The sequence below is a fragment of the Antechinus flavipes genome, chromosome 2 (assembly GCF_016432865.1).
Source record: "Antechinus flavipes isolate AdamAnt ecotype Samford, QLD, Australia chromosome 2, AdamAnt_v2, whole genome shotgun sequence".
Lineage (NCBI taxonomy): Eukaryota > Metazoa > Chordata > Mammalia > Dasyuromorphia > Dasyuridae > Antechinus > Antechinus flavipes.
The window spans coordinates 587,635,406-587,779,584 of record NC_067399.1 but is presented as its reverse complement, the minus strand read 5'-3'; the positions used below and the strand labels follow the sequence as shown (position 1 = coordinate 587,779,584).

The 144,179-nt window shown below is 37.1% G+C and overlaps 1 protein-coding gene and 1 long non-coding RNA gene across 3 annotated transcripts; one reads left to right on the top strand and one right to left on the bottom strand.

Annotated features, from left to right (window-relative positions):
• Positions 1-36,208: 36,208 nt before the first annotated feature.
• Positions 36,209-92,330, top strand: XPNPEP1 (X-prolyl aminopeptidase 1). 2 transcript variants are annotated; one of them, XM_051981380.1, is made up of 20 exons: positions 36,209-36,303; positions 44,461-44,585; positions 58,499-58,562; positions 59,845-59,949; positions 62,803-62,895; positions 63,363-63,506; positions 66,499-66,594; positions 68,717-68,798; positions 69,973-70,183; positions 77,741-77,830; positions 78,289-78,339; positions 79,267-79,325; positions 79,509-79,586; positions 82,206-82,277; positions 83,667-83,727; positions 85,342-85,411; positions 87,427-87,600; positions 87,912-87,988; positions 88,690-88,788; positions 91,775-92,330. In XM_051981380.1, exons 2-20 carry the CDS (start codon positions 44,469-44,471, stop codon positions 91,901-91,903), a joined length of 1,872 nt encoding a protein of 623 aa, XP_051837340.1. In that variant the 5' UTR covers positions 36,209-36,303; positions 44,461-44,468; the 3' UTR covers positions 91,904-92,330. The 2 variants fall into 2 exon arrangements, with proteins under 2 accessions (XP_051837340.1, XP_051837338.1); XM_051981378.1 differs by lacking the exon at positions 36,209-36,303 and adding an exon at positions 38,112-38,405.
• LOC127551569 (uncharacterized) lies at positions 68,807-69,948 on the bottom strand. Its single transcript, XR_007951124.1, has 3 exons — positions 69,866-69,948; positions 69,325-69,815; positions 68,807-69,179 (listed from the first exon to the last, which is right to left on the bottom strand). It is a non-coding gene; the product is annotated as an uncharacterized LOC127551569 (long non-coding RNA).
• Positions 92,331-144,179: the final 51,849 nt, after the last annotated feature.

Sequence of the window (144,179 nt, the reverse complement as noted above, 5' to 3'; positions counted from 1 at the left end):
GGGCAATGAAAGTGGTTTTTTGTTTTGTTTTTGCTTTTGTTTCTTTTGCTATCCCCAGTACTTAGTTCTGTTCCAGGCATATCATGATCCATTAATAAATGCTTATTGACTCATTTACTCAACAGTAATGGAGCTGTGATAGATGGTTATAAGATTGACCTCTACAGACCTTTGGCAGCTTCTGACTCAGAATTACAGTGACTGTGAGTGGAATGATAGTATCTTCCTTAACATTAGCAAGGACAATATTGACTTGCCTATCAGTTTCTGAGCTGTAGAAGAGAGTAGGATTACAAATGAGTCTCTAGTCTTACTTAGTAATCTCTTTAGACAGAGATTAGTGGAGTCCTCATCTAAGATTGATTACAGTTGGGTGAAACACGTTTGAGATATTCACCTTCCTTGGCTAATTTAGTTTTGCCCTAAAGATCATACAGAATTAAATAAATTATCTGGGAATTGGGGAGAAAAAAATCTTAGGAAGAAGCCCTTTACTCATGGATTGATGACATACATGAAGGAGAAGTAGCAGAGCAGTTGATGGTTACCTGGTTCTCTCTAATGAATGGCAAAGGCAGATGGTGGTGGAGATATGAAAAAGAAAGCTCAGAGAGTTTAAGTGGCTTTCCCAGACTGGAATTTAAACTTAGATCTTCCAAGTCCAAACACACTAGCTACTTAAACCACGCTGTTTCCCAGCAAAATAGGAAGTGTAATTTCTCACAGAGAAGGTCAGAGACCAGTGTGGCTTGGAGTTTGTAGGAAAGATTTCATGGAGAAGATGGAATTTGCATTGAGGCTTCTTGAAAAGGTAGACTCTGGATAGGCAAGAATCAAAAAGGCTTTCCAGGTGTGGGCAAAGATTCAGAAACTGGACTAATCAAATTGTCTTTGAATACCTATCTGCCTGATTCCCTTTGAAGAGAAGGAGATTAGGTTAGATTACTGCATCTATTACCATCCCTTCTGAGTTCTTAGATTAAAAAAACAAAGTCAAATAAAAAGAGAAATGGGGCTCCTGATTTCTCTCCAGTTCTTGGGTAGGTTTTGAATATTCATGCTACTTCCCCTTTTGTGGGAAAGGAGAACTTACGTTTATGATCCCAAGAAAGCCAGATGAGTTAGTCTTCTCATCACCCTGCAAATCTATGTTTTCTATTGTTGTCCTTAATATTTGAAAATGTTGCTTCAGGTGCTGTTAGTATAGTGGTTTTAAGGGGATGGGTTGTACAGAGAGTGACAACAGGAAAAGAAAGGAGGCTGGATTAACCACGATTTAGTTTAACTGCCCTGGGGAGGTGTCCCAATGACTCGTTAACTGATTGTTTAGTGCTTTGGGGAGGCAGGGAAGGGGGAAAAAGCAGGGCTCTTTCTCTTTGCTTAGACCTCCTTTCTCAAAATTCCTTTTATCTTGCCCTCACCCATTTTTGTCAAAGGACCCCAATTAGAACTGCTTTTTAGAGTGTCTTTACAAGATTTCTTCCTTGGTCCAGCTCATGAGGCACCTCTTACATCAGCTTTTTCTGATCACCTTTAGCCCACTGTGATTTCTCTCTCCTGGGTTGGAATCTCAACTCTTTTACTTAAAAACTTAATTTTCTAAGTCTCACTTTCCTCATTTGTAAAATAAGAAGATTAGATTAGATCAAGGGTTCTCAAAATGTGGTCTTTGGATCCCAAGATCCTTAAAGGAGACCCATGAAGTCAATACTATTTTCATAATAATAAGATGTTATTTATATAACTCATGTAAACAACATTTTTTGGGGTCCTCAATAATTTTTAAGAGAGTAAAGGTATTCTGGAACCAAAGAATTTGAGAATTGCTAGATTAGGTGATCTTTTAAATTCCCTTTTCACTCTCAAATACTATTATTTGCCTGATAGTGTTGCTTAATTTCTCGTATATGTTTTCTGTCTCCTTAACTAAATTATAAGCTTCTTGAGGACAAGGATCACTTCTTAAACTCTTTCCTATTTCCCTTGCTACCTAACAGACCATTTTATGTATCTTACATATAGCAAATCCCTCATAAATTTCTGTTAAATGTCTTTTTTTTAGACCATTGCCTGCTCTATTTCCACATGATGTGGACTCATCACACAGTTGCTTGAGCATATGATCATCCTTTAACTTCTGCATGTCCTGAGAAAAAGCACAAGTACATCTCAAGAGAAATTGTCTATGTTATATTGGGAGCAATGTAGCCTGTAGACACTGAATTGTTAACACTTCACAATTGGTTCAACTGAAAACTCTATTCTTTCCTTGGAAATAATGTGTGGAGGAAACCTTTCTACCTTATGTAATTTTAAAAATAATTGGTTTTCATGACTGTGTTCTAACTACATTTTTCAAATTTGACCATGATTTTGATGAAATGAAAAGAAATAGCTGTTGATGAGTTGATCATATGACCACATTGTCAAGTCTCATTTTTGAATGCTGATCTCTTTTTCTGTGAGTGCTGAGGGAAGCTGTGGGGATCCTGTGTTTTCACAGCTGTGCTGGACTCCAGTATGAGAGGGATGCCACTTTTCCTCACACATTTGGTGACTTCAGTGTTGAGAAGATGGATATAAAACATTTTCCTCCCACACTTGGTCCTTATCCAGAGGTCTTTTAATCTTTCAGTATTAAGTGAGGAGCCAAAAACGTCAGGAAAGATGAATTTATGATCCAACATTGGTCCTACCCTGTGGGTAAATCTGAATAGCCCTATTAAGGTATGACCTCCTTTTTTGTGACATATTTGGTCATTGAACCATATTCACAGAATATGAGAGCTGAAAGGAGCCTCGAGGGACTTGATAATCATTAAGATTCTTTTAGTTCTAAATTTTTTTGTTCTATGAAAAATTGTGGTTTTACTCAACCTCAGCCCCCAAATGAACAGACATACCCTTAATCTAACAATCATCTCTAAATACTCAACATCCATGATTCAGAATGACACAATTCATCTATCTTACAATAATCTCTTATCTTTCCAACTTTCCTTCTGATTCACTCCTCCTAAACATATTCTTTACCTTTGTTGTGACTTCTAAACAGTCCACTAATTCCTTCTTTCTCAATCCAATCACCCCTGTTCTATCCTTACTTCCTTTTAAAAAATAATCTTAATCCTAAAGTTAGCTCTTTCAATTTGACAATTATCATCTATCCTGGAATCCTCTGTCACCTTGCCCTGTCACCACTTATTCCTTTCCAAACCCCATTCTACACCACTCTCACTACCTTCTCTGCTTCTATTTATTCTCAGTTACTGTTTGTATGTTGCTGAATGTACGTGTAGGAAACAATTTGCAGGTCAATTATAAATTTATGGTATCATCTTTCAGTCAACAAGCAATAAATTGATCACTTACTATGTGCCAGGCACTGTGCTAAGTGCTGGGGATAAAAAAAAAAAAAAAAAAAAAGACAAAAACAAAACACAAAATCACCAGTCAATCTCTGTCCTCAAAGAACTTAACTTCTTTTAAAAAAAATTTTTATTATAGCTTTTTATTTACAAGATATATGCATGGGTAATTTTTCAGCATCGACAGTTGCAATTTTTCCCCTCCTTCCCCCTATTCTCTCCCCCAGATGGCAGATAGACCAATACATGTTAAATATGTTAAAGTATATGTTAAATACACTATATGTATATATGTCCAAACAGTTATTTTGCTGCACAAGAAGAATCTGACTTTGAAAAAGTGTATAATTAAGCTGTGAAGGAAATCAAAAATGCAGATGGACAAAAATAGAGAGATTGGGAATTCTGTGTAATGGTTCACACTCATTTCCTTGAGTTCTTTTGCCGGGTGTAGCTGGTTCAATTCATTACTGTTCTATTGGAACTATTTGTTTCATCTCATTGATGAGAGGACCACGCCATCAGAACTGATCATCATACAGTATTGTTGTTGAAATATATAATGATCTCCTGGTCCTGCTCATTTCACTCAACATCAGTCATGTATGTCTCTCCAAGCCTCTCTATATTCATCTTGCTGGTCATTTCTTACAGAACAATAATAATCCATAACATTAATATATCACAATTTATTCACCCATTCTCCAATTGAGGGGCATCCACTCAGTTTCCAGTAAGAATTTAACTTCTAATGGGGAAGGTAACATTCGAAAAACCGGATGTTACAAGATATGTACAGATTAGATCAAGCATTTAGAGGGATGTAGATTAATCTTGGATCTAATCCATAGATAATAAAGGGGTCTATGCATAGATTTCAGAGACTCCATGAACTTGGGTGGGAAAAAATTGTATTTTCATTTTCACTAATCTCTAATTGAAAATTATCATTGCCTTCAATTATAAAACATGATTCTGGGGAGGGGTTCATAGACTTTATTAGACCACCAATGGATTTTGTAGCATAAAAAAAGTTAAGAACCCCTGGAATAAATGGAAAGTAATCACCAAATTTTTAGTCTTCTCCAGTGGACACACTATCAGATTTCCTCAGAGACTGTTCTAAATCTTTGCTCCTAGGATACCTGGCTCACCGCCAAATGCCATCTCTCTTTTAATCTAGTGCCTTGCTTCATATTCTACCAAGAAAAGAAAAATCCTCCCATTGTTCACACCTCCCTACTTCTAATTCCAAATTCTTTCAAAATAATACCACATTCTCTTTTCTTTTTCTCCTCTCTCAGAGGAAGAGATATCCCTTCTACTTGCGGTACTTCTAGTGCACTTTATTCTATCTTTCCTACTTTCTTTTAGAGTTTGTTCCTTCCATATTCCTTACTTTCTTTCACCTTAGTCACTCTTTATCTATTACATTCTACAAACATGCTTAGGGATCTTACTTCTTAAAACCTTTCACTTGACCTTACTATTCTCTCAGGTTATCTTCTGACATGGCTCCTTCCTCTCAATACCAAATACCTAAAAAAGCCATCTATCCTTTGCTTCTATTTTCTCACCCAGAAGTCAATAAACACTAAGTATAGTCACTCGAGTAAACAGTAGGAATACAGAGAAAGGCAAAAAATCCTGAGTCAGGGAGCTGATATCTGAATAACAATTACTTTTTACATCCTTGAAATTTGGCTTCCAAAGGGGCCATTGCCACCATCTGACTGAAGTAGCTCTCCAAGATTGCCTTTTATGTCTTAGATTCTGAATCTAGTGGTTATTGCTTATGGTTTTAAAAAACAAAAACAGAACATCTCTGCTTTAACACTGTTTAACACCATTGACAATAATTTTCTCCTATGCGTTAAACTCCATACCAGGTACTGGAGATATCAATACAAAAATAAGATAAACAGTCATATTCCAGAGGAAATTTATAATATAACTGGAATAGATAACATATGAATATGTAGGAAAATAAAAAAAAATAGATGTAAGCTATCTATTTGTTATGGGTCATTGAGTCAATTCATACCTGAACTGTATAAACCCTTGTACTTGGACTTTAAAGGAAAGGACAGAGACAGAAAATCAGAGAAGAGAGATGCAAAGAAGAAAGGAACTATCGAGATTCAGACTGCATTTCCTTCTAGGTATAACATGTCTTCTGAGATGACAGTTGAAGAGGCAGAAGCAGTGGTGAGGTGGGGAGGTATTCCTTGTCTAATTATCCTGGTCCATTGGAGGAGATATTGAATCAAGCAGGAGTTTAGTTGAAGAAAAAAGAGACAGCCATAATATTGAGGGACAAACTTGGACTTTCTCCTTTACCAGTCCTGGGAATTATGTAGACAATGCAGGGTTTAGGAGACAGTTGACTTTTTTGGCCCTGAATGATTTTCTCCTTTGTCTGGGGGTGGAGGAGAGACCTCTACTCAAGAATACAATTACACAAGACTACACAGGTACTCAAAGAAGGTGGGATTTATTTGAAGAAGGGAGTAATTTGATTTTTTTTTTTTAACAAATTATGACTTCTTTCCCCTTTGTGGGGGGAGTGAGTTGGAGTACCATATGGGATAATGTTATAAATCTGGAAGACTTTTAAATCCTTGGGGAGCTCAAGTTCACTGAAAAGGGAATGGGAATTATCTTGATTATTTATAGACTTAAAGGTGAGTCTTTGTGATTTTGCGGAGCAGGGTATAGTTAGGGAGGAAAATAGATTCTGCCCTATATTCAATATATTAAGTAGCAACTGTGTGTAAGGTATACTATATTAGGTGCTAGCTGTAGAAAGTCAAAATGAAAAATTGTTCCTGTCCTTTAGGAGCTGATATTCTTCTGGAAAACTACTAATCATAATCATTCATACTATTTTATGTCATTTTGATGTTATGCCACAGTTCTCTTTAACTGTCCTGACTCAGTTTTCCTGTCTCAGTTACCTTAACTGTTCTGTCTCTGACCCAGTAAAACTAAGAATTATTCGCTCTCGGGTTATAAATTAGCAAGATAAAAGAGTAGATCTCCTGATTCTTTTATGGATTTACAATATTCCTTTAGAATATTCCAAGATCAACCCATGATATCTTTACTTCTTTGTCTCTGGAATTTTTAGGTTTTATGGCTTCCCCTCCCTGATAAAAACTTTCCCTCCCTTTCTCTTCTTTGTCTCCAAAAAGGTATTTAAGAAGTTGGGGTTCCTCCATTCATTGCTGGAGAATGGCATCTGGCAGCTGTATGCTGGACTCTGGATTCTTTGGGTCCTCCAGCCCTGGGACCAATATGGATTCCTTGGTCCCAGTATACTTATCTCTGTCTGACTGGATAATCTGAGACGAGAGTCCTGTCCAGTCAATCTTACTCTCCCATTAATAAAATATTAAAAACTCTCTAATCTCTCTCCTGCCTCAGTTTCTCTGGCATTACATTGAAAGATATTTTTAATATCCAGTGGGGTTTAAGTGTGGAGTATACTAGGGTCTATATGGTGTTAAACAATTTTTTTCAATAAAAACAAAAATGTAGAAGCCTCTTTAGGCAAAATAGTCAGAAAAGAAAGTCAGTACAGCAATAAGTATATTGAGTGCCATTTTCCACCCCTTCCCAAAAGAAAAATAAATTACTTCACAAAATGGACTGAAATTCAGAGTCAGCTGGTGCTCCTGACCTAACTTTCTAAAAACATAAAAAGATAATTGGGACACCTGTGAAGGAAAGTTAAATTCTGGCTAACATTCCTGTTCTCTGGACCTGACCTTTCAGTTCTGGAAACTTCAGTGCTCTAGGATCATATGTTTTTTCTTTTTTAAAATCTTCTTTCTGAAATCTTTAGAGATTTTGCTGTCTCTGCTATTTGTTTCCTGAGCTGTCAGAGAAGAGGCCCCAAATCTCCTCTCCACAAGTGTTGTTTGCTTTTCCCTTTCCTTCTAATGTTCAGTAACTTTCCTGCTGTGATCAGCTGTCACTCTGATAAACTCTTACAGGCAGCAGAAGTCTGATTTCAATTACCAACGCTTAGGCACCTTCCCTCATTTTCTCTTGGTCAGTGAGAAAACAAAGGCAAAAATAGATCATGGCAATTTCTTCAATGACAAAATGAAGTGTTTATTTGGTATTCATTCATTTGGATATCTTTTGAAAATTGGAAATTTTTTCCATCTAAATTATCTAAAAATCAGACAGATTCTTCTTGTCATCCTGTGAATGTATAATAGAGTTTGGCTTACTAAAATTGTATTAAAAGTCAGCATCATGGAAGACAGAATTAGGTTTTTAAATTAGTGTATTAAACACACTTTACTATATCAAAAATTGAAAGACTTAGACTAATGTGACTTCTAATTATCTATGTGACTTTCAACAAGTCACTATCTAGGTTGGACTCAGTTTCCCATTAGGTAAAGTGAGGAGATTTGACTCACTACAAGATCCCTAAGCCTCTTTAAAAAAAAATCATTAATTCACCATCTATCAAACCATCTATTTCTGATTCCCCTCATTTTTCAATCCACTTTCAACTTGGATTCCAATTGATCTATTAGTTTAAAAAAATTCCATGAATCTAAGACTTGGATTAAAGTAACTAGAGGATATTATATCATTTGTACTTTATGAATTAGTCATGAATAGAAGTCAGCATGACTGTATGAATTATTTTCCATTGTTGTATACATGATCAGAAAAGGAGATGGGTTGTTCCTGAAGCAAAAGTTTTGAGAGCTGCTGGACAGATTGAATGATGCACTATTTTGTTAAAAAGCAGTGGTTCTCAAACTTTTGTTTTCAATATCTTTATTCTATTAAAAATTGAGGATCTCTCCAAAGCGTTTTTGTTTATCTGGATTATATTTATAGACATTTACCGTATTGGAAATAAAAACTATTTTTGAATTTGTAGACCCTCTAAAAGGGTTTCAGAGATCCCCAGCATTCTCTAGACCATACTTTGAGAACCACTGCTCTAGAGTATCAAGTCAATCCTCTATGGAAGATTTATGGAATAACAAAGACAAGAACTTCACAGATGTAAAAGTAGAATGGCTGAAATCTGGGTACTGATTGGCAAGATCACAGATCCATTGAAAAACTAAGTGCAAAATGAAGAAAAGGACTGATTAAAGTTTTATTTTTTTTCCAATGGAGGAAAAAATGTAAATGTTTAAAAAGAGAAATCTTTAAGAATTTCTCCCAATTGGATATTGAGCTTAAAGTAAATTGAGAAGCATGGAGCAGGAGCAGAGCATTTGGAAGATAATGAAGAAAAAAATGCCTAGAAACAAAAGAGGAGCAAATAAAGAGGAGAAAGAAGCAGGAGGGGGAAAGTTGTTTGATGAGAAATTGGTTGACCTTTGAAACTTTATTTTGCAGGAAAATTTCTTTACTAGGTAAATACAGGGTGGGGAATGGGATGATACTGTGGTGATTGTCCTGAGGCTATGCTGATAACTAGTGAACACAGGCATACACAGAATACTGCCAGAAACAGTGTCCTGGCATTAACTTATAAGCAAATTGTGGTGCTATCATGAGACTCAGTTAATTTGATTCTAGTTGATTTATGTCAGGCATAAGATATCTTGGACAAATAGAGGTATTTAGCAAATTTCTGAGAAACCTTTATGGACAAGTCAATCATCAGGTGACTATCACTCCAAGCAGTTGCTGTCAGATTTGGCAAGATGGAAAAAGGAAAATATGTATGTAATACATTGGTATGAACCTTGGGAGTTGTTTCCTTAAAATTTTAAAGTAAAACTTTCTAAATGATAACAAAGTTCATCTAAAGGAACAAAAGTCAAGAATATCAAAGGAATTAATGGGAAAAAAAAAAACTTCAAAGGAAGACTACATTACAATGCAACAGTCATTGAAGCCATTTAGTACTGGCTAATAAAAACAATCATGGATCAGTGGAATAGATTAGGTACACAAGACACATAGTCAATATGGTAATCTACTATTTGATAAACCCAAATATTCCAGCTTCTGGGATAAAAATCCATCATTTGACAAAAATTGCTTGGGAAAACTGGAAAATAGTATGGCTGAAACTAGACACAGACCAACATCTCATACCCAATACCAAGATAAGATTGATATAGGCTTATGATTGTGTGGGTCAGAAACCATTAATAAAAAAAGACTGGATAGATCTCTAGAAGCAAAGCAAAGTTTTATTATACATTGTTGGGAGAATTGGGTGTCTCACCCATCGAGCAGACAATCGAAGGGAGGAAGCACTGTAGGGGGCAGGGTCGATGCTTTTAATCCCTAACGCAAATGCCCCTCCCACCACTGACTCTCATCCTTATTGGCTGAGAATCTTACATTCTAAATGCGGGAACTATCCAAGAAACTGAACTTGACCAATAAGTACATAGTTGCCCATATTTGGCTGAAATAGGGAGGATAATAAGAAGGGGATTTAAGTATGCCCTTAGGGGGATAACAGGGAGGGGATAGCAGGGAGGAGACTTTAAGTATGCCCTTGACTTAATGCTTAAAGTCCTTCAGGCCTACTCAAAGTTTGAAATAGATGAAGCCTTACTTGATTTTCACAACTGTCTTGAAAGATCTCACTCATGATTTAGACCTAAAGGGTGATATGATAAGCAAATTAGGAGAGCAAGGGATAATTTACCTGTCAGATCTATGGAGAAGGGAGGAGTTATTTGACAATGAAGAACTAGAAAACATTATGAAAAGCAAAATGGATAACTTTGATTACATTAAATTAAAACTTTCTTATCAAACAAATCCAATGCAGCCAAGATTAGAAGGGAAACAAAAAACAGGGAAACAATTTTTACAGTCGGTATTTCTGATAAAGTCCTCATTTCTAAAATATATAGAAAACTGAGTCAAATTTATAAGACTACAAGTCATTCTCCAATTGATAAATAGTCAAAGGACATAGAGAATTTTCATATGTAGAAATTAAAATCATCCAAAGTCATATGAAAAAATCCTCTAAATCACTAATTGATTAGAGAAATGCAAATTAAAGCATCTCTGAAATTATCATCTCACATCTATCAGATTGGCTAAGATGACAGAAAAAAGATAGTGATAATGGAAAGGATAATGAAAAAGGGACACTATTGCATTGTTGGTAGAGTTGTGATTTAGCATTCTGGAGAGCAATTTTGAACTATGCCCAAAAGGTTATCAGATTGTGCAGACCATTTGATCCAGCAGTGTCACTACTAGGTCTATATGCCAAAGAGGTCATAAAGAAGGAAAAGGACTGACGTGTGTAAAAAATGTTTATAGCAGTTCTTTTTGTTGTGGTAAGGAATTGGAAATTGAATGGATGCCCATCAATTGGGGAATGGCTGAATAAGTTATAATATATGAATGTAATGCAACATTATTGTCCTATAAGAAAAAATAAGCTGGCTGATTGCCTGAAAAGACTCACATGAACTGATGCTGAGTGAAGTAAGCAGAACATTGCACATATTAACAAAAACATTGTGTGATGATCAACTATGATAGATTTAGCTCTTCTCAGCAATATAGTGATCCAAGACAATTCTAATAGACTTGTGATGGAAAATGCCATACTCATCCAGTTGTTGGAAGGAATGTGGGAAAACTGGGATATTAATACATTGTTGGTGTAGTTGTGAACTGATCCAACCATTCTGGGGAGCAATTTGGAACTTTTCTCAAAAGGTTATCAAACTGTATATACTCTTTGATCCAGTAGTGTCTCTACCGGGCCCATATCCCAAAGAGCAAAGAGATCATTAAAAAAGGAAAAAGGACCCACATGTACAAAAATGTTTGTATCTGCCCTTTTTGTAGTGGCAAGGAACTAGAAACTGATTACATGTCCATCAGTTGGGGAATACTTGAATAAGTTATGGTATATGAATACTATATAACAATATTGTTCTATAAGAAACCATTAGCAGGATGATTTTAGAAAGGCCTGAAGACTCTTACAAGAACTGATGCTAAGTGAAGTGTGTAGAACCAGGAGAATGTTGTATACAGCAACAAGATTATGTGATGATCAATTCTGATGGATATGATGCTTTTCAATAAAGAGGTGATTCAGGCAATTTCAACAGACTTGTGATGGAGAAAGCTATCTGCATCCTCAAAAAGGACTGTGGGGACTGAAGGTTTATCATAAAATAGCTTTTTCATCTTTTTTGTTATTGTTTGCTTGCCTTTTGTTTTCTTTCTCATTTTTTTTTCCTTTTTTGATCTGATTTTTCTTGTGCAGCATGATAAATGTAGAAATATATATTGAAGAATTGTACACATTTAACATATATTGGACTACTTGATGTCTAGGGAAGGGGATGGAAGAAGGGAGGGAGAAAAATTTGGAATACAAGATTTTGCAAGTGTGAATGTTGAAAACCATCTTTGCTTATATTATGAAAATAAAAAGCTATTATTTAAAAGAAGATACATACCATTTTCACCTTTTTTTGGTTTATTTTTTTCCTCATGGTTTTTCCCTTTTGTTCTATTTTTTCTTTCACAACATGACTAATATGGAAATATGTTTAAAATTATTGTACATGTGTGCATATGTCAGGAATAATACAAATAAATGGATCCTATAACACATTGTTTGCTGTCTTGAAAGGGGAGGTAAGGGAGGAAGAAAAAATTGGAACTCAAAATTTTTCAAAAATGAATGCCGAAAACTATTTTTACATGTAAATGGAAAAAAATGAAATATCATTGAAATGATAAAAAATATATTTTGATAACTATGAAAAAATAAAGTAAAACTTTCTATCAAAATGTCACTCTATTTTTAGCTTATGGTGAGATGACAGCTAATTGTGCATATTTGAAGATCCTGTAGAAAACCAAATTACTACAGAGAGAACACTACGGAGAATGTTCATGAGATCTAATTCCAGGCCAGGTTTTAGATCCTACTTTGATATTCTGTTCATATAACAAATACTAAGTTCAATACCTATCCTAATGTCTCATTATAAGATGTTTTAGAATGTATATCAAGGAAGAACTGGGTACTTAGAACTAGTGGCTACACTTACTCCATAAAGTATTTTCTGCCTTAATCAAATGACTCCCTAACCTCATGGTTTCTCCTTGGAGAATAATTGCAATCCATTTATTCATGCTTATTCATCCTGGGAGACAGGATATCCTCTCCTGAATTCAATACATTGGATCCATCCAACACACTAGAGGTAGTCTTCACTTTCTCTTGGTATTGCAATAATACCAATGAAATGCAGCTCTCCAGAAGTTCTCTCTTATCCTGGGCACATAACTAACCAATTTCCAGTAGCTTTCCATCAGGGATGTTTCATTAATTATTATTCTCATTAGCAGAGTGGTATCCTAGAGCGTGATTAATCAATACTTTCCTCAATATTCTAGGGTTAACCTTGAAGAGTTTCTTTTTTTTTTTTTTTTTATCCCTGGTATTATGGCTCAAGAGCCCCCATATGGTATGTTTCCTATTAATTCTTAAGAAGACATTCTTAGTTAATTAGCTTCTTGAAAGATATTTACTATGTAGGAATAGCATAGACAGTTGCTACAGAAACAGCTCCTCAAACGTCTGGGACATGTTCTCTCCTTTAATATGCAAGGTCTCTGGGGAGACTAGGCTCAAACTTATTAAGCCCACATGGCTAAAGCACAGATTCACAGCTCATTATTTGAAGTTCTTTTTTCCCTTTGTGAACTTCTAGGCTTCAAGGTTTGGTGTCCTTGTACAATTCTAAAACTGCCATTATTGATTATATCTAGTTTATCCTCATTTTTTCTCTCATTTTATTTTAAAGACACTGATATCATTCATTGCTCTTCAGTGTATATTGCTATTAATGTCAATGGGAAGCCTAAACTTTATGACCTTTCAAAGTTCAGAAGGCAAGTGTGGAAAGTATAACACTATTTCAGAGCTCACTTCCTCCTCTCCCTTACTTACTGCCTTTGATAACTATGATTTGCCTCCACAAGTTGGTCTGAAGCTTGCACAATTTCCCTCTTGAATCATTTCACTTGTGTGTGTTTGTGTGTATGAGTGTATGTGTATATGTGTATATACTTAGAAGTATCTAATCCTTTCAATCAATCCAGATCTACTTTTTAATGTGGTATCATGTGATTCCATTCAATACTCAAAATATTTCACTTTCCCAAATTGATGGAGGATTTATTTGTGCCTGGTTTACACCTTGATTTAATTTGGAAGTTGGACTCTTGGCCTCCACATTAATTGGAATGAGTAATGATTAATTGTCAACCAAAAATCTGGACCTTCTGCCTTTGATTGAGATTGGGGTAGATACTCAGATGTATGCTTTTCCCCATGTATACATATATATATATATATATATATTTATTATATTCTTTATACTAGGGTCATCAATAGAAATGGTGGTCACTAAGATGTACTTAGGGAATTCTTCAGGATGCATGTTGACTTAAAGTTTATATTAACATGATCTACATTATATTATATTTTTATTTTGTTAACTATTTCCCAATTACATTTTAGTCTACTTACCATGCTTGGGAATGTTGTCAGATGTGTACTTGACACTTCACCTTTAACTCACTTCCTTGTAATGATTATTTTGTAATGTGTTCCAGCCTACTTATATCTACTCAATCCTTCTCCATTGCCCTTTGAATGAACTTCAATTTCAGGACCTTAGTAACTGAACATAGCATCACTAGGCAATCTCTCAACTTGGACTCTGAACTGAATCTATTTTATGGCAGGAGGGAATACCTTTAGCAAGTGTTTTCTTGTTTTATGAGTCACAATATGAATAATTGGATGGTGGTCAGCCAAGGTTGTATCTGTTGTTTGATTTTTCAAGGAATGATATATAATTTTGATCTATGCATGGGGGACATTTGATACAGGAAAACTTTTAAGGAAGATCATTGGTTTGTCAGATAAATAAAGGTTAACAAACAATAAACACAATGGAATCTTATTTCCTTCTCTTTTCAGTTAATTGTGTGATGGTAAATTGTTTAATATGCAATTTACTGTAGAAAAATGTTTACAGAAGCTTGCCTCTTCCTTTCTATTATATTTTTCAAGTATGACTTTGTTGTATATACATTCTCATAAAATTTGTGTAATCTTTTTGGGATAATGATAAAGTCTGAAATTTTATTCATGTCATTAGCACTCTGTCCTGTTTCAGGTTCCTCAATAATTGATCCCTCCAATACTAATAAATTTTTGAAGAACTATCGAGAGCAAGCAAGAGCAAGAATGAGAGAGAGAACAGTGAGAGAGAGAAAACTAGAGATTGAAAGTGGATCAGAACATAATATTTTCTCACCTTTTGTTGTTTGGTTTTTTTTCTTTTTCATTTTTTCCCCTTCTGATCTGATTTTTCTTGTACAGCAAGATAAATATGAAAATATGTTTATAAGAATTGCACATCTGACATATCAGATTGCTTGCTATCTGGGCCAGGATTGGGGTGGGGGGGTGGTAGAGGGTAGCGAAGTAGGGAGAAGGAAGGTGAAAAATTTGAAACATAAGATTTTGCAAAGATGAATGCTGAAAACTATTTTTGCATGTTTTTGGAAAAATAAAAAAAATTGAATAAAAAATAAAGCTACTCAGGACAAAAATGGGAATGAGTGAAGTTGAATGAAAAATAAAAGTTCAAGAGGTAAGAATGAGTGAAGTCAAAGAAAGATTCCTCCTATCTATTGTGAAAATTGACAAAATAAGTTTTATTAAGCACTTACTATGTACTGGTGCTTAATAAAACTTTGTCAATTTTCACAATTCACTAGGTTGGGCAGCTAGATGGCAAATTGGAATGTCAGACCTCAAGTCAGGAAGACTCGTCTCCCTGAGTACTAACTCTGTGACTGGGAAAGTCACTTTACCTGTTTGCCTCAGTTTTCTCATCTGTAAAATGAGCTGGAGAAAGAAACTACAAATCAGTTCAATATCTTTACCAAGAACATCCCAAATGGGGTTACAGTGAGTCAGACATAACAGAAATGAATGAACAACAATACCCTGGCTTGTTTAATAAATTATTGACTCAAAAAAAGGGGGAAATGTATGGGAAAAAGGACATGGCTCTGTTCCTAGAGAACAGAGGCTATTTGGCTTTCTTTTTCCCTGACATAAAAAAATCTCAGGTATTAGAAATTTTAGTAGAATATCCACTGTGCAGTGGAAAGGCTTTTCTGACCTAGCATGATGCTGCTATAATGGATGTGGAGGTGGAGAGAATTGTCTTTTTGTCTAAGTTAGAAACTTAAAAGAAAAAAAAAAACTTAAGGATTGTGCTCTTTTTTTTATCCTTTGTTATCAGTAAAGTTGTTTTTTTTTTTTAAATCATATTTTATTGTTCATGAATTTGTCATTACATTCTGACCTCAAGCCTAAATAATTAGGCTGGCCTAAAAAAAAGCCTGGCTCATAATATCAACAATGATTAAAAATGGTTTCATGAAGAAGCTTAATTTAAGTAAATTGCCATGAAGAAGAAAATTAAAAAGCCCCAAACCCATGTTAACCAAGAAATATTTTATTTGCCAAATAAAAAGGCAGCCAGTAGCAAAACCAACTTAGAATATGAACTTTATTATAAACTCTTAGAGAGTTTATATATATGAGTATATCTATGAACAGAAGTTCTTCATAAGAAGCAAAAAAAATCAGTGAAAATAACAGAAGGTTTGATGTGAGACCTAAATAAGAAAAGTCAATGCAAGGATGTGGAACTTATTGATAGTACTGGAGGTAAACAACAAACAGATGGCAGATTGGGAAAAAAAAAAGAACAAACTCTTCACTTAAGGTATAGAGAATCTGAGTTCAAATCCTGTCTATAGTCCTTAGACAGATGCTCATATTATTTGAAACCTCCTAATGTATTGTGCCATCCTTTTGAGAGCAGAGTTAGTCTTCTTTTTGTAGCACATGTTTTGAGTTCAATATCCTGACTTAAAATATCGAGTCTAATATCCAGAGCTTAGTTCCTTCATTGCCTCAAGTCCATAGGGGTAGCTTTGAGGGTTCAGGGTTGTCTTTCTGATAATATAAAGTTTAAAGCCCTCACTAGGAATGATTGCTTCAAAATATTTCTCCCTAAAGTCTTTAACATACTTTTCCACAAGAACATACAGACTCTTGGGGGAAAGTAGGCTAAAGTCTGGGGTAACTAGGTGGTGCAGTGAATAGTGTGCCAGGCATGGAATCAGACTCTTCTTCATGAGTTCACATCTGACATAAAATGCTCATTAGCTGTGTGACACTGGAAGTCACTTATCCTTTTTTTGACTCAGTTTTCTTATCTGTAAAATGAGCTAGAGAAAGGAATGGCAAACCCCACTCTTGTCTCTTTGCCAAGAAAACTCCAAAAGAGGTCATGGAGAGTCAGGTACAACTGAATGAAAAGATTTTACAAAATATATTTGGCAGAGGGGTAACTCCCAGCTTTTAGTTGTTAAAACTTTTTTTCTCCCCTTTGTAGTTTGCTCAAGAAGATCCCTTTGGCCATAGTGGAGTTTTTTCCTGAACTCCTTGTGAAGCTGTGAAGCTGTGTGCAGTCTGTCTTTGGCCCTTTATTTAGCTACTGCTGCCAGCTGTTCTCTGGATTTTGTTAAGATGTTTATGGGAAAATGGGAAGTCCTCTGGCCCTCTGAAGTGTGCAAGAACCTCCTTATGTTAAGAAGGAGAGGAAGAAGACCTAAGCTAAGATTGAAGTTGAGATATTTCTCCCCAACTCCACGTGGTTTTTTCACAGGGATTTTATTGGAAACTAGGCTGGCTTGATATTTTAGACATCAGCCGTAGGATGTGACAAAATTTTTTCAGTCAATCTGAACCTTCTTCTTAGGCAACTTTCAATTCATCCAAGGTCATAAGAGATATTTAAATTGATTAATATTTTTTCCTTAGTTGGGATGCCTTAATATTTAATCCTTTTTGTTTTTTTAGTGGTTAGGATAATTTAATTGATTTGCTTAATCAGTGACACCATTACACTTTTGCATTTGTTTTCCCAAGATTTTACTATTTTCCTTCATTTATTCATGCAATCATTTAAACTCCTTATGTCTCAGTTTCTCATCTATAAAATGAAAAAGTTGGATTACCTCAGGTATTTATACTCAGGTATAAATCTATAATCTTCAATCTGATGGTATTAGATAACCAAATGTCCCATGACATATTTCTAATTGTCTCTGGGCATTCCATAAAAGTAACCTTTAACCCTTTATTTTATTCTCCAAGGACATCTTGTGAATTATTTAACTTCTTTCTGTTTTCTGTTTTTTTTATAGAGTAAATGCTGAGCTTGATAATTCCTTCTGATGTCTACTGTTGGTTATTGAATGAGTATTTCATTTTTAGAGTAGCAACAGCTGGATTTGTGTTTATAGATGGTTTAAAAATTGTGATTCTTAATACCCTCTGCTTTGTTTTCTTTCCTCTCTGTCATCATTACTTCAGAAACAAGATGGTGCTTCTCTGGATTGAGAACCTTTTTTTTTTTTTAATGGAGCTTTTTATTTTCAAAACATATGCAAGGATAATTTTTCACCATTGACCCTTGTAAAACCTTGTTTCCACTTTCATTCCCTCTTCTCCCTACTCCTTCTCCTAAATGGCAAGTAATTTAATATATGTTAAACATGGTAAAATATATGTAAATTGAATATAGGCATACATATTTATACAATTATTTTGCTGCACGAGAAAAATCAGATCAAAAAGGAAAAAAAATGAGAAAGTCAATAAAATGTAAGCAAACAAGAACAAAAGAAGTGAAAGTGCTATGTTGTGATCCATATTCAGTACCCACAGATCTCTCTCTGGATGTAGATAGCTCTCATCATCATAAGATCATTGGAACTGGCCTGAATTATCTCATTGTTGAGAACAGCCAAGTCCATCAGAATTGATCATCACGTAATCTTGCTGTTACCATATGTAATGATCTCCTGGTTCTGCTCATTTCTCTTAGCATCTGTTTATGTAAGTCTCTTCAGGCCTCTCTAAAATCATCCCGCTGATTATTTCTTATAAAACAGTAATATTCCATTACATTCATATACCATAACTTATTCAGCCAACTGATGGGCAATCACTTAGTTTCCAGTTTCTTGCTGCTATAAAAAGGGTTGTCACAAACATTTTTGCACATGTGGGTCCCTTTCCCTCCTTTAAGGTCTCTTTGGGATATAAGCCCAGTAGAAACACTCCTGAATCAAAGGGTATGCACAGTTTGATAATCTTTTCAGCATAGTTCCAAATTGCTCTTCTTTATGGTTGGATCAGTTTACAATTTCACTAACGATGTATTAGTATCCCAATTTTCCAACATCCCCTCCAACATTCATAATTATCTTTTCCTGCCATTTTAGTCAATTAGAGAAGTGTGTAATGATACCTCGGAGTTGTCTTAATTTGCATTTCTCTGATCAATAGTGATTTAGAGCACCTTTTCATATGACTAGAAATGGTTTCAATTTCTTCATATGAAAATTGTGTGTCCATTTATCGGTTAGAGACTGTTGAGAGACATTTTGTAATGGATATGAGTTTCCATATTCAAAGATAAGGGTTTCTATTTTTAACCAAGATGGTTCCTGGAAATAGTGGGATCTTCCACACTCTGACTTCTGGGGGCATAGCTTTTATGAACCCAAGATCATCTCTGCATCACAGTGAAGCATTGGAATTGGACTTTGTTGAGTAGTTGGTTGACATTCTATTAAAAACAAAATCAAGTCAGTTAAACTGAAAACCATGAGCACAATAGATAAATTGTGAAACAAAGTAAACTTCAAGTACATAATATGTAAGAAACTATTCCACAAATATTTATATAGTACTTTATAAGTAACAGGCACTGTAGAAAAGTTTGTTAAATTTCTTTCTTGACTTTTGAATCACATCATTGAACTTAAACTACTTTGTGTCTGTTTGCTATTAAAAGGAGTTAAAGGGAGGGAAAGCCCAAAGAAAAAATATTTTGTAACAAAATCAAGGAACAGAATGCATGTCCTAACTTTTTGGCATTCTTCCTTACTTGATTTTAATTTTAAAGTCAAAGAACATATAATAGAACAGGAGGTATGATAAATTTGTTGATACGATGGTATGCTTAGCATGTGATGGCTGAAAAAAAAAAAGTGTTGCTTAGAATCACAGAACCAGAAGGTATTAAATCTAGAAGAGACTTTAGAGATCACTTGGTTCCTTTTCCTCCTTTTCCTATTTATAGGTGAGAAAACTGAGGACCAACCAGGGGAAATTATTTGTCTATGTTTACAGAACTACTAATGACCAAGTTAGGGTCAGAATCTAACTCTTCTGAATCAACTCTCCAATTCTCTTCCTACTATACTCTTTTCCCATACCCCAATACTTTAATTTTTTTAGACAAATTTCTCATCATTGAAAGAAAATTTAAAAACATTTTAATCATTGAAAAATTCTTTTATCCTTTTCCTTTCTAAACATATCCCTACTTCTTCCTTACTCAGAAAGCCACTTCTAATAATAAAAAATAATTTTGGGGGTAGCTAGATGATGTAATATTTAGAGCACCAACCTTGAAGTCAGGAGAACCAAAGTTCAAATCTGCCTTTAGATACTAATTAAGTGACCCTAGGCAAGTCATTTAATCCCAATTATCTCACTCTTCCCTCAAAAAAAGAATAGTTTAAAAAAGAGAACAATGAGTTAAACAGAATTGAGTTTGAAATATATAATATATTCCAAACTTATAATGCCTCACCTCTGCCACCAAGGAAGGAAAGTACATTTTCCCATCTTTTTTTTCTGAGGCTAAGTTTATATATCATAATTATATAATATTCAATTTCTTATGTTTCTTTCCATTGACACTGTTATGATTTTCATATATGTTGTTTTCCTGACTCTGTTCACTTTACTTTGCAATAATTTTCTTAGACTCTTCTTCATTCTTCATAATAACCATTTCTTAGTAATAGTAATATGTATTTGTACTAATGAGTCACAGTTGGTTTTTTCTATTCCCTAATTGATAAGCATCTATTTTGTTTCTATTCCCTAATTGATAAGCATCTATCTTTGCTACCATAAAACAGTTATAATAAATATTTTGATGCACACAGGAATTTTCATTTTTTAAAAACTTTCTTGAAGCAAATAACTGTCAGTAGAATTTTTGGATCAAAAAGTATGCATATTTTAGTATCTTTTAAAAATCCATAGTATTTCTTGATCCATGAAACTCTTTTGGGACAAAATGTTGCAAAAACACCTTATCTTTCAGGGAGTCCCTTAATCAAACCTTTCCTCCTTCACTGAAATGACTGGTCATTTGGAGTAGCCTTTGAATGAACTTTCCCCCCATCTCCATACAGCTTAAGAAATCAGAAATCATTATCACAGAGCGCATATTTTATAGCCACAAAAGAAGTTATTAACCTTTTTAGGTTTCTCAATTTCTTTAGTGTATGATGAAGATTAAGGAGAGAGGGAAGACCCCAGTAATGACATTCTTCCTTACAAGTTGTTCTTTCTCCACTGAAGTCCTAATCTAATGATTCATTAGATTATAGAGGTTGCTCTGTATTCTTGAAGCCCATGGTGGCAAAGCTGAAGCTTTATTAGGGCTTACCAAACTTGAAGGGTTTTGAGTATGGACCTGTTGATAGACTGTGTATCTGTTATTGGAGGACTAAGCTAGCTAAGTATGGATAAAGGTTGACCATGAGGTCAACACTACAGATCATCTCCACAAATGGGGAGAGACTATGATTTTATATAGGTGGACGGAGTCCTTGCATTATTGGAAAAAAAAATTTTTTTTAATATTAAAGCATGGAAATTTCTGTGTTTTTAGACACTGTATGTTTTTTATTCATTTACACTTAGCTCATCAATATCCTGTTGCATAAGAATGAGTTGATGTCCAAGAAATCTTCTGGGCCTCTTCATCTTTTATTTGAACCAGAAAACTTGACTTTGCCAAGAGTAAATGGAACTCAGACATAAAGAGGTCTGAGTTCAATTTTCACTAAACACAAATTTTAAGTCAGTTCTTCATTGACTTTGCCAAATGTCTTCTCCCCCTCCTTAATTCATGGGACGTATTTTTGGCAGATTCTACAATCCTGAAAGTTGGCTTCTCTTTTCTCGTTCCTTCCTTGGGTGTAACTTAACAAGCCCATCCTTTAGTGAACATTTCAAAAAAGCACCCACAGGAATTTTGCCAGGAGAACACCAAGCTTGAAAGGCAGAATGTCAGTACTGGAGTCTCCCCCTTTTTTTAATCTTCATCGCTCATTAGACACATTGAGAGGTCTGAAAAGGTTAATAACTTGTTCTGTAGCTGTAAAAATATGTACTGTATGACAATGGTTTCTGATTTGTTAAGTCCTGTGGAGGTAAGGAATAAGTTCATTGCAAAGGACTTCACTGTCCACACTAAATGATCAATCATGTTGTCAATTATCATCAAAGGAAGGACAGATAGTATTTCTTTGTTTCTACTGAAATACTACATTGTAAAGAAATTATTAGAGCTCCTGGTTCTAGATTTCCAACTTTATTTGGAGAAGCACAAGCTAAAAAATGATTCATCTTTCTGGGATTCAATTTTTTCATAGGTAAAAACCAGTGACTCTATCTATTGTAGAGTTGTTATGAAGAAGAAATAAGATGATCAGTTATTTAATAAGCATTTATTAAATATAAACTATGTGCCAAGTGATAGAGATACAAAGCCAAATATGAAAATAATCCTTTTCTTTAAGGATCACATATTCTATGGAGGCTCAGAGAGAACATATTATAATCCATTATCATATGAAGTGTTGATCTGACTTCAAGAGAAAATAGTCAATACAGCAAAATGGAGGTTTTTAATCAAGGCAAATGAGTTGCAGCTCAGGTTGCTGATGTGGTGAATGGACTACAGCAAAATACTATGTCTAGAAACCCAGTATCTGAGTGAGCCCCATTGAGGAGCAAGCTGACTCTGCAGAATTATATTATACAGATCAAAACTGTCCTCTACTGATGTACAGTTACCTTATACAATTTGGACATTAAGTTATAGATGTCAGCTTCCAAGGCTATCTTATATAAACAAGATGGCCACGACCACCAGTTCATTTACTGATGCATACAATTAGCTAGTTAGCATACTTTATTTTTGATTATTTTCCATAAAAGGTCTCTCCTCTCCCCTTGTTCATTATGAGTTCATTAGGAACTTTGACCACTTATTAAATGTTATAATATCGTCCCTTGACCTAGAGATGGTTTTAGTTAGTGAATTCATTCCAGATGATTCCCCTTTTCATGAGCTATTATCCACCATAGTCAGACACAGTATGACTTGATTCTAAGATAGTGATCTCATGTTGATCCTTTTCCAGAACAAGGACAACAACCATGGTAATGTATATAAAAGTATTTTGGACAGTTCAAATGGATTTATGAATGAAAGGTATGAGTATTATGACTATTATCTCTGTAGCACTTATAGGCTACATTCTAGGGAAAACCCTGAAGGGTTAGGATTTTCTTCTTATACTATTGTTCATTTATGCTCCTTAATATCATTGCCAGTTTATGCTTCCTCAAAACATCTCAACAATAATTACAACATAATTTAGCTAACTGACATCAGTTAGATCTCACAAAAGGCCTTTACTAAAAAGATATAAGTAGCAAAATACAAAAAAATCCTCCCTGTACCAGTGCACTCTCTCCTTTACATATCCACTTGGCCTCTGGGACAGTGGGCTCAAACTTAAAATGTTTATTACCAGACGATCCTACCATTTTTACTTTTGGTAGTCAGTGCATGAATAATTCCTTTGCTTATAGGATATAGCGTTGTCTCTAGTGTCAGACTGATTCATAGCTAGGCTGCATCAAAAAGGTTTTTGTTCAGATCTAACTATTTCTGAAATTGGCTATTATAGACACTGACAAATTCTGCTACAGACCAAGTTGCTGTATCTCTGTTGGCTTTCCCAACTTTACAATTCACAAGGTTATAATCTGGTCACTTTTATCTTCAATACTTATTGCTTGAGATTAGAAAAAAATAAGACAAATTAGGGACAGAAGATGCATAAACACTGTGTTCAAGGCCATAAGATGGCTTGAGTAAAGGGAAAGAGAGAGGTTGTGCTAGTTGAAGATGTAAAGCAATGCCAATCTTACTCACTTCTTAGGAAGAGAAGGAACTTTCATCTGTTCAAACTTTTTTGTATGCATTTCTCATTCTGCCCAATTAAAAGGTACTTGCCTTAAAAAGTCCTACTCTGAATACTCATTGTGACATGAAATGACCTTGGTTTCTTGAAGGCTATGCCAGCAGGCCACAAGTTTTGGCAAGTTCTACCAAGCTGCAAATGCTACAGGAATAGACTCAGAAATGGTGAAAACTTTTTGTCTGAGGAACAGTCTAAACAGATTTTTCTTTTCTTTCTTTCTTTTTAAAATATCTTTTCTTTTTCTAAATTAAAGCCTTTTATTTTAAAAACATATGCACGGATAATTTTTCTTTTATTTTTTTGCTGAGGCAATTGGAGTTAAGTGATTTGCCCAGGGTCACACAGCTAGGAAATGTTAAATGGCTGAGGCTGGATTTGAACTCAGATCATCCTGACTTCAGGGCTGGTGCTCTATCCACTGTACCACCTAGCTGCCCCTGCATGGATAATTTTTTAACACTGATCCCTGCATAGCTTTGTGTTCTAAAATTTTCCCCTTTCTTCCCCCCATATCCTCCCCTAGATGGCAAGCTATCCAATATATGTCATACATGTTAAAATATATGTTAAATCCTATATATGTAAACATATTTATATATTTATCTTGCTACACAAGAAAAGTTAGATCAAAAAGGAAAAAAAAATGAATAAAAAAACAAAATGCAAGTGAACAACAAGAGTGAGAATGTTATGTTGTGATTCACACAGTTACCACAGTCCTCTCTCTGGGTGTAGATGGCTCTCTTCATCATAAGATCATTGAAACTGGTCATTGAAATTGGTCTCAATCATCTCATTTTTGGAAAGAGTCACGCCCATCAGCATCGATCATCGTATAATGTTGTTGTTATGTACAATAATCTCCTGGTTCTGCTCATTTAAACAGGTTTTTCTAAACAGGCCTAGGATTGTTGACTTTTAGGTGACATGTGTTATTTTTTAGGCACTCTTAACAAAGTCTATTAAGGTACAGATGGAATGTATCTGTTTAGTAGAAATTGTACTTGATCCTTGAAATATGAAAATAATACTTGTATCATGTCTTTGCACTTGACAGGTTTCAGTTTAATTCAATCCAACAACATTAACTTTATTTTGATTTTGATCTATCACTCTTACAAAAAAATTTTCCTCATAATTAAGAAAAACATTTTTTTTTCTTTTACTTATTTATTTTTTAATTAAAGCTTTTTATTTCCAAAACATATGCACGGATAATTTTTCAATATTGACCTTTGCAAAACCTTGTGTTCCAATTCCCCCTCCCCTTTCCCCTTCTCCTTCCCTAAATGACAAGTAATCTAATATATGTTAAACATGGTAAAAATATGTTTAAGCTGATATATGCATATATATTTATGCAATCATTTTGCTGCACAAGAAAAATCAGATCAAAAAGGAAAAAAAAAAAGAGAAAGAAAATAAAATGCAAGCAAACAACAAAAAGAATGAAAATGCTATGTTGTGATCCATGCTCAGTTCCTACAGTCCTCTCTTTGCCTGTAGATAGCTCTCTTCATCACAAAATCATTGGAACTGGTCTGAATCATCTCATTGTTGAAAAGAGCCATGTCCATCAAAATTGATCATTGTATAATCTTGTTGCCAGGCACAATGATCTCCTGGGTCTTCTCATTTCACTTAGCATCAGTTCATGTAAGTCTTTCCAGGCCTCACTGAAATCATCCTGCTGATCGTTTATTATAGAACAATAATATTTCATAACATTCACATACCATAACTTATTCAGCCATTCTTCCAACTGATGGCCAGCCACTCAGTTTCCAGTTTCTTGCCCTTACAAAAAAGGCTGCCACAAATATTTTTGTACATGTGGGTCCCTTTCCCTCCTTTAAGATCTCTTTGGGATATTAGCCCAATAGAAACACTAATGGATCAAGAAAAACATTTAATTAAGTCCAATTGACACATACTTTGCACTATATTCCACAAAGTCTCTGCTTTTCTCTGGAGAGGAGGAATATGCATTCATATCTGTTTTCTAACACCAAGATTATGCTTCACAATTCATCAGTTTGCTTACTTTTAGTGTTATCATTTTCATTATTGTAAACTTTGACCTGTTCTTCTTCCTTCATCCTGTTTTACTTCATATAAGTCTTCCCACCTTTTCTTAAGTTCCTTATTTTGTCATTTATTATTACATTTGTATACTATAATTTTAGCAAATATGGATTAAGTATTTCAATAAGGGACTGTGATAGGGACTAGGAATACCAGGACTAAAGTAACAAATAGTTTCTGACCTCAAGGACTTTCCATTCAATGTACTGTCATAAAACATGTACAGAGATAATTAGTTGATACTTTGAGAACAGAGCCTTGTGGTGTAGGGGGAACATAAAGAAAGGCTTTCATTCTGAGGTGCATCTGTACTGAGTATTGGAAGAAACTAAGATGATGAAGAGGAGAGAAAAAAAAAATATTCTAGGTAAGAAAGATGGCTTGTGTGAAGTTTTGGAATGCTGAGTTCAGTGAAGACCAATTTATCTAGAATGTAGTCTTCAATGAAGTGACTGGAGTATTGTACTTGCTGCTGAAATCTATGTTTAAGTCCATCTATAAAATAAAGGGATTGGACTCATTAGTTCTCAGGTCTTTTCTAGCTCTAAAATTTCATTCTGATTAGTTGAGTATGCAAAGGTAAATAAAATGAATTTGAAAAAGTAAATTGGAACCAGATTATAGAGGGCTTTCAATATATAGATAAGGAATTTTTTTTTTTTAACCTAGAAGCAATAGGTAGCCAGTCCTGATTTCTAACTATGATATAGTAAGATCTTGCTTTAGGAAGATTCTTTTGGTACTTGTGTGTAGAATAAATTAAAGAGGAGTGGGTAGCATGAAGATCAACTAAGAAATTATTGCAGTACTTCACATGTGAAATTCACTTAACCTCTATACACTTGCTTCCTCATATATAAAATGTTGGTTCCTTCTAGCTCTATGATCCTTTCATCTTTGATTTTATGCTGTGGCCAGAGTGGTAGTTGTGAATGGAGAGGAGAGAATGGAAGAAATGTGGAGGAGAAAAACAAGATTTGGCAATTGATTAGCTATGGATGAGGATGACAGTAAAGAATCAACAATAACACCAAAATTATGAAATTGGATTATAGGAGGCATGGTGTGATATTTTTGACTAAAACAGGGAAGTTGGGAGGAAGGAATAATTTGGGGAACATAATTATATTTTGTTTTGGAGATATACAAGGCTTTAGCAGGCAGCTGGTGACTAGGGCTTGGAATTCATAAAAGATATTGGGTGCTAGAAATGTAGACTTGGGAATAGTTAACATAGATATGATGGATTATTGAATTTCTGAGAACTGAAGAGATCACCTGGAAAGAAGTATAAAGAGAAGAGAGTCTAAGAGAGAGACTTGGGGGACATTCCTTGTTTGGGGGAAGAAGATGGATGATGATGCAGACAGGTAAGATGAAAATCAAAAGAATCAGCTTAAGAAAATTCATGGGAGGAGAGAGAGTACATAGGATGTGAGGACAGTCAACAGTGTGAAAAGATAAAGAGAGATTAAAAAGGATGGGAATTGAGACAGTGAAATCAAATTTACAATTTTATTACATCACTGGAGATCTGAAGGATAAGTTTCGGCTGAGTGGTAGTATTAGATGTCAGATTGCAAGGTGAGAAGTGAATGGGAGGTAAGAAAGTATGGACAGAGAATGTAAATGTAAAACAGCATAATTATTTTCCCCCCTCATAGCATAGGGGTTTTTAACTTTTTTTTTTTTAATGTGGCATGGATCCCTTTGATAGCCTAATGAAGCCTATAAACTCTTTCTCAGAATAATGTTTTTAAATGCATAAAACATGTAGGATTACAATGAATATCAATAATTAAGTAGTTACCAAAATATTTCAAAAATCAAGTTTATGAACCTGGGTTAAGAACACCTACTTGGCGATTTTCAGAGAAAGAAATCTTAAGTTATTTATAGCCACATTAAAAATGCTCCCTACAAAATCAGGAACTATATGAGCAAAACTACAAAACACTTTCCACACAAAGTTAGATCTAAACAACTGAACAAATATCAAGTGTTCTTGGATAGGTTGAGTGAATATAATAAAGATGACAATACTCCCTAAACTAATCTACTTATTTAGTGCTATGCCAATCAAACTCCCAAGAAACTATTTTAATGACCTAGAAAAAATAACAATGAAATTCATCTAGAAGAATAAAAGATCAAGAATTCCAAGGGAACTAATGAAAAAAAAAAATCAAATGAAGGCGGCCTAGCTGTACCAGATCTAAAACTATATTACAAAGCAATGGTCACCAAAACCCATTTAGTATTGGCTAAGAAATAGAGAAGTTGATCAGTGGAATAGGTTAGATTTACAGGATAAAATAGTCAATAACTATAGCAACCTAGTGTTTGATAAACCCAAAGACCCCAGCTTTTGGGATAAGAATTCATTATCTGACAAAAACTGCTGGGAAAATTGGAAATTAGTATGGCAGAAACTAGGCATTGACCCACACTTAACACTGTACACCAAGATAAGGTCAAAATGGGTTCATGATCTAGACAAAAAAAAAAAAAAAAGAGAGATTATAAATAAATTAGAAGAACATAGGATCATTTATCTCTCAGACCTGTGGAGGAGGAAGGAATTTGTGACCAAAGAAGAACTAGAGGCCATTAATGATTACAAAATAGAAAATTTCAATTATATTAAGTTAAAAAGCCTTTGTACAAACAAAACTAATGCAGACAAGATTAGAAGGGAAGCAATAAACTGGAAAAACATTTTTACAGTTAAAGGTTTTGATAAAGGCTTCATTTCCAAAATATATAGAGAATTGACTCTAATTTATAAGAAATCAAGCCATTCTCCAATTGATAAATGGTCAAAGGATATGAACAGACAATTTTCAGAGGATGAAATTGAAACTATTTCCACTCATATGAAAGAATGTTGCAAATCATTATTGATCAGAGAAATGCAAATTAAGACAACTCTGAGATATGCCTACACACCTGTCAGATTAGCTAAGAAGACAGGAAAAGATAATGACGAATGTTGGAGGGGATGTGAGAAAACTGGGACACTGATGCATTGTTGGTGGAGTTGTGAATGGATCCAACTATTCTGGAGAGCGATTTGGAATTATGCTCAAAAAGTTATCAAACTGTGCATACCCTTTGATCCAGCAGTGTTACTCCTGGGTTTATATCCCAAAGAGATACTGAAAAAGGGAAAGGGACCTGTGTGTGCAAAAATGTTTGTGACAGCCCTGTTTGTAGTGGCTAGAAACTGGAAACTGACTGGATGCCCATCAATTGGAGACTGGATGAATAAATTGTGGTATATGAATGTTATGGAATATTATTGTTCTGTAAGAAATGACCATGAGGAGGATTTCAGAGAGGCCTGGAGAGACTTATATGAACTGTTATTGAATGAAATGAGCAGAACCAGGAGGTCATTATACATTTCAACAACAATGTTATATGATGATCAATTCTGATGGAAGTGGCTCTCTTCAACAATGAGAGGATCCAAATCAGTTCCAATTGATCAGTAAGGAATAGAACCAGCTACCAGAGAAAGAACACTGGGAAATGAGTATGGACCACAACATAACATTTCCACTCAGGTTCCACAACTGTTATTGTTTGCTTGCATTTTTGTTTTTTTCTTCTCAGGTTATTTTTACCTTCTTTCTAAATCTGACTTTTCTTGTGCAGCAAGATAACTGCATAAATATGTATACATATACTGTATTTAACGTATACTTCAACATATTTAACATGTATGGAACTACCTGCCATCTAGGGGAAGGGGTGGAGGGAAGGAGGGGAAAAGGTGAAACAGAAGTTTTTGCAAGGGTCAATGCTGAAAAATTACCCATGCATATGTTTTATATATAAAAAGTTATAATAAAAAATGTTCCCTATGTCACTAATAGAGAAATGAAAATTAAAACAACTCTGAAAATTCAAATCACCTCATACCCATTAATTGGCTAAGATGACTTTTTAAAAAAAGGAAAATGACAAATGCTGAAGGGGCTGTGGGAAAATAGGTACAGTAAAAACAAACATATTAACTAGCCCATTATTTAATTTTAGGAGAATGATGAATTTTGGAGAGGGGTGAATGAGAGATGGGGGATGATGAAACTGAAGTACTGATTTCAATAAAGTTCATAGGTCAACAAATGTCACATGTAAGAAACACAAATCCTTCAGGTTTCTTCTTTTATGAAACAATTTGAAACTACATGGTCAAAGCTATTAAACTGTGTATGTCCTTTTACCCAACCATACTACTTTTACGTCTGTACCCTAAAAAGATCAAAGAAAGAAGCAAAGGATACTTATGTACAAAAATATTTACAGCAGTTCTTTTTGTGGTGTCAAAGATTTGGAAACTGAGGGCATGTCCATCAGTCAGAGAATGATTGGATAAGTTATGGCATATGGTTGAGATGGAATACTATTGTCCTATAAGATATGATGAAGAAAATGGCTTATGAAAACTTGGGAAGACTTGTGTGAACTAATGCAAAGTGAACTGATAACCAGGAAACCAGGAAAATAATATAAGTGACAGTAACATTGTAAAGAAAATCAATGTTGAAAGACTCTGATCAACACAATGACCCATCACAAATCCAAGGGACTTCATAATAAAACATGCTATCTACCTCTAGATAGAGAATTGATGAATTCAGAGTGTAAATAGAAACATATTTTCTTTTCTTTTTTCTCATTGTTTTTGTACAGAGCTGATGTGGAAAATTTTTACATGTGACTATATGCCTTTTTAATGAGTGTTTTTATTTTATTTTATTTTTTTAATTTTTATTTAATAATTACTTTGTATTGACAGAATCCATGCCAGGGTAATTTTTTTTACAACATTATCCCTTGCACTCGTTTCTGTTCCGATTTTTCCCCTCCCTCCCTCAACCCCCTCCCCTAGATGGCAAGCAGTCCTATATATGTTGGATATGTTGCAGTATATCCTAGATATAATATGTTTGCAAAACCGAACAGTTCTCTTGTTGCACAGGGAGAATTGGATTCAGAAGGTATAAATAACCCAGGAAGAAAAACAAAAATGCAGATAGTTCACATTCGTTTCCCAGTGTTCTTTCTTTGGGTGTAGCTGCTTCTGTCCATCATTTATCAGTTGAAACTCAAATATGTCCTCATACAATATCGTTGTCGAAGTGTATAATGATCTCCTGGTTCTGCTCATTTCACTTAGCATCAGTTCATGTAAGTCTCGCCAGTCCTCTCTGTATTCATCCTGTTGGTCATTTCTTACAGAACAATAATATTCCATAACATTCATATACCACAATTTACCCAGCCATTCTCCAATTGATGGGCATCCATTCATTTTCCAGTTTCTAGCCACTACAAACAGGGCTGCTACAAAAATTTTGGCACATACAGGTCCCTTTCCCTTCTTTAGTATTTCTTTGGGATATAAGCCCAATAGAAACACTGCTGGATCAAAGGGTATGCACAATTTGGTAACTTTTTGGGCATAATTCCGTATTGCTCTCCAGAATGGTTGGATTCGTTCACAACTCCACCAACAATGCATCAGTGTCCCAGTTTTCCCGCATCCCTTCCAACATTCATCATTATTTTTTCCTGTCATCTTAGCCAATCTGACAGGTGTGTAGTGGTATCTCAGAGTTGTCTTAATTTGCATTTCTCTGATCAATAATGATTTGGAACACTCTTTCATATGAGTGGTAATAGTTTCAGTTTCATCCTCTGAAAATTGTCTGTTCATATCCTTTGACCGTTTATCAATTGGAGAATGGCTTGATTTCTTATAAATTAGAGTCAGTTCTCTATATATTTTGGAAATGAGGCCTTTATCAGAACCTTTAACTGTGAAGATGTTTTCCCAGTTTGTTGCTTCCCTTCTAATCCTGTTTGCATTAGTTTTGTTTGTACAAAGGCTTTTTAATTTGATGTAATCAAAATTTTCTATTTTGTGATCAGTAATGATCTCTAGTTCATCTTTGGTCACAAATTTCTTTCTCCTCCACAAGTCTGAGAGATAAACTATCCTATGTTCCTCTAATTTATTTATAATCTCGTTCTTTATGCCTAGGTCATGGACCCATTTTGATCTTATCTTGGTATATGGTGTTAAGTGTGGGTCCATGCCTAATTTCTGCCATACTAATTTCCAATTATCCCAGCAGTTTTTATCAAATAATGAATTCTTATCCCAGAAGTTAGGGTCTTTGGGTTTGTCAAACACTAGATTGCTATAGTTGACTATTCTGTCTTGTGAACCTAACCTTTTCCACTGATCCACTAATCTATTTCTTAGCCAATACCAAATGGTTTTGGTGACTGCTGCTTTATAATATAATTTTAGATCAGGTACAGTTAGGCCACCTTCATTTGATTCTTTTTTCATTAATTCCCTTGAGATTCTAGACTTTTTATTGTTCCATATGAATTTTGTTGTTATTTTTTCTAGATCATTAAAATATTTTCTTGGAAGTCTGATTGGTATAGCACTAAATAGATAGATTAGTTTAGGGAGTATTGTCATCTTTATTATTTAACAAGTGTTTTTAGAGATAAGAGATAGGAAAAATTCAGAACTGAAAATAAAATTGAATTAAAAAGAAATAACAACAACAAAACACCACCACCACCAATCCAGGAGCTTATGGAAGAGAATAGAGATATAGAATAGTTGAAGTTTTATAAAACTGAGTTGGTTTTCTTGGGGGGTGGGGAAGATTGTTCCCCAACTGATGGGCATGCCCTCAGTTTCCAATTCTTTGCCACCACAAAAAGAACTACTGTAAATATTTTTGTACATCTTTCTTTGATCTCTTTAGGATATAGACCTACAAGTAGTAGTGCTGGATAAAAGTATATATACAGTTTAATAGCCTTGATTGTGTAGTTTCAAATTGCTTTACAATGGAAGAAATTTGAAGAACTTGTGTTTCTTATGTGACATTTTTCGATCCTTGAACTTAATGAAAATTAATGCTTCACTTTAACTTTATATAATTCTGATACTTCAAAGGCAGAGCTACCTTTATAGGTGGTAGGAAAAGAACAAGTAGAAAGGCTGAAGATTACAGAAAAAGAGGGATAAAGTCTTGGAGGAGACAGACAGTGATGGCAACAAGGGTCCAAGTAGCAGCACTGAGCTTAGTGAGAAAACTGGTCACTTTTTGGCAGAGACTAGAGCAACAGAAGAGAGAATGAAGATGAAAATTACTATTGAAGAGTACAATGATGGGAAGGGGAAGATGATAATGGATCCTCTCTTTTTCCAGTTAAAAAACAACAGTCTTCTGTTGAATTGGAAGGAAGGTTGGTGTAGGAGCAAAGGAAAGAAGAGAAAGTTTGGGGTAGCAATTGAATGTAAGTAGGGAAGAATAAAAGATTTGCTAGTGAGCAAGTAGAATTCAGGTGAGATTAGATAATATAAATCTGTAGTAGACTATTTGGTATTTTTTCCAATGGCAATCAGCTTTAGGTGAGTAAAAGCAATTCAAGTATGGCATGGCGGCAGCAGTAGCAGTATGAGGAAACAAGAAATCAAGTTGAGCTGGTTAACTAAGTTTAACATATCAATTAATCAATATAAATAAGGAATTGGAGTTAGAATCTGAGTTATTAGGACTGAAATCTCACCTTGGACACTTAGTAGCTGTGTGACCTTGGACATTTATAAATTATTTAGCATTTCTGTGCATTTCTTATCTGTAATACAAGTTGATTAGATCTGAAGATAACCTTTAAAATCCCTGTCAGCTTTAAAAGTATCTTAGGATCCTATGAAGTCAGAATCATAATGATGGACTTGAAGAGAAGTAAGGTTTAATGGCTAAAGGTCATGATGAAGACAGAAATTTAGGAAGAATGAAACTGAGGCAGAAATGAAAAGGTAGGAGACTGATCAAAAAAAGGAATTTTAGAGGTGTGAGCTGTAGAGATATATGACTATTTTTGTATGTGGCTTTGGTCAAGTGAAAGTACATGAGCTAGGAAATTGATAAACTTAGGTTTATGAGGAAATTTCTGGAAATGATGAAATACTTAATATAAATCTAAGTTTTGTTATTATTCACTTTATAGGGAATTGAAACTGGATTTAGGAAATGTTCATGTGTGTGTATAATGCACATGTATGTGTGTGTTCATGGGCATGTGGGTTTGTACATACATGTCTCCTTCATAAAACTTATCAATTCAGTAAGCAGTAAATGCCTACTTAGTACAACTATTTTACAAAATGGGGATATGAAGATGTGTGGGTCAGAAACCATTAATAAAACAACTGGATAGATCTCTAGAAGAAAAGCAAAGCAAAGTTTATTTATGCTCTTAAGAGTGGGCATCGCACCCATCTAGCAGACAATTGAAGGGAGGCCTGTAGGGAGTAAGGTTGAGGCTTTTAATTCCTAACACAAATTCCCCTCCCACTACTGACCCTCATCCTTATTGGCTGAGGATCTTACATTCTAAACTGGGGAACTATTCAAGAAATTGAACTTGATCAATAAGTACATAGGTGCCTATATTTGGCTGAAATAAGGAGGATAACAAGAAGGGGACTTAAGTATGCCCTTGGGGGATAACAGGGAGGGGATAGCAGGGAGGAAACTTTAAGTATGTCCTTAAGATAGCAGGGAGGAGACTTTAAGTATGCCCTTAGAAAAATAGCAGGGAGGAGACACTTTTAAGTATGCCCTTGACTTAATACTTAAAGTCCTTCAGGCCTACTCAAACTTTGAAGTAGATGAAGCCTTACTCGATTTTCACAACTGTCTTGAAAGATCTCACTTTATCTCCTTCAAAGACAAAGATGTCCTTGCCTCCAATGAGCTTTCATTCTACTGAAGTAATAGAAAATGCAAAGACGAGAGTCAGTGCAAAAAATTTAATTTCAAAGAGGACAGAATACTAATAACTGAGTGGAGATTGGGTCAAGAAAGGTCTAGGAATTCTACAAAGTGGAATTAGGAGGAAGTACCTTCCAGACTTGGAGGTCTCCTTGCATATAAAGTCACAGCAGCTTTATATGGGATGTTTGTATAGAAAACGGTTTGGAACAGAGAAATGTGTAAAAGGGAGTAATATGATAGAAATAAAGCTTGATTGGTTCATCTTCCCACAGTAACATGATGTGCAATGGTTGCCTCTTCAAAACCAACTCACGTTTTTCTCTTAGTAGCCCCATTGTGATAAAATATTAGAATAATAAGTTCTTTCCTTTTGTCTCTTTGGGCCTCAGTTTCCCATTTGGAAAAAGAAAAGTTTGCACTAGATGGGTTCCAAAGTCCCTTCCAGGTTTAACATTCTATGATCTTCCTGGAAGTCATTTCAAGACTGCTTTTCCCACTATAACTGATTGGTGTGATTTGAAAACCCAGTCACACGTCCACAGAAACTGAAAGCTTAAGATTTTTTGGGAAAATGGGGGAGGGGTACAAATGCTACCCCCCCCCTTTTTTTTATGCTTCAATTTCACAAAAATCTGGAGAAAGATTATCTGATATTTCCTATTGGGCTCAGAATACTCTTTTTCCTATCCTAAAGGAAAACTACATTGAAGGAATGCTAACCCACGAATCTGACTTCTAAATCTGTTTAGCTACTTTCTGGGTACTTTTTTTTTGTTCTCATTTTCCTTATCAGCAAAATGGAGAAAAGAATACATATGGTGTGCCATATATACTCTCATATGTATATTTCTAATTTCTATTTTGCTCTCGATTTGTATAGTTTCTTTGCTTAAAAACAAAACAAACAAAACATTTCTTTTCTTTACACCCTTATTCCCCAGCGTTTTGGTTAGGAGTATGCTTTGGGAACCCAAAAGAAGTATAAATGTGAGCCCGAGAGCTCCTGCCATAACCCGGGGCTATGCTTTTAGTGCTTCCAGTACAGCCCTTCCCCCACGGCCGATGGAAAAACGAGGACGCACCGGGTGAAAGCGAGGCGAGCCGGGAAAATCCCCTAGCGACTACAGAGGGCCAACTCCTTCGTACCCACATTCCAGCGTACCGATTAAGCGCGGGTGTATAACAGCCCCACCTGGCTTTCTCTTAGCTGCAACCACCGTCCCCTTTCCTCTGGTTCTCCTTAGGTCCCTGAAATACCACTCCTCCTTGCACAGGGCATTTCCTACTCCAGCTTAGTGAAACCCTCTCCGCCTTTTCAAACAGGAAGTAATTGGGAAGAAACAAACGGGTATCTTTTTGGGGGCCTTTTTTTTTTGCCCGATTCCTGCGGAGAAAATGCACTCAAGTCTTAAGGTGTTTTTTTCCGCTCTGCTTTTTAAAAAGGGTGATTCGAGGCCTATTCACTCTAGTGAAAACCCAGAAGATACTCGGAACAAATCACGTGCGCAAATTCGGGGCCGGCACTATTTAAGTCCTGGGATCTAGCCCTTAGCTGGGGCAATTTCGGGCTAAGGCGGGCGACCACAAGACGCGAAGGTTCGCGCGACGTCACAGAGGAAGGGGGCGTGGCCCAGCTTTGGGAACCGGGCTCAGTCTCGGCGCTCCTTCTCCCGAGCGATCAGCTGGTTTGCGCTTCCCTGACGTAGGCTTGGGCACGTCACTGCTGCATGGCCGCCTCCTCCGGAAAGCCGGCCGGGGCAAACGGAGAGGTGAGCTGAGCTGAGCAAAAGGCGGCGTGGAGTCCGGAATCTCCGAGCCCGGGCCACGGTGGGGCGACTGGGAGTTGCGGTGCAGCAGGGGCGGGGGCAGGGAGAGAGGCGGGTGCATCCGAACAGGGGCAGAAGTGCAGCCCATGCAGCTCCGGCCTTGCAGCGTGCAGCCCATTTCCCAGAAAGGCCTCCTGCGGCTTAGGACGGCCCGGCTCCCTGGGGCAGGCTTCTATGCGATCAAGTTCTGGGCGGGATTGGAAGCAGAAAGGAAAGGCTGTTGTTGGACCAGACTTAGCTGGCCAGCAGGGAGTAGAAAGTCGAGAGTCATTCACTCTTTACTGTGGTGTAAGGTAGGAAGCGGGGGAGACTACAGCAGTTTTATTTGGGGCACCTCCCTTCCCTCTCCCTGCTAGTCTTGCAGTTGAATCAGATTTGTAGAATCAGAACCTTAGAACGGAAAGGAACCTTAGAAACCCAGTCTCACCCTGTCACTTTACAGGTGGGGAAATTGGAACTCATCTTGGTGAAATGACTTGCTCAGGGTCACACACAACGGAAATTCGAAACCTGACTCGAAAATACAGTGGTCTTAACTTTCCTGCAGTTCAAATTCATGCAATAAAAACACCTGCCTCAAAAGTCATTCTGTAATGGCTTTCTGTGTGAAGCAGAGAGTGCTAGAGCACTTCGAGATTCTGGAAGCCTGATACCCGATTTCTTCATTTTACAGATGGGGCCTAGAATGATGAAATCACTTGCCTGTAGTCGTCTCAAATTAGAACCCTGGTCTCTTGATTCCTAGTTTAGAGCTTTGTAGGTAGTGCCAACATAGAATCTTTTCAAGGGTTTTAGCAACAGGGGATTTTCAAATCGTGTATAGTTTCCTCTGAAGTAGGAGAATGGGGGGAGGGGAATTCTTCCTCATTAGTCTAGCTCAGTTTTGCATGTAGAGGGATCTGTGTTAAAGGTTAACACAGATAATGATCCTCTAACTTTTTATTGGTAAGGAGTTTCAGTCTCCTCCTAAAAGGGAGGTTTTTATTTTATTTATTTTTTAAAGTTTTGAGCTGCTTAAGGCACAATGAAGGAGTAGATTGAGTTACAGCTCCTAAAGGCAGCAAAGCAAAAGGTCTGCATAACTCAGAGATGGGCTAATCTGTCTCCTGAATAGTGGGTTGGTTGAATCAGCTAGGATACATGAAGGCTGTCTTGGCAACTCTTAAGTTGTGGCCTGTGAGTTACTTAGAATACAAAGAGATCTTGTCCAAGACAAAGAAGGGGTTTTTGGAGGTGGAGAATCTAATCCCTTTATTTTATAGATGAAAAAACAGACCCAGTGAGGAGTTTCTAGATCAGCCTAAGCTGGAAGCTGGTTTTAACCCAGGTCCTCTCCAGAGGCAGCAAAAAATTGAAATTTTAAAGGTTTATAATTCGGTTATTATGCAAAGACTATGTATTTCTGTATATTTGTATTATGTGTTTTTGATGGCTCATCCAGGTTAGTATAACAAATGAGTCCCCCCCCTCCCGCCATGAGACACAACCATATAGGCATTGAGTTTCCCCAAGAATTGGAAAGCTATATAATTACAATGGGAAAAATCTGGATAATTGATTCTAGTTTTAGCTGTGTCATTCAGTACTGTGTTATGTTAGATAAATCACTTAACTGTTGTGGGTTTCAAGTTCAATAAGGGTTGGACTAGATGCCTCTGAGGTTCTTGCCAGCTCCAAGATTGTGTGACTCTTACATGGTAAAAATTCAAACTAATAACATCAAGTCATTTTTCTCTTACTTTTAGTTGATATATGAAGAGACTTGCAATCAATCCCTAGAGTAATTTCCTTCAGATCTGATCTCTGGGATTCATTTATCCAGTCACAGATTGATATCCAAAGGAAGAATTTTTCCTGACTCAGGAAAGACTATATCCAACTCAGATTTGTGCTGACACTGATTAAAATTTGCTTTGCATATTGTGGTCAAAGTCTGCCAAGTCTGCCATTTCTCTTTTCTGAAGAAAAGTCTTCAGACCTTTCTGGAGAGAGGAATAAGAGGAGTTGAATCTAAGGCAGACGGATTGATACTCAAGGAAAATCAGGTAATCATTCTAAATGTAAATCTGATACAGAGCTTCCAGAGTTTCTGGGTTATATTGATAAAGAAGGACCCTGGAAAGGAGAATTGCTCTCAGTGTCCAGGGAATTTAAAAAGTTGGCCATTGACTCCATTGACAGTTGTCTGGGGTTAACTTTTTTGAGGGAGGAGACGGGGAAGATGTAGAAGTAGATGAAATAGATTTAGAGTTGCAGAAGAAGATAAGAGAAGTAGGAAATTGTATCCCATATTCTAAAGGAAACAGGAGATTTGGAAATTGTTTGATTTAAAAAAAAAAAGAATAAATAATGGAGGAAAACTAATGGATTTCAGACAATGATATTTTGACTAGTACAGAAAACCAGAATCCACTGATCATTTTAGAACTGTGAAATGGGCAATGTCTCTTTTGTACAACCCATAGAAATATTCTGTGTACATATGTGTGTGGGGAGGGAAAGGGGAGGTTGGGATTTAGCATTTCAAACTTCCTAAGAACCCCCCAAAACTACAACAGTTCTTTTTAATTGTATCTTGAAGACTTTCTCTAGGTATCTTTTTGAGGGACTACCTTCAGTATATTCTGAAGTGCCTTGGGGCTCTTTTTCCCTAAATTAAACGGCCCAGCTTTCCATCCTTCTGGAAATTTTATGTTTGCTTATTATTTTTTTGATCCCTTCCTTTACTATTAGGCTATGAACTATTACTTCTGTTATCATAAACATTGCTTTTAACAATCTTCATAATATATTAATTTACTACTAATAGGAAAACCAGATAAGTAGATTTGTTAAATTTGTATTTAAATTAAGATTTAAATAAAAATTTAAACTTGAAATTAAGATCCAAATTTAAATTTGGATTTAAGTTAAGAATACATGTATTTTATGTGAGGACCTGAGGAGCTCCTTATGAGTGAAAAATGCTTGGGCTTTGTGACAGCTATTTAATTCTTTCTAAAGCAGTGTTTTTTTCATGTGTGGTAATGGTCCATTGTCTTCTTTGGTTCAAAAAAAATTTGTTCTTTTAAAATTCATAAGGATTTAGAATTATGGAGTTTTTGAGCTGAAAGAAACCTTAGAGATCATTAACTTCAGAATATTTAGGGCTAGAATTACAACTTTTCATTTGATTCCTTAAAAAAAACCAAAAGCTTAAATATCTGCAGTTTAATTTCCTTCTTTTGGTGGGGGAGGGATATTTATAAATATTATCTCATTTGATCTTCACAACAATTCTAAGTATCTCCATTTTGTAGGTGAGGAAACAGACTGGAAGAGGTTAACTTGTCCAGAGTCATACAGCTATTAAGTATTTGAGACTGGTTTTGAACTCGGGCCTCTCTGGCTTGAAAACAAATGAAAAATCTACATAGCAGAGAGTGGTTACATAGACTCTTAGGAGTGGGAAAGACCCTTGACCTCAAATGTTCCAGCTTCTTTCTTTAATGGACTTGGAAATTGATTCCTACAGAGATAAAGTGGCTTAGCTAGGTTCTCAGAGTTTTATTTCCAACTCAGTAATTTTTGCCTCCCATTGTCAAGAGCTTGGGAACTAGTACAGGAGAGGCTGCTGTTGATACACTTGTTTCCTGAGCATCTGAAAGTCTTTCCAGCCCTTAAGGTCTGAGTAACCTGCCCTCCCTTTTGCTGCTCCAGGGGCAAACCCCAGCTGGGGTTTCCTACTACATTTCTGTAGTTGTAAAATGCACAGTTGAGGTCAGTCAGGTTGAAAAGTTAGGGAATCCCATTTACAAGCAAATTAGATAAATGTAATGTGATTTTTCAGAAGGTCCTTCTCTTTTATGTGAGGACCTGAGGAGCTCCTTATGAGTGAAAAATGCTTGGGCTTTGTGACAGCTATTTAATTCTTTCTAAAGCAGTGTTTTTTTCATGTGTGGTAATGGTCCATTGTCTTCTTTGGTTCAAAAAAAATTTGTTCTTTTAAAATTCATAAGGATTTAGAATTATGGAGTTTTTGAGCTGAAAGAAACCTTAGAGATCATTAACTTCAGAATATTTAGGGCTAGAATTACAACTTTTCATTTGATTCCTTAAAAAAAACCAAAAGCTTAAATATCTGCAGTTTAATTTCCTTCTTTTGGTGGGGGAGGGATATTTATAAATATTATCTCATTTGATCTTCACAACAATTCTAAGTATCTCCATTTTGTAGGTGAGGAAACAGACTCGAAGAGGTTAACTTGCCCAGAGTCATACAGCTATTAAGTATTTGAGACTGGTTTTGAACTCGGGCCTCTCTGGCTTGAAAACAAATGAAAAATCTACATAGCAGAGAGTGGTTACATAGACTCTTAGGAGTGGGAAAGACCCTTGACCTCAAATGTTCCAGCTTCTTTCTTTAATGGACTTGGAAATTGATTCCTACAGAGATAAAGTGGCTTAGCTAGGTTCTCAGAGTTTTATTTCCAACTCAGTAATTTTTGCCTCCCATTGTCAAGAGCTTGGGAACTAGTACAGGAGAGGCTGCTGTTGATACACTTGTTTCCTGAGCATCTGAAAGTCTTTCCAGCCCTTAAGGTCTGAGTAACCTGCCCTCCCTTTTGCTGCTCCAGGGGCAAACCCCAGCTGGGGTTTCCTACTACATTTCTGTAGTTGTAAAATGCACAGTTGAGGTCAGTCAGGTTGAAAAGTTAGGGAATCCCATTTACAAGCAAATTAGATAAATGTAATGTGATTTTTCAGAAGGTCCTTCTCTTTTAAGGCATGTCCTAAATGGTATATGAATTCTATGTTACATTTTGAATTTAGCTTTTTTTTTTGTTTTTTAATTGGGCCTTCTCTCCACTTATATACATTTGTCTCATCTCTTAATAATAATGAAATCTCATTGAGAATGTGGGCAGATAGTAATAATTAATGAGTGTAGCAAAGGTAGGTTCCCTCAACATGGCTCATTTTCATGTAGCAGTCTTCCTCTACCTTTTTCTCTTTGCTCAAAAAGATCTTAAGATACAGCATTATAGTTTTCTGTTGGTGTCTCATGGGAACAATTGTTAGCTAAATTGGAAGTGACCAAAATGAAGAGGTGAGAGTGACTCACTCTTCTAGGTAACCAGAAGCCTTCTTTCTTTCCTTCTGTCCTAGCTGTACAAAGGTACTTGGCTTCAGAAACAGTATCCAAGGCTGGTAGGCTCCACCCCTACCTTTATCTCTACTACTTTAGTTGTAGAATACACTGAAACCAAATTGGAGTACTTTGTTCCTGAACACACCTTGAATTTTTTTTCTGTTGGCCTAAACTTCCAATCAATTAATATGGAAGTATTTATTAAGCCACATGTTATACCTTGGAATGCAGAAACACAGAGACTAAAGGGACTGAGGGATCTTACTTTATATTCTCATGGGGAAGGAACCTAGAGGCCCCCTGAGCTAATTCTTGAGGGAAATGAGGAGTTGGATAAGTAGATAAGGAGGAAGGAAGTGCATTTTAGGTGTAGAAAGTGGTTAATAGGGGCAACTAGGTGGCTCATGGGTAGAGTACCAGCCTTGAACTCAGGAAGACCTGAGTTCTAATCTGTTCTCAGACACTTAACACTTCCTAGCTGTGTGACCCTGGACAAGTCACTTAACCCCAAGAGCCTCAGCCCCCCCCCCCCCCAAAAAAAGTGGTTAATATAAAGGCACTGAAATAGAAAATGGAGTGATTATATGAAGAACTATAGCGACAAATTAACTGGAGTGTTAAATGGATGGAGGGGAGTAATAAAACTCAAAAAGTAGTCAGAAAGCAGACAATAAAGAGTTATCATAAATTTATATAATGATAAGAATAGCTAACGTTTATATAATTATTACTGTGTGCCGGGCACTGTGCTAGGCATTTTACAATTTCTTCACTAAAACCCTGAGAGGTAGGTGCTTTTATTATGCCTATTTTACAAATGAGGAATACTCAGGCTTAGAAAGTCTAGGGTCACACACTTAGTAAGTGTCTGAGATTGGATTTGAACTTGGGTCTTCCTGACTGTAAGCTCAAAGTTCTTATCTACTGGACTATTTACCTGCCAATGGCTTTTACAGTGTTTTAAATTTTGTACTAAGCCCAGAAATGTATAAATACAGGCAGAAAGAAAGATGTTCCCTGCCCTCTGGGAGTTTACTTTCTAATGTAGAGAGATAAATACATAAAAAGAATCTCAAGATGGTAGGGGCAGGGTGGGGGGAGGGGAGAGAAAAGTCAGAAGGGCAACCTGCAGAGACATTAAGGAGACATGAAGGATGGCTTAAGTATCCTCCTTAAAATGGAGATTCTGAGAGGAACTAGCCAATCAGAGGGAAGGATTGGAGGGATGGATCTAGGATATTTAATATGTGATGTCCAGAACTAGAATGGGCTTCCACCGAGGAGAAGTTTCTCAGGCCTTGAAAGCGAAGTCTGCGTCAAGAGTGTAGCCTGAAGAGAAAGGAAGGAAAGACTTTAAAATGTCCAAGAAGTTCATATTTATTTCAAGATGTAATAGGGTGACCCTGAACAAGTCACTTAACCCCAATTTCCTCAGCAAAAAAAAAGATGTAATAGGGAGTCACCAGAGGGAGTGAAGGAGGAGAATCATTTTGGCAGGTGAGTGGAGGATGACTTGTAGGGAGGAAGTGGTTTCAGGCCAGGTAAAGCTACTGTAGCAGTCCACATGAGAGCTCAGGGCCTGGACTAGGGTGGTGACTGTGCGCAGAGAGGAGGGACAGATCCAAGAAAGTGTGGAAGATGGATATTGACAAGATCTGGCAAAAACTGAAAGTGACGTGAAGGAAACTGAGCAGTTGAGAGTGATATTGAGATAATAAACCGAGACCCTAAAAGGATGATGGGATCCGCAACAAAAATAGGAAATCTGGAATAGTGGCAACTGTTTTAGACAGGTTAGGTTTGAAATTCCCATGAGACATTTCATTTGAGATGTCTACTAGGCAACTGATAAAGTAGGACTTGAGTTTGGGAGAGAGACTATGCTGTAAATGTATAGATCTGGGAATTATCTGCATAGAGATGATAAAAACATGGTAGCCAGTGAGACCATTGTCAAGAGAGAAGAGAAGCAGGCTCAGGACAGTCTTGGAGCATTCCCACTGTTAGTGGGTGACCTGTGGATGAGAACAGTGTTGGACAACCCAGAGAGGAGAGTGTGTCCAGGTCATACAGTTTCCTTCCCATAGAATGCTGCCCCTCCCCCACTCCCTAATCCCTGCTGAAATCATACTGGTCCTTAAGGCCCAGCTCTGTTATTACTTCTGTGTAACTTTTTTGATTTTCTCCTCAGGCAATCTTTTTTTCTATGAGTTTGCATTGTTTGTTTCCCTTTCGCTGTCACTTGTTTCATATAGTTTTTTTTTTTTTTTTTGTGTGTGACTAACCCTTTTAATAGTCTGTAAACTCTTTAGATCAGGAATCATATCATATTTAAATGTGTTTCTACTCTTTTCTTAGTTGAACACATAGGAGATGCCCAATAAATATTTGTTGAATGAAGTTTTCCAATTAGAATTTCAACATTCTTAGCCAACCCTCTTTAAATGCACATCAGAGTTAAATGTAACCACCTTTTATATACATTCCAAAATCACAGAATTTTAGATCTTACAATTCATCTAGTTTGATGCCCTCATTTCATAAATGAAAAAAGTTGAGGTCCAGAGAAGGTAAGATAAGTTGTCTGGGGTCACACAGCTATTAGTGGCAGTTGGGAGCAGAACCCAAGTCTCCTGATTCTCCAATCTAAAGGAATAGCTTACAGTTGGACAGTATTAATGAATATTGCAGATTAAACTTTTCTTCTCATGTATTGCCTACTAGATATCCTCAGTGGCTGAGGAGATTCTAGGTCATATTCACAGTTGGTATGGCAAAGAGAGGAGGGAACATGAGGGAGGATAAATGAGGAGATATGTGTATATATATATCTATATATTTATATATATAGATATAGATAGAGAAGGGGCTGAGTTTGTGATGTTAGCTCTTGTTAAGGCTTATTCAAAACTAGTCATGGGTATAAGGGACAGTCTGATTTTGAAATATCCTGTCTTATGTTCTTCTAGGTGACAGAATGGTTCCAAAGGTGACTTCTGAATTGCTGCGGCAGTTGAGACAGGCCATGAAGAACACTGAGTATGTGACTGAACCGATCCAAGCTTATATAATCCCATCGGGTGATGCTCACCAGGTACAGGGTGGAATTTGGCTAATGGAATGGTCCTTTCATTTCACCTTTTTTTTTTTTTTTTCTTTATTTCCGCCTATGTAGTGGGATGTAGCTCCTCTAAGTTGCCAGCTCTGCCAAAGTACCTTGCACATATTCAGTTGCAGTCATGGTTATTTGGTACTCAACAAAGTATCCTTCTTCACAGTTTGTGCCCAATAAATACATTAAGGTCCAATTGGTCTACCTTTTCACCAATGGCATCCATTTGTGAGATAGCATTTGCATATTGCCTTATACTATTAGCTTTGCCCTGTTTTGTTTTTTAATGTGTGTGCATCTTGTATCGCTAGCTAGACTGAGCTTCCTGAGGGTTGAAATCCTGGTTCTTAATCTTCTTTGGGAAAGGATGCATTTACATTGTTGGTTGGTTCAAGATGATCCTGGGAAAAATTGTGAAATTTGGCAGTACTTCAGAAGCCCCAGATACTCATATTTGTCATTCTTTCCCTCCCTTAAGGTAGTCTGTGTCTTGTACCTGTCAAATCCATTTTTCTAGTAAGATGTAAGTTTTTAAGGACAGAAAGTTTTTGTCTTCCTTGTTATATCCCTAAAACCTCACTCACTTCTTTGAAAGAAGTAGATCATAAATACTTAGTATTTCAGGTTTTAAAGTCATTTAACAATGACCCTATGAAAGTAGTAGTATAAGTACTATCCCCATATTAGAGATAGAAAAACTGAAGCTCCTGAAAAGTTATGTGACTTATTCTTGATCACCTAGGAAAGTATAAATGTCAAAATTTGAACTTGTGGTTTGCTGACACCAACATAATTGTATGTTAGACCTTGTTATCCTTTCTGTTCCTGTGGTCTTGAATGAGACTAAGAGGGTCACTGTAAAATTTGAGAAATTTGTTGAGATGAATTGCCTTGATTTATTCACAGGCAGAGTATTGCTATTGGTTAATAAGACTAGATCCCTTATAGGCATCTGGGATTTCTTTCTATAGTCTCACATCTATCTGAATGTGAATTTCAGGCATTGTCTCTTCTTCTCTAGCCCTAGAAGTATTTAAGTCTTTTTTGAAATGACTAGTCATGCATGTTCAAAGACTTCAGGAAGAGGGGGAGATGTATTTATTTTTTATGTTCCTGAAATCATACCTCATTAGTTAGCTAATCTTGGGCAGCTTCCTAGAGTTTGCTTTGTGATAGGGTGATAAAGGGTCACGATGTAAAAACAGAAGAGTCCCAACTTCTGCCCTTGAAGAAGAGTGTGTGGCCTTTGTGAAGAAATTGTGAACACAGATGTGAACATTAGATGACTAACAGTGTTGACTCTGTCTTAGATGTTATATGTGAGACATTTTGCCATCTGCAGGGGGATAAATGAGTACAAAGCTAGGTAAAGATAGATCCAGCCCTCGGTGAGTTTGCATTATGATAGGGGATCAGGAGAAGTGTGGCAAATATAAAGATTATCTTAGTACCAGGTGTGCATTTAGGGCTGCCTTAGGAAGTAGTGGGGTACCCATCTTTGGAGATATTCAAGCTAAGGCTGGTTGACTATTCTTTTTGAAAAAATTATTTTTTTTAAACATTCTTTTCTTTTTAAATTTTGAGTTCCAAATTCTCTCCCTCCTACTTATTCCTCCCCCCCCCCACCAAAATAATAAGCAATATGATATCAATTATACATATGAAATAATGCAAAACATTTTCATATTAGTCATTTTTTAAAGCAATAAAAATAAAGTGAGAAAATTGTATTTCAGTTTGCATTTGGATCATCAGTTTTCTCTCTGGAGGTGGATAGCATTTTTTCATCATGATTCCTTTGGAATTGTCTTGGATCGTTGTATTGGCAAAGTAGCCAAGTCTTTCATAGTTAATCATTATTACAACATTGCTGTTACTGTGCAGAAATGATCTCCTGATTTTTTGCCATTCACTTTGCATCAGCTCATATGAGTCTTACTATGTTTTTTTGAAACCAGCCTCCTTTCATTATTTCTTATAGCACATTAATACTCCCTCACAATAATATACCACAATTGTTTGGTCATTCCACAGTTGACAAGCATCCTCTCACTTTCTAATTTTTTTGCCACCACAAAAAGAGTGGCTATAAACATTTTTGTACATATCATTAGTTTTCCTTTTTCTTTGATTTTTTTTTTTGGGGGGAGAGGGAAGGGACAAGATACAGAGCTAGTAGTAGCATCGCTGGGTCAAAAGGTTTAGTATACTGTTCCATCAACAATTCTTTATTTATCCCTTATCCCTTACAGCATTTGTCATTTCTGATTAGAATAAGGTGGTACCTCAGAGTGGATGGCTATTCTTGAATATGCCAGAGAGAGACTCTTTTTCAGATGTGGTTCAGGGTAGGTGGTCACTGAATTCTGGTACAACTCTAGGATTCTGGGATTCTCTGAAATTCTATAGTATGAGAGTGTGGCTCTCCACTGTAACTTCCCTTTTGCTATTGGATGCCGAATGACCTTTCCTTTTGAAGAGTGATTTAAAGAGGACAAGATTGAATTCTTGGCTTGGGAAAGGAGATACCAGTATCCTGGGTTTTTCTGCCAAAAAGTAAGTGAGGGAAATGCTTTCAAGATTTAAAAGTTAAACTTATTTCTTCAATAACTGTTAAGTGATTATTATTCTCACATGCCAAGGGTTATGTAAATGTAAAAATAAATAAGAAATAGTCCTTTCCTTGAAAACACATACAGTCTAGTGGTGGTAGTGGTGAGGGGAGTGGATGAGAAAAGGTATAGGTAAGCAAGGAGAAAATGTGATAAATGACCTAGAGATAATGCAGAGGAAGGACCATAGAAGGTATATAGAGGGAGAAATAATTAGTTTGGGGAAACTTCCTACTGGGTATTATGGTTGAGTTGGCCTTAAAGTTACTCTATTAGTTGGTGTACATTCCTGCTGGAAATAGTGGGCATTTCTAAAATTAGTAAGGGAGGAAAAAGCAGAGAGACTATTTCAGGGAACCAATCAATTTTTGAGTTTGCTAGGAATACTGCATGTGGGGTGGGAATTAGTATGGAATATAAGAGAAGACTAGAAATCTATTTAGACTCTTGGGTTGGAATAAAGAGGGACTGTTCATTAATTCAACTGACAGTTATCAAGTACCTGCTATGGTCCAGGTGCTATGCTAAACACCTGTGTCATTTAACCTGACCCTTATTTGAAACATGAAGTCCTATTTCCAAGTGGATTAGTTCAGACTGTGAAAGACCTTGCATATCAGACTAAAGAGTGTGGGTTTAATTTAGTAAGAGAAATTGCTGGTGTCTAAGGAAGGAATGCTGATTGATTTGAGCTATGTGTAAGGTGAGTCTGACTTTGGAATTAAATTGAATTGAAAAAGAAGGACCACTCTTAGTTTTTGACTGCCATGGACTGAGGGCTAGTGAAGTGGGTGAGGGAAAAGGTTGTTCACAGTAGGAAGGTTACACTCTTGTCTTCAATCCATGTAATCATGCATTTAGAACTGGAAAAGATCTTAAAGGTTCTCTATTCCAAAGGTATTAAACACGTGGCTTTTGGGCTACATATAGCCTGCAACACTCCCAATTTAGTCTGAACCATATCCACATGTAATTGAAATGTATTTAGCAAAATAAAAATACAATAAAGCACATATAATATTACATTTTAAATCCAAGTCAATATGTGGCTTGCAGGGATCCTTATAAATGAATTGGTGGCTCCTTTTCTATTTGAGTTTGACATTACTGCTCTGATCCAACCATTTCATGTCAAAGTGAATGAATAAGTAAATGAAAAAGCTTTTATTAAGTGCTGTGTGCAATGCATTCTGCCAAGTGCTGGGGATTCAAGTAGAGATGCTGAAGAAACCAAGACCATCAGAGGTTAAGTAAATTTCCTTGTGGCCACACAGTGACACCTTTTTGTGTTCTCATCTGCTAGTCTTTTAGTTTTCTTCTTCTGACTGTTGAAAACTTTGTTCCTCAGGCTTAGATTTTGTGCTCTGTGATACTGGCTTATTAAATATTGTTTCCTTCCTTTAGCTGCTGATGGTATTTTTCATTTTCTATTGGTTCATTTTTGGGCTGTTTTGAGCATAGTTGTGTTGTGTTGGTAGGCTGAATGATAGCTTTCTATCTCATTCTTCTGGTGATCTTGAGTTTCTGTTGTTGTTCCCTAGCATCTTGAACTGATGATCTCTTCTGACTTAGTAACTTGATACTATCCCCGGGTTCCTTGTTAGTGGCCTGGGATTGGCTCTGCTTCCTTTGGAAACAAGTCATTTTTCTGGAAGTTTTCAAACAGAAATCATAATTCCAGTTAATCACACAGAAAGATCTTTAGTCTGGGAGTTTTCCTTGAATGAGGGCTGAAGGTTTCTGGTTGTAGACAAGGTGGAGGCTCCTCCTGAATTTTCCTTTTGTCTCATGTTGAATCAGTCTGTGTATTTGCTTGTACCAAAAAGCAAGGTCATTTTGATATTTGATGAGCTTGGGTGCTGTTCTGGGGTCAATTTCTTTTGCAGTCATGAAAACTTTTTTCATTGTTCTCTCCAGTGTCTTCTCTTTTGGTGGAGCTTAATTTTCTCAGAATGAGTTCCCAAAGGGAATTGATGATGATTGCTGCCAAGCCAATAGCCTCCATTCCTCTTTCTCTCCTATTTCATATTTGGGGAGAAAATTTGGAGACGTGTTTTATATAGTAAGGCTGGGGGACTGTGGAGTATAGTAGAGATTACATAGCCCAAGTCACTCAAAAAGGAAAATTGACTTCTTTGGTCTTCCTTCTGAAAAACTGATTCCTAAATGTGTATTCTCTAGATAGAGGGTGTGAGGGGGAATGTTGGTTCAACTGTGGCAATTGTTACATTTATCATAGTCTTTGTTTATCTGTATTTAACTGAAGTTCTGCCTTCTTGATGCACGGTTATTCTTTAAAAAAAAAATCCTTCTAAATAGTTGTTCCTATTGTCCTAGTTTGGCTATCTGAAACTGCAGCCAGCTCATGAAAGAAAGCCTTATGTGAGGAAGCCTGTGTGCATATTTTCTGGAGTTCAGAGTACTGTATGTATAGGAATCTTTGGCTTTGTGAATTGGTAGACTCACTTCTTCTTGAAGGAGACTAAGGCAGAGAAAGTCATTTTTGCTTGTTTTCCTGGGCAGCCTGCTGGCTGATAGAAATTTTCCTTAAGGGGACTTTTGGGGGAGAGGCAATCTTGAATTCTGTTCTTTATGTATTTTCTGTAACACAAATAAAACACCCACACACCCTTCCCTGCCTTGAGTCTTTCCAGAAATGATAAATATGACTGACTAATTATACATGGGTGTGGTACTCTGGTGGTCTGACTCTGGTTATCTCTGTGATTGAAGGATCCTTTCCTCTGGCTGTGATGTTAATGACCCGAGAAGTGGTGGGGTGGGGGTGAGGTACAGATCCTTAGGCAAGGAGTCACTGTTTCTGTTTCTTTTGCATCATATTTAGGACCAGCTTTGGTGCTTGGGGGAACTTCCTCACTTGGAGAAGGAACACTTAAGGCCAAGATCTTGTTATTACTATCCTGCAAGGAATCCTTCCAGTTACTCTCATTTCCCTGCTTTAAAGATCCCTCTTATTTATTTGGACTAAGTACAGTCCTCAGCGTTTTGCTCCATCTCCAGTGATTCTGAAAAGCAGGGCTTTTTGGCCTGTTCAATGATAGGTATTTTTTTTTTTTTCAATTTTTTCCTCCAGAAAAGAAAAGAAAACTGAGATCTGATTTTCTAGGATCCCTTTCTTGAGCAGATTTGGGGCTGCTTCTTGGGGCTGCCATTACTTCCCTGGCTCTGTATTAGATAAGTTGCAGTCACTTCAGTCTAGAAAACAAATCAAAGTTCATTTATGACCAAGTGGGTTTACAGTTGGAATCATGTGAGACTTTGCCCATGATAGCCAAAATGTAGTTGTAATGCCGGAGAAACTGAGGCAAGATAGAGATTAGAGAGTTTTAATATTTTATTTGAAAGGGAGAGATTTACTGGGACCAAATGGATTCATGTTTTGATCCCAGGGCTGAATGAGACTATTGTGTCCAAGAATCCAGCAAACAATGTGAGTTCTCAGTGACATACACACATGCACGTGTGCACACACACACAGACACGTGGCTCAGATATAGGAGTAGACCTAGGCAGGGGCCAAGTCAGAGTGCTGAGAACAGGAATGGGACTAACAATCTGGTTCTGACTGGGTTGGAAGAGGCATTCTGGTAAATTGGGATTACAGAATAGGGAAGGGCACAGGACATTTGGATGATGTCTAAGATAGAAGGTCTTTCTCCTTATCTGGATCATCATGATTAGGAGGGAGGAGTGGTTTTGCAGGATTGACCAGAACAATTAGGAATTGAGGCAGAACAAGTCACGGAAATTGAGGCAGGACAATTTGGAGAAACTGAGTCAGGACAATAAAAGACTACTGTGGCACAGCATAGTCATCCTCTCATTCAAAAAGTTTTGATTGTCTACTTTATTCATAGCATTCTGCATGTGTATTAATGCAGTTGTGTTAGTTCCATTAATACCTGCCTAGTTCAGGACCTCATTACCTCTTGTCTAGACCAATGTAATAGTCAAACTGTTTGTTTCTGATCTTTCCATGCTCCAACCTTCATAACTTTGCCAAAGGAATCTTACTAATGCACCATTCTCATCTCATGGTTCTCTCTATTCCCCCTGCATACTCCTTACTCAGGCATTCATGCCGCTTTATAGTCTAGCATTAATTTAAAAGAACCATCCATTCTGGTAGAGTGGCAAAAGCATTGGATTTGGAGTGGACCTGGATTTTAAATTCTGTCTGTTTTTCTAAGGTCCTTTCAGTCCTAGATTCTGAAATCTTACATTTTAAACCTTATCTTCTACTAATTCTCTTCACATGCCTTATGCTCCAGCTAGTGAACTGACTGCTTAGCCATTCCTAAGAATCCCTTGTGCATCCCTGCTTTTCTGCTTTTCTTCTCATGTTGTCTCTTTATTTTCTATCCCCAACATTTTCACACATTAAAGAGACTTATTGTCTACTTTGTGCTATTTACTACCTTTGGTAATAAACTTCTTCTCAAGGTCCAGTTTCAGTCTCATTAACATTTAATAGAACATAAGACCTTTGAAGGCAGGAGGGATTGTTTAACTTCTTTTTGTATATCTAACATGATCCCTGTTACATTGTAAGTACTTGATAAGTGCCTTTTGAATTGAATTGATTTGAATTCTGTATATCTTCTAGCCACATTAGAAGTAACCTCTCCCTTCTGAATTCCTGTGATATTTAATTGTCTAGCTTTCAGGTGGCACTTTGCATATCTTGCCTTGTATTGTTAATACTTCCTCAGTTTGTGAATTGATGCTCTTCTTAGATTATAAAATCTATGAGGGCATGGATTATATCACAATTATCTTTATATCACACTGAGCACACAAAGTCATAAAGTCTTTGAGTTGGAAGAAATCTTCAAGATTATCTAGCTCAGTAATCCTCAAAAATGTAGTAAGGGATTCCCTAAAGGAGAGTCCCTAAAACTCATTTAGATAGTCTATGAGAGAAAAACTTTTTTGTAATAATAACTAAGATGTTTTGAGTTCTAATTTGCTAAATATTGGTAGATATAACTCACATAAACAAAAGTTCTTTGGGGAGGAGTCTTCCTTAATATCTTTTAAGAATATAAAGAGATCTACATGAATTGATGCTGAATGAAATGAGGAAAACATTGTACACAGTAACAGCAAAGTTGTGTGATGATCAACTGTGATAGAATTACGTTTTCTCAACAATAGTGATCCAAGATGATCCCAATAGACTTGTGATGGAAAGTGCCATCCACATCCAGAGAAAAAACTATGGAGACTGAATGCAGATCAAAAGCATACCTTTTAAACTTTTTTTTCTTTGTGATTTTTTTCCCCCACAACATGACTAAAATGGAAATTTGTTTAAAATGATTGTACATGTATAGCCTATATCAGATTGGAGAGCGGGGAGGTAGGGGATGAAGGGAGAAAAAAAATGGAACTCTAAATTTTGCAAAAATGAATATTAAACTTGTATAGGACTGCTTGCCATCTAGGGGAGGAGGTGAAGGGAGGGAGGGGAAAAGTTGGAACAGAAGTGAGTGCAAGGGATAATGTTGTAAAAAAAATTATCCAGGCATGGGCTCTGTCAATAAAAAAATTATAATTAAAAAAATGAATATTAAAAACTATTTTTACACATAATTGGAAAAACAAAATACAAAATAAAACAAAGAATATAAAAAAAGGTAGTCTTGAGGCTGATAATTTTGAGAACCACTAATCTAGAAAAATCATCTTTTTTTTTGTTAATTTTCAATAGTATTTTATTTTTCCAAATATATGTAAAGATAGTTTTCAACATTCATTTTTGTAAGACTTTTATGTTCCAAATTTTTCTCCCTCCCTCTTACTTTTCCTTTCCCTTCCCAAGACACCAAGCAATTTGATATAGGTTAAATATGAATCACATCATCTTACAAAAGAGAAAGCCAAAGCATAGAATGGTAAAATCATTTATTCAGTAACACAGTTTGTAAGTGTCAGAACTCAGGCCTAAAGTTCTGAACTTCTGTTTTCTCCTCATCCATTTTGCCACATTGAGTCAATGCTTGTTGATAATGATTTTATGAAATCCAACCTCTAACCTCATTCTTAGAGTCTTCGGCATCTTTTCATCCAGTGCTTTCACATGAAATTTGTAGGTATTATTACTTTAGGTCAGTCTAGGGAAAGTGCTGAGATTTCAATCCTTTTAAGAAGAATTTCTTAGGAACTTAGTATGCATAAATCTCTGGAGTAATAAAGACTAAAAAGAAAAACAAAACCCAAGCACCTCTGTCTTTAAGGGAGAAAGGGAGAGGTGCCAAAGGAGGAGATAAAATAATCTGGGCTAAAATCGTAGGGAGAATTCTGGTGAAGGTGAGAGATTTGAACTGGGCCAGGAACTAAGATCTTTGGCTTTGATCTGATATGGAAGGGGGTAGAAGGAAAGGATTCCTGGGTCATCTTTACTTTTCTAGGAGGCCAGGGATTCTTAACCTGCAGTCCCTGTAATGAGTTTCAGAGGATAGATTTTAGGGAGTAAGACTTTCAGAAGCTATAAGATCCCATAGTTCCGTATGTGTTGGTTACTGAGCCAAGATTAGACTTAGAGCTCATTGGCAATGGGTTTAGAGCTTGTACTTCATAAAATCATTATCCTCAAACATTGAGTTGGTATGACAAAATGGATGAAGAAAAAGCAGAAGTTCAGAATTCTAGGCTTGAGCTCTGACACTTGCAAATACATCTTTTATTTTCTCTACCTCTAAATTTAAGTTTGGTATTTCAATTATAAATGTATGCAATACGCAAAATTGCATGTTCCTGTATCGCTGAGCTAGTAGAACTGTGGCCTCTTATTCCAATGCTGATTGGCAAGAGAGCTTGAATCTTCTTTTTTCTCAGTTGGGCTTCCCTTACTCATCCTGGTTTACTCCTTCTTAGTCAGGTGGTCCTCCACTCCTAGAGAAACCATTATATTGGTGTGGACTTGATGCAGATACCTAGTATCATCGTTAGTTCTAATGTAGCTCAGAATTTCCAAATTCATATGATCCACCAGCCTCCACCTCTCCAGGATGAAAGGGTCAGCAACAATCATTATTAAGAAGGGATCCAAAGGCTTCCCAGACTGCCTAAAGGATCATCAAACAAAAACATGCTAATGCTAAGCGAGTGTCTCTAGCCTTCTAAGTGCTAAGAAAATTTGACCTCTGAATTTTCTTGTATTTTCTTATTCTGTCAGTGAGGAAGTGGGAATAATAGCCAGCCTCAGTAGGGTGGGGTCTCATTGTCCCAACACACACTTAGGTCATGTCTGAATATCTTTGCTCCAGACCTTGCTTGGATCTATGGCCAAACGTGCACCCACTCACTTTTAATTCCTTCTCCCTTGAGAGCAGCATTTATCGTGCCTCTTCTGATTATTATCTCTAGTGTGGAGACTTGAACAGACCCCCTTCATCTTCACTCAGGATTGTTTTGAGGAGAGAACTTACAATGCTTAGGGGAAGACATCTTGGCTCTGATCAGGTTGCTTATCCTCTTTAATTGCCTGAAAAGCTAAAAGCCTTTTGAGGACAACTACAAAACATTGGGGGATCTGTTTTTATGTCAGATGGTTTTAAAAGAGAAGATCAAATCCAAACTCACAACCATGCAATGCAAACCCACTGTAATTTACCGATAAGTCGTATTCCAAAAACCTTTTTCAAAGCTGTTGGAATTTGACGAGTTTCTCAGAGAAACAATGTGATACATGATGGTTACGTTCACCAGATGGCAACAAAATTATATGTAGTTTGTTATGTAATAAAGTTTTAATGCTGAGTCCTAGGAGGCCATGTACTGTGGGAGTGAGGAATAAGAGAAGAGGAACCTCTGCAGTTTGGAGTGAGGAGGGGGGGACTGGATGGACTCATGCCAGCAGTATTTTGAAATCCATGAAATTTGTCTATGACCTTCTCCCACCTCCTTTTCCAGGCCTCTCCTACCTCTTGGTGCCTTGATGTTGCCTTCAGCTCCCTGCTAGTGTATATTGCCCTCAGGCTGAACTATTGCAAAGTGTTCTAAGGACCTCTCTCTATGAATAATAACTCTCCCTGCTCCTCCAGCTTGAGCTTGGGAATGGGGACCAGTGGAAAGAGCAATAGATTTGAGAAAAAAACCCCAAGTTTCAAATCCCAGCTTTTCTGTCAAAGGATTTTAACATAGGATATCAAATTCAAATGATTATGATGGTTATACTTAGGGAATCCTAGAGAATCAACTAAAAATTATTTGAATAACTACCAACATTAGCAAAGTTACCACATATAAAATAAGCCCACCTAAATCAGCATTTCTATCTATATATTACCAACAAAGCCCAGCAGCAAGAGACAGAAATTCCATTTAAAACAATTATAGACAATATAAAGTAACTGGAAGTTTGCCTGCCAAGACAAATCCAAGAATTAATATCATATCACTTGCTTCTAGGTAGACTGAATCCATATATAATAAAAATGACAATTTTATCTAAGTTAATTTGTTCACTCAGTGTCATAACAACCAGAACACCCCACCATTATTTTATGGAGCTAGAAAAAATAATAACAATTCATCTGGAAGAAGAAAAGGTCAAGAATATTAGGAGAATTAATGAAAAAAAATGTATTGGAAGGTTGCCTAGCCAAACCAGATTTCAAACTTTATTATAAAGTAGTAATTTTCAAAACAATCTGGTACTGGCTAAGAAATAGTGTGGTGGATTAGTGGAATAGATTAGGTACACAGTGGCAACTGATTATAGTAATCTAGTGTTTAATAAGCCCAAAGACCTCAGTCTCTGGGATGGAAATTTGACAGTGTTGGGGAAATTAGAAAACTCTACGACAATACCAAGATAAGGCTAAAATGGATACACAATTTAGACATAAAGGGTGATACCCTAATCAAGGAGTAGTCTATCTGTGGAGAAGGAAAAAATAAAATATATGACCAAACAAGAGATAAGAGTATTACAAAATGTAAAATGATATTAAATTAAAAAGGTTTTGCACAAATAAAATCAACACATTCAAGATTAGAAGAAAAGCAGAAATCTGGGAAACAATTTTTATAAGATATCTTTGAGAGAAGCCTCAGTTCCCAAATATATAGAAAACTGAATCAAATTTATAAGAACACAAGTCATTCCCCAATTGATAATAATCAAAGGATTATATCTTGAATTGTCAGTTTTCACATGAAAGAAATTAAATCTACCTATAGTTATATGAAAAAATGCTCTAAATCACTACCACTTAGAGAAATGCAAATTACAATAACTCTGAGGTATCACTTCATACTTATCAGATTGGCTAATATGACAGAAAAATAAAATGATAAACATTGGAAAAGATGTAGAAAAGTTGGGACACATGTTCTGTTGATGGAATTGTGGCAAACTTTTTTACCCATTTTGGAGAACAATTTGGAACTATGTCCAAAGGGCAATCAGACTGTGCATATCCTTTGATCCAGTAATACCATTTCTAAGATCTCAAAGAGATCATAAAAAAGGGGAAAGGACTTACATGTATAAAGATATATGTAACAGCTCTCTTTGTGGTGGTAAAGTATTGTAAGTTGAGGGGATACTATCAGTTGGAGAATGGCTGAACAAGTTATGGTACATGAATGTATTGGAAGACTATTGTGCTGTAAGAAGAAGTGTAGATTTTGGAAAAACCTGGAAAAGCTTGTATGAACTGATGCAAAGTGAAGTGAGTAGAACCTGGAGAACATTGTATACAGTAATAATGCTGTCCATATCCAGAGAAAGAACTGATGGCATCTGAATGCAGATTGAAACATTATTTTTACTTTATTTTTTTCCATTTTTTCTCTTATGCAAGCTATATTTTTTCTTAGCAAATTATCTTGTCTTTCACAACATGATTAACATTGAAAATATGTTTTATGTGATACTACATATATAACCTATATCATATTGCTTATATTAGGGAGGGGGAGGGAAAAAAGAAGAAAATCTAGAACTCAAAATTTTATAAAAAATGAATGTTAAAAATCATCTTTACATTTAATTGGAAAAACTACTCTAACAAAACCCATCAAAACCAATATTCTTTAGAATTGTTTCTTTTATACAAAGTCAGAATCTATGAGGGAAATCAATGGGGCTACTTTGGAGGTCAAGAGCAACATATTTATAAACCTTTATGAAAAGACTTTTAAAAAAAGACTTAAAAAAAAAAAGGAAAAATTGAAGCTAAATTTAAAAGCTTGCTGCCAGAAATATGATATGTTTAAATTATACTAGAAGACAATCTCTATACAATGAGGAAAACCAGAGGAAAACCAGTTCTTCATCTGTTCTCTCTCTGTCTAATTCGTCCTCCCTAAGGAAGAAGACAGAGGATCAGGAGGATCCTTAAGGATATTTAGTCTTCACTGGGAGCAGTTGTGATGTACCAAGACCTGAATTTGAATTCTCTCATTAAAAACAAAACAAACAAAAAAACTGTTTGATTCAGTTTTCCAAGTTGTAAAGTGGGCATAATAATAATAATACCTACCTCCAGGAGTTGTGAAGATTAAATGAGATATTTGTAAAGTGTGTAGCACAACAGTAATAAATCCTCCCTTCTTTCCTCCTGTGTGTTTTTGGATATGCCTTGACTTCTCTATCTCAGTTTTTCCACCTATAAAATGAAAATAATAGTTAACCTGTATTTTGAAATACTGTGTGCAGTTAAAAAGGTTTTTATAAAATAGGAGGTACCATGTAAATCAACTCTTTTGTTTGCATACTTCACTTGATATTATTGATTTATTCTGAGAAAAATTTTAGATGAAACAATATTTCAGAGGATTTATGCTTATATACAGTGAGCAAGCAAGTTAATGCTAGTGGGACCCAAGTGCTAGCTGGTGTTTTTCATAGGCTGTTAGGTTTGTATCTGTAGACCAAAGAAATAGTATATCTAGGCCAATATCTTGGCATCTGGGTCATGATATTTTGTTGCTTGGGGCAACTTAACTAGGGCATAACCTGTATTGTCTGGTATTCTCCTTTTGATTTCTGTTTGCTGTGCTTATCTCCTCACCTAGATTGTAATCTGCTTCAAGAGCAGACCCTTTTACACACACACACACACACACACACACACACACACACACACACACACTTTTTTTAGTGGGAGAGGGGAAGGTGAGGTACTTCCTAATCTAGCATGTTCTGGAGCCTGTAGATGATGTCCCACCAAGATCAGATTGCTTTTTTGTTTTGTATGGCCCTTGGGGTAGCTATGCTCTAAATTAGTGGCCCTTTTTATTTTCCAGAGTGAGTATATTGCCCCCTGTGACTGCAGGCGTGCTTTTGTGTCTGGATTTGATGGCTCAGCTGGTAAGTTATCTCAAACTTTAATCTGTGTATTCATGTATCTTTTCCCCCCTTCCTGATAGTAATTAGACCAGGTCTCAGGGTGTGTGAGTGTGTGTGTGTGTGTGTGTGTGTGTGTGTGTGTGTGTGTGTTACATAATCCAAAAGAAAATGCAAACCAGATGTTCTGTTTCATTTCTGTTGTTTGACTTTGAGTCCCGAGCTCCAATGTGCTCCTTAAGCTCTTTGCCCCTTTCCCTGCAGTCCCTGCCCTGTAGATCATAGAATAGCTCTATTAACTATTCTGTGTAGTACTCCCAAGGACATGGAGGCTTGTTGGCTCATTTGCAGTTAGGACACAAACAAAAAGATTTCATGGTGGGTCCAGTCTGGCCTTGCCATCTTTTATTGTGAGAGTGTGTGTGAGTGAATGAGTGTATGTGTATGTGTGTGTGTGTGTGTGTGTGTGTGTGTGTGCGTGTGTGCACCTTTTTGGGTTTGAATTTTGGACCCCTCTAAATAGTTAAAATTACAAGCCAGTGATTTAAACAGCCAGTGCTAAAGGCCCTTTCCCTCATGATGAGCTCATGGTTTCCCTTTCCAAGTGCCTTCAATGGTTTGCTCATACTTATCATTTGTGCCTGATAACTGCTGACGGCTTCAAGCCTGTTACACTTGGGGCAAGTTAGGGGTGGAGGAGGGAGAGAATACTGCATGTTAGCGTACAAATTCAACCCCCTCCTCCCCTTCCCACATATGACTGCTCAGTGCCCTGGGTTGGACTGGATTGTGCTTTTTTTGGGCAAGTCAGATAGAATCCCAGTAGAGGTTTAAAAATTAAGGAACTGAGAGACCCTTTAGGACAGTAAATAGTAGGGGAGATGAATTGGTTTCTGTGATGTATCAGAGTGAACCAGTGTGGTCTCTGATGGCTCGAAAGAAGCCTCAGCCCAATCTTGTTTGCAGTTTTTGAGATTTTTTTTCCTTAGCATTTGAGTTTTTTTCCTATGGACCTACTCTCTTGTTGTTTAGCTGCACTGCCAATCTGAATGATCTCATGGTGCTGTTTTATTTTCTTTTTATATAACATGGCTCTGGGGTTAAGTAAGTTTCAGCTCCAGGATTATCTCTGAGCCAGAGAGAATAATGGCAGCTGTGGATATTTTGAGATGGATTTTCCTTTTTGTCACAAAATTGTACTTGTTCTCTAGTGACTGGGAAGCTTGTCATGGCTATACTTTGTTTAGGAATGGGTTTATTAAAAAAAAATTCACTTCTTTTTGTTACTCCTTCACCTCTGCCATAGGTACAGCCATTGTCACAGAGCAGCATGCAGCCATGTGGACTGATGGACGCTACTTTCTTCAAGCTGCCAAGCAGATGGACAATAACTGGACTCTCATGAAGATGGGTGGGTAGGGGTTGCTGAATGCTTACCTAGACCCAGTAGAAAATGGTGGAATGTTGCTTTTTTGTCCCAGGGACAGCCAGAGAAAGAGGTTTATCAGGCACTGAAAAATCCCACAGGTTCTCAGTCTCATGGTGACAATAGGCTCTTTTCTTTGTAGCATGACTTCTGGTCATACTGGCATATTTAATTGCTGACTTTTTTCTTTTATCACTTTGTTTAGGGTGCTATGCTAGAGACTGAGATGTATAGAGAGTTTTTCTGCCCTCATAGCGGTTTTTTTTTTTTAATTTAAATTTTATTTTATTTAATAATAACTTTGTATTGACAGAATCCATGCCAGGGTAATTTTTTACAACATTATCCCTTGCACTCGCTTATGTTAAGTTTTTTCCCCTCCCTCCCTCCCCCCCCCCCCAAGATGGCAAGCAGTCCTATATATGTTAAATATGTTGCAGTATATCCTAGATACAATACATATTTGCAGAACCAAACAGTTCTCCTGTTGCACAGGGAGAATTGGATTCAGAAGGTAAAAATAACTCGGGAAGAAAATCAAAAATGCAAATAGTTCACATTCGTTTCCCAGTGTTCCTTCTCTGGGTGTAGCTGTCTTTGTCCATCATTTATCCATTGAAACTCAGTTAGGTCTCTTTGTCATAGAAATCCACTTCCATCAGAATACATCCTCATACAATATTGTTGTCGAAGTGTATAATGATCTCCTGGTTCTGCTCATCTCACTTAGCATCAGTCCATGTATCTCTCCAAGCCTCTCTGTATTCATTCTGCTGGTCATTCCTTACAGAGCAATAATATTCCATAACATTCATATACCACAATTTACCAAGCCATTCTCCAATTGATGGGCATCCATTCATTTTCCAGTTTCTAGCCACTACAAACAGGGCTGCTACAAACATTTTGTCACATACAGGTCCCTTTCCCTTCTTTAGTATCTCTTTGGGGTATAAGCCCAATAGAAACACTGCTGGATCTAAGGGTACCTCATAGCATTCTTAAGGAAACTAAAACATATCCGGTGTAATAAGGTGAAAAGTGCTTTAGAGAAGTACAAAATAAAATACTCTGTATGTGTATGTTCAGGTGTGGGAGAGATTACTCTTAGCTGGAAGCAACCAGGAAGGCATCATGATTGAAGTAGAATTTGAGAATGGTCTTAAAGGAAGGTAGAATATATTAATTGTAAGAGAAAGGTGGGCATGGAATCTGTGAATGGATAATGTCATTAACAATGGTACAAAGGCTAGAAAGTGTTGGATGTTTGGGGATGAAGGTTAGAAAATATCAGATGCTCAATGAATATACCAATCATATCATGATAGTTTTTCTTAGTGTGAAGTAGTGATGTGGAGTCCTTCAAGGAAATGATATAGGAGATTTTGTCATCTACTTTTTGAGGACTTGAGTGGGTACATGGATGGTATCCTACTAAATGTATAGGTCTAGGTTCAGTATTCTGGAATCTATCAAGTGTCAGCCTAAACGAATCCTGGAGCATCAGAAGCAGAGGTGTAGTATGTTTGGTTTTTCTTCCCTGTCTGGAGTAATGAAGTCAAAGGCCATATGAAATCATTGAAGGCAAATCAGTACCGGATTTGAGAGATTTCCCCTCTTTCTCTGTATAGTTATGAACACTCACCAGCAAGAACATGGGAGTGGGAAAAGAGGTCCCTCTTTGGCTAAAGAATTGGTAATACTAGGGATAGAAATGAGGAAAACCTGGGAAAAGAAAAGACCAGAAACACTTGACATTTCTTGTTCCTTAGAGGAGAATAATAGGGAAAGTAAATTATTATGCAATACTCTGGGGTAAAAAGTCTGGGGAATTCAGTGACTGGACAATGACAGCTAGGCTTTTGCCATAATTAACTTGATCTATGTGGGGATCTTGCCACGTAGATTGGATTTGGCTAACCAGTGAGTGTGAGTTCCCCTGGAGTTTGCCCAAAGAAAAACCTTTTGTCTTCTTTTTCTGGAAATCACATGACTTTTACTTGTGCATTAAGGGGCCAACTTGGCTAATAAGTGGCTTGGTGGTTTAAAAACCACTAGGGGAGGTGGAGAGCAAAGATTAAAGCAACAAAGGGAGGTGGTATTTATGTTGTGGACACTAGTGTTTTTTTTTTTTTTTTTTAAAGAACTTTGATTCTTTGTTTTTTACAGACCGTTCCTAAGAAATAGTATTTTGCAGTTCTCAAAGAGAGATGTGAATCTTACTAAATTGTTAAGGGTGCTATTTGGATTCAAGTTATCTTGGTTATTCTAAACTTTGCTGGTTTTTAAAACGTCTCTTTGCTATTCAGGTGCTTGTATGATACTTTTAAGGTTTAAATCCTAGCTCTTGAGAAATTATCTTCAGCTCCACCATGTCCATAATTCCTTTTAGATAAATAAACATCCTCATTTGTTAGCATTGAGTATAGTGGCATGGGCCCTTATTCCTGATAGATGCTCATCCTTTTCCAACTTAGTATCTTCCTTCTGGTTGGTAGGAGTAGATAAATTAGGATTGCTGAGGTTACAGGGATGATTCTTTTGTCCATTTTCCTAAAAATTTACCTTAGAATAAAATTGGTATTTACCAGGGAGACAGTATGGGGATAATATTTGTCTTCTGGTTGAATTATCTTATGCTCTTTACTTAATTCACTTTTTTCTAAGCCATCTCATGATCTTCTTCCTTGACTTAATGAAGTTCAAATTTCCTAAAGCTTTCCAATCGTTTTTTAGTAGGAGATTGAGTAATTAAGACTCTGTACCAGTTTTTGGTTTCTTTTTAATTGACAGGACCATCTTTGTCCAATTGTGAGTTATTTTTGCATGTCCTTTCAGGTCTGAAGGACACACCAACTCAGGAAGACTGGTTGGTGAATGTACTTCCCGAAGGATCCAAAGTTGGTGTGGACCCTCTGATCATTCCATCAGGTTAGTGAATATGATCTATTCTAGCCTTACTGATAAAGTGCCTGTTAGCCTTGACTTCCTTGTAAGATATTACAGAATGGCAAATATGCTTTGATGGATGCTGGATTATAGGATTATAGAATTCTGAAGCTGAAGGGGACCGTAGAGATCAGCTAATCACTTGCCTCATTTCACAGTTGAGGAATATGTATTCTGGAGAAGACGACTCATATTAAAAAAACTAGTTCTTATGGTTTCTCTACATAAGGGTCTTTTGCCCATATCATATGCAACACTATGTAAAGCACTGTAAAATGGTGGAAAGAGGTGGGGGGTTGAACCAATGTAATGCAGTTGGTTCCTTCCCCCATTTTTCTGATTTTAGAGAAAGGATGGAAGAAGAATTGACTTTGGGAATACCTAGGGAACAGGATTCAATCTGCCTCTGCTCTAATGTGTTTTCATGACTATGCTGTTGGTTTCCCTAGATCAATGGAAAAAGATGGCCAAGGTCCTGAGAGGTGCAGGTCACTATCTCGTCCCTGTCAAAGAAAATCTTGTTGACAAGATCTGGACAGATCGTCCTCAACGCCCCTGTAAACCTCTTCTAACCTTGGGCCTGGATTATGCAGGTTAGTGCTTGGATTTTCCTGTTTCATATTTTTTCCTCTTTCGCATCATCTTTATTAAAGTCCCTAGCATCAGCTTTGAGCTGTCATGAGATTTTCTTCTCTCCTGGTATGATGTGGCATTTGCTTAAAGTAATGGTTCCATTCAGTTTGTAATGCCTCTTAATGAGGCTTGGTTTATTCTTACAAAACTCTTTTGAATAGCTCTTTTCTTCCTTGTTGTTCTGAAGGCAATGTTCTTTCGTTCTGAGTTGCTAACTGTTGCCCCTCTAATTTATTTACTCTTGGGAGCAGCTGAGAGTTTTCCTTGCTCCTCTTAAAGTGGTATTTGCTTACTTGCTAATTTTTTTTCCTTCAAATTTTAGATTGTGAGCTGGAGATTGTGTGGGTATGGCATGGGGGTGGAGGTGGCGTAGTCCCCACAGCCAGTCAGTGTTCTTAGTAGGTAGTGAGTGATGAATTTGAGGGTAAAGTTTGGATATCAGATAGCACCAAGGGAGTGAGACTCAAGCTGCAGGGGAGGGAATTTTAGCTATGAAATGTAAAGGGAGGGGGTAGCTTGTGGAATTTAGGCACACTGCCCAGAAGGGGTCCTGGGAAGATAGTATGGAAGACCAGTCTCCAGGGTAGGGTTTTAAAAAGCATTCCAGAGGTGATCTTCAAAGCATCCTTTTGTCAGGGAGGTGGAACCTCCCAGCTTCTTCTTTTCACTCTTGGAGAATCTTATAACTTCTTCTTAGGTATTTGCTGTCAAAGCCCAGTGACCCAAGGTTAGGTTGACTTTTACTCCTTGCATGTTTTGAATTTCTTTTGGAGCCTTGGCTCCCACCGTTGGTCCTTCAGCTTAGAGGAAGGAGATGGGGCACTCATGAGCTTTGTTTGCCAAATCTCTGCCCCACTGGAAAACACCAAACTTATTGGCAGGTAGTGACAGATGTAAGGGATTGGCTTTCTTTCCAGAGCTGACAGATGCCCCAACTCCCAATGCTCGGGTTGGCAGAAAACTCCTTGCATTGGAAGGGGAACTTTAAGTAGGTAATTCCTAGACATAGGTGCAGCCTTAGTTTTCCTGAGCTTCAGTATTATATGTTTAGCTTCCTGTTGGAGTGAATATCCTGTACACATTGCAAACTTAATGTAGTCTATCCCAAACAGAACTCATTATCCTTCACTTGTACTCTTCCCCTTTCCAGATTTCTTTATTTCCACTGAGGTATCACTATTCTTCAGTCACTCAAGTTAATCTCAAAAGTCATTTTCAACTTCTGATACCCACTCACAGCACATCTAACCAGATCAATCTGCTTTCTACTTTTGTATATTTTTTGCTTCCATTTCCTTTTCTCAAATGTCAGTGCCTAGTTCAGGTCCTATTGTGATAGTCTCCTCATTGGGCTTCCTGCATCATTTCTTTCTCCTCTACAGTCCATCTTCCACTTCCCTGACCAGGTGATTATTTTCTTAAGTATAAGTCTGGCCATATCATTTTATCTACTCATTGGGTCTCATCTCCAGAGATTTTCAGTTTTTTTTCAGAGACCTCAGTTTCCTCATTTGTTAATTTGAGGTGTTGGGATCCTCTTCTAATAATTCCTTGGATGAGGATTAATCATCATAGCTGGTTTGCGGGCCATATTTTGTTGCTTCAAGAGACTGTAGCATGCATAATGGCCATACCCCAGTAGATGGGCTAAACCAGGTTGAGGGTAAATGACAGACCTCAAACCTGTTGATGAGTTAGGGAGGTGTCTATGCCAAAGGTGATGGAATGGGCAAATGAGAACAACTTGTTTCCGGGGACATGAAAGTCACTAAAGTAGGCAATGTGGAACTATTAAAGCTTGAGTAGACATTGAAGACGCCAAGGTCATCCCCTGCATTCTGGGCCATCGCCAATCTTTCTGATTTTTATCTTGCCACTGGGCTTTAATGATTGTAGAAGAATGAGTCTAATGACTTTGTGTGACTCCTTCATTTTAATCCAATTCACATGTAAGTCAAGATATCACCTTGTGATGTAACTAGTCCTCTTTGAAAATGAAGGACAAATAGCAGCAGAAATAATAACTCTATCCTTCTCCTCTAAGTACATTATTCCTGCTTTGACTTCATAGTCAATAAATATTAACTAAGCACACTTTGTTTAGTGCTAGGCATTGTGCTTAGTGCTGGGGATATGACAAAAGACAAAAGCTAGTTTTGTTGTGAGGTGTTCACAATCTAATGGGGAGAGAAGTAGGAAGGACATTTTGCCCAATGTTCTTATTTTATAGATGAGGAAAATGATATATAGGTTAATTGATTTGTCATAAATAGAACTGTTAGAGTTGAGATTTGAACCTAGGTCTTCTGGCTAAAGAGATGTTTGTTCCATAGTTCTATGCTTCTATTTCATTACAGTTGTGTATGAGGCCCTTCATTTTTAAGGCTTAGATATTTTAAGTGATTTCTCCAAGGCCATGCAGTAAGTACTAGATTCAGGATTTAAAGCCATGTCTTCTGATTCTGATTCCACCATCTTTCTATTACCCATTCTTCCCAGTCACATTTGCTCAAGAGACTTGTAATGTGTTGTCATTAGTTGCTTTCTCAATTGAAACCATAGAAGATTGTTAAAGCTAAATAAGTCCTCCATTCAGTATTTGGCCTTTAAGATTTTCAAATATCACACCCATTTTATAGAGGAATATATCATAAATGAGTATGTTAAAACTTAAGTAATTTGTTGAAGTTTGTTTGTATAGCTAGCAAGTAATAGGAAAAGAAGGGAATGACTAGTACCCATGTTTCCTATTTTCTTGGGCAAAAAAACCCCCTTTCTTTTCTATAAAATTAAAACTTTATTGGATGTTGGTGGAATTGTGAGGATTCGATATGGCACTCTCTCTTATGGAATTTATACTTTAGTAGATCATATTAGACTATGGAAGCACTTATGCTGTGAGAAGTTTCCTGAGAGAATGGGTCTTAAATCTAGGATTTTTATTTATTTTAGGTGTGGCCTGGAAGGACAAGGTTGCTGACCTCCGAGTGAAAATGGCAGAGAGAAAAGTGATGTGGTTTGTGGTCACTGCCCTGGATGAGATTGCATGTGAGTACTCTGATTTCACTGTTTGGGTGTGTTACTCTATCTTATTGTAAGTTCTCTGGAATCTCTTTCCTCACCTCATTTTACTTACTGAGAGGCTGTGGAATGAAGAGTGATTCAGTTACAGTACCAAATGCATACAAGAGATGTCTATTAAGATTGAATGTCGGGTATACCTAAGGGAATGTAGTCTTATGAAGGATTAATATTAAATTCAGAGGCTAAAAATAACCAGATGAGTGATACCTACCTACTAGTGGTCATTTACATTAGAAACTGCTTCTATGAAGGATCCCAAGTGTGGCTAAGTGTTCTAAATCATTCTCTGTCCTCTCTGTAGATCATATTAAACTGTTCCTCTCTAGTATTATAGGCAGTTATTTTCTCCACAGGAAATAGATTCCTCTGGCTAAATCTATAAGCTATACTGGGAATTAATCAGTTTTCATCTCTGAAGTTGCCTGTGCCTAATTTTTGAGTCCATGCTTACCAAAACCTAGATTGTTTTTCGGAGGGATCTCATAAGATCCGTTCTTTCTTTCTGACTCTCTGCCAAGTAGGAGGATAGCTTACTTTTGGCCTTAATCTCAAGACAAATTCCTCTTTTGAATTATATAAATATGTTTACATATATTGGATTTAATATATATAATATATATTGGATTGCTTGCCATCTAGGAGAGGGAGTGGCAGGAAGGAGAAGAAAATCTGAAACACGAAGCTATGCAAGGATCAATGCTGAAAATTTATCCGTGCATGTGTTTTGAAAATAAAAAGCTTTAAAAAGAAAAAAAGAGAAATTCCTCTTTTCTCTGTTCTGTCTCTGGAACACATGTACCTGTTTTCCATCCTGTGCAGTTAGGAAGTTTTTATGATAGTGTTAGCCTTGTTATAGTACTGTTAGAGTAATAGGTTGAAGATGTAAAGAGGTGATTTGGGGCATGGGTCCGGAGAAAAATTTCCTAACACTTAGAACCATCTCCAAATAGAATGGGCTGGGTGCTAGGTTTGCTTCCTTCTTCAAAGTCTTCATGCAAAATCTGGATGACCATTTGTTGAGAATATTATCCATGTGTGACTGCAAGCTCTCTCCCAACTATTGAATTCTTTAATTTCTCTGAGACGGATCTCATATACAAAGTGAGCTTATCACAGGCTCATGATTTCATATATTAAGAGCTAAAAGGAACTTCAAAGGTGACACTTCAGTTCTCTGACCCAGTGGATAGAGTGCTGGACCAGGGGCAGAAAGATTCAAATCTGACCTCAGACGTTTACTAGATATGAGATCCTGGGCAAGTCACTTAACCCTCTTTGCCTCAGTTTCCTCATTTGTAAAATGAACTGGAGAAAGAAATGACAAACCATCCTACTGTTTTTGCCAAAAAAACTTCAAAAGCGATCACAGAGAATCAGACAAACCTGAAAAATGACTGAATGAGTCTGAAGATGTAGAGTAGGAAGGGACTTTGGAGAATCTCTCTTTGGGGCCTTTCATTTTCACCCTGAGGCTAACGGCTGCCTGGACAGGTAGAAGGCAGAGCAGGATGGGCAGGCTCTGAGCGCCGGTCAGCGCCGGGACGATTCTGGACCGCGCTTCTTAGTTCTCGGTGCATTGCCGTGCCACAGCAGCTGTGACTCACATTTTCAGGGAAGCACTTCTAATTGGGACTCATTGAAACGCACAGGAAGGCCCTTATTTGGCTTCGGTTGTGTGTAGTTTGCCTGTTTTCCCTGGAGGTTGCTCCCAGCAGGCGTCCCCTTCCGCTGGGGAAGAGAGGGTGTATGTGTGAGCTTGGAAGCCTTGGGGGGGGGGAGGGGGAGGGGAGGGTCCCACCCAGGAAGGGAGTTAGTCACTCTAGCTGTCTTTGTCAGGCTCTGGCAGGGTTTCCCCACCAGCGCTGCATCCCTCTCTCCCGGAGCCTGGGACACAGTGTGGGCGCCATCGTGTGGCCAAGAAACACCCGGGAGTCCCAGTGGATGGAAGGCAGTTGTGGCCGCGGGCGTTTATTTTCCTGGGGGCTTTGGCTGCCAGTCCCTGGGCCCTTCTCTCTTTCCAGCCCTGGCGCTGGCTTCCTAGCTCATGCTGGGTGGGTGATGGGGGCCCCTCTGTTTTGTTTTCCAGGGCTGTTCAATCTCCGGGGATCAGACGTGGAGCACAACCCAGTATTTTTTTCCTACGCGATCGTGGGCACAGACACAATCAGGTGAATGCAGCACAGAGCAGTTTCCCCCTGAGCCTGCCCTCCCTGCCTCCCTGCTTGCTCTGGCGCCATCAGCACTGCCCAGGGATCGGGCAACATGGCCAGTTAAAGTGGGCAAAGCTCTTCTCCCCCAGACAGCGAGGTTCCTGTACTCTCTCCCTCCCTCCCTCCCCGCCAGTCCCGCCGGACTCTGGGCCGCTGCCTGTGGAAATGGCTTCTTTCTGCTGCCTCAGACTCAGTACACGTGCACTAATAAGTGCACAAGTAGGGGTGCGTTATCCCCTCAGTGGGCTGATGGATTCTCCGGCTGTCCTCTTCCATTGGCTAGGGTGGTCCTCTTCTTCTCCTTCTTTCCCTGTCCCATTCTTCTGTTTCCTGGCCCACCTCTTCTTCTCCTCCCTTTCCCTGTCCCATTCTTCTGTTTCCTGGCCCACTTCTTCTCCTTCTTTCCCTGTCCCATTTTTCTGTTTCCTGGCCCACCTCTTCTTCTCCTTCTTTCCCTGTCCCATTCTTCTGTTTTCTGGCCCACCTCTTCTTCTCCTTCTTTCCCTGTCCCATTCTTCTGTTTCCTGGCCCACCTCTTCTTCTCCTTCTTTCCCTGTCCCATTCTTCTGTTTCCTGGCCCAGCTCTTCTTCTCCTTCTTTCCCTGTCCCATTCTTCTGTTTCCTGGCCCACCTCTTCTTCTCCTCCCTTTCCCTGTCCCATTCTTCTGTTTCCTGGCCCACCTCTTCTTCTCCTCCCTTTCCCTGTCCCATTCTTCTGTTTTCTGGCCCACCTCTTCTTCTCCTCCTTTCCCTGTCCCATTCTTCTGTTTCCTGCCACCTCTTCTTCTCCTCCTTTCCCTGTCCCATTCTTCTGTTTCCTGGCCCACCTCTTCTTCTCCTCCCTTTCCCTGTCCCATTCTTCTGTTTCCTGGCCCACCTCTTCTTCTCCTTCTTTCCCTGTCCCATTCTTCTGTTTCCTGGCCCACCTCTTCTTCTCCTTCTTTCCCTGTCCCATTCTTCTGTTTCCTGGCCCACCTCTTCTTCTCCTTCCTTTCCCTGTCCCATTCTTCTGTTTCCTGGCCCACCTCTTCTTCTCCTCCCTTTCCCTGTCCCATTCTTCTGTTTCCTGGCCCACCTCTTCTTCTCCCTTTCCCTGTCCCATTCTTCTGTTTCCTGGCCCATCTCTCTTCAGGCTTTTTATTGATGGAGACCGGACCAAAGCACCTGATGTGAGGGAGCATCTACTGTTCAACTCCAGCCTGGCAGACGAGTTTAAAGTCCAAGTGCTTCCTTATAAATCCATTTTGACTGAGCTCAAGACCATCTGCACTGGCCTCTCCCCGAAGGACAAAGTGTGGATCAGTGATAAAGCCAGCTATGCTGTGACCGAGGCCATTCCCAAGGTGGGTGCCACTTGCTCCTAGTCCTGGATCTCTCCCAGTGTGCTCAGGTTGCTGACCTCTAGCAATTCCTGTCGGAACTGAGCCCCATTGTCTGTTTCCACCTACTGTCCAGTCATCAATTTCTTTGGAAACTGTTGTCAGATCAGAATGTTGGTTTTGCCCAATTTCTCTAGAACAAATTAGATTCAAGAGAAAGGGGAGGAAGAACCTGGAAGCCTGAGCAGTATGACAATCCTTTCTCTTTTCTCCCTCACCCCCTTCTGCTCCTGCAGCAAAAAGCTTCTGTTTAGGAATAGGGAAATACAACAAACCCTGTAGAAATAATAGGGGGAAGAATTTACTTGCAAGCAAACCTTTTCCTTTGAAATGGACCGGGGTCCAGAGGAGGGGTGTGCCAGGCTCCTGTTATCGGATGAGTTACTGAGCTGTGGAGAATTCTGAGGAGTCAACAAAGGCTTTATGCTGTTTATGGGCTAAATGGTCAGAGTATTAGCGCTTGAGTCATAAGAGAATTCTGGACTCTAAAGTTGAGGTAGACCCTCAACTTGAAGAAATTTTGCAATACCAGCCCTGCCAACTAAGAAGGCATTGCAAAAGTCTAGCTTAAAAGTGGTGAAGATCTGTATGTAGGAAGGTCATTATGGTATGAGTAAAGAGAAGATGATGGGAGAGAGAAATCTAGTGGAGGTTGAATGGATGAGACTTAACAACTAGTTGGATGTAGAAGAGAAAGAAGAGAAGATTTGTGGATAACTTGAAGAGGAATGAGTTTACAGGAAAAGATAATGAGTTTCACCGTTTTGGACATAATTTGTTTCAGACGTCTATGGGACTTCTAGGAGTTGTTGTCCAACAAGCAGTTGTTAATGTAGGAACTGAATGAATGAAATGAATAAACAGATAAGCATTTAGCAGAGTCATCTCAATAAAAAAGGAACCTGATTAGGTCCTTGAGAGAAATCACAGGAAGAGGAAAGAAGGGAATCCAAGGTAGTTTCCTGGAGAGTACTCACCCATGGTGGGCTGAAACTTAAATGTTGCTCTTGCAAAGGAGATTGGGAAAATGAGGCAGGTAGGAGGATAACCTCAGAACAGTATCACAAATACCTAACGGGGAGAAAGCGGGTGAAAAAAAAAAAAAGGATGAAATCTAGAAAAAGGCATTTGAGTTGATGAGTAGTGAGATCATCGGAGTCTTTGGGGAGGATAATAAAAAGGCAAGAATTGAGAGGGAGATTACAAAGTGGAGGCACACTGTGTTGTTTTTTCCCCTAAGACTTTGACTGTGAAAGTGGGGAGAAGGGTCAAATCAGTTTTTTAAGGATGGGAGAGAAGTTGAGCATATTTGAAAGCAGAAGGAAAGGCATCAGTTAAGAAGGATTGAAGATTGGATACCCCAAAATGAGATATTGGTAGTAGAAGAATTACCGCATCCTCTGAGATTGGAGCAAGAGAAGGGTATATGGAATGCCACTGAGGCGATTTGTAATGGAGGAGTGGGAGGAGAAGGAGCTAATGAAGGATGACTTTTTCCCCCCTTTTCAGTGTTTGAGGCCAGTGGTTTTGCTTGAGAAGGGAGTAAGGAATGGAAATGTGTCTTGAGGAGAGGATTATAACACTCACTTGTGTTTAATAGAGGTCAAGAGAGAATTGATCAGAAAGAGTGATTGAAATGTAGCAGCAAGGACCCAGTGAGACTGGAAAACATAAATTTTCAGTAATTAAGTGCTTCCTTCCACTAGTGCTTAATAGCATAGAAGCAGAAATAAAGAAGGTCAAAGGAAAGTAATCTGAGGTTTGGAGAGGGAGGAAAAGTAATAGGATAATGAGGCAGGGGATTCTTTCAAAGGCTCAGGGTAGTGTAAACCAGTGTGGTAGAGGAAGGAGGAACTGTGAAAAAGCACTTTATTGTCTAGACATAGTTTTTTTCTAAAATTTTTTTTCTGTTATGGCATGTGTTATGCTTTTGATCCCTTTTGTGCCCATTAGAATATTTTTTCCTGTTGTAATAGTGACACCTACTGTGCCAACTAAATATCTCATTTCACTCTAATATTTTAGAACTCTATTTCTATCATTTCCTTTTGGTGGGGAAAAAAAAAGAATAATGATTCAAATCTGATATCATTAATAGTTTTTTTGTATTCCCTGTCCTACTTGGTATATGGGGGATATGGCATGCATATGGGATATGAGATAGAGAATTCTTTCAGTCTTATATAGCATTTTGAGTAATAAAAAAGAAGTGTCAATATTGTAAAATTACACCAATTGATGGAAGGTGTAATGAACTGACATTTGAGAAACCTGGTTCTTATTTTGTTTGTTTTAATTTTTAAATTCATTTTGTATTATTAATTTATTTAGTTTTATTTTGGATAAGCCCTCAAAGTGAGAGTATGGAATTAGGTGATTTTTGAAGACCTTGAAGTCTTTGAAGTACTAATGCTCTGTGATTATAATTTATTTTGGGAAATGTAAAGATGGAAATTTAATTCTTTTCATAATTAACATGGGCCTAATTTTTAAATTTCCCCATAATTATTATGGTCTGTTCTCAATAATTAATATCTGATATAGTTCACCAATCATAGTGTCATTCCCGGGAAAGAAAGGGCAAGTTATAGTAGTCCTTGCTGGCAAGTCCCCAACAACACTGGGTTCCTAAAACCAGGAAGAGAATTTTGTTCTGTGCATTGGTAAAAAGGCTCATACTGTTAGAGAAATAAGTATTAGATGTAGTTTTTCATTGAACTGATAATCATGGAGATCTTTTGGGTACTTAGATAGACTGTTAGCAACCAGAAATCTAGCAAAATGCAAGAGTTTTAGCAGAGTTTAAGGGTAAGAAACATCCCTTCTCTCTATCTCGAATGGAATGTAAATTCTTTGAAGAAGGAGATGATTTCATTTTTTTCTTTGTAGTTCTATATTACTAGCATAGTGCCTGGCACATAGCAGTTACTTACATGCTTATTGATAGATCAGTTAAGGAGGGATCGAGTCAGATTTTCAGATTTGGAAGTGATTTTGTCAGTCATCTGTTTTAAACTGTTTATCAAAGGAATCCCCACTATTAGATACTCAGTAAAGCATTTGTTTGGACTTTAATTAAGTACTTTCACTGACATGGAATTAACTCTCTGCTGAGAAAGTCTGTTTTATCTTCAGATAGCTCTGGTAAAGGTTTTATTAACATCAAATTTAAATTTGCCTTTTTTAATACCCATCCACTCTTCTAGTTTACATTTTGGGGTCAAATAGAATAAATCTATTCCCTCTTCCACATGCCAGCTTTTGATACTTGGAAGTAGTTATGGTTCCTCTTAGCTTACCTTTTTTAAGGCTAAACACCCCCAGTTCCTTCATTGATTATTTCATAGAGCATGGGCCCCTTCACCTTCTGATTGTAATTCTTTGGGTGTTCTCTAGCTTTTTAAAATCCTTCTTAAACTGGGGCATCCAGAAGTGAATCCAGGAGTCAAGGCATGTGGTTTGGTCAACAAGGTAGAATGTAAAGCTGTCACATCCCCATTCCTGGAAGTCATGCTTCTTAGTACAGCAGAAGAACATTCTTTTTTTTTTTTTTAATTGCCATATCACATTGTTAATCATATTGAATTTGCAGTCCATTAAGACTACAGATTTTTGTCAGATGAACTGTTGTCTGGCTCAGTGCTTCCCCTTCTCTTATTTTTCTAATGTTGATTTCTTAAATTCAAATAAGTTTCCATTTAGCTCCACTAAATTTCATCTTATTAGGGTTGGCTCAATTTTGTAGCCTATCAAGAACTTTTTGGATCCTGACTCATGCTATGTTTTAGCTCCCCTTCCTAGATTTGTTTCTTCGAAAGTTTAAAATTTTTTTTGTGTGTGTTTTTAACCCAGTCATAGAATGAAATGTTAAACAACTTAGGCCAAAGGACAGCTCTCTCTGGTTTACCTTACTGGAGACCCCTTTTCAATCTGACATCAAACTATCAGTGATTCCTCTGTGAATCTGGCTGTTCAGTGAGTCTGGAATCCATTTGATTGTATGGTTATGTAGCCCACATTCTTCTATTTTTTCCCATAAGAATAGCACGAGATATTTTGTCAAATACTTTGCTGAAACCTAGATAAACTAGGTTACATATTATCTTGCTATACCAGTTTAGGAACCTGGTCAAAAAAAAAAAAAAGGAAAAAGGAAATAACAATAGTCCGGTATGACCTGTTTTTGATGGAATTCACTATTTCTTTTTCTTGATGTTTACTAATCATATCTTTTATATCCATGCATGTATTTTGTTGCATAATATTCATGTCTGAATATATGCCTCCTGTTCTCCCTCATTTCCAGCAAGCTATCTTTGTTTTAGACAAAGATTTAAAAAGAAAGAGGAAAAACTATTTAGCAAAATCAACCTACACAGTGATAATGACTGAAAATATATGCAACATTCCATGCTCAATTGTCCTTTACTTCTCGAAACAAAAGGGGAGGAAGAGCTACATTTTTCCAACCTTTATCCAGGGACAAGCTTGACTAGGATAATTATACAGATTTTTGGCTGCTAGTTCTTTGCGCGCGCACACATATACAACACACACACGCACACACACACACACACACACACACACACACACACACACATACACTATTGCTGCTGGGAATATTTGGTGCATATAGGACTGTTCTTTGTGCCCCCCTTTCCTTTAGAAGCATTAAAAAAATGCTTGAATTAAAAGTTTTAGATAGCTTAGTAATGTTTTAAAGCATAATTTTAATTTGATTTCTAAAGTGGTTGGACCAATTCACAGTATTAGTATGCACATTTTCTCACAGTCATTCCAATGTTGATTAGCTTCATTTTTTCCATTTTTGCCAATTTGTAGTATATTATAAATAATTTGAAGCAGTTTTTCATAGAATTATTAGTAGTTTGGGAGCAGATAGTTGGTGTAGTGGATAGAGTGCTGAGCCTGGAGTCAGGAAGACCTAAGTTCATATATGGCTTTAGATACTTAGGTGTGAGACCCCGGACAAATCACTTAACCTGATTTATCTCAATTTCTTTATTTATAAAATGGATTAGAGAAGGAAATGGCAAATCACTTCAGTGTCTTTAACAAGAAAACCCCAAATGAGATCATTAAGAATTGGACATGACTGAAATAACTGAACAACAAAGTTTTATGATGGGTGAAAATAAAATAACTGAGGAAAAGTTTGATCTTCTGAGCATATTGATTTATTAAGCAATGCATGGCAGTTGCCTAGGGGATTAGGACTATATCACTTTCTTAGGTCAGGACTGGACCCCAGTATAGGGAGAGAGAAACTTTTTATATATTAAAAACAATAAAATAAGACCAATTTATTAAAAGGAAACAATCAGGATATAACATTAGGTAATCTGATTTCTAATTGGAGGAGGTGGACATGGGACATGGGAGAATGAATAGGTACAATTCTATGAAATTAGAAAAGGAGATGTTTAACTCTCCCCATGTGTCTGTAAACAATCACAGGAAAATGGAAATAATAACTAATCACTATGGGGCCAGTATTCAGATAAGACACATGGGTTGCTTGAGATGTACAATTGTACTTATTTCATTAGTCTTTGGATCTGACCATGTTTCTTGTCAATGAAACCCAGGTCTGTAGTAGAGAGTCTCCAAAAAGCAGGTAGAGGTGGTTTAGTTGCCCAGCTACATAAGACTAAGTTCAAACAAAACAATACATTTTCTCCCAATTCCCACAATTGAATAATGCTTTCTCATAAGTCAGAATCTAGACTAGACCTATAATTGAATATAAAGGGAATTAACTCTAGAATTGAAACACAAGATGGAGTCAGTACAGTTCATTCAATTCCCACAATTAATCACTTGCTGTTCTAATCCCCTCAATTCCCTCAGTTTGAAATTCTTTTGAGAATTATTTGTTCCCAGAGGTTAGCCATCTTTTAAAATAATGTATCCTAGAAATTTCTTAGAAATTGAAGTCAAACTCCATAATTTTTAGTTTGTATATTTTATTGTCTTCTCTTTTGAAAATCGAGGCCATATTTTAGGCATTTTGTACCATTTTTTGTTTTCCATGATCTTTCATCTGTCAATATCTGTTCAGCAGTCACATATGCCAATATTCTCCCCTTTCAGTCCCCCAGAACTTGAGATATATTTCATTTGGTTCTTATGATCTGATTCATAAAGAGAAGCTAGTTGTTTCCTTACTCTTTATCCTGGATATCAACTTTCTTTTGTCTATTTTTGTTCTGAATATTCTGTCCCATCCAAAGGTCATTTTCTTTGATACAGAAAACAGAAGTTATATAAGAATTAAGTAGTTGTACCTTCTTTCTCTCTCCATTATCAGTTATCACAGTTCCATCTACCCTTAAGAAAATCCCTTCTGTGAACATAAAACTGTGCCACACTTTTTATCCAGTCCATTGTCCACTTTTCATTTTATCTTCCATACACATTTTTTGGAAAAGCAAACTTGGTTGGTATGTTTTGTTTGCATTAGTATCTTCAGATATTACTTCTTTTTCATCTTCTTTCACAAACAGTAGAGTTTATGAATCCTGAAGTTTTTATCATTTCCATCCCAGAAACCAGCTCCTTCCTTTTATAAATCAAATTCAGATCCTCCCTAGTCTAGGAACCTTTTGAAGGATGAAATTTTTGTTAAGTCACATTAGGAAATTGTTATTACTGCTTTTGGCAGAGAAAGAATATTATCCAGCAGAGTTTGGAAAATTGAAGTCTCTCATTGTAACCCTCTCATGCCCCTATGTTAGACTTGTAATTTGTTCCTTAAACTTCTCATGGTTTCTCTCTGTTTGGCCTGTGGTATATTAGGGATAAGGGTAGGGATTGAACCTGTGTGTCAGAAACTTCTGGATGATGACACACCTTCTACCAGTACAGCTCAGCAATTTCTAATTTCTAGTTTTGGAGAATTACTTTGAATGTTGAAAGATTAAGTCATTTGCTTAGTGTCATATAGCCAAAATGTGTCAGAAGAAGGATTTGGGCCCAAGTGTTTCTGGTTTTAGGGCTAACTGTATTTGTTATGCCACGTTAGTTCTTCTATGGCATTCCATGATGATAAAAATCACATCAATTTAACCTGCCACTGAACCTGCCACATTTTACCCAAATGTTCTCCACCATGCTTTCCTTTTTTCCTGGTTTTCCTTTTAGGAATTGGAAGGACCTTAGACATCATCTCCTTCAGTATCTTCCCCAGTGCAGGAATTGCTTCCATGGCATCCTTTCCAGTCTTCCTTGTTAATGTCTCTTTATTTTACTTTATTTTTGTCTTATGAACAAAAGACTAGTCACTCACTTGCATTATGAACAAAAGACTAGTGTCTCCTATTAGTGTTAGAGCAATAGTCTTTTGTAACTACAAAGAGCAAAAATTGCTGCCCTTCGTTAGCAAGGGGTTCTTCACAAAAGTGGTTCTTTAGAGCCTGACTGTGCTCACCAGAAGTCACTATCAATGTCCTCTCTGTCTGACAATGATGGGTTCTAACCAAATGGTGCTTTCTGCTATAGGAACACCGCTGCTGCATGCCATATACCCCCATATGCATCTCAAAAGCTGTGAAGAACTCCACAGAGTCAGAAGGCATGAGGAGAGCCCATGTGAGTAAAAGTTTAAGATGTGTTTCCTGGCCCGCAAGAGAGGTTTTTTCCCTTAGATTTTGCAATCTCTGTATTGATCCTGAGTCAGCAAGACCTTATTAGAAATAGTCTATGGCTTTCCTGCTGTTCCATTATTGCCACGGTCCATGTCGTTCTGGTGTATGAAATCGTTCCTTTTCCTATTTACCTTGTTTGTAGCAGAGGAAATTTGGGGTTCTAGTGGCCCTTTTCTGATTAAATCTTTCCTATAGAACTATTGTTGCTCTACTCCTCTAGAACACTGAAAAATGAAAAAAGAGGTGGGCTCTGCATGTTCAGGCAAGAGTTTTTTGGCACTGTTGTTATATTCTCATTAGTTACCCAGTATGCCTCAAGGAAAGCTGGGATTTCCCCTTTCTTCTTTCTCTTTCTAAATCTCAGCATCAATTATACATCTGTTTTTATCATTCTTTGTATAGATCAAAGATGCTGTCGCCCTCTGTGAACTCTTTAACTGGCTGGAGAAAGAGGTTAGTTTTTTTTTTTTTTCTTTTTTCTTTTTCTTTCCAGCAACATATTTTTATATAGCCCATGATGAATCTGTATTTAACATCTGTGAATCTGGAATTCTCTCCCTGTTTTCTAAAAGGAATTTCAATCCTTAAAAAAATTTTTTTTTGGATAACTATTTTGAAATAAATTGATTTCCTTTATCATCCTATATAATTTACATCAATGCATATATATATGTGTGTGTGTGTATATATAACATATATACTTATATATACACACACATATACACATATATTTAAAAATATTATTTCGAGAAAGGGCTTGGAGGCTTCACCAGGTTTCTAAATGTGCCCAGAACACAAAAACCAGTTAACCTCTGATTTAAAGCTAGGCCCTGATTAGTTGAGAATAACAAAGCCTTTGAACTAGCTATGTTGTTTATATTGTGTGTTTCCACTGGGCTGGAACCAATTACCATGTTATTCTTAATTATAACTTCAAATAAGGAAATTCAAAAATATACAGTCATTTCAGGGAATTGATTCATTATTCTTACTACTTGGAACTTAACTGTAGTCTAATCCCTACATTTCACAAATGAAAGTGAAACTTAGAGAGTTTGGGGAGTGATTTACTCATGGTCACTAGCTAGTTTGTGTTGAATTAGAATTAGAATCCAGGTCTTCTGGCTCCCAGTCCAGAGCTTTGTTCTATCATGCCAAAGATATATTTCAGTTCAAGCAATTTAGGTAAATTAGGTACTTTAAAAATCATGCACACACTGAACTGAAGAGGGCATATGCTGGATCTTTTAGAGCTGTATCTATCTGCAATCTAAGGCTTTAGAATGAATTAAGCTTTTAGCTTGCCCTCTTCCTATGTGTGCAAGATAATTAAATTAAGTTTTAATTTTCCAGCTGATTTGCTCTCTACTTCCTTGTCAGGTTCCCAAAGGCAGTGTGACAGAGATCTCAGCAGCAGACAAGGCAGAAGAATTTCGTAGGTGAGAAATTCCAGTGTTTGGGGGATCCTCTCATCTCCTGTTGGCTTCTGGGATGGGCAGTGCGAGAGGCTGTCAGCTGGGTGGAACATACGTTATGGAATGGGTTAGAGGCAGTTCATCCCTTAGGGACATGTCAATGTCTGGCTAGTGCTAGCTGGGATTGACCCAATGTTTGTGTTTCAGGCAACAGGCCGATTTTGTGGACCTCAGCTTTCCAACGATTTCCAGCACTGGACCCAATGGCGCCATCATTCACTACTCGTAAGGGATATGGAGGAGCCTGCCAGTGGCCTTCTTGCTGCTTCCATAGAGGAGTCCGATCAGGGGAGAAAAGTTACTTTGTGGGAGGCTGTTAGTGCCGTGTTAGATTTTCATCCAGCATGTTAGAGTAGGGGAATATGTGACTCCCTCCTTATGCCCGTCCCGTTTAGTGGGGAGGGAAGGCTCTCTTGATGACTGATAAATCCATTGCCTTTTAATCCCTGGGTATAAATGGTAGCGTGGGCAGGGCACTGACTGGAGCCAGAGGACTTGAATTCAGAATCTGTCTCTGACCCTACCTGTGTGACATTGGGTAATTCTCTTCATCTCCCCGAGTCCTTTATCTCTCAAGTGAGGGGTGGACTCGATAGCTTCTGAGGTACCTTCCACTTCTAAGTCTGTGATCTGTTGACACCAAATTGAACAGAGTTGCCCAATATTTTGGAGGACCCAGGAGCTTTTTTGAAGGCATTTTATGAGCCTACAAATCAGGGGTCCTCAAACTTTTTAAATAGGGGGCCAGTTTACTGTCCCTCAGCCTGTTGGAGGGCCGGACTATAGTAAAAACAAAAACTTTGTTTTGTGGGCCTTTAAATAAAGAAACTTCATAGCCCTGGGTGAGGGGGATAATCGTCCTTAGCTGCTGCATCTGGCCTGCGGGCCATAGTTTGAGGACCCCTGCTACAAACCCTCCCTGGAAGGACAATATGTCAATGCACTAATTTCAAATGATCATATACTTGATACAAATTTGATTTAATTCAATTCAGCAGTCATTTATTAAGTACCCACTATAGTCCTAGCATTTAGGCACTAGGAGAGATATGGAGATGACTAAGACACAATTCCTACTCTTTAGAAACCTACAGTCTTCTGGAGTGTGATAAGATGGATTTGTAGATACTGATAATCCAATGGTCTGAGGAAGAAAAGGCCATCTCAGAAACGGGGGCTTTGCTTACAGACTTCCTGTTGCTTGCTAGTCCCAGACCATTCTCTTTCTTTTCTTTTTTAGTGACTTTTGTTTTATATCACAGCCACTTCTGGAAAGCCATCCCATAATTATGATAGGATTATTCTATTACTATAATATAACATTAATTTCATCCATTAATTATTATATGTAAATTTCTTATTAAAATGAAATAATATTTGTAAAAGAGCTTAACACAGTTCCTGGCACATAGTCGGTACTTAGTAAATGCTTATTTCTGTCCCTTGCTCCTCACCCACCTCAGCTACATAAATTATCCTTCTTTGTAATGAAAAAGCATTAATTAAGTAAAACCAACTCACCCAGTGACTTTCTCTGACAACTATTGATGTCCAACTCTTCATGGCTGCAATGGCTATACCTAGGCTATGGAGCCTAGCACGCCAATACTGTCTACAGGATTTCTTGGCAAAGATACTGGAGTGCTTTGCTGTTTTCTTCTCTGGTGAATTAAGGCAAACAGACTTGTCCAGGGTCATACAGCTAGTGAGTGAGACTGGATTTGAACTCAGAAGTTCACACCTCCAGGACCAGTAATCTATAGAGATTCCATTGAGCCACCTGCCCTCTTCTAGGTCAGTGTAGTAGTAATAGTAGTAGTAGTAGTAGTAGTAGTAGTAGATTGGAAATGGTAGCCTGAGTGTTTTTTCTTCTCTTTATGGAAGGGTGTAATGTCGCATTAGTGGTTTGTTCATTACCTGAGAGAATGATATTTTCAGATTCATTGTATTTCCTTAGTACTTTACTAAGTACTAGTACCTAGTATTTAGGCATGGTATACACACACACACACACACACACACAATTTTTTTGGAATTCTGGTTAGACGAGGATCATTTCTCCCCCCAAAAAACAAAAGAAAACCAAACCAAACAGCAACCTTTAAAAATTAAGTTTCATTTTCAAATTCAACTTAGATTGTGAATTTTCCTAAAAGACATGATCTGAAAATTAAGTTTAATTGTAATGGACTATTACAGTGACTTTAGAATTCTGCATCATTCCAAACTTTTATGATATTGCCAATGTGGCAGTGACATGGATGCTGATAACTTTTTTCCCCCATATCTCAGTTCTATTTTATCAATGTGTTCTATGATTCCATTGTTTACCATTGTGTGACACACACACACACACACACACACACACACACACACACACATTTAGAAAAATGAACAGTGCTTGCTTTGTGATCTTGGAAAGAAAAATATGTTTTAAGTGTTCAGGACTGAGAATGGGGGTATGTGGTAACATTGAGCTAAGGAGAAGATAAAGATCATTCAGAACAATGGGTTTCTGTTGATGGATCCATCAGAAATTATCCTTATCTACTGAGATAAGGATAATGTGGAGAGGCAATACTGGGTGACTGGAATTATACTAAGAAATCTAGAATATTGTTTTTCTTGATGCTGAAGGCAAAGCAAGTACAACCTACTAAATTCCAATCACTAAATATTTGAGCAAATATAATATTGTCCAGAAATTTGCCTGGTTCTATGAGTGAACTAAAGATGTATAATACATGTGATTGGGATGGTATAGTCTAGTAGGGGGGAGGTGTTGATTCTCCAATCGATAAGATAAGAATAGCTAGAATAATTAACTTTTATTTACTTTCTTAGGCCAGTCCCAGAGACGAATAGAACATTATCCCTGAATGAAGTATACCTTATAGACTCAGGAGCCCAGTACAAGTAAGTGACTTGGAAAATCTGAGTCCAATAATAGCAGGGGAAATTTGTAACCCAGTTACCTAACTCCAGCTGAATTCTCTTTCTCCATTTTCTATTTCCTTCCGATGGAGTCACTTCTATGATTTATTCCCTTTCCCTTGAAATGTCACAGTTGTGTTTCTATTCCCACAAAGGACAGTTTGATAGAAATATTAGTCATCAACAAGAAGCTATTATATGTTCATAAACAACCAAGTTTCCAGAACTATTTGAAACTTCTTGGGCTCAGCCCATAAATAATAGGCAACAGCTGACCTGGGACCCTTGGGAAATGAGAAGGGTTACTTTCCAACTTTTAAAGGGCTCATTCTTGCGACTATTATATATACAGTAGATCTCCATGCTGAGCCTCTAGAAGACAATTTGATGAAATTTGAGTCAGCTCTCATGTGTGAGGATGTGAGAGAGGGAGGGAGAGCACGTGTATAAATTAAAGAGCATATGTTTGTGTGACTAATTACTGGTGATTTGAGACACACCCCTGAGCAGTGACTTTTAATGCTTCATTCCAAATGAAATGGGGGTTAATGATAATGGAAAACTTAATTAAAAAACCATCCCTTTATCCTGTTAGAAAACACAAATTTTCCAGTTGAATTAATGGCCTAGCTATTAGTAATAATATCCTATGATTGAAGGTTTAGGGCTGGCACAAGCAATGTCATAGGTAATGGGTTCTCTCAGCACATACAGGTTGTGTTTTATACATAATATGTGAAGGGGGAGGGAGACAGTAGGCCTTGGTACTTAACTTAGGACTACTGCTACCTGAGTGTGTAGCTTTGGGCAAATTATTTTTCTTTTCTCAGAGTCTCAGTTGTCCTCATTTTAAAAGTCCTCATTTAAAATGTTATCTCCCAGGTCTTCTTTTATCTCTGATTTTTTTATTCTGAGTGACAGTGCTTTCAGGCACTTAGGATCTCTCCTGCATGCATACCATTATTTTTTAGGTTGAGGCATTAATCCTCCAGTCCCTGTTCACCTTGACTAGTCTCAGCTGGGATATTTGATTCTGCTTACTACAGGATGCAAACTTCGTTCATTTTTTTCTCATAATGAATATTTATTAATTAGATTATAAATTAAAAACCATAAGGAGACAGCAAGAAAGATCTACAGACATTAGGGATGGGATCTAGCTAGATATGGCCACAGAGCATTCCAACACAGCTTCTATCTCATTAATGGCATCTTCTACCAAACCATTGATTTATCTCAGGCCAGGAGGTATATTTCAGGATGCTGCCTGAGCTCATTCCCATGTTGGGTACATTTGTAGATAGAATGTCTTTCCTCTTCCTTTTCAACAAAAGCTTGGATTGACTTGTATTTGTCTTTCCTTTTGGAAAGGGATGGAACAACGGATGTGACACGAACTATGCACTTTGGGACCCCGTCAGCATATGAAAAGGTAAGCCCTTCCAGGATATAGTGACAATGAATTTAAAAAGCAGCTTCTGATTTTTTTTTTTTTAAACAAGGAGCAACACTTTCATTTATGAATGAGATTCTGGAAATAGTAAAATTGTGTGTAGATCAGTGAAATAGCTTGTTACCATGGAGTCAGGATTACCAACTTTATGAGGTTGTTTGATTATTAAAGCTCAGAATATTTGCAGAAATTTCAAAGGTACTTTCTTAAGGTCAAGGTGATAAAGATTCTGTTTTGTTTCACCTAGACATGAATCACTGATGGATTCTTGTTTCCTCACAGTTGAGTTTTTAAATTGAGTTTTGAACTTTTCTGGCTTTTCTTTGCACAATTTTATATTATTTTAATGATGCATTTTTGTTTATACATCACATTTCTGAGTATATCTGTCCTCCACTCAACCATCCTTCCCTCATAATAAAGATTGGAAAAAAAGAAAGAGAAGATGGAAATGTACCGTTTCATGTTCATAGTATTCTTCTTTGCAAAGAAAGGAAGGAAGTGCATTTTCTTATCTCTTTTTAGCAAAGTGGGTTTGATTTTGAACACACCTTTGGTCCAGAATTCAGATCTTATCTTACCTGGATAGGTCCTATACCACAATTTGTAGAGAAGCACTATTGTGTTTCTGACAAAAGCACGTACTTTCCTAGACCATGATGAAAAGGCAGGGTGGGATTCTCCCAGAACCTGGGTTCACAAAATACAGTATAAGAGGAGATAGTAAGGGAAATGAGCATTTATTAGGTACTTGTATGGCAGGCACGGACCTAAATGCTTTAGAAATGTTATTTCATTTGAACTGACTTCCTAAATTGACTTTTCTTATTTCTTGCCTCTTTCTTTGTTTCATTTTGAAAATTGTCACTTAGGAAAGAACTCTGGATTGAACTCTGGATGTGGCTTTCTAAAGTTAGGGGTCACTTTTTGGAGGCAATGCAAAGATCTCTGAACTAAGAGAAGACTTGAGCTCAAGCTTGGTCTCAGCAAAAAGATGAGAAAATGCACTTCTATTTTTGCAGAAGTGGGTGGGGCTCTATGAAAATGGAACATTGCATGTGCTTACCAGACTTGGTTGATAATCTGGGCTGATTTTTCCTGCCTCTTACTCTTTATTACAAGGTCTAGGTAATAGAGTAGGGGAGGGGAATAGGATATATTTAGAAATAAAGTAAATTATTGCAAGATATGATTAAAATTTTTTTAAAGGATGACTTTGTCATCTTGGTTCTGCTACTTGATAACTATTGCAAGTCATTTCTCAAATGGAAAAGGGGGCTGAAAGCTGATCTAATACAATGATTTTATCATACCTCTTGATCTCAGAGTTTTGTTGTGAGATTCAATTGAAAATATTGAAGTGTAACATGCTTTTGTTATCTCTGGAACATTTCTTTTGTAAGTTCATTTCTTAAAGGGATTCTTGAAAATCACTTTGACCTAGGTCTCCCCTTTTCCTTTTTCTTGTGGTTTTCTGCATGATATCATAAGTGTCCATAATCAGAGAACATGAAGGAGCTTGTTCTTTCTCTTCATCCCTGCTGGTAGCTGATGCCCTGGGCTCTGTTCCTCATTATGCTTTCTGCTTTGTAGGAATGCTTTACCTATGTCCTCAAGGGCCATATAGCTGTGAGTGCTGCCATTTTCCCAACTGGAACCAAAGGTAAATGATTATGCCTGCCGTTGAGCATGGACTTTGAAGGCTTTTTCTTCTGGTGGGATCATGGGACAGATCAATGAATGGTTTTTCACAGTACCAACAAGTACTCAATTCTCTTAAGTTCAAATAGAAAAGCTGTCCTTTATTGGGCAGGAGCATGTTTTAAGTGCTCTCTTAACTGTAAGATACATTAAAAGATGTAAGTTCAAATCTGGCCCTGACACTGTGTCAGGGGAAATCACTTAATCTCCCTGAGTCCTAACTCTTTCCACTGTACCATGCTGAGTTAATTAGTTTTGGGGTAAAAAGAAATCAGAAAGCAAAATGGTGTTGTGATGATTTTATATTGTTGCTTACAGATATTATGTGCTATGATGGAGCCAGAGTGGTGTTATATTGAAAGGGTACTGGATTTTGAGTCTGGAAATCTAGAGGATTCAAATCTTGACTTTCACTGAGTAGCTGGGGGATCTCAGCAAATCACTGAATCTGACAAGAGAATGGTGTTTGTATTATTATGTAGCTCTATGCACCGTGCCTGGCACATAGTGCTTAATAAATCCTTGACTGACTGATAGATACTAGCTGCTTCTAGGATTGTTGGGAAGATTAGATAAGAGCTCTATAAAAGGAATGCTCTTAGATTCAGAAAACTTGGGTTCAGATCACAGCTTGATGAGAACTATTCCTGAGCATGACTACTTGGGAGCTTAGTTTTCTCATCTGAAAAGGGGAAGAAAATTCTTGTTCACTGGTTTGGGAAGAGCAAAGCATTTAGAAATCATAAAATGCAAGTTTTATACTGTAAACATGAACTTATTGTTTTGTAGCCAACTCTAAAATACTATTCAACAAATTTTTTTCATTTAATTTTCATTTAATTTTTTCTCAATTACATATAAACAGACATTTAAAACATTCCTTTTTAAAAATCTTATGTTCCAAATTTTCTTCCTTCTCCCTTCCTTGAGAAGGCAAGCAATTTAATATAGATTATACATGTGAACCATTTTGTAGCCATTTTATAGCAAATGTATTGTTTTAAAAAACACATTTTTATATTAAAATGTTTTGTCTTACCATCACATTCATTTCGTACCTCTCCTTTTCTCAATCCTGTCTCTCTGCCCCCACCCCGAATTTAACTTACTTTATGGCAGAAATATTTGAAAATATTTCTATTGAAAAAAAAAAAGAAGTTGAAATATCTGATAGAGTGACTATGTCAAACATTGTATAACATCATTGTTATAGTAGAGCCCTGACCCTTTTGAAACAAGGAGGGAAGTGTTTGCTTCAGTATCTATTCTGGGACTATCTTTGCTTTTACAGTTTCTCAAGTAAATCATCCTTTTCATTCTCTCTCTTGTTTATATAGCAAACATTCATTAAACCTCCACTATGTTGTACTAGGAGAGATCAATTAGACATAATGCCTCTGCTCATGGAGCTTATAATCTGATAAGGGAATATAAGGACATGCATAATTTAATATAAAGAAGAACAAGAAAAGCACAAAGAAAAAAAAATACAGAGTACTATGAAAAGTCTAATCATTTTGAACTAGGGGATCTGAAAAAAGTTTTATGGAGCAGGGAGGGCTGGCTTTGAGTTAGGTTGAGATAGACCTTAAAAAACAACTAGAGTTAATAGGTGGAGATATTATTTTGTTACATGAGTATTACTACTTTGGAGGGTGGGAAACTAGATTCAAAAATTATGTTCATGCTTATATTTTATACATGGTATAACATATGCGGTGTTATAATAATAATTAATAAATAACTGGTTTGTATAGGATTTTTAGCTTTCTTTATACCCAGTGATATTTGTGCAAATTGTATTCTGTTTGGCAGATGAGGAAATTGAGGTTGAGAGGTTAGAGTGACTTATCACATGGCTAGTTAGGGAGCAGATCTGGACTGGACTCCAAGATCTCTGGAACAGTTCTTTCCACTTGCCTCTCAGTGGGACTTGCTGTTATGTTATAACTGAAAAGATTCCTTCCGATTCCTCAGGGCACCTTCTCGATTCCTTTGCTCGTTCTGCCTTATGGGACTCTGGCCTGGACTATCTGCACGGGACAGGCCATGGTGTGGGCTCCTTCCTGAATGTTCACGAGGGTCCTTGTGGCATCAGTTATAAAACTTTCTCGGATGAGCCTCTGGAGGCCGGCATGATTGTCACTGATGGTAAGTAATGTGTGACTCTCCCTCTGTGTTGGAAGAGTGTTTGTGGGACGAATCACAAGCCAGAGCAAGGAGAAGGGCAGCTCCCCATTTCCCCGCCCCGAGGTCAGTTTACAATTACACTGGTTTGATAGTTGAGTCAAGAAGCTGAGGGCGGGGGAAGGGAGGGCGTGATAGTCTTAACTGTTGCAGAGGTGACTGAACCTGTTGAGTTCTGTTTTCTCAAATGGCCCTCGGAATTCTTGGAACAGACTCTGCCTGGGGACTGTTGATTCTGCAGATCAGCTCTAGGTAATTGTCTTGTGTCTCTCCAGAACCTGGATATTATGAAGATGGATCTTTTGGAATCCGGATTGAGAATGTCGTATTAGTGGTTTCAACAAAGACCAAGGCAAGTTGACTTGTAAACCTCTCCTGTTCCCTTTCAACCCCCCAGTCCTTTGAGAAAGTCTAAAGCCTTTCATAATATCAGAATCCTGAAGAGAAAACATGCTTTTGTGTGTGTTTGGACTGGGAGCATCTTAGTAACTGAGTTTCCTCTTTTTCCTGAAATTTGCTGCTTTTTGGCACATCCTTCAGATTCAGTTTCTTCTTTGTAAAATTCTAGAAATTTAAGACTTTGCTGCTCAAAGTGTGTGAAGATAGGCCTGGCATGTGACTACAATGATGAGGGTTCTGCTATCACATGCTTGCAGATTTATTTATTCACACTGTCCTTGTATCAGGGCCTAGCCTGACAGGTAGAAGTTAGTCCTGTTTGCAGTACCCATGTTATAAAGGGATTTATGTGTATTAAGGAGGCTTGAATCAAGGACTTGTTTAGTCCTAGGAGGTTGATAATACTTCTGGAAAATGTCACATTGTAGGGAGGGGGTCTCTTCAATCCCCTGTTCTAAATTTGAGCTGTTCTTATTATCCTCACTAAAAATGGGAATTGGCTTACAGCACATTTCTTCTTGGTCACATCTAATCTGAGCTGAGCCTGCTGAAGCGTCCTCGTGATGTTGTTTATAGAAAGTACATCATGATAGTGGCATCTGGTTTAAAGGATTAAAAGTTCCTGTTTCCTTCCTTCCTTCCTTCCCTACACAGTATAACTTCAATAACCGGGGAAGCTTGACTTTTGAGCCCCTGACATTGGTTCCGATACAGACCAAAATGATAGATGTGGATTTGCTGACACAGAAAGAGGTAAGATCAAGGGCATTGGGAGTTATAGGTGGGGATACTTTCTCATTCTCTTCTCTTCCCATTTTTTAAATTGAGGGGGGGAAATCTTCACTTTCCAAGTTTGAATATCTTTGAGTATTTAAAGGCAGGCATTTAATATTGTAATATTGTATTGTAATTATTGTACAATAATATTGTAAGAAACAAAACACCCAGCTGGTATTTAGTAGATCTGCTAGTTGTATTGCAGAGTCACTGTGTGATTTTTGAAATTTCATTTTTTCTTTTGGCTTAATTTCCTCCTGTAAAATGACATAGTAGGACCAGATGACTTCTGGGATCTCCAGGAGACATTATCTGATTCTCTTTTGTATGGCGGGCTACACAGATGAATACTGTGGCTTCATTAGTTTCCCTGTATATAGGACTGGCTGCTTGTGGTTTGTGAAACACAGAGAAAATGCAGCACCGAGGACTTTTACTGTGCTGCTGACTCTGCTAGGCTTTCCTGCTAATGAGGAGACAAACTGTTAATAGTTGGGCATATTTGTACAGGGTAAATGCCCACATGGGGACAAATTTGACATACCTGCTCTGGGACGCGATTCTCACTTATCAAGCCCAGAAGAATCAAAATACTTTGTCATCTTAGCATGGGACGAGCAAGCAGGATAGGAGCACTAAACAAGGTGCCGGTACCTGGAGCAGCCCTGGAAGGATCAGATGGCTGCGATGGCACAGTAGTCAGGAGGTCCGGAGTCTGTGTCCTGAGCGAAACTTGAGAAGAGAAGAGTTCAATGGAAGGTCAGAGCAAGGGAGGAAGTAGCTAGTGACCCTGCAGGTCATGGCAAATACTAGGTAAAAAATTGGGCATAAAACAGGAGCCGAGGGATCCTAGATCCAAATGGGTAAAGGAGAGTGGGTGGTCACAAGTCTCAGCAAGTAGTTAATAAGAGTGACGTTTTGCTTAGAAGCTTGCATGTGAATGCCGTTAAAGCTCTATACTTTACTGTAGTTAGGCTAGGGCTTTGTGGGTCAACAAACATACTTACTAAATGGGCCAGGCATTGCCCTAAGCACCAGGGGTATTCGAAGGAGCAGAAAGAGATAAAGTCCTTGCCCTTGAAGAGCTGACGCTCCAGGAAGGAAGACAGCACATAAAGGAGAGAGGGTGGCGCGGGATGGGATAAGGTGAAGGCATCAGGAGTGTGATCTGGAGAGGAATGAAGGCAGGACTGGCTTGGGCAGCTTCTTTAATGGAAGTTCTGGGAGGAGCCAGAGGGGCAAAACATCCTTCCAATGGATGAATTCCAGGACTGGAGGGAACTTGCAGAAAGAAGGAGTGTCTAGGACATGGTAGAGGGACATCCTGAAAGGAGCTTGGAGAGGAAAATAAGGACATTTAGCTGGAGGGGAATAAAGGATGGAGAAAAGCAATTCCAGTCGTCTTTCCTGCACGAATAAGGTGTAATGTCATGTAGTGTTGGAGCCTTTGGCCAAAATAATATACTTTCTGGCTGTCCTTTTCCCCGGATTGTCTGACTTTGAAGCCTTTCGTGCTCACTTTGCTGAGGTAAGGGCGGTGGAAAGCATGACTGTGGGAGCCAGCCTTTCCTCTCTGTGACGGACTTGCCATTGATCATCCCCAGAATTGTAATGGATCCTGTGTCATTGGACAGCTCTGTGGTGGGTCTTGGGATGAGGGTGACATGAGCAAGGAAATGATACTTTTAGTCTCTAGAAGGAGACATCCTGTAACTGACCAGACCTGGTGGTCCTTCAGGTATACCCGATCTTCCTGTCTCCCTCCTTCCTCTGTCCAAGGGCTCCATGGTCCTGTCAGTGCAGAGCTATGAAGGCTGGCTTTCTCACGTTGAACCCCTGCTTCCTCATTCACATGTGTGGAGAGCCAGGTTGGCCTTAGACTTGGAATCAGGTAACTTGAGTTCAAATCCTGCCTCAGATTTAATCTCTGCGTGATCCCTGGCAAGCCACTTGACTCCTCTGAACCTCAGTTTTCTCATCTATCAGAATGAAAGTAAGAGTAATTCCTAATTATTTACATAGTGGTTTAAGGTTTACAAAACACTTTAAAATATCTCACTCCAAGAGGTGGCTGTTATTGTTATTTCCATTTTACAAATGGGGAAACTAAGGATATAAATGTTAAGTAATTTCCCCAAATTATATGGCTAGTAAGTATCTGAGCTGTAGTAATTGAATTGACCATCTTGGCATATGGGCTAAATCAGGTAACCGATAGTTCTCCAATTCGTTGGTGAGTTAGGGAGATGTTGACCCCAAGCGTGTGAAGACTTCCCCTGGAGAAGAGTTTGTTTCAGCGGCCACGAAAGCAGCTGCAGCAGCTGCTGAGGAGTGCCCAGAGCATGGCCAGCTGTCAGAGATGCCCAGGTCATCCACTGCGTGCTGGGCCGTCCCCAGTTTCTTGTCCCCTGCCCTGGACTTTGATGTCTCCGATGACTTTGTGCAACTCTGCCTCACTTAAATCCAGTTCACATAGTCAGGATACCACAGCAGCAGCAATAACAATTTTAATGTGTCTTGGGGATGGGTTTGACCTCAGGTGTTCTTGATTCCAAGTTTGGCGCTATGTGCAGCTAATAATAATAATAGCCCTTATCTCATTGGATTGTGGTGAGGATCAAATGAGATTACGGATGTATCGTGTATTTTTTAAAACCTTAAACCCCGCTATCAGAGTTCGCAGTTATCTTTACTGTGTGCTCGCTGGAGGTAGGGCCCATTACTGCCCTCGGCTAGTGCTTTCTCTCCTCAGATGCCTGATTTCTTCACCTCCAGTTTGCTAACGCTTTTGCTCTTTCCTTTTGTGAAGGACTTACCTTTTCTTAGGGACTTTCTTCTGACCCCTTGCACCTAAAAGCTCAGGGCCTTTGCCTGTAGTAGGTGCTCAGGTATATATTCACTGGATATAGGAATGAATAAATTTCTCTCTTTGTCTCTGTCCTTTTTTTTTTTTTTTTTTCAGTGTGACTGGCTCAACAATTATCACAAAACCTGCAGGGAAGTGATTGGGAAGGAACTGCAGAAGCAGGGGCGACAGGAAGCCCTGGAGTGGCTCATCAGAGAAACAAACCCGATTTCCATACGGCACTAACGCCACTTGATTTTTTTTTTTTTAATTTGCTTTTGGGAATGAAGTAAATATGACACATTCCTGACACCTTTCGACCTCCCCTTTCCTCCCCCTGCTTCCTTTTCTCTGACTCCAAGAAGAACTGAAAATCTTCTTTGATAGCCATTTGGAAAAACACTTGTTCTTTTTTTTTTTTTTTTTTTAAAGAAATTGTCGAGAATAAGCCAAGAGTAAAAGCACTGCACCATGAGTACAGGTGCCTCAAAACCAAACCCATGGTCAGGGTTGCCCGCAGGAAGGCCCTGCGCCCTGGCTGGTCACCATGAAACAATCAGTGCTCTTTGACAGGATCCGGTTCCAGGTTCCAGGTGCTAGCATGTTTTTAACGATAACTGCAATGCTCATGAAGATATATTTATGATCAGTGAATAAAAAACAGCAAAACTCACCATCGTCTCTGTTCTTTTCTCACCATTGTCTCTGTTCTTTTCTCACCATTCTCACTAGGGTGCTATTTCCTTATCAGTTCATACAAACTATTTTTGGTATGGCCTTCCAACAAAGATCTCAGTGTAGGAAGTCACCATGGAGGAAAACTCTTCTTAGATTACATAAAATCTTGATGTTCACTCTTGCAATCCTGGAAGTGCTTAGATTTTGGGGTAGCTAGTGGGTTTGAAGGGGAATTACTAGCAAAACACCATAATTGATTGTTCCCTATTTATCAATTAGGAGTAGTGTTGGTCCAAGCCACCAGGAGAAATGGCAGCAGAGCAGATCCATAACTGACCATGTGGTGGTGTGATCCTAATTTGGATTAAGTGCTCCCCAAATTACATTCAGCCTGACTTCTTTTTCCAAAGATTACCAAATCCTCCATAGCCTAGAAGAAGTATTAGCCATCTGAAGCCTAGATTATGTTTGAAACCTCTCCAAGAAAGAAAAGAATATAGGTTTTACAGTAGCATTATAATTGTTGATCCATCAAAGATCAAATGTTAGATGGCCTTATTTCAAAATTGCTCTCTCAAGTCCAGGTTTTGCAGGCCCGTGGCCATTTTCTGCTTGAATGGTTTGAAGTGTATTCATTGTGTTATTCTTTGTTACCCTCTTTCGCCCCAACTCCCTCACTCACGGCCTTAGCTTTTCCTAGGAGACTCAAGCAATTGCCTGTGATGTTTTTCAGTTTTTACTCTCTTAGGATCTGGGAATAGTGAAATGCGGCCGACTTTCAGTTTAAACAGACTGTAACTCAAGTGTAACGGTAACTCCAATATTTGTCCAGCAGGCTATTAAACCTGTCACTTCACAAGGAAGCCTTCAGAGTGAAGTTTGATTTAATTGGATCAAGCCAAGAAAACAAAAAGTGTTCAGGTATTGCTGCCTGTCGGGAGCTTCCTGCCAGAGGCCTACGTCAGCTTGGCATTTTGGACTAAAAGAAATAAACTGGACAAGATGGCCCCATAAAGATTGAGGACAAAAATAAAACTGTAATGTGCAGGAGCTCAGAGGGAGGATTGGGTGATAAAAATATAGCTCATATAAGATGTTCTTTCTCAGTTTTATATAAATAAAAATATTTGGTCAGAGAAAAGGCACTGGATGTAAGCAGGAGCCTAACCCAAAGTTGTTTTTTAGCCTCAATTTATCCTTCCAGTGAAATTACATTGACATGGCAGGAAGATCAGCAAGAAGAAGAGAGATGAATGTGGGTCCTCACCTTAAATGTCCCAAAGATTGAATTCATCTGAGAGCATTATTAGCTAATCAAAGACAATAAGATTTATGCCTTCGAAGGAAAACGTGCTCCCTCAACATCACTGATTCAGTAGTACTTTATTAAAGACCATTTTTCCACATTCATTTGAAGGTAGTAGCAGGTATTGGTTTGAAAAGTGGGACTATCTAATCATCTAGATGCTCAAAGGATGAAAATTTTTTTAAAAATTAGGTTGTAGTCTCTAGTCAAAAGAGTAGTCTTGGTTATCATGTTTCCTATGCTTAGTTTCCCGATCCCACAGAGGAGCCACTGGATAGCTAAACAAAACAGAAGTCAAGATCAGGTCCTTGATTCTCTCCAGGTAGGAGCTGTGCAGTGTTACTGGTGTTGCTTTTTTGTTTTTCCTCTCTCTCTCTCTCTCTCTCTCTCTCTCTCTCTCTCTCTCTCTCTCTCTCTTTCTCTGTCTCTCTTTTCCACTCTCCCTCCTTCCTTTTCCTTTCTATCTCTTTGTCTCTGCCTCTTTTTTCCTCTCTCTGTCACTGTCTCTTTTCTCCCTCCCTCTGCTGCAATAGGATTTTATACCTAGAAAATGGTATTTTAAGTTATAGTCAGTGCTTGTTTTCCAAAGCAAAATAAGTTGTATCCTAATGGATATGATTGAGTCCATCTGATCCCATGAATTCCCTCTATCCCAGTGAGAGTGATCAGCTCTTTCTCTAAATGCATCATGCTCATTTCTCTCAGTACTTCCACACAGTCTTTTTATTCCCTGGATTCCTTGGTGTAAGAGTTAGAGAGCTGGCTTAGGGTGAACAGAAACTTGGCCTTGAAGCCAGGAAGGCTTGGGTTTGAGTAATGACTGATGATGATAGTTGACAATTCACTTAATCTCTTGGTGTTCTAGGGAATTATGTTTCTATGTTGCAAAGAAGGTCTTGCCCTATGTTGGTAGAGATTATTTCCTTACCTGGGAGATCCCTGTACCAAAGAAATCATAGATTTCTGCTGTTATCCTTCTTCAATTATCCAGTTACCATTCCTCGTGTAATATCCAACACAGGTTCCCCTCTCTTCCATGAGACCCCGATCCATGACTTTTGGCCTAAAGTGATTAGTGCCTTAAATGAATTCCTATATCATTTGCTGGTATCCCTTATTTGATACTATATTATATACTCCCTCTTATTACTATTTAAATTTTCATATATCTCCTAAACTAAAACAGAAATGTCAAAATGTTCAGCACAAGTGTGGCACACATGGGTTTTTTTTTTTTTTTTAATAAACATTGAATGAATGAATGCTCATGCTAGGGGAAGTTGACAAAGTACCCTTGTGAAATCAAAAAGAAGAGATGCCTGTCTTACTTTGAGCCTGTCCTTTCTTTCCTCCCATTGCCGGCAATGTATCACAGATTGTGAAGGATTTTCCCTAGAAGTAACAGGGAGCCATTGAAATTTTTTTTTTTAATAGAAAAGTAATGTGGTCAGACATCTATACATATAGATTTATAAAGTCTATCATTGTTACTTTTTCTTCAGTAAACAATCCAAATATCCATGATAAATCTTTTTTTTTTTTTTTTTTTTTGCTGCTAGTTTTAATGAAATGGTTGAAATTATTTTAAACAAAGCATGGTTTTTGCAAACAAAAACGGCTGCTTTAAATTGCAAGAAAAAACTGGATTTTGGAAAATAACCAATGAAGTGAAAGAAAATTTCTTTTTAAATTGGTTTGTCTACCTTAGCTACTTTGTGTAAATATTCCCACACTGCACATAAAGTGATGGTGCTCTCCATGCCATTTAGGAGCAGAGTCACAAATTTGCAATTATTTCACTATTTTAATTTATTTTTTGGGGGGGGAGGGGAAGAAATGGGCTGTAGGGAATGGATCTGTCATATCATTTGTATAGAGACGTTGTGTCAGTTATTTAATGTTGCTGACTTTATGACTTCATTGACCATGGGGTTTTCTCAAAAAAGATACCAGAATGTTTTGCCATTTCCTATCTAGTGGATTAAGGGCAGAGTTTAAATGATATGTCCAGAGTAACAGAGCTACTAAGTTTCTGAGGCTGGATCTGAACTCAGAACTCTGATTCCACTTTTGGGCACTCTATCCCCTGTGCCACAGGATCTATCAGTGAGTAAAATCAGCTAATGAAGCCTGCCAGATCATCTGTATTTTAGTCTTCAAAAGTTGCCTGGGGGAACTGGGAGATTAAGTTACCAAGATCATAGCCAAGAAACATTAATTGCAGCGAGTAAAGCCTAAAGTTGGGCAATAAGTGGCACAGTGGGTAAAATGCTGGACCTGGAATCAGGAAGACTCATTGTCATAAATTCATGGGCTCCTCAGACATTTACTAGCTGTATGACCCCGGGCAAGCCACTTAATCCTGTTTGCTTCAGTGACCTCCTCTGTAAAAACGAACTGGAGAAGGAAATGGCACAACCACTCCAGTATCTTGGCCAAGAAAAACCTAATGGGGTCATGGAGAGTTGGACATAATTCAACAACAGAGTTATGAAGACTTGAGTTCAAATCTTGACCTCAGATACTAGCTTTGTGACCCTGAGCAAATTGTTTAACTCCTATTTGCTTTAGTTTCTTCATCTGTAAAATATAAACTAACATATACCAATATAAATCAATATAAACATTAATAAATATATAAGTAATATAAAATAATAATATAAAAGCACTTAGTTCCTGGGGTTTTGAGGATCAAATGAGAGAATAATTATAAAATGATGTTTTACACAGTATCGGGCACATAGTAAGTGTCACCTAACTATTTGCTATTATTATTCTGTATATAATGAATCTAAGTCTTCTTGACTCACAGTCCTTCTCTGTATTCTATATTCCAGGTTACTTCTTTAACAGAGCAATAAACATGAGGTACCATAGAGTAATAGATTCATTTCTTTTTTTTTTTTTAATAACTTTTTATTGATAGAACTCATGCCAGGGTAATTTTTTTACAACATTATCCCTTGCATTCATTTCTGTTCCGATTTTTCCCCTCCCTCCCTCCACCTCCTCCCCCAGATGGCAAGCAGTCCTTTACATGTTGAATAGGTTACAGTATTAGATTCATTTCTTCTAATAGATATGTATTCTTTTTTTTTTCCCCCTGAGGTAATAAGTGACTTGCCCAGGGTCACATAGCTAGAAAGTGTTAAGTGTCTGAGGCCAGATTTGAACTTGGATCCTCCTGACTTCAGGGCTGGAGCTCTATCCACTGCATCAACTAGCTGCCTCAGTGGACATGTATTCTAATACATCTAGTCTAATACATGTTGTTATTCAGTCGTGTCTGGCTCTGTGACTCCATTTGGATTTCCTGACTTTTAGTCTCCCTGATTCCAGACTTGACTCTGTGCCTGTGCTCCCCAGCCATTCTACTCTAATAGATACATCTCTAAATGAGTTGTGCTGGAGCCATATCAGGAAAACCCCCAATATAGGCCAGCCAACTCCCCACTCATGAAATGACCACAGGAAGAGCACTGAACTCAGGCTTAGGAGACAGGGTTCTAGGCCCACATTGGCTATTTCCATAGTGTGATCCTGGGCAAATTTTTATATTTTTTTGACGTCCCTTGCAACTCTAATATCTTATGATAAAATTGTTTCTCCAGGTCAGATTTGTGGGCATTGGCTCTCTTAGATGAATACACGAGGGGCCAAATTAATACAGAGTCAGGGTAAAAGATACAGCTGGGAAGGCCCTTCAAGGGGTTCATCAGTTCTGACCCTGTGACTCCGAAGTCAGCATCCCTGTGATCGCCTCTTCTTTAGGTGGCTAAAGGAACATTGGGAGAGCTGGCTATACATTCAGGCTGCCTTCTGTATGGGAAGGACAAAATCTGCAGGATCCGAGTTTTCCCATGTCATGCGAGGAGAAAATTGTAACTTGTTCCCTCCAGGGGATCCTGACAGAGAACTGGGTTAGTGTTTAATTAAGCCGCCTATAAACTGTGCTGGGGCGTCTGGGAAAGAACTTGAATGTTGCAATTAAAGCCAGTGGCTATATTTTTGTCTTAGATTCTCTATAGGGGTTTGCGAGCTAGAGTCAAGTTTGCATTTTGTTTGGGATTTGCCGTCTTCTCTGTTTCCCTTCGATCACTCTGAATGCTGTTGCAGAAGCACAAAATGAATAGACCTGGAGAACACAGATTTCATATTTTCCCTTCAAGTCCTCCCTCAGAGAAGTGGAGATTTGTCATCGGATGGTAGATTTATAGAATCTCTGAATATTTGAGTTGATAATATTGTAATAATGATAAAAATAATTCACTCTTACATAATGCTTTGAGTGCTTTCCTCACAACAATCATGTGAGGTAGATATTGTCATTAATTTTTTATTTTATAGATAAAGAAAACTGAAATTCAGAGGGATTGAACCAGAAACACCCAGTTGGTCAAGTAGCTAGATAGAGGTGGGCAATGGTTAGAATGTTCACAGTGTCAGAAAGATGAGTTTAAATCTGGCCTCAGATACTTATTAATTGGGTGACCCTGAGCAAGACCCTTAATTTCTGTTTGCCTCAGTTTCCTCATCTATAAAATGGGGATATAAGTGCCCCTACCTTACAGGGTTGTTGGGAGGATATGTAAAGAACTAACCTTAAAGCAATATGTAAATATTATTAAGTTTTTATCAGAAATCTTCTGATAGAATTATAAAGGACTTTTGATATCATTTAGTCCAATCTTAGCAATGTACAGATATTTTAAGAAGTGCTTTTCTGGGAAGGTGACTAACAATAAAACATTGTTAAACAGATGTATCAGAAATTATTCATCCAAGTATTATCTCTAGAATCAGCATCTTGGGCTCCTAGGTAATTTATTCCAGGGAAGATATTGCTCAAATAATGTTGGAGGCTTGGATTTAGAGCAAGAAGACCTGAAGTACCAGAAAATCTAAGTTGAGTTCTAGTTCCAAAAGACTTAAGTTCTACTACCAGAAGATCTGAGTTCTAGTATTAGAAAAACAGTTCTGGTTCCAGAACACTTGAGTTTTAGTTCCAGAAGACTAGCTTCTAGTACTAGCTTCTAATTCAGAAGAACTGAGTTCTAGTTGCTGAAGCTTTGAGGTCTAGTTCCAGAAAGCCTAGGTTCTAATCTCAGGAGTTTTGAGTTCTAATTCTAGAACATCTAGGCTCTAGTCCCAGGGCTTTATCACTTATCAATTGTGACTTTAAGGATTTCATCTCTTAGTTGAGGTTTTTTTCTTTCTTCAAAAGAGGCTTATCCCAAAGAGGGATATAAAGGAAGGAAAAAGGCCCACATGTGCAAAAATGTTTGTGGCAGCCCTTTTTGTAGTGGCAAGAAACTAGAAACTGAGTGGATGCCCATCAGTTGGAGAATGGCTGAATATCATGGAATATTATTGTTCTATAAGAAACAATCAGCAGAATGATTTTAGAGAGGCCTAGAGAGATTTACATGAACTGATGTAGAAGCTGGAGATCATTGTACATGGCAATAGCCAGATTATATGATAATCAATTCTGATGGACATGGCTTTTTTGAACAATGAATTGATTTAGACCAGTCCTAATGATCTTATGATGATGAGAGCATCTCCACCCAAAGAGAAGTCTGTGGGAACTGAGTGTGGATCACAATATAGTATTTTCACTTCTTTTGTTGTTGCTTGAATTTTATTTTTTTTCATTTTTTTTCCTTTTTGATCTGATTTTTCTTGTATAGCAAGATGCCTTTATTGGATTTACATATATTTATACCATGTTTAACATATATTGGATTATTTGCCCATCTAGGGGAGGGATTGAAGGAAGGGGGTAAATTGGAACAAAAGGTTTTGCAATGGTGAAAAATTATCCTTGCATGTAGAGGGCCACAGATAGTGGGGGCACTCTGGGTAAGTATAAGACCCTTTAGTCAAGAGGAAACCTGCTGACAATATCTGGTTTGGCTCCCCATTTCCCTTTGGTGTTCTCACCTTTTCCTGAGAAGTAACGAAGGGCGTAACTACCTGTGTTCTACTTGAAGCAAAGGATATTTACAGCAGGGTGTTTATTCAGTGTGATTGATGAGATAATGGTTCTCTAGTTCACATACTTAGAGTGCTGTAATGATGTAATCATACTGAGGTATTTAAGGGCTGAGAAGACTGGAAATAGAGACTCCATCCTTGACCATCCTCCTGGTAGTTCTCCTGCCTCCTTCATTCTTCCATTAAGACCAAGGCTGGTCCCGAGATCCTCCAGAGAGCTAGTCTGGACACTACATTTTGGTGCCCAATGTGAGACACTGAAAAAGCACACTATACTTGCATATGTTTTGAAATAAAAAGCTTTAAAAAAACCCCAAAAGTAGTAACACCTGCAACAATCAATAGAGTCGTTTAGAGGATTAGATGAGAGAATGTGTTTAAAAGACATGATATAATAACTATAAAGAGCAGGGTAACTGGTATCAGTCATTATTATTCATAGATTTCTGATAAAAAAAACACAAGAAAAGCATTACTTTATAGTCACATCTCTCTTTAACTGAAATGGTATCATTCAGCTTTCTCTTTCCTTGTTCCCAGGTGTGACCCCAAAGGATTTGGCAGTTTCCACAAAATCAAATTTGTTTTTAGAGTTGAAGATTTGTAACCACTGGTGGGAGTCAAAAGAACATAATGAAGACTCTGAAGCTTTTTCCCACAGAGGAGTTCCAAATATATTCTAAGGCTAGAAATGGTAGTCTTTTAGGAATAAGTGTATAGCCTCTCAGAGTGAGTACTTTGAAAGGACAACACTCATCTGAATGTATATAATTTGGGAGTGCTACAAAATCAGCATCATTACAGTATCACTCTCTTACTTTGGTGTTTTCCCTTTCTTTTGAAATATTTTCTCATGGCATCTTCTGTTGTGAGCCTGGTAGGACAGGATATGGTTATATCTTTCAACTGAAAGCTCATTTTATTCTTCCTTCTTATGAATCATTATGTCCTGGGCAAAATAAATAGGGAAGTATGTAAATAGGGCTAATTGTCATCTGCTTCAAGGGACAAACTGATGGTTAGGTTATAAACCGAATGAGAAGAGTAGACAAGAGAGAAGAGACAAACGGGTAATTGGACATTTAATTGTAATGCCATTTTACCTTTTACATACATTCATTATAGCTATGATTTAAAAATGCATTATGAATATTTCTCTATAGGAGAAAGGGCAGGTGGTAAGTAGTCCTATTTTACAGATATGAAAATGGAGGTACAGAATGACAATGACTTGTCCAAGATTACATAGTTATTGGAAGAGTTGGGACTAAAACCCAGATTTTCTGATTCTAGGTCAGTGCCCTTTTCCCTACAACACTCTGATTCTTTGTGCATTTTTCCAGTAACTCAAAGTATAACGGTTTTCTGTTGACTCACAACAATTCAAGTGGCCTGATATCCCAGACATTTTAAGAACTATTCATGTGACAACAAAGGTGTGTCTGTTTTTAAAAAATGGACTACTCGGCTGAATCATTCATAATTTTATTTTTATGTTTAATGTTTAATTTTATTTTCTCGATTATATGTAAACAAAAATTTAACATTTGCTTTTTAAAAAATTGAGTTTGTTATTCTTTCTTTTCCTTTCTTACTTCTTTTTAAAAATCAGTTTTAGCAAGAAGTACACTTGTGAAGAGAAAGAGCTTTTGGAAGAAAAAAGATGAATGTGGGCAGATCCTAAGGTACCTTTCAATTCTTTGGGGCTTCCAAAGTTTAAGTGCATGGAAGTAGAATGCAGGATATTGCCATACAAACCAGAAGGTGAATGTTTAATAAGATAGTGGATTGTCTCATACAATATCCCCTACTAGGGCTGCATGGGTAATTTTAGTCAGTAGATGGCAATGTTTGTTCCTGTGTTGACAGCATCCTAGTAATATTTTTAAAGAAGTCGAAAAGGAGCTTAGAATGTTCTTTCCTTAAGATAGCTTAGTGATGGATAGATGCACCTCTTATTGAAAACGAGGCATTTTGGAATATAGAGGAACTTAAGGTCACATAGAATTCTAGAATTTATCCAGCTCATCCCTTTATGAATCTTGACTTATTTATTTATTTTTTGTTTTGTTTTGTTTTGTTTTTTAATCTTAAGTCATGGTCTTTGTTCTCACATGACCATAGAGCTAGAGCTGAAAGGGATCTTATGAAACATCTAGTCAAGGGATTCTTATTTGATGGCCAAGTGAACTTCCAGAGCGATTTCAAGAGATCTGAAAATTTATTTTTAAAAATATCTTGATAATTGTACTTCAATATAGTTGGTTTTTTTGTAATCTTATGTATTTTATATTATATACTTAGAATAACTATTCTGAGAATGAGTCCAACGATTTCACCAGATAGCCACAGGGGTACATAAGGCACATAAAAAATATTAAGAATCCCTGGAGTTTGAAACTCTCATTTTACAGATGAGAAAAACAGGCTAAATGAAGGCAAGTGATTTTTTCATACCCATATAAGCAGTAATTGGTAGAGTAGAGCCAGTACTTGAAACCCACTTTCTAGTCTTTTCTACTCTACCAGGATCTAATAGGGAAGACAAAATACATAGTGAGCTTATAGAAGGTCCTCAAAAGTTGAACATTCATTCAGAAAACATTTAACTGCTACAATGGAAAGCAGTAGGTAGTAAGAGTAATATCTATAGGTTCCAATAAGATCTCCACAGACTATCCATCCTATAGCCTCCCATAGAATTTCTTTTTTTAATTAAATTTTAAAAATTTATTTGAAATTAAATACAAAATAAAAAATGAAATAGAAAAAGGAAAATAGAAAAGAAAAATTAAAAAACAAAACAAAGCATTGTCATATGCCCAGCAGAATATGAAGGAGGGTTCAAAATATATACTTCTCATAAAATTGTAAAACTTGCAAAGGATCTTAGAGATCATATAATTCATAGAGATTGCAAAACTGAGCCCAAGGGAGAGGGAGAGACTACAGTTATTCCTTCTGTATTGAAACTGTCTCCACTGTGGTTTTGATATATTCTGAATTGGCATAAGAAGTTTTTTTTTTAACAGCTTTTTATTTACAAATATATGCATAGGTAATTTTTCAGCATTGACAGTTGCAAATCCTTTTGTTCCAACTTTTTCCCTCCTTCCCCCCACCCCCTCCCCCAGATGGCAGTTGACCAATACATGTTAAACATGTTAAAATAGAAGTTAAATATTATATGTGTATACATGTCCAAACAGTTATTTTGCTGTATAAAAAGAGTCGGACTTTGAAATAGTGTACAATTAGCCTGTGAAGGAAATCAAAAATACAGGCGGACAAAAATAGAGGGATTGGAAATCCTTTGTAGTGGTTCATAGTCATCTCCCAGAGTTCTTTCGCTGGGTGTAGCTGGTTCAGTTCATCAGCTCTATTGGAACCAATTTGATTCATCTCATTGTTGAAGATGGCCAGGTCCATCAGAATTGATCATCATATAGTATTGTTGTTGTTGTTGTTTTTTTTTTTTTTTAAATTTAATTTTATTTAATAATAACTTTGTATTGACAGAATCCATGCCAGGATAATTTTTACACAGCATTATCCCTTGCAATCACTTATGTTTCGTTTTTTCCCCTCCCTCCCTCCCCCCCCCCCCAAGATGGCAAGCAGTCCTATATATGTTAAATATGTTGCAGTATATCCTAGATACAATACATATTTGCAGAACCGAACAGTTCTCCCGCTGCACAGGGAGAATTGGATTCAGAAGGTAAAAATAACTCAGGAAGAAAATCAAAAATCAAATAGTTCACATTCATTTCCCAGTGTTCCTTCTTTGGGTGTAGCTGTTTCTGTCCATCATTTATCCAATGAAACTCAGTTAAGTCTCTTTGTCAGAGAAATCCACTTCCATCAGAATACATCCTCATACAATATCGTTGTCGAAGTGTATAATGATCTCCTGGTTCTGCTCATTTCACTTAGCATCAGTTCATGTAAGTCTCGCCAGTCCTTCTCTGTATTCATCCTGCTGGTCATTCCTTACAGAGCAATAATATTCCATAACATTCATATACCACAATTTACCCAGCCATTCTCCAATTGATAGGCATCCATTCATTTTCCAGTTTCTAGCCACTACAAACAGGGCTGCTACAAACATTTTGGCACATACAGGTCCCTTTCCCTTTTTTAGTATCTCTTTGGGGTATAAGCCCAATAGAAATACTGCTGGATCAAAGGGTATGCACAGTTTGATAACTTTTTGGGCATAATTCCAGATTGCTCTCCAGAATGGCTGGATTCGTTCACAACTCCACCAACAATGCATCAGTGTCCCCGTTTTCCCGCATCCCCTCCAACATTCATCATTATTTTTTCCTGTCATCTTAGCCAATCTGACAGGTGTGTAGTGATATCTCAGAGTTGTCTTAATTTGTATTTCTCTGATAAATAGTGATTTGGAACACTCTTTCATGTGAGTGGTAATAGTTTCAATTTCATCATCTGAAAATTGTCTGTTCATATCCTTTGACCATTTATCAATTGGAGAATGGCTTGATTTTTTATAAATTTGAGTCAGTTCTCTATATATTTTGGAAATGAGGCCTTTATCAGAACCTTTAATTGTAAAGATGTTTTCCCAGTTTGTTGCTTCCCTACTAATCTTGTTTGCATGCGTTCTGTTTGTACAAAGGCTTTTTAATTTGATATAATCAAAATTTTCTATTTTGTGATCGGTAATGGTCTCTAGTTCATCTTTGGTCACAAATTTCTTTCTCCTCCACAAGTCTGAGAGATAAACTATCCTATGTTCCTGTAATTTATTTATAATCTTGTTCTTTATGCCTAGGTCCTGGACCCATTTTGATCTTATCTTGGTATGTGGTGTTAAGTGTGGGTCCTTGCCTAATTTCTGCCATACTAATTTCCAGTTATCCCAGCAGTTTTTATCAAATAATGAAATCTTATCCCAAAATTTAGAATCTTTGGGTTTGTCAAACACTAGATTGCTATAGTTGACTATTCTGTCTTGTGAACCTAACCTTTTCCACTGATCAACTAATCTATTTCTAAGCCAATACCAAATGGTTTTGGTGACTGCTGCTTTATAATATAATTTTAGATCAGGTACAGCTAGGCCACCTTCATTTGATTTTTTTTTCATTAATTCCCTTGAGATTCTTAACTTTTTATTGTTCCATATGAATTTTGTTGTTATTTTTTCTAAATCATTAAAATATTTTCTTGGAAGTCTGATTGGTATAGCACTAAATAAATAGATTAGTTTAGGGAGTATTGTCATCTTTATTATATTCGCTCGGCCTAGCCAAGAGCACTTAATATTTTTCCAATTATTTAAGTCTGACTTTATTTGTGTGAAAACTTTTTTGTAATTTTGCTCATATAATTCCTGACTTTCCTTTGGTAGGTAGATTCCCAAATATTTTATGCTATCAACAGTTATTTTGAATGGAATTTCTCTTTGTATCTCTTGCTCTTGGATTTTGTTGGTGGTGTATAAAAATGCTGAGGATTTATGGGAATTTATTTTGTATCCTGCTACTTTGCTAAAATTATGAATTATTTCTAATAGCTTTTTAGTAGAATCTCTGGGGTTTTCTAGGTATACCATCATATCATCTGCAAAGAGTGATAGTTTGGTTTCCTCATTGCCTACTCTAATTCCTTTAATCTCTTTCTCGACTCTTATTGCAGAGGCTAGTGTTTCTAATACAATATTGAATAATAATGGTGATAGTGGGCAGCCTTGTTTCACTCCAGATCTTACTGGGAAAGGTTCTAGTTTTTCCCCATTGCATATGATGCTTACTGAAGGTTTAAAATATATGCCCCTAACTTATAGTATTGTTGTTGAAGTAAGTCATGATCTTCTGGTCCTGTTCATTTCACTCAGCATGGCATAAGAAATTAAATGAGAACTTCTTGAGAATTTTGTGGAACATGTAAAGGTCAGCAGACAACATGGAAAAAAATATGCATTCAAAATGCATAATATATATATAATATTATAATACCAACTCAAATGTTATAATAAGGTAATATAAATATCCAATAAAAGAAAAAAGAGAGCATTCATGCTTCTTTAGTATGAAGGGCAGGTTAAAAATTTTTACACACAGATATTGTAGATTGCAGAGGTACCATACTCCTAACCTCCATGATACGGAAGTGATAATTATAGTTTAATTCAGTGAATGGGTGAAAGAACTGTATTTTCCTGTGAATGAGGGAAGTGATGGTCCTGTTGTATTTTGCTCTGGTCAGATCTCATTTAGTGTATTGACCTCATTTCTGGGTACCACATTTCAGAGAGGATATTGATAAGCTGAAGTGTGCCCAGAAGAGCATGATCAAACTTAAAAGATAACCTTGTCTCATTCCTATGAGAACTTATTGAAGAAATTGAGAATATTTTGCCCAAAGAAACAATTGACTCAAAGTATTTAAGGGATTGACATAGGGAAAAGGCATAGATTATATTTTTTTCTGCTTTGTCCCAGAAGGCAAAATCAGGGACAAGTGAAAATTGTAATCTGATATCTTCTTAATACGAGAACAAAATACAATTGGGAGGCAGTCCTGGGAGGGTAGGAGCTTGGTTAGTTGAGATATGACACCATTTGTTGACTTTGATGCAATGACAATACATTTACAATAATATATAAACCTAGAGGTCCCTCTGGCTTATTGAAATTATTATTTCAAGGACAGGGAACAAGAAAAATTCTGATGAAATGGTGAATTTTCCCAGATGTCCAATCAGTCAATAGCATTTATTAAATATGTGCTATATGCCAGGTATTACGCCAAGCAGTGGGGATACAAAAAGAGGCAAAAGACAGTCTCTGTCTTTAAAGAACTTCCAATTTAATAGGCAAGGGGAGAGAAAAAACAAATATATACAAACAAGCTATATACAGGATAAATAGGAAATAATTAAAAGAGGATAAGTACCAGAATTAAGAAGAGAAACATAGATTTTAATTGGGATTTTAAGGAAATCAGAGAAGCCAGTAGGCAGAGATAAGGATGGAGAGATTTCCAGTGATCGGTGACAGCAATAGAAAATGCCTGGAGTGGAGAGATGGAATGTTTTGTTTGTGAAAGAGCAAGGAGGTCAGTATTACTTGATCACAGAATTCATGGCAGGGAGTAAGGTAGAAAGAAAATAGGAAAGGTAGCAGTGGGCTAGGTTAAAGGATTTTGTATTAAGGTTTGGAGGTCAATCTTGCAGGTCCCAGTGAATAGGGAGACACTGGAGTTTATTGAGTATGGAAGTGACATGATTAGACTTAGAAAAATCACTTTAATGGCTGAATGGAGGAGGGATTGGACTGGCGAGCAACTTTAGGCTTGTAGACACACTATTCCAAAAGACTTAGTCAAAGTTCCTTCACGTCTCAGAGTTTCAGTTTCTTCATCTATAAATGAGGTATAATAACATATGAACTATATATATATATAAAATAGTAATGCATTAACTATAAATAGTTTATATTGTAAAATAACCTACTTTATATAGTTGTTGTAAGGAAAGGTTTTTGCGAATTCTAAAGCATTGCATTCTATCTTTTTTCTAAAGGAAAATTCTCAGGGTGAGCTCTCAGAACATCAAGTAAGTTGATTGTGCTAAGGAGAATAAGTTCCCCCACAACCCTTCATCCTGTGGAGAATGAATTGGAAGACACAGGGATAAATGAGAAAACTGATGCCTGCTGGGAAAAACGTTCTTTGTTTGCCTTGTGAAGATAAGGTTTGCTAATTAAAATATGATACTCTATGTAAGTTAAAAATTAAAATCCCAGGATAGAGCTTCTCGTGAGCAGACATGCTTTAATATGTCATATTCCTATGATGTCAAATCAAATCTTCCACTGGGAATTTTAAGATGCTTCTAATTCTTTCTTTTTCAGTGAATTAGACAGAATAATGGATAGAGGGGAAAACTTTGTTAGGAAGAGCTGAATTGATACTAGCTGTATGACTTTGGGTATGTCACTTAACCCGTTAGTGCTTTAGCTTCCTTATCTGTCAAATGAGAGGTTTGGACTTAGTGGTCTCTAATGTGCCTTTCAGCCCTACATATATGTTCCTCTATGATCCTATCTTTGAACCCTGGCTAACAGGCTATCTGGTCTATGCTATTTCCTTCAAACTAGATCAGTAAAAATTACTCACACTCAGATTTTCATGATTCTAGGTACTTCTCATTGTGTCTCCTAGTTGCCTTGTAGGGGCAGGCAGGACCCATGCAGTTGGTGTGCTGTGGTAGAAAGAACAATGGATTTGGAGTCATGGTTTATTGAAGTCTTAGCTTTCGTCCTTATTTGCTATATGACTGTGGGTAAGTCAGTACCTTTCTTAATTTCCTCATCCTTAAGAAGGTAAACACTCATGCTACTCAATTTATGGGATAGTTTTAAGGACAGTACTTTGTAAACCATGGAGTCATATTTATTTCTGTGTCTACTCTCTATCATGGGAATCTAAGAAGTTATTATTGTTATATTCAACCAGCCCCTTGTATCTACAGTTGTACCTTACATTATACAATAGTTTGTTCCTAAAGATGTGCCAAATCAAATTCCTGGAATCCAAATCCTATTTTCAATGTATCATGGTTTTATTTTAATATACCTTTAACAAAAGGATGACTTTATAAAGTATTATTTTTATTTTCATAAATTCATGCAATATTGAACCAGAGGCCAAAAAGATCAATCCCTGTATTGTGTACATGCGAAGAGAGGTTTAAAAAGGTAAGAGGATTTGCACAAGGTCACACAACTAGTTAGGAATGTAGCTCATACTAGAATATTACTCTCCTGAATCCAATGATATTTCCATTTAATTCTGATTCTTCTAAGCTTCTCAAGCTCTTTAGCTGGCCCAGAATCCTTAACAAGTGTTTCTCCTATTTTTCATTTAAGGGTCTATTAGAGAAGAACTAACTCACAAACCTTCAAGACATCAATCTCAGCAGGGGACAGTTCTTTTTTTCCTTAATAAATTTTTATTGTTATTTTCTATTTCTTATGTTATTATAGTTATCCCAAACATTCCTCTCTCCTATCCTTCCCAGAGAGTAATTCCATGTAACATATGGTATTTTATTTTTTTAGAGAAGAAAAAAAATCACCACAGCTGATCAGTACTGAAAAGGATCTGAAAACATGCACAATGTGTAGCATATCTGGACTTCTTGACTCCATGAAGAGTTAGTAGGAGTAGGGGTGGGGATTGTTCTCTCATATCTCTTCATTTAAGTCATGCTTGACCTTTATGATTTTGTTATATTTACTTTTGATAATTTTGGTGTGCAGTATTCTTTCTACTTACATTGTTGAAGCTACTGTGCATAGTATTTTCTTTGTTCTGCTTCCTTCACTCTACCTTCGTTTATTTAGATCTTTTTATGATTCTTGTATTTGTCACATACATAATTCCTTACAGCACAGTAATATTACAATATGTTTATGTACCACAATGTGTAGCCATTCTCTAACTGATAACTACCACAAAAGTGCTGCTATAAATATTTTGATGTATATGGGGACATTTTTTTAAATTTATGGATTCCTTGAGATATAAACTCAGTAACAGAGTCTGATTTAAGGGGTTTGAACATTTTACTCACATTATTCACATAATTCCAAATTGCTTTCCAAAATGGTTGTTTCTTCAACAATTTCTTTCAACAATGTGCCTATCCTTCCACAACCCCTCTAACACTGACTATTGAGAATTTTTTTGGGGGGGTTATTTTTGCAAGTTTATAGTATTTGAGGTAAAATTTCAGGGCTGTTTTGATTTGCATTTCCCTTGGTATTAATGACTTGAAGTGTTGTTTCACATCACTATCAATACTTTATAATTCTTTTGAAAACTGTTCATGTCCTTTGACCACTTATTTATTAGAGAATGGCTAGTAATCTTATACATACATACATATATATATGTATGTATATGAAAAGCATATGACTATGTATGTTTACACACACACACACACACACACACACACACACACACACACACCCCTTAGATACCAAACCCTTAGCAGAGAAATTTGATGTGAAGACTTTTTCTTCCTGCCACTTTTTCTTCTTAAGTGCATTAATTTTATTGTATGGAAGTTTTTCAGTTTCAAGTAATTAGTCATTTATTTTATCTTTTCTAATTGACTTTATTTCTTCTTTGTTTAAGAATACATCTCCTAAGCATATTTGAAAGAATTACACATATCTAATTAACCTATATCAGATTACTTGCCATTTTGGGAAGAGGGAGAGGTAAAGGAGGGAGTGGGAAAATTTGGAACATAAAGTCCTACAAAAATAAATGTTCAAAACTGTCTTTACATGTATTTGGAAAATAAAATATTATTGGAAATTATACATACACACATCTCTTATCCATACCTGTGAGAAATATTTTAATTTGTTTCTCTTCAATTTTTTTATAGTAAGATTTTTAATATCAAGTCAGATATCTATTCAGAATGTAATATGAAATATGGTGTAAGATACTGGCCTAAGCCTAATTTCTGCCAGTCTACTTTCCAATTTCCTCAGTAATTACTATCAAATAAAAAGTTTTTCTTAAGTATTTTTTCTAGGTAATTTGTGTTTTCCACTTTATCGATCACTGGATTTTTATGTTCTATTGTTTCTGATTTTCTTATCTAGTCTTTTCCCTTGAGTTATCTTTCTGTTCTTTAACTGATAACAGATGGTTTCAATGATTGCTATTTTATAACATACTTTGAGGTTTGGAAGTGCTATTCCCCTTTATCCCAACTTCTTTTCATCATTTCTTTTATTTTGTATCATTTGTTTTTCCAAATGAATATTGTGATTATTTTAGTAAGCTCTATGAAATATGTCTTTGGTAATTTGATTGGTTGTGCATTAAAAATGTAAAGCAATTTTGATAACATTGTATTTATTATCTTGACGAGACCTAGTTATAATCCTTCTCTTTATTTCTTAAATTTTGCATTTGAATCTAGGTAAGCCTTTGTGTAGGTCAATACCAGATATTTTGTCTATTTTGTAGGTATTTGGAATGAGATTATCCTGTATATTTTTACTTCTTGTGTTTTATTGTTATTATATAAAAATCTTGTTGATTTTTTAGGAGTTATTTTGCAGCTTTCAACTTTGCTGAAGCTATTCTCAAATACCTTTGCTGATTTCCTAGGTAAATCATTATGACATCAGCAAGTAGAAGTAGTTTTATTTCCTCTTTAGTTATTTTTTAAATTTCTTTTTCTTGTCTTATTGCTGTGGCTAGCATTTCCAGAATCATATAAAATGGTAGTGGGCAAAGTAAACATCTTTTCTTTACTTTTGTATTTATTGGAAAAGGTTCTAGTATACCCCATTTCATATGATGGTTGCCTTTGCTTATAGATCTTTGATTTTTATTATATTAAAAAGAGCTCCTTCTATATCTACACTTTGTATGTCCCCATCCCCCCCTCTCCCCCTCCTTAGCATATAAGAATATTGTACTTTGTCAAAGACTTTTTTGGTATATACTTAGGTGATAACTCAGCTCTGAGTATTTTGTGATTTAATATAATTATGTTAATTATTTTCGTCATGTTGAACCAACTTTGTATACTTGGTATAAAATCCCATTTGTTCACAACGAATAATTGCTTGGATAAATTGCTGTAGTTTGATGGGATTTTGTTTAAAATTTTTGAGTCAAAGTTTATTATGATAATGCCTATAATTTTCTTCTGTGTTTATCTTTCCTTGGTTTAGTCATTAGGATTACATTTGTATCATGAAAGAATTCTGATAGGATACTTTCCCCCTCAATTTTTGAGAATAATATGTAAGTATAAATATGGATTATTATTTTAAAGTCCTTCTGTGAAGCCAGCTATCTGGTCTACTGGTAAAGTAGGTATTTTATGTAATTTTAAAGATTTTTCTCTATTTCTTTTGTGTTCTTAGTTTTGTTAGCACATAACTGTGCATAATATGTTCTGAAAATTCTTTTTATTTCTTCTGGTTTTGCTGTAACTTAACTTTGTCAAAGAACTAGGTTTTATTTTATTTATCATTGCTATAGTTTTTGTTTCCATTTTATCTATTTTTCTCTCTAACTTTTAATATCTTCTCTTTTATGCTTATTTTAAATTTGTTAGTTTTCTAATTGTTTAAATGCACATTCAGTTCATTAATCCTTTCTTTTCCTATTTTGTTAATGTATATTTGTAAGGAAGTATTTTCCTTTGATGAGTATTTTAACTGCTTTATAGAAGTTTTATAAGTTGTGTCACCATTGAAATTTTTCTTTATGTAGTTATTAATTGTTTATTAATATGTTCTTTGACCCATTCATTATTTAGCATTTCTTTGTTTAGTCTCCATTTGGGTCTGGATCTTTTGTTTGTAGTCCTTGAATCAATTACTAATTATATTGCATTATTGTCTGTAAAGAATGTATAACTCTTTCTATTTTTTTGTGTTTAAAATATCTCTGTGCTTCCACTATATGGTCATTTTTTGTAAAAGTTTATATATATATATATTGCTCTTCCACTTAGAAGATACCATAAATCTTTTATCTCGTTTCTCCAGGAATTTGCTCAATTCCATATTTCCTCTTTTGTTTATTTTTGTTAGACTTATTCAAAGTGGAGAATAACATTGAACTTTCCTGTCACCATTATATTACTGTCTTTGTCTTTTTGTAGCAAAGATAATTCCTTTATGAATTTGGTTTCTAAGGTATTTGAAGCATATCAGTTTATTACTGTGTATGGTTCCTTTGGGCATATATATTTTTCTTGTTTATCCCTTTTTATTTTTTGAATGTTTTTATTTGCTTTGTCAGATAGTATGATTACAGTTCCTCATGTTTTGAATTCACTTGATGCATAGTAAAATCCCTCTTCCCCATTTTCTCAGCTTTATTTTGTATTCTTTGTTTTTAAAATGTGTTTTTTGTAAGCAAGTTTGTAGTTTGATTTCTTATCCAATCTGTCATCCTTTTGCATTTTATTTTATTGTTTAATCCATTCACATCTAAAGTTATGACAGCTTTATATTTTCTTCCATCTGTAATATAGTTTTCAAGTTATGAATTTTTTACTTCTTTTTCTGTAAACACACTATTATGTTTATATAGTTACTTTATATTAATCTTTTTAAGGTGGCCATTTCTTAGAGGCTTTCTTCCCTTTCCCCTTAATCCTGTACTTTCATTTCTTATCCTTTTTTCTTTTTTTTTATTAGTTTTTTTCCCTTCTACTTTTATCTGGTTACATAATTTTCCCTCTTACTTTTCCTCCCTTGTAGGTAAATTAGTCCTCCCTGCCTTCTCCTTCAACTAATCTTATTCATTAGTTTAATTTCATTTTGTGTGCCTCTTTTCATAAAGAATTTTTTTCACTCTCTTCATTATCTGTCTTCTCTTTTGACTTATGCTAGATCCTCATTCTCTGAGCCATGACTCATATAATGATATGGTTTCTCTTTTTTCTTTATATTCTTCATGTAAACAAAACTTCCTAAGATGTCCCCTCTAGGTGGCTTAGGCCACTGCCTTATAGAACCTACTCTATAGATTCCCATTTTCCTTTGTGTATCATAGAACAATGCCTATTATTGCAAGTCTCAAAGAGGACATTGATGTATGATAAGAAACCTCGTTCACTGTGTCTTTGATTATGCAGTCCACTGCAGATCTATATCTTCCCCTATATTCTCTCCCCCATTTCTCTAAATATATTTTCCTTGGATTCATCTCTCCCCCTCCCTTCCAAATGTCAGTTGTGCCTAGTTCCACCTCTTTCCTCCTTCCCCCAAGTAGGATAAGTAGAATTTTCAAGCACCAAGTTCCCCAGGTCACATCCCATCACAAAGTCCCCATCTCTCTTCACAGACCATTTCTCCACCTATAGGAACATTTATCAGTGCAACCTCTTCCTATCACCAAAGCAACTTCTCCTTCCTTTCCCCTCCATTTTATTCCTTCCACACTCCTCACTCACTTCTCTATAGGACCTTCTCTTTCTGAGATCATAGGGTTTTCTTTCATTGTTGGTCCTAAATTTGACCTCAGCACATCATACATTCTACACTTTCTGCCTTATCCCTTTTTTACATGTCCTCTTATGTTGTAAAGTAAACTCATAAAACAAACGAGCAACCAAACATATAAAAACAAAAAAAAAAAAACATTTATTCACCTGCAGGCAGAGTATCACCAGGTTTTGCCCATAATGCTCTAGGCCTGCCTCTTCATTGTTATATCCATAGGACATTTGCCTTCATCTGTCTCAATAGTGTATATTTAGAAAGAAGTTTCTTACTAAGCTTTCTTCTGTCAATATGTTGCTCTCACTATTCTTGGCTGCTGAATTTATTAACTAACTCATTGCATTTATGTTGTTTGGGGTATTCAAGAAGCAAATAACCTCTTCAGTTGTGATTTTTTTTTCTAAAAATCTTTCAAATACCTTTTTACTGTTGAACATCCATGTTTTTTTCTTTTGTGATTAAAATTTGATTTACCCTAACAATAGGTCACCCTGTCTTACTTTCTGAGATTCATTCCCTTCTGTTTTCTTGTTAGTGCAGTCTTACATTAATCAAATTTCTTTTCTTTTGTTTTTAAAAGTATTTCTTCTGATCATTTGCAGATTTTGCTGTTTTTGAACTGAATTGTTCAATTTAACCATTTTTGTATTTTGGAGTTTGCAGTAAGGTTTTTTTTCTTCTGGAGGTGATCTCTGAGTTCTTTCAATTGATATTTCACTTTCTGTGTTCAGAAGTTATGGAACAGAATGATAGAGAATAGAAATTCCTTTTATATTGTTTCCTGCTTCATGGTGGTAAGATTTTTCTTTTTTTTTGGTCCTGTTGTATTCTTCTCAGAGACTTTTGTTGTCTCTTCATAACCTGTTTTCAAGATGAGTTTGCTTTGCTAGTTTAGCAAGCATATTTAATTTTAATTTTAATTTTTGCTCCTCTTCTTCTTATTGTTTTTTACTTCTGTATATTTACATTTCCAAGCTATTGTTCTCTTTTTTATTTCTTTGATGGGATTTGCCATTACAATTTTTTGATTCTGCTCATTATTTTTGCTGCGTAGGCCATAAGTTCTCCTTGCATTATTCTCCTTTCTCTTTGAACTATTCAGAAACAGCACATTGTGGTTCTGTGTCAGCATCCCATTCTGAAGCTTTTTCTGACTCATTAGGTCTTGGGTCACTTTTCTTTGTTTTGTGGTATTTATTCACAGATGCCTGAACTTGTTTACTCGATCTGGAAGCCAAATTTTCCTCCTTTTGTTAATGTTTTCTCTGTTTATTTAACTGTTTGTGTTCAAGGTCTTGAGTTCTCTTCTTGAGATTTTGTTAATTTTACCCCCCCTTCCAGATATTCCCATATTTATTTTCTGACTCTATCCCCTCTGGTGATTACTTTGAGTGCTGAGTCTCAAAGTGTCTCACTTTTCTCCCAGTTTGGGTAACTCACATTTCATTAGCCTTAATCTCTGTCCTAAGTAACATTAGATGATCAGAATTGGGCCCCAGCTGGATGCTATGCTCTTTTCTATACACACACATACTCTATCTATCTATCTATCTATCTATCTATCTATCTATCTATCTATCTATCTATATGTATGTAGGTATGTATATAGCTTTAATCACTGAATGGGTATGGCCTCAGTCAGTCTGAGATCTGTTGAAGACTTTAACTTATAAAGACCAAGGGCTCCCATTTCATTCAGGGAAATCTCCAGTCATCTTGATTCATACCTTGACCCCGGTGGATAGTTGTAACTGTTGAGATTTACTTAAGGTCACTAAATTAATGGCAAAGCTGGTACTAAAAGCTTGGTCTGTAGACTTCCAGCTCAGTGCTCATTAGTTACTAACTTGCTTAGTTTTTTTGCTTTAATGGTCTTTCTTTGTTTTAAAATATTATTTGCATCAAGTTCACTCTCTTTCCTCCCAAAGTCTTTACTCTTGTCCTGTAATTTTTTCCCATGAGTCTTATTTCCTTCTGTGCAAGTTAAAAAGACTCATAAAAAAGAAACACCTTGATTTGAAAAAGGAGCTGTTGGTATCAGGCAGTGGTATGCCTGCTGTCAATTAGTCTAATTAATGGCAAAGCCTAATTATATCCTGGGAGGAAAGGCTTATTCCCAGGGTGAAGTCTATGAGGGAAAGAAAAACAGATAGGAAAGAAAATGGGGAGGGGAGAGACTTGTTCTGGAGGCCCAACTGAGAAATGTAGGTGGGAACTGAGCTTCTCTTTGAGCAGCTGGATTTCAGCAGGAAAAAATGCTGCTTTCGGCATTATCTCAGAGGCCTAGAGAAGGTTGTGGAAGTGTTTTACCTGAGGTCACATTCTTTCCTCCTCCTCCCTTGGATGGCCTCCTTGTTTATGAACAATTGGAAAGATCTGGTGCCATCTTGCTAAGTACATCATTGCACAATGTGCCCTTCTATTTAGCAGTGAGCTTTTGTTTCATGGCTGGGCTAGTGTGAACATAGGATTACAGGTCCAGAGTTGAAAGACCTCAGAGATCATTCAGTCTGATCTCTTCACTTTACAGATAAGGAAACTGAGGTCTAGGAAGAAAATGACTTGCCTAAAAGTCACGTGGCTTGGTTGTGGTAGAGCTAAGTCTTGTCTCTCTTTTAGGATTTTTGTTTAGTTTGCATTTTATTTAAAAGATATTTTATTGAAAACAGCATTGAACATCAATGAAAGCTAGTCAACTTGTTGAAGTGATTATTAACATGGAAATTAATTCATTTCAATAAACTAAGTATTATAATATTATATATTATGCTATATATTATGTTGTATATATATGTATAATTATAATAAATATTATAATATTTCAGGAGTTCCTTCTAATTCACTATTGTTTATTCTCATCTGCTTTCCTGGGGTCATGAATTGTAAAGCTCTATTTAAGGAGAGATCTTAGTTTTTATTTACCATTTCTCACCTTGTTGTATTACCTTGGGACTTCTTTTTGTAAGTCTTGAAAAACAAGGGCTGACTTTTTTTTCTTTCTTTCTTTTCTTTCTTTCTTTTATTTTTTATTTTATTTTTTATTTTTTTTTGTATTTGTATCCCTAAGGGCTTACCTCAATGTCTGGTACACAGAAGGTGCTTAATTAATGTTTATTAGCTAGATGATCATAGCTGCTTTTTTCATTCTTTGAGTTCTCCTCCTTGAATTTTTCATTTTTTCCCTCCACAAACATCTTTCTAGATGTCTCATATTCTTCCTACTTGTTGGTTTTCATTTTTGTCTTCCAGTCAGGAAAGGAAGCCTAACCAAAGGGAGAGAAAGCCTTGTAGGTTCGTTTCACTTGTGACACATTTGCTGTGTGACTGGGAAAGTTTTATTCATCTTCTAAGAACCCCAAGTGACTTGGTAAGGTTATAACATGCAAAATAGATGCCATCCACACTGGTAGAAGTTTTCTCATGAATTCCCTATATCACTGATAGTTCACCTCATTGCACTTAACAAGTTTTTATTAATAATCTGTTATGAGCCCAGCCAGAGGCTAAGTGATGTGGTTATTCAAAGAAGGAAAAAACATGCCTCTAGGGGAGATTATAGTTTGGTTAAGCATCAGGGCTGACCTTTCAGGCCTTTATTAAAATAATTATGATTTAGGAGAGATCAGGAAGATCTACATTCCCCAATGAAAATGTTTCTCTTTTCCAGATGTCACAGTGCCTAGAATTCTACCATTAAAGCTTCATTCTAATAAATAATTGATAGCAGGCTGGAGTCAGAAAAATCTGAATTCAAGTCCCATGCCTGAATTTACAGTGTAAATGTGGGGAAAGTCATTAAAACTTTCTGTGGCTGTTTTCTTCTCTGTAAAATGTGGATAATAATACCTGTGATGTTTACCTTCCAGAGTAGTTGGGATAGTCATACAAGACAAATACAAAACAGAAGACTTTAAAGAATTATATAAATTTCAGTTTTAGTGGAAATAAAATATAAATTCCTTGGGAACAGAGCTTAGGTTTTTAGAAATAGGGACCAGCTCTCTGATTTCTTTAACTATTAGAAGGGAAATTCCTTCTATCAATGAAGTTTGAACTTTCTCTGAAACTTAGAGGTTTAGCGCTTCTCTCTCTTTTTTTTTTTTGACTCTTTGGATTTTAATTTTTTAAGGATTTTTAAGGATTGTCTTCTCTTTTGAAGCATTCTCTTTATTTTTTACAAAGGAAAGTATCTTTAAAAAACATTCAGAAGCATTCATTTTCTCTCCTTTTATATTTGGGGGTAAGAGTGTGGAAGAGAACCCAAACTCTCATTAAAAATATTCATAGGAAAGTAAAATAAGTTCCCATATCGGCCATGTCACAGAATGTGTTTCATTCTTCATCTTGAGTCCATCCCATCTGTCAGGAGACAGATATCATTCTTCATTCTAGATCATGTGGAATAATGATTGGTTATTGAATTGCTCAGAATTTTTAAATCTTTCAAAGTTCTTTGTCCTTGAAATTTCGTTGTAATTATACAAATTGTTCTCATGGTTCCACTTGCTTTACTTGTATCAGTTTATACAAGTTTTCCCAGGTTTCTTTAATATCCTCTCTATTGTCATCTTTTGTGGCATGAAAGTATTCCATTACATTAATATATCATAATTTGTTCATGAATACTCCTTTAGTTTTCAGTTTTTTGGATAATATTTTCCAACTTTGGCAAGTGTGCTATAAATAATTTTAATATATAATACTGAGTCTATACCCCAAAGAGGTCAAAGAAAGAGGAAAATCATTCTCTTTAAAAATGTAATTGCTTTATGGGAGGGGAAAAAATAAATTAGTTTAGATGTTTGTGTGAACTACTTTATCACTATTATTATCAATGTACAAAAATATAATGTGTAAAGCCTTGTATTAGAGAGGAGACAGAGAATTATAAGAATCTGCCAGTTCTCTCTCATGTTTCATACAATCTATCAATTGCTTTCTTCCTTCCATCATAGGAGAACATTTGATACTTGAGGGGACTAAAAGCTGAAGGAGATAGTGGGGAGAGGAGAACAGGAAAGGTGCTAGTGGAGTTTGGGTAGGCAAAGCTTGGCTTGTCACTTTTGCTAAGAGCCTACTTTCTTGGAGAGATAAGATAAAGATTTGTGAAATAGTGAGGGTGAATGCCAGGAAGACTTCTGGGAATGTAAATAAATAAAAATGTTCTGGTCTGAGATTAGTCTGGGGAAACTCTAAATGGGAGAGGGGGATCTTAAACCAACTCTTGAAAGATGGTTTGGAATTGGATAAAGAAAAAGGGATGAATCTCCTGGGGAGGGAATCAGCTTGAGCAAAGGCTTAGTCATGGGAAAAGCATGATGTTTGTGATGGAAGGCATTAATAAGAGACTGAATATGGATTTTATCCTATGATATGGGAGGACCACAGAAGGAGAAGGAAAAAGGCAGAATAATTTGAACCAAAACCAAAACAAAACAAAACAAAACAACATTTAATGGAAATTGTGTTCTAGGAACACTAATTCTCTAATTCTCCAAATTCCTCTTAATTGTAGTGTCTTCCATCTGTTGATGATTTCCTATTTATCCTGTATAGAGTTTGCTTTGTATATATGTTTGAATGGTGTCTCTCCCATTAGATTGTAAGTTCTTTAAGGGCAGAAACTTTTTCTGTCCCTTACTCTGTGTCTGCCATAAAATAGGCACTCAGTAAATGTTTATTAATTATTGATGAGTCTGGTGGTGTTTGTAGACTGGAGAAACTATTAGTTTCCTTTGCCCAAGGTTGTGATAGGAAGAGGCTTGGATTTAGAATCAGAAAAGTGGATTTGAAACCTGCTTTTGGTCCTCATGAGTTATATGACCCTGACCACTGAAACACTCTGTCTTCATCACCTATCTGTGTCATGGGCACAATGCTACTTCGAATACTTGGCTCCCAGGATTGTTATCAGCAAAGTCCAGACCTGCATCCCACCGGATGTCCCACAGGTTTTTCAAGTTGGACATGTCTCCTCCTCCTCCTTTCCTATTTCTATCGAGGACATAATTACTCTTTAAATCACAATCAACCCTGGAATCTCACCACTTCCTTTTCCCTTAACTCCTCCATCCACTCGATTGTCAAGACTTGTCAGCGGTACCTCCATAACATTTCTTATGTCTGTCCCCTGCTATGGTTACCATTATGATTTAGGCCCTTATTACCTCTCACCTGAACTACTAATTACAAGAATATTCTAATTGAATCCCGTTTTCACTCTCTCCATTCTTTAATCCACCCATACAACTATCAAACCTGTAGATAGGCCTACCCATACTCCTTAAATTTCACTTGTTTTCTGTTTAAGATAAAATATAAACTCCCTTGTTTGGCATTTAAAACTCTCCACAATATGGCTTTAAGCCAAGAATTTTTAACTTGGGATCTGTGACCTTGTTTTATACATATTTACATTTGTGTATCTATATACTATATATAAAAAAATACTATATATAAAAATATATAGATACAAATATCTATATAAACATATCATGTTATATATTCACACACATATAAACACATGTTATATAAAAACCATGATGATGTACATGTGTTATTAATATATAAATACAAATACATGTGTGTTCACAATATAGTTATATGTTTGCCTATAACACATGCCAAATACATACATGTATCAAATGTATATACATATTTATGTATTTATGTATACAATACACATCGAATATATACAGTTATGTATTTATATATCTCACATGTGTCAACTATATCCATAATATATTTATATATTTATGTATATAATGTAATTGAATATATAAACATATATACACATATTGTTGTTTATATAACACACATGTGTCAAACATTTATATACACATTTACATATTTGTATATAATATATGTAAAATATAAAAGTATATACACAGTTATGTTTATGTTAGCAAGTCAAATATACATATATTTATGTTTATGTATGCAATACACATAAAATATATAAGTATATATGCACTCATGTGTTTATTATATAACACACATATATGTATATGTATTTAGTAATTATTTTTCAATGTCATTTTTCTTTCCTAATCCTATGTATTTTATTTTGTTCATTTTCAAACATTATTCTAAGAAATGGGCCATAGATTTTACTTAGCTGGCCAAAGGGATCTATGACACAAAAAAGATAAAGATGCTTCAGCTTCAACTTTTTTGTTTTTGACAGTGTGAGAATGCTTATATTACTCCCCTCATGCACTTTATATATTCTTTCCAAACTGCTCTCATTCCATTTCTTTCTCCCTTGGAATCTCAACCTCTCCTCAGTGCCTTAGCTCCGGTGTCATCCTTGGCAAGTCTATTCAAACATTTATTAAACACCTACTATGTGCCAGATATTGTGCTAAGCACAGATACACACAGTTGAAAATTACCTCAGATAGGAGGCACACAGATTTAGACAGGCTTCTTGAAAAAAGGTGGGCCTTTAATTGAGCTTTAAGAGAAGCCAGAAAGCCAGGTGGTAGAGATGAGGTGGGATTATTTGCAGAAATGAGAGACACCAGTGAAAATGCTCAGGATCGGGACATGAAAAATCTTGTTCCAGGAATAGCAAGGAAGTCAAAGTCATTGTATCACAGCTAGGCCAGGCAGAAATAGCCAGTAAGTTTAGTGTTGCACTTAGGATAAAGAAAACCTGAGCTTAAAAACTTCAGACTGGCTAGTTGTGGGATTCTGGAAAGTCACTTAATCTTTGTCTGCCTCAGCTTCCTCATCTGTAGAATGGAGATAACCATAGCAGCTATTTCCCAGGGTTATGAGGATCAAATGAGATAATATCTGTAAACCTTAAAATGCCACATAAATAGTATTATTATTGTTATTTTGTTATTGTGTGGAAAGGCGTAAAATGTAAAAAGATTGAAAAGATCCAAAGGAATCAGATTTTGAAAAACTTCAAAAAGTGAACAAGGGGTTTTATATTTGATCCCAGAAGTCACAAGGAGCCACTATATTTGTGGGGTAACACAAGCAGGTTTGTTTTTTAGGAAGATCATTTTGACAGCTAAAAGGAGGATGGACTAGGAGGAGCTTTTTCTGCCTCTAGTTAGTGTTTTTTCCCCAAATTACCTTTTCATTCATTGTGTAAGTACTTAGTATTATTTGTGCATCTATAGAATGCACCCCAAAGATTTTCTTCAGGGTAGAGAGTGTTTTAATTTTTGGACAAGTTTGTCATTTTACTGGGGAAACTCCTCATGAAGAAACTCCTACTAGGGCAGATTGGTACATGCATATTCTGTAACATCTTGGCCCAGTGCCCATGGACACTGAAAAATTTAAAGACTTGTCCAAAGAACACACACATCCAGTGTGTGACAGAAGAAGGATGCAATCCAGGTCTGCCTCTCTCTGAATCCATCTGTCTCTCTGCTATTCTTCGATGTCTTGTGTGGAAACAGTTAAAACACACTTTTTGAATCAAAATTGAATTGAAAGCTTTCAAGCGCTATATCAGTGTGAGCTATAATTAGTAGCCCAACTGTGAAGGTGTTGATTTTCTCAGGATTTCTTGTTGGGATCATGATCTTGACTCTGTCTTTGTCTTATATTGATTTTATTCTATTAGTCAGTTCCTGACACAGGCCTTTACTTGTTCTGAGCTTTGTCCCAGGGGTTTTGGAGGATTAAAAAGGAAGGAAGGAAAACTGAGAAGTTTGTAGTTTAAAGCAAAGCTTCTTAACGTTTGCATTGTGAATTAAAAAAAAATATTTTGATAAATTTCAACATGATGCTTTTCTTTTATATTCTTAATATATTTTATTTTATGTATTTGATTACATTATTCTGAGAAGAGGTCTATGATAGTAAAAAGAGTTAGTTTAAAGAGAGAATGAGGACAAATACATTTAAGAACACTGAGGAAAAAATCATGCACAGGAATGTGTGGAATTGACTTAATAATGGTCCTTTCCTACCCCTCAAAGGCTTAATGCCCTAGGTCTCTCTTTATAGCTTTCAAGCACAATCTGTTCTTGTAAAGAATCTGAAATTCTTATCAAATGTCACCTTCTGCAGAGGGCCTTGTTTGGTCCTACTACTTCCCCTCACTACCAATACATTCTTTCTTAGATTACTTTTTGTTTACACTATATGCATCTTGTTTATACATAGTTGTTTGCCTGTTTTCTCACATTAGAATGAAAGTGACTTGAATTCAGGGACTGTTTTTGCTTTTGTATCTCCAGCAGTTAGCATAATACCTGATATATAACCAAGTGCTTTACAAATATTTGTTGACTGACATTTATATTGTTGTGTCCTTACTGATGACAGTCATTTCATCTGGGATCAAAACCTTCATTTAAAGGAAGTTTTACTAGTGAAAGTTTGGGGATCAGCAAGCCACTGGGGAAATTTGTTTTAGGTTGCTGACTTTCCCAGCATTTGTGATTCCGTACTAGAACTTTTCTTACATGTGACACTGGATGTATAGCTCTATTCTTGAAAAGTTATCAAAATCAAATTATTATAGGTCAGTTGCATTTTTCTGTTCTATTTTCTCTTTTTGGTTTCACATATTAGAAATAATAGTGGATTTTCAGTTAATGGAGAGAAAGATTCAAAACTATGTCTTTGGGCAGGTTATTGATTGTTCTGGGTCTGATTTTCATCAATTATGACTAAAGACTTTTATGTCCAAGCAGGTCTTGGTGACCTATAAACTACTATTCATTCATTCCCAACTCCAAGTCCCATGATCTGCTTTTACTAACACTGTGCTCACTAGTCAAATAGTGATTTTGCATTGAACTCTTTTGTTTGCCAGTTAAGGATATGCTTAAACACACTCAAGGGGAATTTATTAAGGGCCTTTTCTGTGCTAAGCCTAATCAATCAGCCAACTGTCAAATAATAAGCATTTGTTAAAACAACTAAATGCATCAGGACCTGGATATATCAGAAGCAGCCCCTGCCTTTAAGAAGCTTATATTCTATATGAGAAATAATGTTAACATACATGTGTATATAAAACAAACACAATGCCTACTAAACAAAAAAAAAAGGTAATTTAAGATGCTACGTCAGAGTTGTTTTAATTTGTGTTTCTTTAATCAATAGTGACTTAGAGTATTTGTTATATGACCGTAAACAGCTTGTAAATAGGCAAGATTAGAGAAGGAATATAGCATGTGAGCAGCAGTAAGTAGGCCAGTCTTGCTTAGAGAGAATTTAGGAGGAAACTATAATAAATCTATAAAAAGGCTGGAAATATATTGCAGAGGTCTTATTTTAGTTTTTATTTTTTTTTGCAGAGATCTTTAAAGGGCAAAAAAGAGGAGTTTGTTTCTATCCTTGAAGTAGTAATGATGAGGAATTTTTGAGCAGGTGAATGACATGGCCATGTGTATTAGAAATATTAGTCTGGCATCTATATGGAAGATGGATAGGAGAAGAAAGAGAGCTGAGGCAGGGAGACCAATTAGGAGACAACTACAGTAGTCCAGGCCAGAAGTGATGAAGGCCTGAACTAGAGTGGTTGGCTGTGTAAGCGGTCAGAGGGAACATATGTTGTGTGTCAAAATGAGATCTGTGAATTGGTTGGATATAGGAGGAATGAGGAAAAAGGAAAAGTCAAGAATGATACTGAGGTTGTGAACCTAACAGACTAGAAAAATGGGATGCATCAACAGAAAGGAAGAAGGTCAGAAGAGGGGAAACTAGGAGAAGGATTAAGAAATTAGTGTCATGAAAACTCAGCAAGGAGAGCACATGCGGAAGGAGAGGGTGGTAAATGGCTTTGGTTACTATAGGGGATTTGGAGGCCAACAAGACTCCTTTTCTAGTTTATTAAGGATATAAAAAACTGACAGAAATATTTCTTTTAAAATTTTATTGTTCAGGGCAGCTGGGTGGTACAGTGGATAGAACACCAGCCTTGAAGTCAGGAGGACCTGAGTTCAAATTTACCCTCAGACACAACACTTCCTAGCTGTGTGACCCTGGGCAAGTCACTTAACCCCATTGCCTCAGCAAAAAAAAAAAAAAAAAAAAAAAAAAAAGTTCCCAATCACATGTAAAAACAAATTTTGAGTTCCAAATCCTCTCTTTCCTGTCCACCCCAATCATTGAGAAGGCAAGCAATTTATACATGTGCAGTCATGTAAAATGTTTCCATGTTGTGAAAGAAAATACAGACTAATTTTTTTTAAAAAGAAAGTTAAAAAATAGTATGCTTCAATCTTTATTCAGACTCTATTAATTCTTTGGAGATGGATAGCATTTTTCACCATAGATTCTTTGGAATTGCTTGGATCATTGTATTGCTGAGAATCGCTACATCCTTTTCAGTTGATTGCTATGCAATATTGCTGTGATTATGTAAATTGTTCTCCTGGTTATGATCACTTTATTTAGCATCAGTTCATTTAAATCTTTCCAGATTTTTCTGAAAGCAACATGCTCATCATTTCTTATGTATATCATTTCTTTTTTTTATGTGGCCATAGATAGTTTTAATTTTTTTATTTGAAAACTGTATGTTCATATTCTTTGACCATTTATTGACTGAGGAATGACTATATTCTTGTAATACAATAGTATTCCATAAAATTATATACCAATCATAGAGTACCATGTACAATCATATATCACAACTTGTTTAGTCATTCTCTAGTGATGGGAATTCAATTTCCACTTCTTTGCCACCACAAAAAACTGTCATAAATATTTTTATACTTTGTAGGTCCACCCCCTACATATCCCACTCCCTTTAAAATTTTTTCTTTGGGATACAGACCTACCTAGTAGTGGTGCTAGGTCACAAATTACACATGATTTTATAGTCCTTTGAGCATAGTTTTATATTGTTTTTCAGAACAATTGAACTAGTTTACAACTCCACCAACGGTGCATCAGTGTCCTAATTTTCCCATATCCTTTCCAACATTTGTCATTTCCCTTTTCTGTCATATTATGCAATTTAAGATGGTACCTCAGAGTGGTTTTAATTTGTGTTTCTTTAATCAATAGTGACTTAGAGTATTTTTTATATGATTGTAGATAGCTTTGATTTTTTCTTTTTAATCTGAAAACTATATGTTCATATTCTTTGAACATTTATCAACTGGGAAATGACTATATTCTCATAAACTTGACTTGGTTCTCTATATTTGAGAAATGATGCTTTTATCAGAAAAACTTGCTATAATTTTTTTCACAATTGGTCAACTGTGATGGACTTGGCTCTTTTCAACAACAAAGTGATTCAAGGAAGTTCCAGTAGACTTGTGATGGAAAGAGCTATCCACATCTAAAGGGAGAATTATGGAGACTGAGTGTGGATCAAAGGATAGTATTTTCACTTGCTGTTCTTTTTTTCTCATATTTTTTCTTCACCTTTTGATCTGATTTTTCTTGTGCAGCATGTCAAATATGGAAATATGTTTAGAAGAATGCATATATTTAACCTATATTAGATTGTTTACTGTCTATGATAGGAGGCAAGAGGAAAGGGAGGGAAAAATTTGGAATACAAGATTTTGCAAAAGTGAATGTTGAAAAGTATCTTTGCATATTTTTGGAAAAATAAAAAGCCATTAAATCCCCCCCCCCCAAATTATGATTACAGTGTATTTCCCTCTATCATATTCCCCCAATTTATCCTTTTTTCTCTGTCCTTTCATCCTGTCTCTCTTCAAAAATGTTTTATTTCTGGCAGAAATGTTTCTAAGTACTAGAGATCATCTAGTATTAGAGATACTCTAATAATAGCAGAATACAAATACAATAGTAATTATAATTTAATATTCTAACAACAGTTTTGTTATTGTCCACTTGTATCCATTCTTAATAACCCCATTGGGAGGGGAAGTTCTTTTTATTTTGAATAACAATTGCCATTCTATATTTAGATGTTAATATAGAAAACGCACCACACCAATTTTTACATATAAACTTCAAATTGGTTCAGAAAGATGCACAGAGACAAAAATTGAAAATAGCTTTAAACATCCTTCTAGAATAGGGATTCTATTAACTTTTTTTCTTTAAGCTTTTTATTTACAAAACCTATGCATGGGTAATTTTTCAACATTGACCCTTGCAAAACTTGGGGAGGGGGTTCTTGATAAAGATGCTGGAGGTTTGGTATTTCCTCTTCCAACTCATTTTACAGATGAGAAACTGAGATGGCCTACTCAGGGTCATACAGCTAATAAGAATCTGAGGCTTAGATTTGAACTTGGGAAGATGAATCTTCTTGATTCTAAGCCTAGTGTTTTATTTACTGTGCTACCTAATTGCCTTCTAATAACAGTAGAAAATGCTATAGGAGTTCAGAAGAGTTAGAGATTCCTTCCTACTGGGATAGGACTTCTTAAGCTAAAATCAATAATCTTGATTTGAAAAAAAATGAAAACCATATTTTACTATTATGTGTTTCCTTTGAAATTCTATGTGTTTTTATGAATTTAAAAATATTATTCTAGGAAGAGGTTCCTAGGCTTTACCAGATTGCCAAAGTGGTCCAGGACACAAAATCCTAGGCTCACAGAAGGGATGGATCCAAGAGATGCTTTGGTCTAACCCCTTCATTTTTACATATAAGGGAACTGAGGCTGATCTACAGACCATTTCTGTTCTAACTATATTGTTGTAAGTAACTTGACAAAAGTGACAGAGCTAGTAATAGAGTTGGCACTTGAAACCAAGTCTTAAAAGGGCAATATGTGACTTGACTCTCCAAGGATGGATTGCATTTCCACACATGGAGAGTATTCTTTGTCCAATTGGAAGGTCCACTTGAATCTGCTTATATTGGGGATTGTTAATTGGAAAGGCCGATGGGTAAGGCTCTTAAATTTAGAGTAATCAATCAGATGGGCTTTGAGAGTCTCATGATCTCTGTTTGAAATTTACTATTTATTCTACACTTCTGCCTCTTTCTCTCTACTCTAACTGGGAAGGCTGCTCAGCTCATGGGGCCCAAGTGTACAAGTATAAGTCTCAAGCAGCTGTGGTGGGTAAGGTGGGCAGAGAAACCAAGGCGGGAAAGAGCCAGAGGAAAATGATCTAGTTCCTGTTTAGCAATTAGATCATGTTCAAGATCAATTTGTCTGATCTTCTCTGGTCAGGACCTTAGGGGACTGTCAACTTTCTCATTAATGAGGCAGCTGGAAGGACAGAAACAGAGTATGTGCTGAGCGCTCAAAAATCTCTTGGCACAATGAGTTAGAAGCTAATCTGACATTGGACAGCTGTGCCAAACAGCAGGCCAGGCTATGTTAAGGAGCAGGATTACAGGTGAGGATTCGGGGATCTGGGAAGGTTCCCTGCCTGGCAATATTTCCCTTCATCCCTGACTGATATAGAAAATTCCTTTTCCAAGGCTTTCATTTGACCACCAATGATATTTTCCACTCGGAAATTCCCCTGGTTGGGAAGGTAAGGAAAGTTGAATCGGGGAATTGGATCATAAATACTGATCACCTGTTGGACTCCACTGTGAATGAGTGCTTTCCTGAGGGTAAGTTTTGCTTGAGAGTAAAATAGGAGAAAGCATCAGAGTGGTAGGAAGGAAACTGAGGCAGTTGAGCACTTAGCTGAGTCAAGAATATCTGAGTTCAAATCCGGCTTAGACACTTACCAACTAAGTGTGTAATCCTGGACAAGTTACTTAACTCTGTTTGCCTCAGTTTCCTCACTTGTCAAATGAGTTGAAGAAGGAATCTTTGCCAAGAAAACCCCAAATGGGGTCATGAAGAGTTGGTTATAACTGAACAAAAACAACAAAAATTGGTTCCTTCCTTCCTTCCTTCCTTCCTTCCTTCCTTCCTTCCTTCCTTCCTTCCTTCCTTCCTTCCTTCCTTCCTTCCTTCCTTCCTTCCTTCCTTCCTTCCTTCCTTCCTTCCTTCCTTCCTTCCTTCCTTCCTTCCTTCCTTCCTTCCTTCCTTCCTTCCTTCCTTCCTTCCTTCCTTCCTTCCTTCCTTCCTTCCTTCCTTCCTTCCTTCCTTCCTTCCTTCCTCCTTCCCTCCCTCCCTCTCAGAGAGACAAAGTGAATTGTCTCTAATCATATGCATATCGTCACAGGTGTGGTTGAAATCTTGGTCTTCTTAATTCTAAGTTCAGCACTTTATTAACTGCCATATGGATTCTCACAAAGGAATGTCTGTCTAATCATGGAATTCTAAGCATCGGTTGGTGGGTTTTTATTGGTAAGGAAGCCATCTGGCACTCATGTAATAATCTTAGAGTAATTAATTTTTAAAAATAGAAATACTCAATATCACTCTAATATTGTTCTTAGGGGCCATCCCACGAGACTATTTTATGTGAAAATCCAGATAAGACCTGTTTTATGCCTGATAACACCCTATAGTGATTAGGTTTTGTTTTGAGACTTCTCTTATTCCTAATTCGCTAATTACAATTTCTCAACCCTGTGAAACAAGTGTAGGCACTCTGGGGCGTCTCAGAACAGGCTTGAGGGTTATTGTTCAAGACAGTAGGAATTGTGTCTGGCAGACTCTCTGTGAACAATGTGGAGCTCTGAGCCACATGCATGTAACGGGGCATCCATCAAAAGCTTCTGAGGCTCATGTTAATACTAATTTATCAGAAACAGAAATAAAATTCCCGGTCTAGATGGTTATCAATCTTTGTACCAAAATGACTTGGTTAGTCAAGTTTTTTCCCTGAAGCAAAGTTACCTAGAGCTACCAGCTATGATTGTGTTTTTGTTTAGAATTAGGAAATATCCAAGTTTAAATACTGCCTTTGACACAATCTGGCCATGAGCAAGTGACTTAACAGCTCTGAACTTCAGTTTTCTCATCTGTAAAATGGGGCTACTTTGTATGGTTGCCCCGAGATTCAAATAAAATAATATATTTGCAACTGCAAAACTCTAAGCACCATAGAAATGTCAACTATCCTCATTTTTTCCAATTATCCTAAGAGTTGTCAAGCCTCCAGTGAGACAGCCAAATTTCCCCTTCTTCTCTCTTCTTCTGTTCTCTTTTGATGGGGTTAATGAGACAAGGGGAAAAAAAAAAGTATTATTAATTCAGATGGACATAGGCAAAGACCCCACAAATCTCCTCATAAAACTGAGAGAACATTTTTAAGACACTTGAAATATTGCTCTTATTGTTCTTTACTTGGGACAATTTTTCTTTCTCCCTTTTAGGGATCAGGTTATATAGTTTTTCTTTGAAGTTCATTATTATGATGAAAATCCATTTCAAGAATCGTCTCGTAGGTTCTCCATTGAGAAAGTCTGACCAGGATCCTCTAATTCTGTAGTTGCAGGAGCAGGATTTTTAAATCTAGGGTCTATAGACCCCTGATGGATTTCAGGAGGTCTGAAAACTTGGATGGAAAAAAGAGTTACATCTTTACATTCTCCTCTAACTGAAATTTAGCATTTCCTTCAATTATTTTTAAACATTAATTTGAGGAGTCTATGGGCTTCATCAGACTGCCAAAGAGGTCCAGGACACACACACATAAAACCAAGAGCTCCTGTTACAGAAGGTCCTGCCTGTCCTGGGAATGACTTTCTTGTTCTCCCTTCCAGAAAACATTTGTGTGCTGGTGAAATCATGTTTAGATACACATCTAGGGCAGCTTTGAAGAGGGTAGAAAGTGAGGAAGAAATTACAAAAGAACAACTGTAGGGTATTTATTATTTCAGAGAGGGGAAATCCCTTCAGTTTTTCTGGTTTGCATCAAAGCTTCTTAAATTGTGGGTCTCGACTCCATATGGGATAACATAACTGAAAATGAGAGTTATGAAATTATGATTTATTATCAGCAAATGTTTGATTTGTATATTTATTTTATATATCTATATACCTGGGGTCACATAAACATTTCTTGGGATGAAAAGGGGTCAGGCATGGAAAAAGTTTAAGAAGCCCCGGTCTGCATGAAGTCTTTCCTGATTCCTTCCAGCTGCTAGATTCCCCAAATCAGGAATGTGTTGGAGAACCTTACATCAAGCAAATTGTTAAATTTTCATTGTGAATGTTTACATATCAAAAATTGGTAAAAACAGTTCAGACTCTGATTTTTTTTTTGCTAATTGCATAGACTTAAGAAAGTTATGTAGAAAATATCAATAATGTTTATGTGTATTTTGTTTTTTTTGGAAAACCACAATTCCCAGCTTATTCCTGTATGTATTCATTATATATAACTTTTTTTTCCTCCTCTTTCCCCCTTCTCCCCTCCCTCTTTCCCTTTCCTCCTCCTTTCATTGTGATTTGCCCAGTATCACAAAGTTAGTTAATGTCTGAGGCCATAATTGAATTTGTTCCATTTTTCTGTGGCTAAATGTTGCATTAGATGAGTGTTGGATCTGGAGTCAGGAAGACTCATCTTCCTGAGTTCAGCTCCTGCCAGACATTTACTAGTTCTGTCACTCTGGGCAAGTCAATTCACCTGTTTGCCTTTGTTTCCTCATCTGTAAAATGAGATGGAGAAGGAAATGGCAAATTATTCTAGTATCTTTGCCACGGAAACTCAAATGAGACCAGACAACTGAACAGCAACAATATCCACGTTACTGTTGTTTTTTCTTCATTAGAATACAAACTCCTTGAGTGAAGTGATTGCTTCACAGTACTGGATTTCCCAAAGCTTGAGACCAGAGCAGTTGTTCAGAGAATTTTTTTTGGCCTTTTATCCCCAGCACTTAAGACATGCCCAGTGTCTGGAACATTTAAGTGCTTAATAAATACTTGTTGACTGACATTAATTGATTGTGACTTGCAGAGGAGGTATTACATGGGGTAATGACATGTATATGAACCTTATTTATTTTTCTTTTTTATTTTCTTAATAATCCACTAGCCAAACTATTCTCTTCCTGTTTTTCTATCGGCCATCTCTTTGAATTGCTTGGCTGCCTGACCTCAAATCATTGCCTGACAGTGCTGGGTATTCCCCAACATGGAGGCAATTACTTAGATTTTCTATAATTTTGGTTTGGCCCTGCCATGAAGCATCATGGGGGAGAAGAGAGGGAAAGGGAAAGAGGGAGGGAAAAAAGGGAGTGCTAGCTCTGGCAAAAGCAGGATAATTATTTGATAGAGTACAGATGTATTTAATGTAGATTAATCCAAGTGTGAATTCAGGGGAAGCTGGAACACTCTGATGATTTATACTCATTACTGTGATAAGCCCAGGGTGCTGAGGCCCCTGCTTGAACAGAGGCTGCCCAATTGGTCATTTGCTATGAATGATGACCTACTCTGGGTTTCCTGTTCCAAGGCTTGAGTGTTTAGTCACCTGTTTTCCTGCTGGAAAATCTGAAGCTTTAGATTCCAGGGAAGCAAAACATGGAAAATATGTGGAAATATAAACCTCTTCTGGTCTCTTCTGTGCAAAATTAGAAAAAAAGTGGGATTTAATAACTTGCATTGGGACATATTAGCATAAAAAATTGCCTTTATATTCCAAATGCAATGTGTTAACTGGTGTATGTTGGCCCTCTGAAATCCCTGCCTGTGCCTAAAACAAACAAATAAAACCACCACCAAAACCATTAGAGTAGAAAGAAAAAGTGTTGTTATAGTCATTTCATAGTTGTGTCGGAGATTGATTAGAACATTATTATTTTATTAAATATATCTATTAACATTTATTTAATATTAATTAATAATTCACATTGTATTGAAATCATCATAGGATTATAGAATTAGAGCTAGACAGTGCCTCAGAAGTTATTTACTCCAAACTCTTTTTTTTTTTTTCCTGAGGCAATTGGGGTTAAATGACTTGGGCCCAGGGTCACACAGGTAGGAAGTGTTAAGTGTCTGAGAACAGATTAAAACTCAGTTCCTCCTGACTTCAGGGCAGGTGCTCTACCCACTGCACCACCTAGCTGCCCCTCCAAACTGTCTTTTTACAGAGAAGGAAACCGAGGCCCTGTTTCTAGTCTATTTGCATAAGGTAAGTAAGTAGCAGAGTCAATGGCAAATACTCATGTCTTCTAGCTCCAAAAGTCATTACTTCTTCCACTGGACCACAGTGCTTTTCAGTATTTGAGAGAGGAAAGCTATGGGGAAATGGCATTTTTAAAAAATATATATATAAAAAAAAAACAGTTGAAGATGGTTAAGTAAATGTGATTTCTCCCAAATTCCACCTCCTTTTCTGAGGTATTTGAACACCTAATGGGTGGTTGAACTGACATAAAATGCTGCTGCCCTTACTGCTTTTTCCTGTGAAGGCTTTTGAGATTATCTGAAAATATTAGGCTTTGAAGCTCCTTCTTCTGAACTTAGCTTCAGGTTCCTAAGACATAAGTTTGAAAATGTCTTTCTCCAGCTTTAGACACTTCAGGGGCTCCCTCTTTCCTCAACTTCTCAGTTTGACATTTAAGGTCCTGTTCAATTTGACTCTAATATTCTCTAAACATGTTCTTTACCATGTACTGTACATTTGAGCCAAATTGGATTGACCTATATCCCTGGGCTTGATATGTCATCGTCTACTTTTATCTTTGTACAAGTCTTCTCTTATGTCTGGAATATGCTCCTTTTTTTCCTTTTTTCCCCTCAATAGTCTTTTATTTTTCCAATTACTCATAAAGACAATTTTCAACATTTATTTTTGTAAGATTTTGAATTCCAAACCCCCTTTTCCTTGAAACCTTTCCTCATTCTCCTGGTTGCTAATATTCTCTCCATGCTCAAATCACTTTATGTTTACATAACAGGGTATACATTGGGTGTCCTCTATCTTCTACCCTGAAGAAAATATAAGTTTCTCAAAGGCAGGGACTGTTTCATTTTTTTTAAAGCCAGTATCTAGCTTACTTTCTGGCATATATATGATGGTTAATAAATGTTTGTAGAGCTGAATTAACTATAGTTTCCTGCCCAGATCATGGATATGGTGAATTTCTGACTTTGATTTGGAGCCAGTATCATTTGCTTTGTTAATGCCATTATCTGGCATACATTTGAGCTCCATCTGCCTATTCCTCTGGGTTAGTATACCAACCTTACCCAAACCTAGAACTTGGACTTGCTGATAGACTGGTAACAGAGAGTGTGTATGTAAAGATTTGATACCCTGCTACCGGATATTTGGTGGCCTACTGAGACCTCTGTGTTTTTCTTTCTGCCAGTATTATTTATCAGCCATGGTGTACATGATCCAGTGCTCAAAGAATTCAATCTTGGGTCCTTTTCAAGAGAAAAGTAATACATCTGACAATGCTGGAGTACAACTGTACTCACTGCTTAGAAAACTGGTTTGAGTTTATTTTAGGGTTTCCCTTTAAGATCCTGGCCCTGTCAGACTTTAATTTATGAGAATCCATAATCCATAATAATACTCTCAAATTGAATTCCTCCCCACTGAACTCTTTCCCATCCTTTCCCTCTCTACCTTCCTGACTTTTCTTTCTTTCCAGAACTGCCTATTTAGTGAAGAAATGTCGAAGGGTAGACTCAGTTTGTGGAAGTTGTAAATCCATCTTTGTACAGAACTCTGGTATACTTATTTTTGGAGCCCCAATAAGGCCACATGATACATCTGCTTAGAGGAAGGCTCCTAAAATGATTGAATAAGGAAAAATTACATGAAATATCTGAGGCATAGAATCAAAAAAGGTTAGCATTGAAAGGGCCCTCAAGAGTCACCTTGTTGAATTCCTTTTTATAGGGTCCTCACCTGGTCACCATTCCCACTGTGCTTGAGCACTTAACTAGCTGCTTGTTGGCTCTGTCAGGAAGTTCTTCCTTAGAATGAGGTGAAACCTTCTTCTCTGTAAATTTTACTCTTTGGTTTGAGTTCTGCTCCCTGTGGTGGGGGAAAAGATTCCATGAAGATACCTCAAAAGCTCTACACTAATATGTGAGCTTATTTCCTTAAAGAAAGAAAAAGGTCTCTCTCTGATTTCATATAGAAGGGGAACAAATCTTTTCTATTTTAGTGTCTCCTGTGATATTGCCCCCACCTCCTTTCACTCCTTCCCCAAAGAGAGCTCATAGTTCTCATTTCTGTTCTTCTCCTTTCTGCCTTCCTCTCACTTCCCACCCTTTTCTTTTTTCCTGACACATTGGCAGATAGACCATTAGCTCTCTCTTAGAGCCTGGCAGGTACTATTGAATTTCTTCCATAGCCAACTGGAGGGAGAATTGTCATCTTCTGGCTTGGGCGTTTTTCCCACCTCAAAGAGCATCTTTCTGTTGACAGGAATGGGTGTTTGATGCAGTTTGATTGCTGGTGTTAGAGTGAAGTGGTTAAGCTTGTATTCAGAAGTAATTGGTGAAATAACAATTGACAGGAAAGCTTTTTAAGGATCACATTTTCTTTGTGTGCACTGTTTCTCTAGCTCTTAGTCAGCAACCGAGGGCCATTAGGAACTGAAGGGTGGGGAAGGAGGGAGCAGTCAGGGCTGCTCAGAGCAGACTGGGATTTTCACTTTTAATATCACTCCGTTCATAAGGAGGTGCAGGACCTTTTTGGAGGATTCAGAGGACTGGTTTTTTCCTTGCAAGTGTTTCTTTTTCCTTCTCAGACTTGGCAAACGACTCCAGTGTCCTTGCTAAGAAACCCCCTTTGGGGTCATGAAGAGTCAGCTATGACTAAATGGCTGAACAACAATGCAGCTTTAGACTTGTCCCAATACATGGTAGTTAACTCAGCCCTTATTAGTTAGTTTGTGGGCTCAGCAGGCTCAGAGCTGCTGCCTTAATTCTATTATGGGTCTGATCTATCCTAGGGGTGATGCTGACTAAGATTTGTTTTGGGATCATGGAATCGTCTCTAGAAAATTATGTGCCACTGACCTAACTGGGAGCTCTGGGGTCTGAGTCTACTCTCTGGTCCCAGTTCCTCTGGGAGATCCTGTACTGCTGGCCCATCCCTTATCTACGGTTTGGTCTGGCCACTGCTCACTGACTTATTGGCTTAGCCCTGTTTGGATTCTGGAGTCTGAATCCTTGATTCTGGTTTACTAGTGTTCCACAGTTTCTATTCTCCTTCCTTGGTTATGATTCAATTAGTGCACTTAGACTAAAAAAGATCCCTCATTGTGATATCTTCTTTAATTTTCTTATCACTATTTATTCTGGCATCCTTAGAACTTTGCTGGAGTAGTTTTTAAAGGAGTTGAGTAAAACTACTTCTTCTTACTTTGTCATCTTGGCTAGTTTCCATACTATAGAGCAAGGCTTCTTAAACTTTTTCTATTTGCAACATCCTTTCACCTGAGAAATTTTTATGTGACCCATGGTACATAGATATATAAAATAGGTACATAAATCAAAATTTATTGATAATAAACCATAATTTGGTAACTCACATTCAGTTATGAGACCCTATATGGGTTGTAAACCATAGTTTAAGAAGTGGACTATAGGGGATGACAAAAGAAGAGCCTAGTATTATTGAGGGGGAGTGTCATATAATCAATATAATCAATATCTCCTGCAGGGAATCAGGTTTCTCTGAGTGCAAAAACATGGAGAGTTTAAGAGAAAAAGATTTAGGAAAAATGAAAGCTTATTGGTGATAGAATGGGTAGTTCCAGTAATCACAGTGGGAAAAAACAATACAGGAATTGAGGAGAGGTAGAGCTGAAATGGAGTGGAATGAGAAAACAGGATGGTAAAAGGAGGAGAGAATTTTTATTTCAGCAGATGAAAACTCAATCGCAGGGATTAGGGAAGGAGGCAAAGAGTTTCTTGGCCATATACTGGGAGTAGTAGCAATTGAATGAAACTCCCCCTTCCCCCCTTCAGAGTTCCATGAAGATGACAGATGATGTTAGATCATACTCTCTTAAATTCCAGGGAAGAAAGGATTGAGCCAGTAGGGAGATGGGGTTGGGCATCTGGGTGGAAAAATACTTGGTGATTGATTAGTTCTCTAGGAGACTGATTGAACTTGTACTAAGAATCAGCTCCTTTGCTTCTTCCCAAGATGATGAGAGATGATGCTCACTCAGGAGAGAGGATGCACTGAGAATATATTTGGTTACCAGTGGAGTTTGGTATCTGAGCACTTGTTCCTGGACAATGGCTGGTTGGCAAGAGATACGGTATCTGAGGTTCTGGTCCTGCCCGGACTGGGTTCTACCACTGAGGGACATGCTATGGCAGAAAACCAGCTGGTCAGCCTAATCCAGCCAGTCTTTGGCATTTTCTCTCAGCAGGTGCCAAGGGCTGAGCCCACAATCAGCTGGGCTGCCCTGACTGACTGAAAAACTCTAAATTGCCTCTTCCTAAAGAAACCAACTTTTATCTCAACATCCTTCATGTCGGACTCATTTGCTGCTCCTTTTTTCATATGTTTTCTTCTTGTCATTTATCCAGATAGAAGGTAAGCTCTTCAAGAATGCAGACTATCAATGATATTTCTTTAGTTCCATAGTGCTGACTTCTGAAATCCTCAACAAATCAAGATGGTATAGTGACAAGAATTCTAGAGTTGGGATCAAGAAGATCTGAGTTTGAATCTTTTCTCAGTCACTTACTAGCTGTATGACTCTAAACAAGTCTCTTAAACTCTTTGTCTCAATTTTTCTCATCTGTAAAATGGGCATGATAAGAATAGTACCTATTTCACAGGGTCATTGTAAGGATCAAAGGAGGTTATGCATGTAAAGAACTTTCCAAATCTTAAAATGCTATATAAATGTTATTTATTTATTATTGTTGTTGCTGTTATCACCACCACCACCACCACCACCACCATCACTACTACTACTACTACTACTACTACTACTACTACTACTACTACTACTACTACTGTCGTCATCAAATAGAGAGGCCCTAAGTCTTCAAATTACACTGTACTCATTTTTCCTTTGGGAGGTAAGAGGAGTTTAGGACTTGGGGCTTCATGAATGACCTTCTTATTTTCTCAGATAGGATCTTTCTGACCTTTGCGTCAATTTGAGGATGCTGACTTTGAAGTCAGTTTCGGAAGAGTTGCTGGAAAGTGGCTTAGCTTTGACCATAACGATATGAGAAAGAGCAGGACAAAATCCTGTTGGTGTATTAATGATAGGAAAGGAAAAATTATTCTGCCTGTGTTTATTTTCTCTGTTCCTTGATCTGAAAGAGGAAATATACTGACTGGTATCAATTACAGTTACATCATCAGGGCACTTAGCCACTTTTTTCATTTAATTAAAAGTGCTGCCTCAGGGATAAAGAGAATTATCTTTCTGAGTTCAAATCTGGCCTCAGATACTTACTAGTTGTGTGATCCTGAGCAAGTCACTTACCCATTTGCCTCAGTTTTCTCATCTGTAAAATGAAGTGGAGAAGGAAATGCCAAATTATTCCAGGATCTTTGCCAAGAAAAGTTCAAATGGGGTCACAAAGGGTCGGATATGACTGAAATGACTGAACAACAAAGTACCTTGTAATAGTGACCACTGGAAAGGAATCTTTCAACAAGAATTGTGTTTTTCTTTGCTGTCTCCATCCCCTTCCCCCAATTTTATGCGTCCACACAGAATAGAGTCCCTACGCTTGCTTCCTTCTTGGTATATTTACTCCTGTAACCAGTGAATATGAAAATTTCTTTTTCCTTTGTTGCAGGCTGCTGAAAGGAGGGACTTAGAGGCTGGAAAAAGTGGACTAGCTGATTAGGAATACAGAATAATCACACTAAGAACTGAGATAGTCTTACTCATTTTATAGATGAGGAAACTCAGCAGCCCAGAGAGGGTGGGGCAGTGACTTGCACTTAGAGTGTAGGGATTTGAAATGACTCCAAATTCATTTCCTTCCACTACACTACATAAGGATCCTTTTTTATAAGAGTAGCAGATTTCTCCCATCCTCACCTCACCTCCTTCTCACTTAAAAAAAAATGGTGGGTATAGTCATGGCAAAGGTCAGGAGCTGAGTCTTCAAGAATTCTAACATCTCTCCAATATCAGACAAAATCTTGCATATTTAAAATGTGAGCAATGAAGAAGTAATCAATATTCCAAATATATTTAGATTTAACTGGTTCAAATGAATCTTGTTTGATTAGTATCAGGTAGTAGTTGGGAATCCAGCCTGTTGGCAACTCTTAAGTGATTTCATCTGTGATTTCACTGATGCCATTTTGAATAAAGTATTGGATTCATGAAGTTTCTTGAAACTCTAGAAGTGATTAAAGGCACAGTGCTAGGTAAGGGGGATCTAAAGAAAGATGGAAATATTCCTAATTTACCTTCTACTTGGAGTGGGGGCAAGGGAAATAAAGTGTACAGAGATAAATAAAGACAAAATATGTGAAAGCAAATACAAATTGATTTCAAGGGATTGAGTAGAACCCTCTATATAAACAGATTAGCAAAGACTTTTTGGAGGCTATGGCACTTCAACTGAATTTAGAAGGAAGAGAGGGATTTTAAGAGACAGATGAGAAGAAAGATATGACCAGGTATTGGGGAAAGCCTGTTAAAAGGTATGGATGGAGATGAGATTTGGAAAGTTGTGTGCAAGGAACAACAAACAGACGGAGTGACCTGAAATATAGAGTGTAAGAGGGGGAGCAGTATGAAAGATATCTGGAAAGATGTATTGGAGCTATATATATTTAAATATATATATTTCATTTCAGATCCTCATGGTAATAGGAAGCCACTGGAGTTTATTGTGTGGAAGATTGTGTGTGTGTGTGTGTGTGTGTGTGAGAGAGAGAGAGAGAGAGAGAAAGAGAGAGAGAGAGAAATGATCAGATCAATATTTTAAGATGGTCATATTGGCAGATGACTAGAGGATGGATTAGGCTGAGAAGATACTTGAGATTTTAAAGCAGGAAGATTCTTTGGAGATTATCTCTTAATTTATAACTAGGGAAATTGAGACCTTTCCTGAGAGGGGAAAGTAACTTGTCTAAGATCACACAAATTATCTGTAGAATTAGCCCTAAAGTAAAGCTTTTATTCCAAAGTAGTTCTTTCTCTTTCTCATTTCTTCTTCTTCTTCCCTCATCCTTCTTTCTTCTTTCCTGGTTTGATAGCTCTGGGACGGAGACAGTAAAAGTATTGTCACTATTTTTAAAGACAAGGTAACTTGTCTCAGCTCTACCAATTTAAGAGGGTGGCTCTGAGGATTAAATGGGGCAGCTAAGTGGTGCAGTGGATAAATTCTCAACTCGGAATTAGGAAAATTCTTTGTGAGTTCAAATGTGTCCTCAGATGCTTACCAACTGTGTGACCCTGGGCAAAAAAAAATTTACAATCCTATTTGCCTCAGTTTCCTCATTTGTAAAATGGGCTGGAAAAGGAACTGACAAACCACTTCAGCATCTTTGTCAAGAAAACAAGTCAAGCAAGACTAAAAAAGACTGAATAATAATAGTAACAACAAAGGAACAAATAGATAATGGGTATGGAGGTATTAGACAAACTATTGTTATTACTATTTGTCCTTCATTCTCAAAGAGGACCAGGACAACAGAGAGGTGATACCATGACATGCAAATGAGTTGGATTTAAGTGAGGGAGGGCTGTGCAAAGTCACCTGCCTCAGTTTCCCCTTCAGAGCTATCTGAAGAGGCCAGATATAGATCAGGACCACTGGCGCTGTCCCTGGACAACCTGAAGTATCGCACAAATGTAAGGGATCATTATTATGTTGATTACATTATTTTTTCAGAGAAGCAACTTCCCTGCCAATGGCCCAATTCCCCTTTTTAATAACACTAGGAGTTGGTGCTATTCGTCAGCCCTCATGGAGGGAGGAATGGCGTCTCGTTTTGTATTCTTTATAGGGATATCTATCCTCAGCCTGCGGTTTATGAGCAGTGTTCCCCCAGTGGGAGGGAGTCATGGCTCATGTTAATTAATTCCCTTCCTACCCTGGCACCATGGAGGGTGAGGAATGGATTTGCATTAAGGCCAGGGTGGTTACAGTCCAAGAAGGGACCATATAAGAGTGGTGCCTTCTCATTCAACTCAAGTACTCCCTCTTGTCTCCCAGCTCCCCTCCTTGTCTAAGCCCAGCCTGGGGCTCCCTAACTGTGGCTGAGGATCCTAACTCTTGGATTCTCCCTTCTTGGAAAGGCACATCTGGTGGCTGCTGCTAAAATCCTTCTATCAAGGACAGAAGATGCTATTTCCTTCTGGGTGAGAGGAAGAAAAGGGACAGGAAAGGGGAACAAATTAATTTCCTGAAAACTGGCTAAATGACTTGCCCATTATGTGACTTGCTGTTAAGTAACAAAGCTACAATTTGAGCCTAGGTCTTCTGCTTTTAGGCCCAGTGATGCTTCCTCAGCATTGTCTCCCTCAGCTTTCTACCTCTCTCTCAAAGGACGATGATCAGATCAATCTATCAGTTGCTGCTAGAAATCCATCAGAATGTCAACTATTTCCCTGTTGTCCTCCAAACCTAATACCCAGTGCTTAGACAGGGCTTGATAATGTAAAATGTAGTAAAGTAGATTAAAAAAAATAGGTCTCTGTATGACTGTTATTAATGAGATTGGTATTTGCTGAATTTTGTGGAAATCTCATGGGAAGGCTATCTTTTAACACATAACAATTGTAATAATGGAGAGAGGCTGTGAGGTATAATGGACAAAGCAGTCTACCTTAGGGTCAAGAAGATCTAGGGTGGGTCTTATCTCTACATTCCACCTATATGACAAATGCCAAGACTCTTCCCTCTGTTGGTAGAGGGCATTTCCATACTTTGGTTCCCCACACCATATATAATATTATGTTTCACCTGCATTTACTAGATATTTTATTTACTATATCTTTTATTTATCTTGTATTTACTAGATCTTTTCAGTAATATGTCCTTATTTGATCATTACAGCATCCCTGAAGTAGACAGGATGGGTACATTTATATTCATTTGACAAATTGAGAAACTGGGACCACAGGAAATGTGACATGACTTGTCTGAGTTAATTTATAAATTCTAGAGGCAATATTGGAAGCCAGGTCCATACTCTCAAGCCAGTATTTTTCTTTATGCACAGAGTAATTTAGTGGCACAGTGGGTAGAGCTCTGGGCCTGGAGACAGGAGGACCTGAGTACAAATCCAGTCTCAGTTACTGGCGGTGTGATCCTTGTTAATCTCAGTTACATCTCAGTTGCTTCAATTATAAAATGGGGATAATGATAGTATCCATTTTCCTGAAGACCTTGGATCACATGGGGAAATGAGAGGTAGAGAGAGAGAAGGTTTGGTAGCTTGAGGGAACCCCAGAACAAGAGGTTTGGCCCCCAAATGAGGAACCTATTTCAAAATTTTTCCAAGGAAGGAAGGATGTGTGAGATTTTCCTGTACCGAAGGAAACAGATTTGTTGAAAAATTGATTTTGTTTTATCTATAAATAGCCAGCAGAGGGCAGACAAACACAACATCTGTCCTACCATTTTTCCCTGTACTGCTCTGCCCAGGTGGGAATGCGGTACCCAGGTCTGATTGTACTGGTGATGCGTTGGAAGCCGGCGCTTCCTGAGAGCCGCAGAAGATAGGAGGAGTAAGAGACAGGTGTGAAGCCTGAGGATGCAAGTAGTCGGGTGTCTGTACTGTACGGATGCGCTCAGCACCCGATCGCCAGCCAACCTTCCACTGGAAGGGAAACGGATGGATGTTAGTAAGGCGTGATGATACCCGCAGGGCGGGGTGCTCATTCCCAGTTGGAAAAAGCCCTGTATCCATGTCAGGACCCCTGGGTCCCTAGGAGATCACTGCTGCCTATGGGCTGTGTAACCTCCGCGAAAAAGCTTCGCATCTCTGGACCCCGTTTTCATTATTAACTGTTAATAATACTTGACCTGCTTCCCTGAAGGATTGTGGTAAGGCTCAAACAGGAAAATATACCGAAAGTGCTTTGTAAACGGCAAAGTGATACACAAACATCATAGATCGTTGCTCTATGGCCGGGGGGCTAATATAGGAGTCTTCAATATTTAGGTGAGCCGTTCACCACGTGGGACAGCAGTCAAAAGATGATACCAAAATCACTTAAAATTTTTTGGATCTCAGTTTTCTCACTGAATTTGACAAATATTTATCAAGTACCTGCTATATTCAAAGGCAGAGAGGCAATGTGGTATAGTGGGTAATGATTATTCAGGAAAACCTGAGTTCAAGTGTTGCCTCCTGACATGTAATAGGTGTGTGGTCATTAACAGGTTTTTTTTTTTTTTTTTTTAAATCTCTCTGTGCACCTGGAAACTCAGACGAGTCACAGGTTTTGAGTGGAAAACACTAGTCTAGAACCTTGGGATATGAAGATTAAAAAATGACTTGACCTTAGAAGGGAAACTTGGAGATCATCTATTATAATTTTCTTATTCTACAAATGAAGAAACTAGGACCAAAAGGGTAAAACGATTTGTTTAAGCTAACATAGATAGTAAGAGGCAGTACATTCAAGGAGGTTGAATAGAGAAAAATATTTGCAAATAAGTGTGATGCAAAAGAAGGACATAAAAGGCACAAAGCAGAAGTGCAGATCAAATGTTCTAAGAGTATTTGAGGATGGCAAAATCAATTTCTGTTAAGGGTTTGAAGGAAGACTTCATGGAGGAAGTGACACCTGATCTGAACCTTGAATGACTTCAATAGGAAGACATGAGGAAGGAGTGCATTCTGGGCTTGAAGGGCTACGTCTAGTCAGTGAGAGTAAAATGGATAAGGGAATATCCCAGAATCCAGTTTGGCCAAACCTGAGGACCTGGATGAAGGTGCTGCAAGTGTAGTAGAAAAGAAGGTTGTGAAAGTAGAATCAGGTTTGGCAGCTGATTGGATGCAAGACATACCAGAGTAAAAGACAATTCCAAAGTTTTGAACCTGAGTGACCAAGATGAAGGGGATGTCCTCAACAGAGACGTTGGGGGGGGGGTGAAGGAGAGATGATTTTTAGTGGGAAGGTGATTAAATAAGATAACTGGAAAATATGGAAGCTGGTTGGACTAGATGGTTTCCAGCACTATTCCCAGCCCTAATAATCTGTAAATGCATTTTTTGGTAATAGTTTATTGCTGGCCATGTAAACATATTAAAAATAAGAATATAGTTAGGAAGGAGGAAGGCAATGACCTTATATCCTGGGTTTAGTTTTGTTCCTCTGTGGGTTGTCTCCATTCATTTGCATTGAGGATCAAAACTTTGGGGAACTTCCTAGTAAAAACTGTAGGCCTAGTGAACCACTATTCCATAGAGGTCACATGAAATCAGCAGGGAAACATACTTAGCAGCTACTGTATTCACTGTACCTACACACCTGGAGAAGACTGCCTGTTCAGCAGAGACTGCAAGCATACAAAATAGGCCATGGAAGGTGAGGTTCAGTGAGAGAGGCTCAATGACATCCCTAGAGGACATTGGGGGGTATGAATTATCTCTGAATGCATGTGCGCTGGGCCACATCTATGTCTCTCTACAAGTTCCCCACATGTGTATACTGTTCCTACTGATGTGTGTATTTGTGGGACAATCCTTCCTAGATTTATAGAAGGAAATATATTGCTGTTTTTCTTATTATACTGTTTGTTTTGAACTACTTGTGCCCTTTGGCTGACTATAAAAAGTAAGCACATCA

Coding starts and splice junctions, on each gene's coding strand:
- XPNPEP1 (XM_051981380.1), top strand. CDS start 44,469: ATGGTTCCAAAGGTGACTTCTGAATTGCTGCGGCAGTTGAGACAGGCC. Junction 68,799..69,972: donor GTGGGCACAGACACAATCAG/GTGAATGCAGCA, acceptor ATCTCTCTTCAG/GCTTTTTATTGATGGAGACC. Junction 88,789..91,774: donor ATTTGCTGACACAGAAAGAG/GTAAGATCAAGG, acceptor TTTTTTTTTCAG/TGTGACTGGCTCAACAATTA.